This window comes from Trachurus trachurus (assembly GCF_905171665.1).
Source record: "Trachurus trachurus genome assembly, chromosome: 9".
Lineage (NCBI taxonomy): Eukaryota > Metazoa > Chordata > Actinopteri > Carangiformes > Carangidae > Trachurus > Trachurus trachurus.
The window spans coordinates 15,684,115-15,792,302 of record NC_139895.1 but is presented as its reverse complement, the minus strand read 5'-3'; the positions used below and the strand labels follow the sequence as shown (position 1 = coordinate 15,792,302).

The 108,188-nt window shown below is 42.8% G+C and overlaps 2 protein-coding genes across 2 annotated transcripts; one reads left to right on the top strand and one right to left on the bottom strand.

Moving 5' to 3' along the window:
• Nucleotides 1-5,376: 5,376 nt before the first annotated feature.
• nr6a1a (nuclear receptor subfamily 6, group A, member 1a) lies at nucleotides 5,377-79,779 on the bottom strand (the record flags this gene model as incomplete). Its single annotated transcript, XM_083978877.1, has 11 exons — nucleotides 5,377-5,507; nucleotides 6,490-6,642; nucleotides 6,742-6,863; nucleotides 8,126-8,380; nucleotides 9,494-9,724; nucleotides 10,446-10,606; nucleotides 11,554-11,609; nucleotides 12,664-12,894; nucleotides 36,070-36,093; nucleotides 61,663-61,710; nucleotides 79,713-79,779. 11 exons carry the CDS (start codon nucleotides 79,777-79,779, stop codon nucleotides 5,377-5,379), a joined length of 1,479 nt encoding a protein of 492 aa, XP_083835003.1.
• A 3,666-nt stretch (nucleotides 79,780-83,445) lies between these two features.
• Nucleotides 83,446-106,156, top strand: olfml2a (olfactomedin-like 2A). Its single transcript, XM_083978949.1, has 8 exons — nucleotides 83,446-83,752; nucleotides 92,766-93,029; nucleotides 94,012-94,119; nucleotides 94,217-94,381; nucleotides 95,486-95,729; nucleotides 99,985-100,272; nucleotides 100,470-100,655; nucleotides 104,055-106,156. Exons 1-8 carry the CDS (start codon nucleotides 83,684-83,686, stop codon nucleotides 104,657-104,659), a joined length of 1,929 nt encoding a protein of 642 aa, XP_083835075.1. The 5' UTR covers nucleotides 83,446-83,683; the 3' UTR covers nucleotides 104,660-106,156.
• The last annotated feature ends 2,032 nt before the right edge of the window (nucleotides 106,157-108,188 follow it).

Genomic DNA, 108,188 nt, shown 5'->3' with positions numbered 1-108,188 from the left:
TGTTTACCGGTAATTTACAGCAAATGAGCTCTGGATCTGGCACTTTTAAAAACGGGCAGAAACACTTTTTTGTGTTTATTTTAATGATATTATCTTACTTTGAAAACCAGTGGTGTATCCTGAGCAGCAGGTCAGGGACAAGTACATCCAAACTCTATTCCATGCAGCTTTCAGCTCTATACACTCCGAGCCTTGTTATCGCTCAATAAGCTCACTATCACTGACTGAATAGACCATCATCACATCACTTTCCATCATCGCTGTGTATGAAAAGTCAGGAAAAAAGTAGGACACTCTGTGTACACTTGCATAATGTTCACATTTATTTGGTTTCAAGTCCTAACACATTCTAAACATGCTTTTAACACGTAATGGATCACATTCTTCACAGGTAGTTAAAGTAACAAGAGCAGACAAGAGATTTCTGAAGAGAAAAACATGAAGGCGTTTCCATTGTCTGATCACAGATGATGACAGTGTGTAAAATCTATTTCTTCCCTGAGATATGTCGAGATTCTTTTACTCTTTTACCCCCTCCCCTCCCCGCCCCAAACTCTTCTCATCTTGTGCTCCAGTACAACAGGGCTCTCACAGTGTTACAGCACCAGGGTGGGATGCATTGTGTTGGTTCGCCTGCACTGGGAATTGCGGGATGATGGTTGTAAAATGCAATGTTCAATGATGAAGTTGTAAATAAAGCCACATTTAAATCTATTTTTTCTTTGTTAAAAACAGAATATGTATGGCAGGGCCAGAATTTAACAGCTAGAATTTAGTGGATGTGTAAAGTGATGAAGTGTTGAGGTGCATCCCCAGATTTCTGCAGGCTAGAGGAATGACGTCGGTATCAGCTAAGCGAGGCAGACAGTTTCCATTCAAAAGCCAAATGAATCCAACCCCGGTGATAACACTGCACTAGTGTGTCTGTGGTCGCGTGCCACAGCGTCAGGGTCACACGAGCAAGTGAAAGCATGTAAACAGGAGGAGATGTCAGTTTGACCACAGCTACACTCTCCAATTGATAATCGATCACGAGCAGCATCGACAGATATGATATGATAACAGTCCCCGTGGTTACGGCTCTACGTCACCTTGAACCGCCTTGCCAGCGAGCAACAATCATGGAGCACAACAGAAAAACTAAACAAAACAACACACATACACACACACACACAGACACACACACGCACACTGGGATATCATGATGTGGTGAATACAGTGTACAAAACAAACAGCCATTCACAAGATTACAAGACGTACTTCAAAAAGGTCAGCACAGGAAAATAAAGCACTGCAGCAAGAACGCGTTACGTGAATGCTTAATCAGTACGCTGACATTGTCATTGACATTCTTTCATCTTTGGTATTGGATTCACAATGACAGGGCAGGAGTGAAATAAAAGATGACGTGAATGAAGAATGAAACAAAGTTAAAAAAAAAAAAAAAAAAAAAGGAGGAAGAGGATCCCTACAGGGGAGACTGAGAGGGGTCGTGATGAGAAGAAATAAGTCTGAGGTACAGAGGAATATGAGGCAACATGTTCTCGCATTTAAGAAAAAAGACGAAGAAAACAGGTATCAGCACTTGTTCCTAAAGCTGAGAGGTCACTGAGTGAAAAAAGAGACACAAAATAACAGAACATTGGTGCAATGAAACCAATAAATAAGACAAAAAAAATCACCTATTTGAAAGTAACATGATGACAAATAAAGAGGTAGTTTCAGTACAGAAATTGCAAATGACATCCCTTGTCTGCAAAAAAATACAAATACAGAAAATAAAAAAAGAACACTTTCTTCAGCACATGTGTATCAAAATATGCCAGTTAGGAAGTCAGAGCAGTGGCAGTAAGGTAGCTATGGTGAAGTTTTTTTTTATTTTTTATTTTATTTTATTTTTTAAAGTTGATTAGCGTCTGCTGCTGCGACATTAAAGGAAAAAATCCCACTTCAGATCCTCTTCCACCGTCAGATCTCAGTGGTCTGTGATGTTCAGTGCATTCCTGGAGTTACTCTGAGATGAACTGACTTTGTTGTTGACCACCCTGAACCTTAGCAGCATGCTACACTTCCCAAACTGTTTATATGTGTGTACAGAGCGGCTGACCTGTTGAACATCAGTGCAAGAAAAAAAAAAAAAAAAATCAGCTCTAGCAGGAAGAAAAAGCTGACATTTTAATATCATGTATTTGACATTATCAAACTCCACTGAAGTGGTTTGTTAGCGGTGGGAAGGACACTAAAGGGGATTTTTTCCTTTAACATGATACATCACATCACTCAGGTCTTTGTTACATAAAAGCATCTATCCCTGAGAACATGTGGATTAAAGAGTCAGATCACCAAAGTTTCACTAACAAATTTTCTCACATGGTCTCCAGCCCTGCAATTAATTTTGGCTTTATTTACTCAGGTTATTGAAATATCTGATAATAACATTTTAACAATCCGACAAAAACCTTTCAGAAACAGCATCCTTGATACTCACTGATGATTATTATTTTTAATGGGGACTATTTCTTTGCCAGAAAGTAGATCCAAAGAAACCAGTCAAAATTTAAAATGTAACTTTTTTTTTTGTGTGTGAACATGACAAACTAAATTCCCTCTGTGTCCATTTTATTGAGTTAAAAAGCAGGAATCTCAAAACTTCAAACCAAAACCATCTCCATGGTGACATAACCACCCGGAGATGAGCGAGAAAATACTTTCCTGTGGGTGAAATGACTCTTTAACCTAAGAAGCCTGTGTGATGGATGATGTACATTTCACTGCATGGAGAGAAACACTATTCTCCACGCAGCCGAGGTAGCTGCTCTGAGAACACTGCTGGTAGAAAATGAGTGTTTAGTTTAATTCCAGCCTGGAACCAACAATGGCTCCAAAACGTCACATTTGCATTGTAAAAACGTCTCAAACAAAAATACATAAAAGACTTCAGGTATTGTCCATATAAAACGTGGCTGACCTCGCCTGAGTAATACTTTTTTTTTCTTTTTTTTAAATCATAAACCACTGTGGACAAGGAATGAGTTATTAATAATCACGTCCCCCCCCCCAACAACAACAAAAAAAAAGAAAATAAATCATTCAAAATTTTTAGAAAATGACAGGGGCTGTCTTTTCACTCCGAACAAAAAAGCGAAAAACAACAAAAACCCAAAACATTCACGATAACTACAAAGGTACATGAAAATGTATAAAAATCAAATGAAAAGAGGCTAACTGAGACATTTGAAAGAGGAACACTGCATTGGACTGGTGGTGGTGTTAAGGCTGCACAGACAGGTGGATGGAAACGATCCATCCATCATTATCAATGCCAAGAGAAATAAAATCCACACTGCATGTCTCACCTTCAAACTACATCCATTTTCACTGAATGAAGGGGGAGGGGGAGGGGGGGGGGCCTTGAGGGAAATAAAGTGGAAAAGGAAAACACATTTTTCTACAGAGGACCTACAATGTCCTGGAACCTACGTCTACTAATACTACAAGTACATCAGCATGGTCACTGAGGAACTCCTGAATGCAATACATAACACTCACTTTACCCTGTTTAGATCCAGGTCGGCAGGGACCTGAGAGAGAGGAACACACTGAGGTGGGCAGTGGCCGAGGTCAAGGGTCAAGGTCTCCCAACCTCACCGTCGTGTGCAAAAAAGAGAGTCGTTTGCGAGGACTGCATTTTTTTGTCTGAATTTCAAAATTGTTCGTACGTCATGAAACGGCTAAAAACCTGAAGGATCCACGAAGACGCTTCAAGCGGTCTGAAATGATCATCTTATACTTCAAAAATAAAGACCATTTTCTATGGCTTTCTTTTTTTAAACAATGTGCATATCTGTCACAGACGGTGCGCAAGCCGGAGGTGAGTCACCTAAATTCTCTAAACCCGGACCGGGTCCACGGAGACGTGGTCCAGACCGCTCACACTGAGTTTACTCGTATCAGGTTATCACTGTTTCATGGGGGTTTATTTATGCCTGAGCAGATATTACCCGCTAACCCTGAACCAGATCTTGGGTCCACACTTTGTAGTGCCCCTGCGATTGGGGCCGGGCTGGACTTAAAACTGCTACTGGTCTTTGGTATGTGCAAAATTTTGATTGGACCTGACAAGACCTGAACACAGTCTAAGTTCCTCTGAAAGAAGCCACTGAAACATTTGACGCTAACAGACGCTAGGGCTTCACACCATTAACCCAAGACTCCTGACATCTGTTCAGATTTAGATCCAGATGTTGTCTGTTCCACTTTGGTTTTTACTACATCAAGCGAGCGTTCACTGACCCATGAGGGAGTCGTGTGTGTTTCATTCATTTGGTTTGTTCTGAATTGATTTAAGAAGTCGACATTACGCCAAACTCCACACCAAGCATTAGTAACGAAGACCTTAAACTCAGGTGACGGTGCGTGCATAACAACGTGCACGTGTTTAGCAGCATTTAGAATGAAACCCGGCGACATACTCGTCTGTCCAGCAGAGGGTTCTCCCCCGACACAGATTGATTCATTTCTTATCCTGATCCTTCATTGATAAGAAATCTTTTTTTTTTTGTGAAGCTATCAGCTCCTTACCCATCAATGGGTGTTTGAAAAAAGCATTGCATAACACTTTGGTCAAAAAAAAGAGAAAACAATTAAACTAAAAACAGCAAACCTAGGGTCCTCTTCTTCCCTGCGATAAAGCCTTATGTCCCCAGTCTATGATTGTAAAAAAAATACCCGTATGCTCCTTTATCAATGAAGATCCCACAGATCCAACAGCTGTCACCTTAACTCATGGAATGTTAAATTGACAAGACCACCTCCCGTTAGCAGGATGTCTGAGAGTCCATGCAGATAAAATAGCTCGATTTTCCTAACTACATTTTTGCATTTTCAGTGTAACGCGACACTGTTTTTCAATCTTTGATTTATGCAGCTCCTTTCTGAACATTCAGTCTCTGATTGAGGTGCCGAAGCATCCACAGGGGATTTGGTTTTAGACTGGGCCACTCTTCATTTAACAGCAAAAAAGGTACCTGAAAATACATAACATCATAACATCTTCCTGAGGTAGTCTCACAACACGCATCATGTGTCTATCCGCCCCCGTCTGAATAAAATAAACTCTTTTAAAGTCTAGCTCTAACAATGGCAACACTGACACATTGAGCAAACTGGATACACACTTGTAAACTCCAAAGACCAATGCATCTACGAGCATTTGTTTTGTACAGAAGCATGTGCACAGTGTAAATCAGCATACATTCAGCTCTGTCATGTAATAAATATATAAAGAAAAAAGTTACAAAAAACAAACTAGCTGCTTGTCACATTCACAAGAGGGGAGACCAATCCCTCGACTCGGGCGTCGGGGGGAGGTGGGGCCTAGTTTCCGGCGGAGGTGGTCACGCAGGGCAACGGGCCGGTCCTGTAGCTGGTCAGGCTGGATTTGCAGGAGTGCAAGACTGCTTTGAACAGGAGCGGGAGCTGCTCCAGAGGGACATTCACCAGCTTCCCTGGAAAAAACAAAAGCCAACACTCGCTAATTAGCTCAGCTTTGTAAATTAATTTGATAGTGGATTCATTTTAGATGATGAAATAATGTGCAGATCAGGCAGAGGCTGTATCAGAAATCCAGGGCTGTCTATACGACCCTGTTTACACCTGGAGTTAAATGAATTAAAAATGAATAGAAACCCTTGAGATGAAGCTGAAGGAGACAAGTCTGGGGAGACAAAATCTGGAGCTGAGAGATTTTAGAGGCAGCCATGTTCATCAGAACTTAACATTAAAGGAGACATATCATGCCCCTTTTCCGCAAATGCAAATAGTTCCCAAAGACATGTCTGTGACATGCTACGGTCAAAATACCCCAAGGATCAAACATCACAGCTCTTTTCACCCTCTAAAAACAGCCCTGTTCAAAATGGCTGGTTTCAGTGCCTGTCCCTTTAAATTCAAGTGAGGGGAACAGCTCAACCTCAGAAGCCTGCAAATTACAGATTTTTTTTTTCTCAATTCTCACATTTTGGGGGCCGGAAGCCGGGGGCCAACCACCCAAAGAGCCCTCAAAGAGTGATATTTACATAATATGCCCCCTTTAAGACAGAGGATCCTAAAGGGCTATCTGTAGGCTTTAAGTGTGGTTGTGTGATAGAAGCATTTGTTGGTGACTTACACCCAAGAAGAGCTTGAGCCATTGTTGATTTGACTATACAAAAGGTTGTAATATGTGTATCTTCTGAGCGACTATTTCTTCAGGAGAGACTCGAGGCTGTAGTGAGTTGCTATCAGAAAGTGATGGGACGGGCCTAGACAGTTAGCATGCCAACTTTAGAACAAGAATAAAGGCCACAGAGAAAATTTTGATTTGTAGTGCTGAACTCACAACACCACTGCTAAATAAGCAGATTTTAATGCTATTGTCGGCTATTTGGCAACAGCAAAAACTTAGAAATAGCTCCTTTAAATGCTCTCTGCAGAAGTTATGGGCCTTACCTGCGATGCAGCGGATCTCCGGCAGACACATCATGATCTCAGGGAAGCGTTTGGGCTGGTGCGGGTACTTATACTCAGTGTAGTCCTGACACACATACCAGTAGCGCTTGTTCAGCTGCTCGAGCTGGGAGGTGTTGGACAGGCCTCTGATATCTGCAATGATGTGAATGGTAGGAGAGAGTCATGTGGGGGATTACATGTGGGGGGTCAAGAAAAGCTTGGATCCAGTATCAGTAGACCTTGTGCCGTTACCTTGGTTGAGGAAGTTGATGGCTTTCATACAGGCGTACTCCTCGTTACTGATCTTCAACTGGTGGAACTTGCGAAACAGATATATCAGCCTCTCCATGACTTCCATCCCGTCCTCGCTGAAGCTGAGGGATCACACACACAGAAGCTTGTGGTTAGAGTTTGGGTTAGTAGCGTTTTAAAGATGAAGATGAGTTTTACGTTTAGCGAGCTGAAGCGGAGAAAAAGAATGTAAAATCCCCTCAACGTCATTATCTTCCGTGCTTCAATGAACAGGCAGAATGGAGGGAGGGAATGTGTCAGATCGACTGGATGTGCTTAACAAACGTCTTCCTAATCCCACAGCTTTTTCAAAGTAACTTTAACTCCACTCATCAAACATCAGTTCCCTGTTTTTTCTGGCTCTAACCTCCCTCTGTAAATCAGACATTCACTCATAAACTCGAAGTAAATTGAGCAAAGCAGCAGCACAGCAACACTGTATATTAGCAGGATGTGGGTCATGAGGTCAGATAATTCTGCTCTGATTTACAGAGAAATAAAAACCTCCCACTGCTCCTTTTCTACTTCACATGGGACACGTATGTATTTCACATGTGAGGTGGTGATAGACACAGCTCTGTCCTGAGGAGTCCTCCCATTCACGCACCACTTCGCTGGCCCTCTGCCAACAACAACACATTGGGGGAATCAAACCGTCTGAGATACTGAGCGCACAAAAGGAGAACCTTTAATTCCTGATGTGAAATATCGAATTGGCAAAAACTCCTGCAGGTTAAATCAAATACTTAATATCTTGTGAATGTTAATGGCTCCACAAAAGAGAAGTGGGAGGCAAAAATGAGTCAGTGTAGGTGAGATATGACCAACGCATATGAATGAGAGTAATTTCTTCAGTCATTATTTTACATAGATAAAACTGCAGGGGAGAGTCTGGCAGATTATGCTTGTCAAACTGTACTTGTAACATATTTAAATGTTAAAACACAGTCAATCGCCACCCCTGATTAAATCTTCATCGTAGCATGTTACACTGATTGACACTGGTCAGATTGACTCATACTCCTGAACAGACTCTGAACATCTTGATCATGCAACTCTCATCTTATAAAGTAAATGTTGCTAAAACTATTGCGTTATGAGATAAAGACATTTAGGTTAAAGATGCTCACTGATGGGCTTCTTACTTCTGTTGAAGTCATGTTCTGCCTATGCTCTTTGTTGAATTATTACAGACTAAGCATAGTGGGATAGGGTCACAGTTCCTCTTTATTTATCATGCTTTTGACCATAACTCCTATGCATATCCAAAAAACATAAGAATGTGACATAAAAAAACACTTGAAGGCAGCTCTAACTAAAAATCTTTCGCCCCTCTTTGACTCACCCCTGCAGCTCGTCGTCGGACGGCGTGTACTTGGCGGTGACGTCGGCCAGGTCTCCAAAGATCTGGGCGCTGTAGATGGTGAGGCAGGAGAGCAGGATGAGCTCCTGCCAGGTGGAGCTGAGCAGGCAGGTGTAGTCCTCTATGGAGAGCTCGCAGAAGAACGGCAGCTTCTTGATCCAGGAGATCTGGCGGAAGAGCAGCTCGTCCGCCAGGCGACACAGCAGGGCGAACAGCTCCACCTGTGTCACTTTGTACCTGAGAGGCGCACGAGGCAACACGGGGTCAGAATGAGAGCTGCGGTGTACATGACGCAAGTTATTAGACAAACACATTTCAAATAAAATACTTTATACGCTTTATATTCAAGGACATGCTGAAGAGGAAGTGGTGACTCATACCCAGGCTCACAAACGTTCATAAATGGAAATTGAATGTTGCTGCTCTAGACAGAGACAGAAGCTGACACTAGTTGATTTGATTTGTTTGATCTTAATTATTAAACAATATGTTAATGTATGTTATATCACTATTATGATATAACATGTTCAGAGTTACTTTATTGTATAGAAAATACAATTTCCTGTAATAACAGCACTGCACTACACTTTAATTATATCACTATTTCATTTTTATTAAACTAATGTAATTATATTTATATTATGTATCATGTCTCAGTGTTTGTTTTCATGTCATTTGTTTGCCCATTGTATGTACCCTGTGCATTTCGCTTGTATGTGTTATGCACGATCACTAAATAAAGAAAAAAGCTGCTACTCTAACGGCCAATTCGTGTTGTGTGATCGGTGATGAAAGAAAAAGCTCTTCATTTGCACATCTATAGGACGGAGAGAGAATAAATTCAGTCGATCTACGAGTGTGTAATGGTGAATTGTACCACCAGGTGGCTCCTTTCTGCTCTCCACTCTTCACGGCACACTGTCATTTATAAGCTGGCTGCATATTAAACACGTCCTCGCGCACATATTCCTGGATTTTACATGGAGGCCAGTCTGCAGCTGGTTCAGCCTTCAGCAAATGTTTCAAACCTCTACGTGGGCTGAGTGGCAGATGGAGATCAAACACCAGCAGGCTGAATTCAAAGCGCCTTCCGTGATTGAAAAACCAAATAAACACAATCCTAGGCATTTTGATCTTGAAAATGAACAAACCAGATTCATTTCAAAGAATCTCTCAGCCAGTTTGTAGTTAAGGAGACCAGACATGATAAACAACAGGCCTTTCAAACCTCCAATCATCTGATGGTCAAACCCACACTGTTCTTTAGCCTGTATATGTACCCTATGTATTTCACTTGTGTGTAATACACATTTGTGTGAGTGTGTGTGTGTGTGCGCTGCATGTTCTTACCCATCTTCTATGAGCATAGGTGTGGCCAGCGGGGCCAGGTCTTCGGCAGCCACCAGCTGCAGCACCAGCGGGTGGGACTGGGGGTAGAGGCTGCGGGGCTGGGGCGCCAGGAGGCCAGACTGGGCGGCGTAGGTGAAGAGGTGGGGCAGGAGCTGGTAGTGTGTGGACATGGAGGTGTTGATGTACTGGTCCCTGAGGGCCGCTGTGTAGCCGTTCATTTCCACGGAGCGGCTGGATGCACACACACACACACACACAGAGGTCGAAGGTTACACACACATTTAGCCTTGTGGAGCCACATTCTCATTTTATTTAATAATGAAATATACTGTAGACTGAGATTTCTCCTTCGTTTCCTGCCTTTCTGCTGTGCCACATCATGGTTTACGACCTCTAAGCTTTATCTAATGCACCAGGTTGGAGTCCTTGTGTCTTTTTTAATTAACCGTTTTTTTTTTTTACAATTTTTTTCTCAGAAACTTGTAGACAAAACTTTTTAGTGTGTGTGGTACCTGCATACCAAAGCCCCGGCTGCTCAGGCGTTCAGTTTTTGTTGTTCATTTCTGCTCAGATTTAATTTGATAAAACACATATTCTTCTGAATAGCTCCCAGGCCGCCGAGATAAACTTCATGTTTATACAAAAAAGACTCTAAAATAAATACCGTCATCCACGTATCTAGACAATATTTGTCCTTGATGAGCGCAGATAGACAATGCACTCGTCTCCATAGCGCACGCAGCAGATAGTGCTGCAAGTTCTTTGTGTTTTTGCTATCATCACCGAGCCCTAGGAGCTGCACATTCAGGCATTCTTAAGGCTGATGAATGCCTTAATTTCAGTCTGGGTGAGACCGGAACGAGGTGTTAGACAGTCAGGGCCGGCTCATTATCTCAATGATGGGGCCCTGTGCTGGCGCTGCGCAACCGAGTGGATGAGAGGAACAACTCACTTGGATGACAGAGTGGAGGCGGGTGACGGCTGGTTGCCCTCCGAGGCTCCGTTGCTGGGAGAGCTGTGGTCACTGTCGCCGTTGTTACCCCAGGTGTGCTCCGGGGCGTCCTCCTTGAACTCCTGCCCTGACATGATCCGCTCTATCTCCTCCTCTGTGATCTACATAGACACATATAGAGAGTGATGGAGCTTAGTTTACAGCACATCCTCATACGACTAAAAGCTCTCTGTGTGTGTGAGTCTCAGTTCAATTGATTAGCAGTGACGAGCTCCGAGCTGCCTCTCACTAAAATGCTGAGGAGCAAGGACACAGTCGCACAATGAAAGAGGGAGCTGCAGAGAGGACCAAAGGAGGCAAACAGGTGTGTGTGTGTGTGTGTGTGTGTGTGTGTGTGTATTCAACTGACTGCTACACACACACACACACCTAAAACAATTACATCCTTGCAGGTCCGTGCAGGGAGAGAGCTCAGACAAAAAAGCCGTTTTTGAAAGGCATTAGCGAGCAGGAAAATGTGGTGTCTTGTGTCTGTGGCTGGGGTCAATTCACTTTCATTTCTATCAATTCAACACATACACTGCAACAGCAATTCATTCCATATTAATGACAGAGAGGTCCTCTTTTCATTAGGGTTTTAGAAATAAAGCTGTCTTTTGATGGAAGCAGGCGTTTCTGTGCGCGTGTGTCTTTGACTTGCTGAATTGAGCTGGGATGAATTGACCACATCCCTCCCCTGAATAGTGGCTCAGTGGTACTTAGCCTCGTGTCACCCATTCTCCTGACCATTTGCTCTCTCACCAGCGTTCATAATGAAGCCGGCGCTGAATGGAGGAATAATCAGCACTACGTGATTATACTGATGATATAACAAGGTCAGGACTCACTCTCATTACAACCTTCGCGAGTACACCTACATCATTAGCATTACAGCACTCCAGCTCGGTGTTATTTAAGTAAATGGTTTGTGCAGTAAAAATGCATTCATGGTAAGTGAGCTAACTCTGGGACCGAGCCAAAGGAATACATCTGTGAGCGGAGAGGGGGTCAGCGCGTGTCACGAAAACAACATTTCTGGTGATTATTGAACATGAAGTCAGTGATTTACCTGAACAGGCCCTATGCTTTTGTTCCTGCCTCCTGGCATACCGTCCTCCCTGATGGCTGCAAGACAAAAAGACAGGATTCATCTACTGACAAAACATGATCCATGACCACTCTCACAGCTCTACCTAGTGGCTAAAGCTGCGCAAACAGACATCCTTTAAATCCATAGGGGGATTTTTTTTTGTTTTTTGTTGGCAGGAAATGTGTTATTTTCTGTGTTGTGGGACGAGCTTGTTAAAAACAAGAAATTTATTTAATAAAAGAGAACAAACTAAAACCAAAATCTTTGGAGAGTAACAAATTTAATCAAGTCTTTGAAGAGTTACTGATGAAAGACGGGGCCTTCAGTGTGGAGGAGGCCTGAAAGGTCAAGTTAGGATTTCTGTCCACTAGGTGGCATCGTATGCATGTGGCACAAAAATGAACTTTCCCTAAAGCTCCTGAGTGACTGTGACAAAAATATCTATTTGATAGAACTGGTACATTTCTGTCTCAGCTGTAAAGGAATAGCACATCTAAAATTATTGTAATTGAACCGATTCACTGGGACAGAAAATCCCAAAGTCAGGGTCCAGGAGGAAGACGATAAATCAGACTTTGCTGGTTTCTGGATTTAAATATTGTTTTTTTTTTTTTTTCTCATATTGTGCACTTTCTTACATGGCTTTTTATAGCATTTGCTTATCTTATTGGTATAAAGGTGAGACCTTAACTAATCATATTCTATTTTTATTAGTTCAGAACATATGATAACAGAAAAGAAAATACTCACAACATAAATATATGTAAGTTCATTGAAATGTAAATATGCAATCAGATGTAATCATAAAAAACTGGTAGAGATGTGCTTATATCAACAGCTACTGAGGCATATATACATATAGAAATGCTTGACGCTCACAAGTGCAAGTTAAAAAAGAGATTAAGTAAAACATTTACACATTTAGTCATATCAATAGGTCGGTTTTTGAACTGGCCTGTTGATCAGTGGTTTACTGTTGACTGTGTTCATGTGCTCTGGCCGTCTAACGGACAAAACACTTTTTCTTCCAGACGGGGCCACAACGGGTCATAATGAAAACTGAAAACCTTCAGTGCGTCCACACTTTACCTTTGCGGTTCATCCCCATTTGCAGACACTTGAGCAGGCGACAGTACTGGCAGCGGTTGCGCTGCTTGCGCGACATCTCGCAGTTCTTGTCGCGGCTGCAGCGGTACACGCGCTTGTTGCAGATGCTGCGCTTGAAGAAGCCTTTGCAGCCCTCGCACGAGATGATGCCATAGTGCAGGCCTGTGGCGCGATCTCCACAGATGAGACAAGTACGCTGGTCAGCTGGATCATCTGCAGAGGCAAAAAAAAATAGGAAGAGAGGAGGAGGAGGGAGGATTTAGAAACGTTTCATCAAACTTTTTACACAAATTCATCCACACTGTGAAAAAAGAGTGGGTGCAAAAAAAAAAAAAAAAACCTTGCTGAAGGCACAAGTTTTTAATTGAGATCATGGGGGCGGTTGGGGCTTAAGTGCTAGCTGGGCGCTGGCTAATCCAAAGGATCCTTAAGCTCCAACTCTCATTCTGTGAAAGTGGAGGTGTAACAGGCAGCAGGATGGAGAGTGGAGACGTCTTGTGTATGTTTTATTCAGAAGCAGCAACCTGATATAACACAAGTGATTTGTTTACAACCGTTCCTTTCTCTCCTCTCAACAACAGGGACGTTGCCTTCTCCAGGAAATACACACACACAGTTCTCTGTATAACATCCGCTCTCTCATTTTGAGTTGTGCTATGTGTTCAATCCATCCAACACCTTTAAATCAGGACGTTATCACTTCTTCTACTTGCTCTCTAATCAAGATTTTGGAAATCTACTGAGTCCACAGCAGCCTCTCTCTTTGCTATGGATGTTCCACATGATCATTAACCTTCGCCTTCCCTCACACACTTTTTTTTTGCTGATCACTCCAAACTGTGAAAAGTTGTTAAGACAGGAATAAGTGAGGGTGGTAATTTGGAACACATGTGAGGGGATATTTAGGAGGAGGGGGCTCAAGGCACGGAAGTGGTGTGGAACAGGATGTCCTGAACAAAGAGCATTAAAAATAGTAGTAGAAGTTGGTGGAGTTGAGAGGCTCACTGCAGTGTGCATGATGACAGATGGAGACATTGAGATGATAACAAAAGGCCAAATTCTTAATAGAAACTGATTGACAGTGACGTGCGGACGTAAAGGAGAACATAGCGATGTGACGAGACTTTGGGAGAGGATCAAAGAGAGATGGATCCTACTCTGTGAAGCTTTTCTTAACTGAATGTGAAGAAGGTGCTCTCAAAAGTGTAAATACAGCGATCTGAGAGCGCGGCTGGAAATCTTCTCTTAATCCCCGTTCTACCTCCAGGCCATATAATGCACATAATCAAACTCATCAAGGAAGCTGAGAATTAAGTCGGAGCATTTTCACACACAAATTTTGTTGTGATGGTCTTTTGCTTTATCAAACACACACATACACACACAAACACAAACACACACACACACACCCTACCCCTCCTACTAACAGCTGGAGAGGAAGCAGATGGGCTGGAGTCCATGGTTACAGGGAGCAGCTCGCTCTGCTCAGCCTGGCCTTTGCTGCATGAGTGTTGTCTCCTACTGACCTGAATCAAGCCTCACTCAGATCAAACATCAGGACCTGATACAACATGATGATGATGATGATGATGATGATGATGATAAGGGGTCTGATATGATGAAGCTCCCTCCTTGTCCAACACATACGTATGACTAAAACAGTGTCATACTGCTCCCTACTTGACGCAAGTCTCCTTTTATCACACATGAACCGACTCCAAATCAGTCTTCCTTATTATATTAAAATCTGGTGCCTACATTGCCAACAACGCAACTTGATTGTCATCATTTCCAGCCACCTAAAAGGCTATTTAAATAAAACACACAAAGAAAACTAACTTTTTGATTAATGTCATCCGATCAGGCCGAGTGATCAAAATGAGAGCGGTTTTCATACACAGCTTCCACATGTGAAGCGCAGAGGATGAAGGAGACGCACCAGTCTGCTGTCCAGCAGCAGGTTAATGCTGCCTGCTGAGCCTGAGATTAACCTGCACATCTGATTAATGTAAGACTCCTGAGCAGAGCAACAAACTGCTCTACACACAGGCGGGACCTTTACCCTCCTATAGGATTGTGTGGTTGAAAAGCCAATAATGGAGGCAGACAAGCTGGTTTCCTGCACAGCTGCATGTGTAGAGTGGTCGGAAGGGGGGGGGGGGGGGGGGGGGGGGGCAGCTTTGTTTACCGACACGCTATTTTTATACTGTATTGGAGTTGTATAAAAACTGACTAGCAGCATAAAAAGAATTATCTATGCTTAATAACATTTCTTATAATTAAGGTTTACGTGCTTCATTAGGCCAATTGTAATCAAGTTATCATATATTTGTATACGTATATAATTGTATTTAGTGAGAAGCATCAGTACATCATCCCCAGCTTTGGTGCCAGTTTTCATGTCTCTGGTTTAAAGTAAACTGAGCCACACCCACAAATCTTAGTTAAAATTTGTTATAATTAACTCCTTAATGTTTTGAAATGTGGTGTGGTTCCCTCTATGGATCAGGCTCAAAATGCCAGTTTTTTTCCCCCCCAAACACAGTCTAAAGATATCTATCAAGATTAATGATGACTGGACAAATCATTAATGAGCTATTGTCTACTGACTACAAAGTCTGACCCCTTTGTAACGTTTGTGACCAATTGATCTTGACAACTAAGTAAGATATCAATACGCTTTATACAGTTCTTGATACGTTTGCTCCAATGATGAGCTACACAAACCTGGTACAACTGGACCAGTGGCTGAGGAAGAGACGTCAATAAGGCTTTTATGGTCTAAGAGCTTTTCGCAGAAAGCATTGCAGCTTTCAAGCTGATTACAATCATAGTGATGAAAATTACAATTTTGGGCCTTAGACATACAGTATGTAGTTGTTTGGCCAAATTTGAGCACAATAGAAAAGAAAATTCAGAGGTGTGTTATGTAAGAGATACAATAAAAACAAATGAAATGGTCAAAGTTGTCATATTGACATGTAAGGTGTATTGATCGAGATCCAGCCGTCAATTATGTATTGAGTAATAGGGAAGAAAACATTCCACCTTAAAGCTGCTGGAGATGAAGATACATAACAGACAAGGCCACAAATACAGTCACTGACAGGTCGTATGGCAGATGTGTGGCCATTCCTAAAGTAAACTTTAATGGTTTCAATAATCTAACAGGATTATTTGGCAGCATTAATCTCTGAGAATCTCATTGATATCCAAACTGTAATGATATTGTAACTGAAATCAATATGGAATCAGGAAGCCCTGCTCCTCGTCTCCGTTCTCGGGAAAATCTCACACTTTAGAAGAAAGAAGTGACTCCTGAACCTGTTGCAGAGTGAGGACGAAGCCGCCGAAGAGTCTCACACACAGGTGTTAGGATCCACCTCATGAGACGCGAAGAAACCTGATAATGCGCCGGTTGTCAGTGGCCGACCCCGTCCCCCCATCACTGATTAAAAGGCGTCATGTTTTGACAATAGGTAGGCTATAGTAACATAATCTTTAATATTCAAATGAGAAGGCTTAAGCTTTTGTGTGTGTGTGTGTGAGTGTGTGAGTCGTTTAAAGGGGCAGCTCATCAGAGCCATGTGACTGAGCTGAGAGCTAAGCCTCCCAGAGAGAAAGAGAGAGAAGGGGGGGGGGGGGGTTCATAGCAGCCTGCAGGGTTCATGTACTAAAGGTAATTAGAAGGAGGTGGGGGACCACATGGCATAAAGCCTCTCCCAGATAATGAATGGTGAATAGAGGACTTCTAAAGCCCAGAGACAGATTACCATTTAAATGCTGTGAGGTTTAAGTTTGCTGCCTGCAGGAGACTGTAGGGGCGGCCATACTGTATGTCTCAAACAGCGAACCCCCCCTGAGAAGAGAATTTAACCGTTGTGGTGATTAATTCTGCACAGGACAGAGGTTAAGTTGTCTCTAGTCCTTTTTTACACAGTTTGTTCAAGGCGGTAATAAGCCGCCTTTATTCGGCCTCCGTGTATAAATGGTACAAAAACTAATGCCGGCAGCCGAGGTTGAGGCCAGAGCCGGACCAACATCTGAGGAAAAAGCAGAGCCGTTACACTGTAAACCGTCTAGAGAAATATTGTAGTCTTTTTAAGGATGCAGTGTGACCTAAATATATGGTAGAAATTAAAAATACAGTTTATTTTAAATTGTATATTCAACTAATCATCATTTTCATCCACAGATTATTTTCTTGATAAATTGTTAAAATGTTTCCTAAAATTAAACATGTTCACTTCACACAAAGAACAGCTGCACATCAACTAATAGTTTTTCCTCTATAAATAATGCAGTGATGAAATAAAGATGGTTTATTTTATGGGTTATTAGTCAATCTTTACACAAGTGAAATTATCTTGTTCAGACAATCATCATTTCTAATATAACTGAATTAAATCATCACTGGTGACTTTGTTGAGCATTATCAGAATATTGTGAAAATCTAATTTAACCCTTAAAAATGTACACATTAGGTTGTTTTAAGGATTCATCGCTGCTACTCCAGAGCTTTTGATGTCTTATACTTGTGGTTACACTGGTTTATACTGGAGCAGCATCATTTTACCGCAGCATTTTCCCTTTGAATCTGTGTTGTATTGTTGGTAAAGGGTACCTCTAATACATGCTGTCACACCATCGTTACAAACCACATACGTTTCTATAGATAGAAGCTGCTGAATCCTCTGTATTCATTTCCAGGTCCTCAGCTCTGAATGGATCTCAGGCTGGGTGACACAGTGTGAGCTGAGGGGCAGTTCAGCACTAACTCAGCTCAAGTCTGAATAAAGAGATTTTAAGCAGCTAAGCTTCAGAGCGACAACCTCCTTGAAACTCGAACAAACTTCTGTACTAATCGTTCACCTGCACCAACAGCTAAAAAAACCCCAAAAGCTTTTACTGCAGCGATCCCCTCCACACTTACTTTACCATAAGTAACGTGGAGAATCAAATCAGCGACAGCAGCACCGACCCTCACCTCCTCCTCAGCCAACCATTTGTCGGACCATGTGCTCATTCGGAGAAGACATTAAAACCGTATATTTCATTGGCCACCCCATGTGAAAGGCCCAACTTCCTTCCATGAGTCAAAAACACAATGGCTATTAGCTGCCTCCACTCAGGCTTATTTGCCAAATCTCTCACCCTTTCAAGTGCATGGCCACCATATAAACAGGCCGATTCACACGTTCACACACTTGATCTCAGCGTGTCACGTCCTATGACTCCTCCTCCTCCTGCCTGCAGATGACAGTTAAATATTCATGACATTTACAGAAGGCTTTCACTGTAAAAGGTTGAAAAGTCTGCAGCATGTTTGACCCAGAGGCTAAAAACATTTGTATTTCCCTGCTTAAACTGCAGGTTTTTGTTAAACTGCAGAGAACAACCGTAAATGGTGTGACCTCTACTGTAATAGGAGTGGAGATAAGACCAAGTCCAACAAATAAATAAATAACATCTGAATGCAGAAGCAGGGCAACCAACTGCAGTAAAACAGGCACTTTTGATGAGACTGTAATAATGAAGTAGTAATCATTTATATATCTGGCCGCTTACATGGTTCTGAGTTACCAATTAGTACAGAGGTTAGGTTACTGAAGCAAAGGTGAGCGTGTGGTCTGGGGGATTACATGATCCTCGTTTGGTAACGGTCTTATTGAGTCTGACCAGTGCAAAGCAGGCAGCTTATGAAACAACACCGAGTGGTAGTAGTGATTATGATGGCAGATGTTGATGTAACATAAAGAGCAATAAAGTCTGTGTTAGGGGGAATGTTAGGGCCACTGGATGATTCATGGTTCTTTAGCATTTATTGCTGACAACATCTACACCCTTACATCTTAAAGAAGTACTTAATTCAACCCAAAACCAGGCTTTCTTCTCCCTAAATCGAACCAAACTGTGACGTTTCCCCAAGCGTAACACTGTTATTGTTAGATTACATTACATTAGAACAAAGGTCTTGTGTCTCTGCCATTGCTTCACTGCTACTGGTGGATAAATGACTTATATGGTCGTTGTACCACGGACATTAGTTTGACTGACAGATGAAGCCGTCAAGATGATTTCAAGGGGAATTCCACCCATTTTACACATGATGTTCACTGGTCATGGTGAAACTCTGGGAAAACAGTTGAGCAATGTCGTTTCTGGCTCTGGAGCTTCAACAAGAGAGAAAATAATCCTGATGATAAACTAATATCATCAGCATTATCAATGCGAGACTTTTTTTTTTGAACAACAACAGTTGCATTACAGACTGTTAGAGGTAAAATAATTTCACTAGCCACGGAGAGTCTGATAAACTCAAATTTAGCACCAGAGACTGAAAGTCAACTCCACTGCAGAACTTCCCCTTTATTGTCTATAGAGTCTATAGAATTAGGATCATTGATAAATTTATAAATTCAGACCATATGGCTCTACGTGTTATAATGTTTTGAATGGAACATACTACAACTGTCATTTACCAAAATGCTGTTTTTCACAAGAAGTCATATAATTTATTTATGAAATATTTTTTTTTGCAAGGTCATTAAAAAAAAGACATGACAATGAATCCCTCCAATTCTAAAAGCACTAAAAACACATCTTTAACTCTCCACCCTCCACCCTTTCTCTCTGAGTAAAGGAACCCCCGATGCTGTGTCACCACTTCTCTCTCTCTCTCTCACACACACACTGACCCCCACCCCCGAGGACCCATTAAAGGCTGCATTGTTTCCCAGGGGTCAGCCTGGGTTTCATTCCAAACTTTAACGCAAACCAGGAAATGCAAGTCGAGCGTTTAAAGCCCCGGCCAATGGCAATGACAAACAGCTCTCTTATTTCCCACTGCTTCAACACATTGCAGTCAATGTTGACCGGCTGACTTGTGGTGAGTGTGCACATTATGACGAACAGTTGTTTCATCCCACATGGGGGAAAGCGACTAGTATGTATTAGAGCAACTTGCTTTTTTTAGGGTGAAATCAAGTGAACGGACTCCTTCATGCTTTCCTGTTTAATCGGGGCCGTGGTCTCACCGTCTCTGACCCCCTCTGAGCAGCATCATGCTGAGAACAGAGATGTATCACGGCCAAATCTCCCTATTGTCCACTCGCCGCACACACAAAGGCTGGTGTATAGTGTAAAGCGGCCCTTTGAGTGGCTGACGGAGCAACAAGGCATGCTGCTGAAGGGGTTTTCTCTTCAGGTTTTGTCTCGGGCTTTCCATCACAATCGTGCCCAGCTGAGACAGGGAGCGGGGGATGGAGGAATGTGCTGTACTTTTCCACTGCTGGCCTGTCACCCACCCTCCCTGATTCTTTCTCTGCCTTCCCCTTTCCCCCCTCCTCCTCTTATCTCCTCTTCTCCTCTGAAACTTATCTCTCCTACCTGGGGATGAAGCACTCTCCCCCCTTTACTATGACTGGTATGTACGAGGCATTTGAAGACCCTCTGGGACTCTGCAGACCCGGCATTCCCAGCAGCCCACACTGTGATGCTAATCTTTTAAGTTACGTGCATGCAATTGTAGATTGGGCTCATCCAGGAGACAAAGGCAACCTGTTGACATTGGTGTCTTGATAATATCCACCCAGGCTTAGAGGCTAAACCATTAGCATTGAATAATACCACCCCAAAGACAGACCATGTATTAATGCTATGCTAATGGCATGTGACGCTGCTTTGTTAAATAATATGGGAAAAGGCCCCGACTGCAAATGTCTGCCTCACTGTCTCAGAAAGCATTTAGGTAAATGTTTTTAATTGAATGTATATCCAAATGAGGTGACTCTTTCTCTCCAGTTGCTTTGTTTACCAAAAGAGAAACAAAACTTCTATAATGAAAACTGCATTTAAAAAAATAAAAATAAAGTAGAAACAGTCTACTTAAGGAATAAATACATATGCAATGTCAACAGTTTTTGTTTCTCCACAGAAAAAATAACCAAATGAATGGGTATCAACTGGTTTTAACTTACTTTCATATGACATGTTGAATGGCTCAAGTCAAAAACTTTACAGCTTTCAAATAAAAATTTCACTTTTATTCACTTTTTCATTGTACCTTTCTGCATATTTCTGTAATTTGGTGTTAAGTTTGAAAACTGTGGTGAAGGAATAAAAGACTAAAAGACTCATTCACTTTAGTTTAGTTTCCATATTAGCTTGCCACCATACCTTTCTGCCATAAATGTTGCTTCTTCTTTAAGCTCTACAGAAGAACAGGGGAACTTTTTGTGGACATGGTGTTACTGTTTTACCTCAGGTTAAAAACACGTCAGAGACTCAGTTAAACAGCCAACATGAGCCATGTGGGAAGCTTACTTGTTTTACTTGATACAAATTCATACAATAGTGCTGTTAATGAATGTTGAGCCTCTCTTGTTTTGGGAATGGGGTGGGGGCTCTTACAGACCAGCAACACCAACTCCCACTGAAATAATTAAAATACCAAAATACTATGAATTAAAAATGTAGAGCTGGTTTTGTCTCTGGTGTTCTTTGAAAGAAAAAAAATGCATTTGCAATGCATCAGTTAAGTTCAACCCTATGTGTGTGTGTGTGTGTGTGTGTTTGTGTGTGTGCATGTTTATGCTGGGGGGAAGGGTGCAGGGGCAGTTGAAATAACACACCCTTGAAAGACAAAGATCTGCAACATGATGGACTTGATGGTTTGGTTTGACCAGGCCGGGGAGATGGATAAGTTTCAGTCAAATTAGAAAAAAGCATGCATGCATGCAATGAGCAGCCTGTGTCATTGGCTATTTATAGGCGAGCATTACAGAGTCACAGGAGTCCCTGACCTCCCCCACTGTTACTATTGATCATCACACAGCTTCTGCCCCTTGCATCTACATCCACATAAACAACCTCACTCTGCTTTTCTCTCTCTGTGTGCTCACTGCTTTGTCTGTTATCACCAGCACAGATAAATGAACAACCCCTTTCCAAACAGAGAACAATATCAAAAACCGAGGCTCCTCCTGCATGTTGAAAACACAAGGTGTTGAGTTATAGCAGCAGCAGTGAGGAGCTGGAGTAGGCTACAACAAACATGGCTGCTGGCTGGGGGATTAACATGAGGGGGGGGAGGGGACAAATACAGTATCATGGTTCCTCCACATGCTACACCAAAGTCCTTGAAGGAAAACAAATGAAGGACACAACTAACGGAAATTATTTTGCCATCTTCAACCCCCCCCCCCCACACACACACACACACACACAACAAAAACAGCAATTAGCCTGTTAGCAATTCACCTCAGAACTGTACGATCAATAAACACAGAGAGCGAGGAGCACTCATCAGAGAACACGCAGCGGTGATGAGAAGCCCACCACTCTGTGATTCACCATGTGGACAATATCTGAAGAGCCAGAGAAAAACACTTTCCAGATTCCTGCAATGCAAAAGGGGAAGGAAGGAGGGAGGGAGGGAGGGCGGGGGAGATAGGGAGGGGAGGATTGGGTGGGTGGGTGCTGGCAGTGGGATGCAGTGTGAAAACTGCCAAAAGAAGGTTATTCTATTCAAGCACTTAAGATAATTCTCGCAGCTAAATGATACGACAAAAGAACACAGAGCTAAAAGCAATTTGCGGAGAGAGATTCTTCGCCGGAGTTCAAGGAAAGACTGACCACGTCTCAAAAGAGTCCATGATTCATAAACAGGACCAGGGTGGAAAAACAAGACGAGAGAAGAGACGCTCCACAGAGAAGAAAAAAAAAAAAAAAGAGGGAGAAGGATTAACAACATTGCCAAAGAGTGATTCTCCATCATATCAACACTGCTGACTGGAGAACAAACCCACGGCACAGATCAATACATATGTGCAGTTCAGCACCGCGCCGCGCCGAGATCCGTGATGATGACACCAACAAAAACAAAGCACTTGAAGGCATCAGGCACAGAGGACATGGTGAAAAAAAAAAAATATTCATCACAAAGCCCAACCTGGAAATCATCATCATTATCTCTACTGAGGGGCTAATCCCATCAGTGTAGCACACATCCAAAAACCAGCACATCACTTTACTCAAGCTGCATTAAACTGCATGGATCTGTTATAGGCTTTCCCCCCTGCCTATATATTAATAATCATTTCTCATCAATAAGCATGTGGAAGCAGAACAACCAGCAGCTTCCTTCAGCAGAAACTGGTTGGATATGAAGCTGTTGACGGATTAGCAGCGAACCAATCCACCACAAAAGAAAAGGGACAGAAACCAGTCAAACTAAGCAAAATGAAAAAAAAAAAAGCTTCACAACAAACAACTCTCTTCTTCCATTCCCGCACAATCACGTTGAATTAAAGTACTGCCCCATACAAGAAAGCTCCAGCCTTCCTTACCTTCCCATGTATCCATTTCATGCTTCTCCCAGTCTGCCTTGACCCCATTCATGCATGGACCCAGCTAAAGAAAAGCCACTGGGCCTGTTCGCCTCATGACTCTTTTCTCTTCTCTCTCCCACAGCAACCTATTTCCTCGACAGCCGGCCCCTCTCTGACCACAGGCAGAGCCGAGCAACACCACTGGTCACTTTACTGCCTGATCACATGACCGCAAGAGTTCAAGCCCCGGGGTCACAGCTTGGCTTGAGGTCCAATGACAGCTAGGGGTTATCTGAGTGGAACTGATAGTCCTATTTTCGCTGCCGTTCAACAATACTACTAACCACCCCCCCCTCTGCTGCCTTCACCAAAATTAGCGTCCCCTCCCCTCTACCATGCCTGTGGCACTTTTGAAGAGGACTAAAGTGCATGTCCAAGCATAAACACAGGTTCAAGCTGACAAAACACACACACACATTAACTAATTGAAGCACTTAGTGCGGCAGGGAAAAAGGTTAAATGTAGTTTCACAGCCCGCCTGGTTACAAACTGACCACAGTTGAAGAGTCAAGAGAGGATGGAGACCAAGAGGTGGATCCTCTTTCTCCCAAATGTGAATGTTTTTGCTTTAGCTCAACCTGCATGAGCAGCAGTGGTCAAACATGGGCCCACGATAATGTTTAAGTCCTGCCAACCACCAGAAAATGTAAGGCCAAGTGAATTTGCGGTGACTTAATATAAAGTGCTGTGTCATGGACTTAAAGGTGACGCTGCTAACAAACGGTGACAGGAAGGTAAATTGCAGATCAGAAAGTGATAATTAATCGTTTATGGTGTCAACAGGAAAATAAAGGGATATCATTAACCGTGTCCTATGCGACCACATGTCTCTAGTGTGATTCCTGTCTGGGCAGAACTTTACATGTTGTCCTCTGTTATCTCCCTTTGTAATGTCTGAACATTAACCTTAAAAAATAGCTTGAGTTTCCTATGACTATTAACGGATTGGTTTTGGTTTTTGGGCTGATGATCAAACAGAAGACGAAGGGTGAACACATCACTTTTAGTGCTTTTAGGAAAATAATTGATTGTTAAATAAATAAGGACAATGATTAGACAGATGCCACATGTTAAAACTAAAAGTGAAATGGATAAATTACTTAGTCTTACATTACCATTTTTTGTTTGTTTGTCTGGACCAAAATGTCACCAGTATCAAATGTGTAACCAAAACTCCACCCAAACCAGTACATCTTTCCCAGAATGGGGGAATGAATTAGCTCCATAAAATGCTTCTTTATAAAGGAAAAATACATGTGAATGAGTTGACTCACTCTTTGATCAGATACTAGATTTTGTTTCTTGCACAACTGCATGTGTTCAGACTTTCATACATACATACAGGAACAAATGTTTCAGTGCAGTACCAACGTTTCTTTACCACACTGAAACATTTTGGTACCAGACAGGACTTTTGCGGTAACAAGACTTTTTTAATATCACAGTGTCACTCAGGTTTGGGGAAAAACTGATGCAAACAAACCCTTAATTTATAGACATAAGCTGCAGAAATCCTTGTTCTCTTTGCAGCTGTGACTTGAACACACGCAGTTCACATTCACCTGGCAGTCAAACTGAATTTCTTTCTTTTCTTTTTAGCATGGTGTGTTGGTCGGCATAATTTAACCCATATCTTGGTGCCATGGTGACCTGCTTTAAACCCAGGAGAGCTGCGGAGATGCCTTACCATCCAATGCGTTCTCTTCCTTCATCCCCTCCAGTGGCCTGGCTAGGGGGACATAGTGAGAAGTGTCCAGTGTTTCACCAATGTGCCCCGCCCTGAACTCTACTGCCTCAACCTGACGCTGTTTGCCCAGCAGCCTCCCGTCTACCTGATCTACCTGATCCTAACTTTACTACCACTACTACTACTACTACTACTACAGCGGTCAAGCCAGTCCTGATCCTCCAGCCGGTCTCCCAAGCCCACCCTCCTCTCAGCTCCACCCAACTAATACCTCTTGTTCACTCTCACAGCAGCACCCCCACCCCCAACCCCCCTAGGGCCCAACCCCCCATGTGAATGCTAATGACCTGACCACACTAAGTCACATATAAGAAGCTTTTCACATTCAAACGCAACACAGAAGGGTGGCTCATGTTAATGCATGCAGACAGAGGGAGAAGTGAGACGTGCTGCTGGGCTGGAGAGGATCCAGAGAGACAGCAGCTCAACTGTCACACCGGGTCGCTCGGTAAGAAGGTAGCAAAGCAATATAAAGACATGTGGAACCTGTTGGTGCGATCAGAGCCAGTGTAACTGTTGGATAGCAATACCATAAGAGTCTGAGGCCATATGTCACCATATCAGAGGCAGGGCTAATTAGGGAGGGGCCTCATCTGGGTTTTGTGAATTATATTATTCACAGCACACTGCAAGTTAACATTGAGGAGTTTTGGGGAAGAGGAACTGGCCTAAACATACTTTGCACTTTGAATTTGAAGCTGATGTAAATCCTTCCAACAGAGATTTGTGTGGTTTGATCCAGCTTATTATGCGCCATTACCAATGGCATATGTCACCCTTGACCTTAGCACCTTTCCTCCCATGCGGCAAACATGAACAGCATTATCGGACATGTTGCCTTTAACCTTGACGTCGATTGGAGCCCGTATAGAGCCGCGGCTCTGCTGGTTATTTGCTCCCAGGTGGCAAGAGGCGCTAATTGAGTGGCACCCATCAAGACGTTTAAGGCCTGGTTTCACCCGTTGGACAACTACGCTAAGACCACTTCTTCCATCTCACGTCTTCTCTATAATAACACATTTCTAGGATATCACTTTCTTAAATGAAAGGCTGATGTCACTTAAAAATACTATGTTTATATACCTGGATTTAAAACACTGACATATATTTAAGCTTTTCTCCTGCTGTTTCTATTTGCTTTATAGGTATCAGCTCCTCAGGTGATTTGTTTTTTTTAATTATGAGTCTTCAGGGAGCAAGTATTTCCATATGCAAACAGCAAAGGGGTGGGACACCAAAGTAAAGCCACAGTTTTAAACATCATACCTAAAAAGTCTAATCAAGTGTCAATAAAGTCAAAATGATGACTTTATTGACAAGGCTAACACACAGCAAGTCAGTACTAGTCAGGATTTAGACTTTTCAAGTTGAAATTATGAGATACCAAGATATACAAGACACCAACGTACATATAAATGCACTGTACAACAAGTCAAAATATGTCACAATCATATCATTTTTTGATCCGACTAGTATTTGATCTGATTTCCCCACAACTGAGCTTCTATCAGAGCTGAGTAAACGTTTTTCTCAGAGATTGGGTGATCAGACTCTTCAAGCTTCAGTGCTAATTGGCTGATTTAACTCATGTCAGGATGTGGACCACAGAGATAAAAACAAGCGCAAATATTCAACATACAAATACAAAAGCTACATGAACTTTTGGATCATAAACCTCCTACAACACGATTCACCTACACACAAACAGGCACAAACCTAATTTTGCATTACTACTATTATTACTTTGATTTACTCCTTCCATCATTGATCTGTGTCACAATTATTTAAACAACACATCTAAAAATACACTTTGTGCTGGCATCCTCGTGGGTTTTTTGAAACAAGATTGCCTAATGTATTGATAATGAACTTTTATAAGACTTCATTCTCAAAAGTCCATCGCTGGTCCAGATGAACTATTAACAGACCTCAACCAGGACAGACAGAATCAATTCTTCAAATTTTCAGTTATGTGATGCAAATTTAACGGAGAAGCAAGTCAGTAAAAGATTTCAAACACATGTTGTTGTCTCTCTAAGAAATGAAAAAGTGAATTGAAAGTGAAAATTGATTTCAAGCCACAGCATTCCTGATATAGTATGTTTGATCTTATATCGATAAACACAGACACTACAAAGCCCTTTCAGACAGGCCAAAGTTGTTAGCTAATATGCTAATTTGATTCAATGTTGCTCAAATGAGCTGTTTTGTGACTTGTTTTCTGCATTTGCCTAAACACCGAGTAACAAAGGGCATTTCTTTTGTTTGAGCTCCCCTCCCCCCTCTGCACACTGTCACAAACCTCTCCACTGTTCAGACAAAGAACTTCAACAGGCCATAGGTCACACTGCTCTTCTGCTCTTCCACATACGTACATACATGCACACATACATTCTGATTTCCTAAAGCTGAGTAGCAGCGTTCGTCTATTCCTTCAAGCGCTTCAAAGAGCAAATCAGCCTTTCTTGTCAGCACCTCCAGACCCTCCTGCATTCCTCTGCAGATGAAAACACGTTCCTGCTGCCCACACTCAATATACTTCACACAACAGAGTCACACAGAGGTACAAATATCCCGGTGCTGTTGACAAATTTGCGCTTTTTGTTCAAATTTCAAATGGTGACTAATGGATTTCAGCTCTAAAACATAGAGACTTCAACTCTTTCTTTGAGGTGGCGGTCTGAAGCAGCCTCACCCTCCCTGAAGGCCATGAGACCATCTCCAAGAATTTCTCCTCACAGAAAAGTTGCTATCAATGACAAATTCTTGATAGGACCAAATATTTCCACTTTAATTTCTCCTCCTGAAATAAGACCACACCTCAAACAAGCAATCTTTTGATGTTAAAAAGGTACTACTGGGCTTTTGTCAGATCCAAAATATAATATTATGATACAGTCCAGCTCAAATATCACCAAATATAATTGCAAAATGGACAAATCAAACATGGTATTGATTTTATCTTTTGGCCCTAGGGATGTTTTTAATATGTTTATCCTGAGTATTCTTAAATTACAACTTAACCTTTGCAACAAGAGGATTAAAAAATTATTTCAGCCATTTTGGTTTTTAGAGGAATGTTTGTCTGTTCAGGGGAAATGTTGCGGAATAATAACCTTAATAGTCATGTTTTGTATTTCAAAGTGATACATGACACAAAATGATTAGTAATCAATTATCAAAATGGCCACTCTGTCAGTAATTGATTGATTAATTCAGTGGTTCCCACCCAGAATGGTCACAAGATATTGAAAGAGATGAAAGAAATCATATTTTTCTGGATTTAAAATTCTTTATTGGGGTAAAAACAGCAAAAGGTTGGTAACCACTGGATTAATAGGCTCATTTAAAAATAAATCCTAATCCTACTTGATTGTCTTTTCACTGGCAGATGTTTGTCGTAGTGCCAGTAAACGCATCCTGTCTGGTTGGTCTCTGTTCTGTGTGTGTGTGATGAGTCACTTCAGAGGCTGCGGGCTCTGTTTGTTGGAGCTGATTGCAGCTGTACAGGAGCTGACCTCAGTGTTTTAGGCCGAGTCCAATCCACCAGATTAGATTTACAATGATCCATCTCACATTCCCCAGATGCATTTGCTTTTTGGAGCCCTGATGACCAGCAGATCAATGCAGCTGTTCTTTGCCTGAACTTCCAAGGGGCAAATAAAACTGAAGTGACCTGGCCACCATCTTGGACTTAATGACCACTAAAAACAGCCACTGACACACACACACACACACACACACACCAGTCATTCATCATGCTTTTAACTGTTTGCACAGGGAAGTATTATCAATACTCTACTCTTCGTTTCCAGATAATTTAGCCTGACAAATAAAATGATTTGGTGTTTAAGATCAGAATCTGAAATGTGCTCATTCTGAGTCTCCTGCACCAAAAACTAAGGAGAAGTAATATCACCATGTTATTGTGTTGCTAATTTCTGCCTTTTTCCTTCTGTGCTATGTTTCTCCTTGAACACAGGTACACGGAGGACACTCACCGAACAGAAAAAGGCCTTGGCCAGTTGTCAGCCAGTCATCGCCAGGTCCCTTTTACACCTCACCACTGTGTGGCGTTCACTGCACTCTGGGATCAAGATCTCCAAATTCTCAAATTACTGTCTCATCTCCCAGAATTCCTTTCACTCTGCTAAAAACATCAGATCGTGTTGCAGTGGCTCTGCTTTACTGTGTCACTCACTGCTAAAGGTATCATTCTGAATTCATTGCAGAAGCAACAAATATCCAAAATTAGGGTTTCATTAGGGTTGGTTGGTTCAGTTGTCCAGAAAACTACACCATCTGAACCAAAGTGCACCCAGATGTCAAGACAAGTTAGACTACAATATTTTTTTAACTGTTGCACAGTTTCAAGGTGGATGTGGTCCTGTGTGTCCTTGGTCACTCGTGTTGCTTCACCTCATTTCTCTGCTCAGGTTCTCCACATCTCCTGACAAGTCTCTCCATAGAGCATCAAGGACGTTTTATCAAAGTAACCAAGGGATAAGAGTATTAACACATTCCCGTTAAAAGGTTTAATATTTATAAAATGATCTCTTTTGGTCTGCATGAGTGAATGTATGAATCATTTTACTTTACAGACTTTTGTTCAAAATTCAATGAAAAGTGCAACTCGAAAGTTTATTTAGTCTTAGGTTTTAGTGTGATTCTAGTGTGATCAGAAATGTTTCCTACTTTTACTTTTCTTATATTATTTAAGAATGACAAAAGATTAAAAAAAATAAAAATAAAAACTCAACTGTGTTGAGCTGAGGCAGTGAAAACAGTGGGTCAGCATTAACAGGAGGTCAAAGGTGCCTTTGTCACAAGACTGAGTACAAGAGCAAGAACCCCCCCTCCTGCCTTACTGTTTGCCACAATGAGCTCCAAGCATTTCTCAACACTGAGCTGACCTGGGCTGAACAGATCTAATACACACCGAAAACCTTAAGTGCAGCATACAAGTAGAGAAATACTTAACAGAAATGCAGCACAAAAATATTTAACTGTGCTTTTATCTGCAATGAAATTATTATCGGCAATGAAATTATGCCAAGAGATATCGAAGTATGTGCAGCTACTGAGCAGCTACTGAGCAGCTAGCCATGTACTTAATAGTTTTGTATTCAACAGCAGCTAAAATATGCTTGTCCTGCAAGTCGAGCGTACCTGAGATCCCACTCTATTATTCTATTTTCTCTAATATTATCACCTTCGCTCTCAGATAAAAAAACCCCACTGAACTATTAGGAGACAATAAGAGAGACATCTGTGCACTGATCCACTTATTCTTCTGTCATGGCTGCAGCTCTGCCACAGAAGGTGGTGGGGGGTGGTAACAACACGCTTCCCCAGCAGAGGGCAGTGTCATACAAACCCAGAGCCCCCGTGAGCTCTGTGACAGCAGACAAAGAGGCAGAGAAGTCAGCAGCATGAGCTGACTTGTTCACTCAGAAACATCAACAATCTGATCAAAGTGGGGCAGCGTGTGACCTGAGAGCCGCGCAGCAGCCGTTATAATCTATAGATGTGGGCCAGCAGCTTTAATAATGGAGGGTGCTGAGGGGGCTCCGACTCCTAATCGTCTTATCTGCTGCCAAACAACCAACCAACGTCTTTGATGTTGTTTGCTTTCTGTTAGCAGAAGTGGTTAGTCTTCCAGCGGTGGCTAACTCTTCTGGATCAGACCACAGATCCACATCCAGCTCTTTAAAAGAGGAAGCACAGGGTTTTGTTACAAAACATTAGACATCCAGAAAGTGATCCACGGCTCTTGAATTAAGGAGAATCACGTGGTTTTAGATCAGTGCCAAATATTGGTAAAAAAATTAGCTGCTCAGTGTTTCACAAAGCTGTCTGAAACTCAGGTCAAACACAATAACATCTTCTCTGTGGACCTCCCACCCACCAAGCTGAACCCTGAGCACTGATCTGAACTGACAGGGTACATCTTCATACATGAAGCACTGACGTACAGCAGCTGATGGAGGTTTGTCAGTCCTGCTGCCCTCGTGTCTCGTATTAGCTATTAATCAGTGACAGATGCAGTGATCTAGCTAATGAGTTTTAATGCAAAGCTAATGTTTTACATGAGACATATTCCTCAAAGGAACAAGACATTATTTACTATTGCTAAAAAATGAAAACACAACTGGGAATCCTCTTTATTTTGTAACACCTAGAATATAAATATCTATAATATATAAAGATATATAAATAAATGACCTAAAATAATATAAGCTAACTGTTTTGATCTTATGTTAGAAATGGATGCTAAACTATATTTTGTTAGGCCTGTTAGGAATCCAGATGACATTTGATAATACTGGATATAGGAATATTTTCTGCCATATACAATATGAATATTGATAAAATATATATTTTGAAATTTTTCATATTTTTTCCCCCTATATTGCATGCTTTTGTCTGATCGGGCGCTCATTTCACTGCCTCACTTTCTGTGCACTGTCTCTCAGCATTTGCAAAATAAAACTTCCAGCTGCTGTTTAGTGGCAGCATCACCTACGTCTTAAATGTAAAATAAAGTAATGCGATTAGAGATGAACAACAAATTGAAATATTATTCAAATCACAATATCCAAAGCCCAGGAGCTGCAATTTCTCTGATTAGGGTCAAATGTGTCACAATAGACCATAAATGAAGCGTTGTGTTGCTACAGAGACGCCGCGGCCTTCCGATCATATTCTATAACTATAAGGGAAAATGTCTGTTTAGTGTAAGAACCAACAACAACAAAAAATCACATAATGGTGATTTAATTTCGAATTAAAATAATATACAAAAAATAAATTACCATCCCCACTGACATTAAGACTTGTAATCAGATTTTCTTTCTGCATTTTTTTAATCCCTTATAAATATATAATATCCTGTAGATGGGTGAGGAGTTACTGTTACTTAAATCTGGGATATCAATTTTAATTCTTCTTACCTAAAAATAACTTTATATTTTTTCAATTTATAGAAAACAGCTGAAACATAAAATACAATAATATTCAATTATATAATTATATTATTTTAAAAAAAGCACGCATGCAATAATATATTGTGTAGATTGCATCAAGATGTTCAACTCTGGATAGCATCTATATTAGGCATGCTTCGTGCAATTTTGTTTTATAAATTTGTCATTGTGTATTAAAGTCAACAGATCTGAGGATATTTTTCCTCAATGTGCCGTGGAGCTACAGTTGAACGTGAACGTTGCTTCTTAAAGGAGGGTGAGGGAGCGAGACACGGCATCTCTGTGCGTCTCTGCCGTGTCGATAATGACGGGTTAGGTTGGCAGCAGGGCGTCTGCTAACGCCTCCTTCAAAAGAACTGCTGCTGAAGCCTGAGTGGGACTGGAGCCTGTCAAATTACAGTGGGATCCCACCTCAACTTCCCACTCCCTCCATCTCTCTACCGTCCATCTCCTCCGCCGCCGCCACTCCTCCTGTCTTCTGTCTCTCTCTCTGTCAGGGTGGAAGCGGAAATGTTCTTATACCAGCGTGGCCATCCGAGCCCGTGCTTCCTCCAGTCTTGGGGAGACATTGGACCGAAGTGCGTATGTGGTGTGTGTGTATGTGTGTCTAAGTGTGTGTGATGCTTTGAGAGCATTTCTGGAATTCCCTCAAAGGCACATTTTCAAACTGGCAGCTGTGACTGAATCTGCTCCACCGTGCGAACACGCAGGGGGAGTCTGGATGTGCTGCACTCTGATAAGTATTTGATAGTGTATCTGAGACCGAAGAGAGATCGCCAACCTTCAGCTCCTGCTTTGAGGTCCGTCCGTACTTCATCTGCGTATTTCGGTAAAAAAAAACGGTGGAATATTTTTGACTTTTAATGTGTCACACTGATAAAAAGCGACGGGTCTCGGAGGCCGTTTTTCTGCAGTGGGTAACAATAGAGGTCCCTACAGTATCGCCTTTTTAGCCCTTCCCCTCCCATATCCCTCATCCCTGCTTTGTCCATATCTAGCTCATCCCCTATTTCTCTCTCATCCAACACCACGCCATACACTCCCACCCCCAACCTCCTCTCCATCCCACTCTATCTCTTAACCCCCCCTCCCCAACCAACCTCACCCCCCCCCCTCTCCTCTCTCTCCTCCTTTTCTGTCCAGCCCTCCTCTTCTTGCTCCAGAACTGTCAGATGGCATTAGCTCCTTTCACGCTCATGGCCTGTAGGAATAACAGCCGTGAACCTCGCCGAACAGCGCCATTCTCCTGCTCCAGTTAGCTCTCCACTCGGCACAGGCTGTTGTGCAAATACCAATGTTATTCACATTGTGCCCCTTCACTTACACAACATGCCCCACTAAAAGGGCAAAGTTAGGCGGACGCAAATCTCAGCAGAGAAGGTCACGGCGCAGAGTGGAAGATGCGGCGTGTATTGTATAACACGGTCACGCTCACTCATAATTATTAGCTCACCCCCCCCTCCCCATCTTCCCTCCCCACCGCCTCCTTCCCGACTCGAGGATCGACCCACAGCTTTGCTAAGATCTGGCTCACGTGGATCAGAAACGGATCCACTTCTTATCTGCTTACGGAGCCACAGGCCTGAAAATTTGTTAAATATATCGTGTTCAGCTTATTTCCCATGAAGTTCCAGCCGCGGGGCGAGTTGCGGCTGGTATTAAAAGCCCACTGTGACCAATAAGCTGTAAAAACGTGCAGGAGTTTTTATTGTGCGGAGAAACGGGGCGAAACGATTCTGATATGGCGTGCATACATGTAAGAGGTACAAGAGTCTTGTCCATTTTAAAATAACAAACAGATGCATTTCAGATTTTTTATGTTGTTGCCACTGGGGTTGAGCGCCGCCGCCGAGTAGGAGATCCAGACCCGAGCCAGGCCGGCTACGCTAGGCTAGCTTCCCTTCAGGGTGAAAAATCTGAAACTAATCTAATGCAGGTGAGGCCGAGGTCAACATTTGTAGCTGTTGTCGCTGTGTCAGCATCGATCATCTGTGAATTTTCCACAGAGGCAGAAAGATTAGCTCGATTTAGTTTGAAGGATAAATTCAAAACACTTGTACGAGAGGTGCGCACTGAGTTTGGAGAGGATTAAAAAGTACGTAAACTGTAATAATTGATTAAAACACTGTCGCGTCAAAAAACGAGAGGGATGTTTGCGTTTGCCGGACGAAGAGGAAACCTCAACATACATACGTTCTTGAGTGGGCGATCTGAAACATGGCGACGTAATTATTAGTTTGACAAGTGAGCGCAGATAGATTAATACAAATATGAGGAGAGTGTAATTTCTCATTACTCTGTAGTCGACAAGCCCGGCATGGAGGGTAGGCTTAAAGGCTAATAATCAAAGCAGATTAGCCTGAGCTCTGATAGATGCTACGCAAGCCTGCTAATCATCTGAGTGATAACCATGAATCATCCAATCACAGTCAGAAATGAGCTGCGTGTCTCAAATTACGACTCTGATGGAGTGATCTGGGTATCAATGACCCATCAAAGAGCCTGTCTTTGACTTCCATTTGTTTTCCCCCAGCCCGCGTCACAGTAATTCCTCCATGTTAATGCAGCATGTTGTAAGCCGGTGCATATTAAGTGTGGTGAGGACGGGTGGGCGGAAACGCTGGAGCTTCAGAGCCCCGGTGTTACTGTGATCTCCAGCCCGCATGCCCTGTGATTTAGCCCTGAAATGACAGACTTGCCCCTCATTGGGCTACGGGTGGAGAGCTAATGACACGCTGCGTGGGCTAACGTGACTATTAGCCCACTCTGAGCAGCAGGAACTGACAGCAACACAATTCTGTCATTACGCCCCAAGGAGACCTCTAATCAGGGAGGCAGGGACTCGACGAGAGGCCGGCAGCTCTTGGTTCTGCCGTGGAGACAAAAGAACGGAGCGGACCGGCTCCGTCTCACCTCGGCCTACGGGAGGGTCGGCGGCACTGACGTCAGGTTTTCAGGTAGACATGACATCCAGGTGGTCGCGTGATGAGGGAGCTGAACTGAAAATCATTTCAAAACTGCTGCGTTTTTTAACAAGACCCATGAATATGTTGCTTCTGCTACGTACAAATTAAATACTGAGCTTGGCTGGATTCGCTTAATTCATATATGTTCAGACATGTCTGTCTGCGGGCGATGTGTGCATGAGGCATTTAAAATAAAATAAAACTATGGCAGTAAACTCTACATCTAAAAAGAGCTAGGTGGACGAGGCCAAAAACATTCATATTGATATTTACTGTGACATGAGACCAAAATATTCTATGATTTGTTGCATTTAACAACCTAAAACCAATGTTTTAAATGGTTGGAAATCATTATATAATTGGCTAAAGGACTAACTATAGCAGCTTTAAGCTCAGCTGACCATTACCCGCGATCTTCCCATACTTGGCTTCTTCCTCCAGTGAAGATGCTAACTGTGTTTACTCGTGAGCTGTCAGCTTGTGCAGAAAATGTGACCTTGATTTAAATGAGACATGAATTCTTCAGGCTCCCCTGAAAGGCCATGTCACATCAGCCACATCATAATGTACGTCTTTTATAACGTATAAGATGTCCATGTTCTGTAGGTCTGAATTACACAACTGCTGAGGTCTCTCTTCCTACGATTTTAAAGCACTGACAACGGCTGTTTTAGTTCGGGGTGGTGTTGATGAAAACCGAGATGTCGGAAATGATGACTTAACTGTCGCTCTCTCGTTGGATCTCATCAGTCTCGACTACCAGTGGTGAATACAACATGATAATGAATTGCATGAAGTGTTACTGAGCTTGTTGTCTTTGTTGCAGCTGTTGTTCAGTTAAACTCTGAATTTTAATGCCGCAACTGTCTTTATCTGTTCTTTATTTATTGGATTTTCTGCCAATAATCAACTGCAGTAAAGACAAATCTGCTTCCTGGAGAGACACAATCTCAGATAATGATACTACAGGAATTAAAGTAGATACGTCAGAGCAAATATTACTCAGGGTACCTGTAAGGATCATCGTGTGACTTTATAAGCACAACGTAACTCAGAATGGAAAATAAGAACAATTCGCCCATTAAAAAAAAAAGAACACACAAAGATAATAAGCTACTTATTAAGCTTGGTAACTCACAGCTCATCCACTACATCCTTCACTGCAGCGTTGGTATTATCAGTAACACACTAACAGCACTGCAACATTATAATCCAGTGAGAATCTAGTTGTTAGATTAACAGAGAGCCTTCATCAAACATCAGTGTGGTGCTTCAGAACATCAGAGAGGTCCACTTACCTAGATTACTTTCATTGATTGCATCTGTGGAAACAGAAAACAGAAGCTTTATCAATACACGTGATGAATAGAGATGGAATGTCAGGGCATATCTGCGCTGTCTTCAACGCTAATGTTACGTCTATGTGCAGTGTCGGGACACTGGGCCTGACGTGCCGAGGCCTGCTCTGCAGGAGGGGACAGGTATGCAGACTGAAGCCGGGACAGCGTTTCTCTATCACTGCACAGTACGAGAGGCTGTTTCCAGAGTTCATTAACAAAACACTGCAGCAAACGTACGGTATTTTCTCATTGACATCATTATACGGAGTTAACATTAGCTGCTTGTGATGATTTTTTCCTCAGGTCAACAATTCAAGCCAAATTTAAAATAAAAATAGAAATAAAAAATATTTTATATATATATATATATATATATATATATATATATATATATATATATATATATATATATATATATATATATATATATATATATATATATATATATATATATATATATATATATATATACATATACACACATATGGTACATTAAAAAATTTGATTTATGTTATGACATACATTTTCACTTCAAAGATAAGTCCTTGATGTAGAACAATGATGGATAAAGCAATAGAACCACAGTTGAGTCTGTGTGTGTGTGTGTGTGTGTGTGTGTGTGTGTGTGTGTGTGTGTGTGTGTGTGTGTGATACCGAGGCTTAAATGTACCAGTTAAATGTTCACAGACAGCACACGTTTGTTTTCCACCTAAATATCAGAACAATCTCCACCTGCAGTGACTCAAACTCTATGAAACTGTTTTTGTCCAGACAGACATCCTGATCTGGTTAAATACAGAAAGACATTCACAACCAGTTCCTTTACATTTAACCTAACCCACCCTAGTCTAACCTTGAACCAGCTTAGTGAAAGATGGAGCGCTGAAGCCAAAGCAACATAACTGGGAAAAATGTCATTGTATACAAACATAATTTCTAGGAGACAGGGTTTTCTCACGGCCTTTCCTCAGCTGCACAAGTTGGCAAAACACGGTTTATCATCAAACCAGGAAGATTTTTTTTTTTTTTACATCCCATCGCTCGTGTTTTACATCTTCAGGTTTTGAGGTGGTTAACTACCTTCAAGCCTGAGAGATATCACAAATCTAATACCTCAACACAGGTCAGGCCTAACATCACCATCCGTTATGTTATCATGAGAGAGTTTAAAGGAATATTGTATTTTCATGATATATAATATCCATCAGCTCCAACAACGGTGGATAGAGGAACGGTTGCCACATACGATGTGGGAAAAATCTAGGGCACTTTATATCGTGACACGCAGTGCAACTGGCAAGCAGCTACTAAAGACTCAGTCCACCTATAGTGTATGTGCCCCAACCATTCAGCCATGAGTGATTTTATTTCCCCTAACACTCTTATTAGCATCTGCCTCAATCCTCTTTGCCTGAATTCACCAGAAGGTCAGGAGGTGCAGGCTGCAATGTCCTTTACAAACCTGTTTTATGTTTTATTAGGTGTTTGTGTCATTCCTAAATAAATTAAAATGTATGTTTTTTTCCTTTTTTAATACTCATATTACAACAACTCTCATAATGTTACATCTTATTTCTTTGAAACTTCACATTCTAGACATGTGTGAATGTTTAATGCTGGTTAATAGACGTCTTAAAAAAAAAAAAAAACTGCACACAGCAGCCTGGAATGACTTATCAGATTAATGTGAGGGCCACGCAACCCCTGTCCCCCTCATCAGCAGCTCGGTGAAATGCTCCTGACATCCTCACACCGAGAGCGAGGCAGCCTTACGAGGCAGAAATAGTGAAATCACCCGAACAACAGCTAAACAAAATAGGCCACAGCTGTTTGGTTCTTTAGGCTACAAATTAGACTCAATATGTCACAGAGCATCACATCAGAGCGAGGGCTGCAGGAACGAGCACTGAACCGTCTCCGGTGGACCGAGCTCTCTCTCTCTCTCTCCTCTCTCTCTCTCGTTCTCTGTGTTCTCAGACGTACAGATGCAGAGCTCCTGCTAATTTGCACTAGATGAGGAGTGAGCGATGGAGGCTGTATTGGTGGGGAAGGGATGAATTATGGAGGGATTTAAATAATAAATGGGCCCTCTTCAACCAGACAAGAAAGTCTTGAAAGAGGGTGGTACTCAGGGAGGTAGTGGGACACTGTGGAAGCCACAAAGATCTGGGGCATATGAATTATACCTTACTGGGTCCATTATCGCTTATCAAAGCAGCAGATGAATTATTCTGTGGGGGGCCTGTGCGAATGTGTGCACAGCGCTGCTTTGGTTCCACTTCAACAAGAGAACAGAAGGACGCAGCGATGCCTCCGTACACACACACATATGGAAACAGACGTGGAAACACCTGGGAGGAATCAGTTATGTGTCAGCGCAGAGACATTAAGCCTTCATATATATAACACAGCTTATGAAGCCTTTAATGATACAGACACTGTGTTTACACAACAACAGAGAGGAAACACCGTTCCTCATCCTCGCATTTATCCTCCAAGATCGACGTCAGGCCGTCCTCGGAGGGACCGTCGGACGAGACGATATTCTGGAGTAAAAAAAAAAGGAGAGGAGAAGTGGGGAGAAGGAAGGGAGAGGGTGGGAAACGTGTTGTTTCTCAGATCCCCTCTCCGAAAAACCGAGGTCTAAAAATACCCCATCGAGCTCGGTGGGAGGGCTTCCCCCAAAAAAACCACTCGACAGTGCAGCGGCAGTGCGTGGGGAGCATCAGAGGAACAGAATCACACTGGAGAACCAATCACTGAGTGACTGAGGAAGTCCTCACTTCCTTCCACACAGGACAGACCCATACAGTTTCCTCTCTCAGCTCAATAATGGAGCGATTTCTATTTGACCAGGTAACCAAGGCAATATGAGTTATCATCTGGATGGCCGTGCCCACTCCCCTGCTGATGCCAACACCGATGATATTCAGTTCACCAAGACAAACTTGGTTCTTATGTGACAAACACGATATCATGCCGTGATTATTTCTTCTTCCTCTTCTCTACATTTAAATGCACATACATTGTTGTTGTCATTGTGGCCATCAAGGCATTTATGGCACAGCTACAGAGTCCAAGACAAATTTCCCTGAGCGGGACAATAAAGTTTATCGTATCGTATACAAAACAGCTTGAGTTTCATGCAGTCCCTCCACACAGTAGCTTTAGAAATACCTACACATTCAAACACACTTATTAAAGCCCTGTAAAAAGGTCTGGTCCTCAGATCTACTGTAACTATGCTTGGACTGATATTCCATAATTGTGAATTTTGTAGCATTTCTTGCAATATGCAGTATTTTTCATAATATCGAATATTGCAGTTTATTCAGTTTTATATCTGAAAAATAACATTTAGGCTGGACAGTATTAGGATATTTAATTTTGGAGTCCAACAGTAGCTGTGTCAATTGTTCCCCTCCACCAAAATGATCAGCTGTGTGTTTTTATTGTTATTTTTTAACCTGAATAAAGCCGGTAATAGAAGTAGATGGACAGGCAGTGGAGGATGAGTCAGTTTGGTTTTCAGTTTGAAAGGACACACAACTACAAGGAGTGATGCCGTCACATGCACTTCCAAAGTACACACGACACGGACACAGGGCAGGCAAACTGGTAAAACGAGTAAGACACTTCAATCGGTGTTGGTGTGTTTTTAAAACTTATTTCGGGGCTACAGATCTCTCTTTCATCCCCAGGCACAGTGTGGCCGCAGTGTTTCTGGTTAAACTGCACTTTGATGGGCAGGTGACAGGTGTGTATACACAGTGTCTGAGTGAGGCTGAAAGACATTACGGCAGAAAAGGTTTGTTAAAAATTAACATGTTACCTGTGTGTTGTGTTTGTATGAGTGCTGAATGAAGACAGATACCGAAGAAACAGAAACAGTTTTTTGACGAGTTGAAATGCGGCAAAAAAAAAAAACATGTTTTTTATAATAAATATTTGATACTAATATTAAATATTGCAATATATCTCACCATACACAATGTTTTCAAATATTATTTGAAGTGGTGAATTTATTCAGTCTTATGCTGGACATTTTGTATTTGGGCTGGACTGTATTAAGATATCAAATTTGAGAGTAGTTTTGGCAAATATTTCTCTACATTTGACAATAGTTAGGAGGGTTTCTGTTTGTGTCTGAAATATATATAAAAAATCTGGTTACCGTAAAAAGAAAACAATAACCAACCAATGCCGTTGCTTCGTGCATGTAAATGTGCGTTGTGTAGAACAGCGTTGTCGGTGTTGCACATTGCACATTTCCATGTTCTCTAATGTCAAAGAGGACTGAGACAGAGTGGAGCAGTTGTGGAGACAGTATGTGTCCTGGCGTGTTGAGACACCTCCAGCAGCTCTGCACTGTTTATGTCTGGTCCGAGGCTGCAACAGGAGCTGAGGCCCAGGATCAGGATGTCACTCCAGAGCTGAGTCCCCTCTGATGTCCTCCCAACCCTGCGGGTCTCCCAGCCCTGAAGGAACCCTGAAAGGAAGGGAGACCGGGAGCGGTGGGGGTCGGGTCACTTCGATGACGTTTTCGCTCACCCTCACATTTACCCGACGGCCTCGTCCTGACACTAAACCCCCTCCGAGAAGCCGCACAGCCCAAAGTGAAGGTCAAATAGCTGAGGACACACTGAGGCGGCCTGATCAAAGTCCGGCAGCACCTCGGAAATCTGAACCCCTCTCATGATGTTTTTCACTCCTGCTTTAACAATTGCACAAAAAACCGACACTTTGCACCTTTAATTCTACAAAGAGGAAACCGGCGACATCTGAAGGTGAATGAACCGACGCTGATTGGGAGAACAAACATGATAAAAGGCCTGAACAAAAAGAGGGAGTCCCCATTCAAGATCCATACACCATCATTTGCATGAAGCATAATCCATATTTCACATATACTCTGATATATTTATCCACTGCACCTTATTTTAAGCATCTGTGGCTTTTGCACAAACACAGCTGTGAATGACAGCTCTGAAATGAGGGGAAATGTTTTTCATTTAGTAGGAGTTTGTGAGTGTTTCATCTTATTGCTCAAATGACGGCTTTTAATACCACAGCATTCATAACCCGTGCCTCTTATCACAGCTCGCTCCAACACTTGATGGAATTTGCCATCGCACAATGGTCGGAAAATACACTTCAAAGGCAAGACGCATCTAATCTCCTCCACTCTGCACATTGCAAATTTGCTGTGATAATAAGATCCTGCCTTCCCAAGCGTTCTTACGGATCTGAACCAAGGATGAGAATTTCATCTCTCTTTCTCTCTCGCTCAGTTTCCTCCTAACTCACTCTCTCTCCCAGTGTGGCATCGCAGAGTTGGAGGAGGGGGGGTGGGTTGGATTGGTTGGTTGTACTGCAGTTTGAGAGAATCTCTGCAACAGCAATACTGTGCAGTGGAACCCATCCTATCCTTATGTAAAAGCCCTATTTTTACAGTTTTATTCTACCTACACACAAACACACACACACACATACACATACACATACACACACACACGATGCACGCACAACAGAGAGACACCACTGACGGTGCAGCACAGTGACCTAGTTTCCATGTGGCCCAGAAAGATCAAGCGTGACTCCCTCAGAACTGCTACGGGCACAAAAACCTGGTTCAGTGAATTCAGTCAGGCCAGTGCACATCGGTGAGCAGCAAACTTACCGATCAAGCTGCGACAGGGAGGGAGCCATCGCTGTTTTAACTACAGGGTACGGTGCGGAGCGAGAGAGAGAGACCCCCGACACAGCGCCACCGCATCCGCACCAAAGTCACCGAGGCACTTGGGATTCAAACAGGGGGGAGGCAGCAGGAAGCCCCACAGGTGAAGCCGTGTGTTGTGTTTAGTCTGGCGGAGGGCAGGCCGAGGACAGGCCTGTCATCGTAGGCACAGCTGCAGGACATACTGCAACAACACCCCCCCCCTCCACACACACACACACACACACACACACACTCCCCCACCCTCCTCTCCTCCGACTTGGAGCGCCCTACATACACCACTCCACCCCCCTCCAGGTTATCTGCACACATGGAGAAGGTTATGGATGGAGATGGTATCACAGAGAACACATTAGCACAACAAAGAGGTGTTTTAGAGAGAGGCCCGCCAGGATAATTAGCCCGTCCCTTACCCAAGATGCTGTGTTCGATACACAACAACATGCTAATGTGAAGACATGGTGTCGGGCGTGAAGGGGAGGAGGAGGTACAATTTTAGCCACAGAGAAAAAAAGAAGAAAAAAATATATAATATAATGTTGATTCCTTAAACAAGCGGATCAAAGTTTTTTTTTCTCCAGCAGAATCAGAGGAGAAGATCAATATGTCCAGGATATTTTTAGCTTAGCTTAATTTAGCCCATTGGCCACCACCAAGTAGACACCTAGATAACAAAAGCATTTTACTGCATCGTCTTTATATCTGCTTCAGCTACGTTCATTTTCTGTTGTAGCCAAATGCTACACAACCAAGATTCATTCAAGATACGATCATGAACTATTCATGGAGAGTGGTCTTTTCTTTAGCATCACGCAGTCGCTGCAGATTGGCCTGCACATCCTTGACACAAACTGTTCATCCACATCCCAAAGGTGCTCTACTCTACCGAATGGAGATCTGGTGACCGTGGTGCACAGTGAATTCACTGTCATGTTCAAGAAACCAGTTTAAATTGATTTGAGCTGTGTAACATGGTGCATTATCCTGTTGGAAGTGGCCACCAGAGGATTTGTACACTGTGGTCATAAAGGGAAAGGACATGGTAATAATGGTCAGCAACAATACTCAGGTAGGCAGTGGTATGGGCAAAAGGCCAGTGTTTACAGTATCCCTCTCACCTGAATGCTTTAAAATTATAATATAATGTATGTTGACATAGTCCGAGACTCTACAGCTTAGTATTAAATGACTTCTTGCTTCTGAATATGGTGTAATTCTTTGATGAACATCTCCGTTACTTGTCAGTTAGCAGGATACAGTTGCACAACAAAGCTGTGGAGTTGTAGAAACTGTATTATCATTGTATCCAAGGGTCAATCAACTTACGTCTACATACGTCAGTAAATCAACTGCTAAGAGTCTGACAGCTTCAGGCATCAACCTCCGAAAAATAAAACCAACATGGGAAGTAGCCTACTAAAAACTGCAGTTCCTATACTGACCACTAGAGCGTGGCTCAGTGATCCATAGACTGCCGTGTTAAAACGTCCAACTTTACTGCAGAAATAAACATGTATTCAGCTAGTTTCCTCCTTCACGATAACTGTTAAAGGGACAACGAGGAGTTTCTATTCGGTTATAAAAAAGTCTCACGTTAATGTGGATGAATCTCCGCTACTCACACTTGTTAATGGCTCCATTTTCGCTAAATATATCGATCTGTCTCTATCGTTATTTTGTTATTATTAGTGGTGGCGGAAATGCTGGTCGAGCCGACCAGCGTTTCCTTCATGGCGAGTTATGAGAATAACGCCGCAGAATCGCCGTTTATGGTCGGAACTACGATGGTATGTGAACCTCTTTGAACCTCTGACTTTAATTTTTGATGAATGAAAACATGAGTCCGTCTTGCGCCGGGTCAAAGAAATGTACGGTGCGCGCGGAGGCTCATAAATGTAGTGTGAAAACGCTTCGCTTTTCCAAAACTCCTCGTTGTCCCTTTAATAAAAACTCACGTGTTTAACATTTTATGAAAAGCTTAAAATTGTGCTGACAGGCAGCTGGAGGAGCCATGACTGATTTATCTCAGGTGACGTGATACTTGTTCGGAGGTGATGGGAGCAGCTCCGCGGGCCGGCCTCCACCCAGGTGTCTGCTGTGAGCCTAACTGGGGGGAGGTAACTCAGAGCCGGAGCACTTCCTCTGTCAGAACCAAACAAAAGGCTTGCGCAGCAGCGTGTCGCAGAGCGTGGAGCGCCGCCTGTTATCCAGGTCACAGTGATATAATCAGGTGTGAATGAAAGCACTTGGCAGCGCTCCAGGCCTCGCTCTGCCATCATCTCTCTCTCTCTCTCACACACACACATGCACACACACCAGTTTGCCTCACTAGATCTGTGAGGACACCGGATTTAAATTTCATAACAGCACGTCATCATGCTCCTGATGGACAGACGCTGAAGAGGTCACCAAGACCGGTGCGACACTAACTGTGCGTACTTCCTGTTTTTGTTTGCTGTGTGAATTATGCAAACACAAACACACAACAAAAAAACAAACAGTGACATGTTTATTTCCTCCACTGTCCAGTTTAGCAGTTTAAACTCCACCAAAGACACTGAACTCTTAAGGATGTTGTTTTTTTTTCCCTCTCTCTCTCTGTCACTCAGACTCCGCCTACAGCAGCAACCATTCAATAGAGAAGCCTTCTCCTTTCAATGGTCTGAGCTCGGGCCAATCACGGCAGCCCCCCACCCTCTCCTCTCCCAGGCCTCCAGCCAATCAGAGCGGGCCCTGCTCCACACATGACTCTATGTGTTGCTGTCTATTAACTGCCTCATATATAGTGCATGCAAGAAAATGTGGAGCAGTTCAATAACTTGCGTCGTAGCCAGGCTGTGTGTGTATTTGTGTGCGTGTGATAGGAGAGAGGAGAGAGGGGTTGGGGGGGGGGGGCATGCATGTGGGAATGCGTGTGCTTGTTTATCTATGTAGGGGCACGGAAGGAGTGAGAGAGAGAAAGAGAGGGAGAGGGGGGGGAGGGAGGAGGGTGAGGGGGAGAAAGAGAAAGAGAGAGATTTGTAAGGCACTTGTATTTGCAAACTACTGGCTGGGTTCCCACTAGAGGCAGGGAGATCAGACTGAAAGACTGTGTGTCAGAAGTGTGTGTGTGTGTGTGTGTGTGTCTGGGAGAGACAGGGAGAGAGAGAGAGAGAGAGAGAGAGAGAGAGGACCCCGTTCAGCCCATTTCAGCAGCAACTTTTCAGCCTGTCGACATGAGGTTTCTCCTGGAAGCTTTTGGCTCTATCATCGTTGATATCATCTCTATTTTTTTTTTTTTTTCCTCTCTCCACGCTGCCGGAGTTTGAGCCGCGCTGACGGTGAGTATTTGAAGTGTTTGTCTTTTCCCCTCAGTCCGTTCATTTCCAACTTCACTTTCCTTCACCACTTTTATACTTGTTTTATTTTTGGATTTCACGCCACAGCATGACTTTTCCTTTCTTTAAAAAAAAAATGTTCATAAAAAGAAGTTTTTATGTTTATTCAAAAAACATTTTTATCTGTTGTTGACGTGTATGTGTGTGTGTGTGTGTGCGACTGTGTGAGTGTGTGTGTGTAACCAGACAGAGGCTCTGTGTGTGGGAGAGTTTTGAAAAGGATGTATGCGCGAGACAGAGAGACAGAAAGGTTGTGTGTGCCGGACAAAGTGTGCCAAGTGTGAAGAGTGTATGCGTGCGCTCATGTGTGTATGTGTGTGTATATGTGTGTGTGTGTGTGTATTTTTTCTCTAAAGCTTGCTCTGTGGAAATGTGGACTGCGGTAGCCAGTAGCTATGTTTAACTGGGAGGAACTGAGCCAGACAGTAGACAAAAGCGAGCAGGGCCGTCCAGACAGGGCAGGTCAGCCATTAGAGGCAGTGGCGGAGGGACAGGTCAGCCAGCTGCTGCTCCGCTCCGCGCAGGGAGGGGACACCCCGCCTTCAGCGTTAGGACAGGGGTTAGAGTTGCGGTCGGGGTTAAGGGTGACCATGCTTCACGTCAAAGTGCTCACCTTGCACTTCGCCCCCCCTGAGAGGCCAGGCAGCCTTCTGCTGAAGAAAAAAAACTACAAAAAAAAGAAGAAAATGAGCGACAGTTGAGGCGCAGCTGAATGAGCTAAAAATAATTCCTCTTGCATCATTTGTCAAGATCTTCATGTCATTTTGTTTTTAGTTTTTTTTTAAAGCAGAATGAAATGAAAAAATCACAAAGCTGATGAGTTAACAGAAACTAACTGAACTGAAGGAAAATGTAGCAGAAGTGTAAACGTAGGAGGTGGTTAAATATGGACAAAAGAGGAAGACTGTAATTTTCAGAGGTTGCTTTTTTTTCTATTCCCTTTTCTGTCGGTTTTCCATGCCGGCTCGCATGGAGGAGGGGGGGTCACTGGGTTTGGAATGTATTTATTGACAGGAAATGCTGGCTGTCCCTGTATTTTTTTTTTTTTTTTTTGCCCTGGTCTGCTTTTGTCCAAAGCTCTTAATCCACTGCAAAAAAAAGCTGAGTGTGTGAGCGAGTAGCAACAACAGGGAAAAACACTGCCCCTTATCACAGATGGTTCTGCTGCTGCTGTTGCTGCTGCTGCTGCTGCTGTAGTCCCCCCCCCCCCCCCCCCCTCTCTCTCTTTGGAAAAACACATTCACAGACAGCACAAAGGCTTAACAACACGACAAACAAACAACACATACACACACACCTAAATAAGTCTGGATGATATCTGAGCGGCGATGACGAGAAAACACACAGCTGCTGCTGCAGGAAGTGAAAAACAAGTTTCCTCACTTTCTGTCACTAATAAACAGAAAACAAAACAATAATCCAGGTTAAATCTGGAAAACTTAGTGTGTGTGTGTGTGTGTGTGTGTACATTCAAGATATGTCTGAGGCTCTCGCACTCAAAGTACAAGTCAGTCTCAGAAATGCCTCTACGTGTAGAGTCTTGTTGCTCAGATACACATCTCAGCCCTCATCAGCGCCGGTGACTGGCTACTGGAGTCATATACACTCCATAACCCCAGAGCCTGAGCACGAGGCCGTAACTGACACACCGGTGGCACGTCGGCCTGCCTGCCTGCCTGCCTGCACGCGGCTGCTGCTGCTCCACTGTTTTGTCTGAGGAGGGAAAAAAGAAAAAGAAAAACTGTCCTTAAAAAAAACAGTGACAGTTCAAAATGTTCTGCCTTATTACAGGAAGCCAAAGTCCTGTGTTGACACAGTGATAACACTCAGACTCTGTGGAGCTTAACTTGAGGGGTTGGATTTTTTTTTTTTTTTTTTTTTTGGGGGGGGGTTGTCCTGTATCACTTGTTGATCAGATAATATCATCTGATTGGTCGAGGGGAGGCAGGTTGTGAAAGTGGCTCCTGTGGCCCCCGCAGCCCGGGCCCCGTCTGGCCTGAGCTCAGGTCTGGATGGACTTTGGTCCCAGGGCTTGGAGCTGTGTAAGTCCCCCCCCCCCCTCTGCGGCCTGCGCCCCTCGCGCCCTCCCAGGCCTGTGTGTGTGTGTACCTGGATTTGAATAGAAACCAGACAGTGATGCCCCCCCCTCCCCCCCTCTGTCACCACTCCCGCGCGGGACAATGAGGATTTGTTAGCGCTCAGCCACAAGCCTGCTGACACAAAGCGTATAGCCTTCCCCGTCCCAAACCGAAGCTGAAGCACAGGCAGGCAGGCAGGACACCAGCAGGGGGGGCCGGGGTGGGGATTGGAGGGAGGACAGGGGAGTGGGGGCAGTTTGCAGGGGTGGGATTAGCAGACAAGAGCTCTGGGTTGGGGGATGGGGGCCTGAAATGAACAGGAAATTACTGCCTTTGATGAGGCAGAGGCAGATTCGCACAGGCTGAGCTCCTCCGGGCCTCTTCCCCCCGCCGCCGTAAAAAAAAAAAAACCTGTTTGAGCAGAAAATGTCAAAACACTTCAAGGCCCCCATGTGTCACTTCCCTCCGGCTCTGATGGAGCTGTTAAGTCCGTACACAGGTGCTTAGCAAACACTTGCAAAAGTTTGCGCTTTCTTTTTTTTTTTTTTTTCCCTCTCCCTCCACCACTGTTGTCTGCTGCCCCCTCCCCAACCTTCCCCTTCCAGTCCTCTTCCTCCCTTCAAAATGCCAGCCCCTCACCATGTCATGGGAATCCTATTAAGTGCTGCGTCCGTCCGACCCATTTTCACCCGCTTGGAAGGAAAAAAAAAAAAAAAAAAAAATCACAGCTCAGTCCATGTTGCACTGCGGGGAAACCACAGACTCCGGTTTTTATATTTAGCCTCCTGCATAAATATTTCAAAGCCGCGAGGGCGTGGAGAAAATAGTAAATATATGAAGGACGAGGGGCAGAGATGAGGAGATAAGTGGTGTAAAATCTGGATTTATCAGTGAGTTAAGAGTTTGTCAGTTTGCTGCCACATTTAACTCAAACAGAAGTGTGTGTGTGTGTGTCTTTGTGTGTGTGTGTGTGTGTGTGTGTGTGGGGGGGGGGGGGTCGTTGACCTCTTTTTTTGTTTAGTGTTTTTTTTTGCACCGCTCACAATTAAATAACATTTCAACAAGAGGACTGCTGCGTTTGGTTTTGTTCCCTCTGACGCCCACTACATCCGAATGAGTCCCTTAAATGTCTCAGATCGGGCTCCTGAGTTCCTGAGCGTGCGGGGAGATGCTGATGTGTGCTCAGTGAATATCAGGGTCGATTAGAGAGCCTCGTCTGGTCGGGCCACAGCAGATTAGACAGGCGGAGCAGATACAGGCCGCGGGCTGGTCGTCTGGCGCTTTGACCCACATTGCTCTGATGTGGACGTCACTTCCCATTATGCTGACAATTGGATGCCACATCAGCTGAGCGGACCACGATCTGCATACCCTCCCCACAGGCAAGACCTTGCCCACCCCCCATCCCCCCCAACCAACCAACCAACCAACCTCATGCTGTCATACTCCAACCTTAGCTGTCCCATCGCCCAGCTACAGGAAGTGTTGGATGAGTCACAGTGAGGCATCGCCACCGCGGCTCTCTGTCCCGACTGCGTGTGTGGGTGGTAGATTTGGCACGCCAGCGGACCGTTGACCTTGACGTTAAACTACTAATATCTGAGCTCGGGGATGTCAAGTGGAATAAGTAAAAGCTTGTGACGGAGCATCCTCGGCTTTATTTTTAGCCAAAAGCTGCGTGTAACTAAATTAGCATCCGCTCTCTGCATTAGAGGCCGTCCGGCACCAATATTCAGATTAACAGCTTTAAGATTTCTCTGCATCATTTGTCACCACCACGACTTGGAAGGAGGCGGGGGGTTTAATACTAGCTGCCTCTCTGCATGTGAAGTATCAGTCATGACTGAGTCCATGATGGACAGGCTGCTTCTTAGCTGCAGCCTCCAAGACTTCCTCTGTGGGTGATACGCCACACGGTCAATACAGTATCTGTGAATCGGACGTTTCAACAAGCGCTAAATACACGTATAACCCCCCCCCCTCCCGGCAGCCCTTTCTGCTGCTGGTGCATCTGTGCATGCGTGCACGTGTACAAAGCATAAGAGGCCTCAGTGGCAGTGGCGGCGGTGGCGGCTCGGCAGCTGGCTGACAGAGACAGGTCTGTTTGCAGGCTGCCTGAAAGATAATTGGCAGCTATGGAGTGAAAAGCAGGCTCAGCAACAGATAAGGGCCATGTGGAAAGCTCCATAATCAGCACGGATTAGCAAATGATAAATCATGGGTTCACACAAGTATGCTGTCACTGCTGGAAGAGCCAGAGAGAGAGAGAGAGAGAGAGAGAGAGAGGAGATATGGAAAGAGTGGGGTAGAGACTGTATAAGAGAGTGAATAGTCGGGAAGATGTGGATGTTTTTGCTGTAATTCAAAAGAAAAACATAATAATACCATCTAGCAGGTCAGCAGGAGAGGTAGGCTGAGAGAGGGGGAAATGAAAAGAGAGGAGAAATTAAAAGCTCTGCCAACATTTCAGCTAATACAATCTTCTGCCTGTCAGATTACCTTCTTTAATCCAGAAAGGTTTAACGCCTCTTAGAAATCTGAAAGGAGACATGAATTCAGCAGAGATTTTCCTCTGCTGGAGAAGAGGTAGGTGCCGAGGAGGAGGGTTAAGTCTCTGAGCAACTCTCCAAAGCACTGGCCTCAACAAACTCTGCTGCACAATCGTCAAACTGCTGCAGAGGATCAGCCGATTCATAAATGCCGCAATGTTCGACTTAAAAAACATCCCCGACTTCTGCCGCAGTGTCGGGCCCCAGCCGTTCGTTCGCCGCCGCCGTGCATTTATGCATCTGTGCGTTTCATCCGTGGGGGTCTCTCTTGTCTTTCATAAATACAGTAGGACAAAAAAGATGAGCTTAACTTTGGCTTAGGCGGAGCTGATCAGGTCAACGGAGCACAAAGCGTGGCACAGCGCATTAAGGACACAGTGTCCCCGCTGGTGCGACACAGCAGCCCGCTCCCCTACTGTGATGGGGCAGGACGCTTTGTGGTGTTTGTCATGCAAAAAAAAAAAAAGAAAAAAAAAAAAACACGGAGTAGTGTGGCTGCATGGGAGTGAAATGTCACCACGGAGAGGTCTGCTAGATGTAGCAAGGTGCTAACAACGTCAACATGAGGGAGTGCGCGTTTTAAAAATGGAGGCATCACGCAGGACAAATGGAAAAAAATAAAAAAAAACTCTGTGTATTTACCATTGTCTCCGGTGTGTGTGTGCTGAAGGATTATTTTCCCTTCTTCCCTTTATGATTCCTCCTTTCTCTGCTCTGGTTATTTATTTTTTTTTTTAATTTTTTTGGTTAAACACATCAGCACCATGACTCAGACCGACCGGGTCTGTCTGGATGTAAAGTGGCACAGGCAGCATGTGGGAAGAAGTGAAAGTCGATCAGTATCCAGGTCATTCCCGTGCCGGCTCACCCCACTGGCTCCCACTGATAACGGAAATGTGGAAATCGGAATTGCAGCTTGTGACGTCTTGCTCCTCCGCGCTGCCTCGGCGTGAGGCCTATGGCTTTGCAGCAGGAATGGGAGTTTTTTTTTTTTTTTTTTTAAGATGACGGCGATGGTGATGGTGGTAACGATGCCCTCGTTACCTGCTCCCCTGCGGTTTAGTGCCGGAGTTCGACTGCAGATTTAAGATGTGGATTACGAGCTGTGAGTGAAGCTTTGTCCCGACGTTTTGTTTGGGTTTCCTTCATGATACATCTGTTTGTGTTTTTTGAGATAATTCTGCTTTAAATGACTAAATTAAGGCCGCCCCCCCACCCCACCGCCTCCGAGATTCAAACTGACTGCAAGTTCCCAGAAAATGAAATATGGTATCTGTGATGGGGATTCTGGGTGTGAGCTTTGACAATGCCCCGCGTTCAAAAGGGGCTGCGAGTCTGACCTAGGGATAAAGACTGTTGAAGATAAAAAAAAAAGTGGCAGCAGGCTCTAGAGAAATGTCACGGTTAAATCCAGAAGACAAGCACAAAGGGCTCTCTCATCCCGCTTTGTTCGAGAGCCTCAAAACTGCTTGCGAGAAGAGCCCAGGATACATATTCATCAGCCTCGGCGCTCAGGACTGAAATGAGCCGACAAAGCTTTGGTGAGAGAAGTGAGAGGAGTGTGACAAGCGGCACGCAGCCCCTCTCTCTGGCAATGCTGCAGGGATGGATAAGTAAACCACAGCCAGACTGACGTGATGTGATCAAGTCCATCAACGCCGAGTTCAAAAGGTGCACGGCAGAGACAGGGAGAGAGACACACAGGGCGGAGGATAGTGGCAGCTGCCAGGAGGAGATGCGGAGGGGTGGGGGTGGGGGGAGGTAAGTCGCGAGGTGGCGAGGGGTGGCGTGTTAGAGAGAAAACAGTGTACGTCACTAACAGGAGAGAGTGGTGGGCTAAGAAGCTGGCAGCGTGGATGGGGGCGCTGGCTGCATCGTAGTTAAAAAGTTGCAAATGAAAAAACCCCTGGAGCCTTGGCAGGATGATGTGTGGCACGTGGAAGTCTGGGAGTTTCTGGGAAGGGTTTTGGCGCTCTGTCTGACGGAGTCCCCCCCCCCCCCCCCCACCACCACCATGCTGGACCGGACACTGCTGCCTGTACACAGGTCCAGCTGGTGGTTGGGCGGTGGGGAGGGGAGGGGGGTTCATCATACCAGGGAAACTTTTCACTGCTGTTAACAAGGCAGGTTCAGGTTCTGTAGGATAGATGACTCCAGCTGGGTTTCTGTGCCACTGTTTTGAATCCAACATTTTAAGACCTATATCATAATCCAGTCACATTTCCTGACTGTAATTCCTGTTTGTCTGATATTCACTGTGAAGTCAAGGAAAAAAAAAGTAGAAAACCATATAATTTTTTTTTGGTTTCCATTTAAAACTGGATTCACACAGGAAACCAGAACTGTTTTAGGGAAATAAAACAACTGTATCATGATTTTACATTTTCACCCAAAGCTCTTAGCAATCAAATGACGTCATACTAATACTGTTACAGCTTACCGCTTATGTATTCATCGACTTCCACATCCTCTATCACAGACGCCTCCGCTCTTTTACTCATATGTGACATCAATGGAAGAAGTTGGACAGCTAAATATGATGCAGCATGACCCCGGCCGCGCATTAAATCTCATTATAAACTTCTTAATTCCTGCAGATATTAAAATGGCTGATCTGACTTAAAGCCCGCTTTGTGACTGACACAGCAATTAAGGCGTGTTTGTTGAATTTGACTGGGTTGCTGACGGAGAGGATCGTTCTGCAGCACGATTTAATCTCCCTGTACACTTCCATCATGAGATGTCTCACACCACCAGCTGATTGGAGTGGAATGATAATAACTGTCAGGGAGGATTTTTGAAACAGGTTAGTTGTGGTTGGTTAGTTGTTTTGAACGTCCACTGACGGGAAAGACGAGTGACGCGTTTCCTCGTCATATCGATCCCGCCGTGGCCTGTGAAATGAAAAGTGAATGAAACACTGTTTTCCAATGATGCAGGGACTGGTGGGTGGTTTTAGGCTGTGGTTATGTAGAGGAATGTCAGGGTGTGGACTGGAGGTGAGGGTGTTTTTAAATTCACCCTCCAATCCAGGGACTTGAGGATCAGTTCCTGACTCAACATTTTCACTTCCTGGCTGAAATTTTTTACAGATTTTTACCAGAAGTTGTAACCAAACCTCAGCTCTAACAGAGAGAAACAGTGCGCAGCAACACTGAGTTCTTGTTCCTGGTGCACAAACTGAAATCCCCGGGGGTTTCTGGTCTGAGAATAGACTCCCACATGAACCATGTCTTGAGCTTGTAGCCAGCGTTTAACCTTTCACGAGGCACAATCCTATACAAAGACAAAAAAAAAACCCTGACCCCAGAATGACTGCCTCACATACGAGGCGAGTTAAACCGTGCGTCCTGTCCCGACACAACCGACATGTCTGATGCACTGACTGTGAGAGATTGGAGCTCATTTTGCAGATTTTCTGTGCATCTGTGTTGCGGTGGCCTTGTTTCAGGCAGCACGGAGTCCTGGCTGCAGACCAGCCAGCTATGCAGGCAATCAGACGGAGAGTACACTGTGTGCTTCTCATTGTCCAACCCCTGGAATGTGCTGACGACGCAGGGTTCACGCTGGTTCAGTCACACTGTTGCACTCTTCACTCTGGCCCCGTCAGGCTCTCATGCTCACCCAGCTATTTTTACACGCCATACTTTTGCAAAGTTTGTCCGTTATGCAAAGTTCCCGTGGAACCACACCAGTACAATCAAGCACCCCCCGTTGCAGAAGTGCGGCCACACCTAAAACTGATGAATAATAACTTAGCGTGTGCCGCGTTAACACACATTTCCCATAAGTTCTCCCAAGTGCAGGGGGAGCGGAAGTCAAGTCAGATGAAGAAAAAAAAAAAAAAGGGAGGGGGAGGAGAGATATTTGAGAATGAAAAAAAAAAAGGCTCTGTGAGTCTCAGGCGCGCAGCCAAACTGTGCAAGTGCCAAGGAGGGAAGCCACTGAAGCTCGAGCCAGAGGAGGACTGAAAAAACTATTGCTTCCCACCTTGTCTGTGAGTGGAAACACAGAGGGACATTAGGAAAGTGTGGGAGAATTTATTCTCTGAGAAGGAATGAAGCCAAACGGGGCATCGAGCTGGATGGAGCTTATCAAAGACATGAAAAGAAACCGCAGCAGGCTGGGGCTCGTACACTGGAGTACGAATGCACTGACGTAGCTTAGCTTTTAGCACTTATTCAGCTGTGTATCAAAAAGCCTTGTTTTTGCTATTTCCAGTTGAAACAAACATTTGAGACAAAAAAAAACTCTTCTTCTTCAGAGCTGCACCTTGAGAACCTTGACGTTGAGATGTTTCGGTGTCACGTTGTTGTGGCGGTGGTGACGTCTCCTCCGTGGTCACTGAACCATGCCAAGGCAGGAGAAAGTGAATTGCCCCCCCCCCCCCCATGCACTCACTCTCTCTCTCTCTCTGTCTCTTCCCAAAGTGATCATTCATTATGCAGAGAGCAGGAGCGTGTGGCTTCCCTCTGAGAGCCCGCAGCATGGAGGCAACACGCAAAATCTGCAGATCCAATTCTCTCCCGTTCTCCGGTTCTGATTGACCGAACAGAACACGGATCCTAACACAACCGAGACAAATCTCTCAACAATGAGCTGCATCACGCACTCACTACCTCCCAAGCAGGTTTCAGTACCTCTTCAAATCGACACCCCCCCCCCCCCCACCTCCCCAAACAACCTACATAAATCGCCTGAATTTCGATGTGAAAAGAGGATGCAGAACAAACAAAATACAGTGCTCCAAATCTCTTCTTCTGTGTGGAGGGAAGCGGGAAAAAACAGGGGGAGAGAAAGACAGAAGAGGAGACACAGACAGACAGACAGACAGAGAGCACATTAATAAAACATGACTGCATGATTTTCCAACCTCAAAGAGGCGAACACAGGAAGGCGCACTCCCAGAGCAGTAGCTGAGGTTCAGCGCAGGGTAAAGAGAACAGTAATCGCTAACTAGCTCAACACTGCAGTGCACTAGTTTAAGCTGTGGGGCACGGCGGCGTTTTCTCTGATCACACTTGCACCAGTTCGCCTCCTTCCATGAGCCAGACTGACGTCGTCTCCTGTCCTTGTGTTCCTGCCATTTCAGATTTTTTCTTCTTCCCTCCTCCTCCCCTTACTCTTTTCTTTTTTTTTGTTCTTCTCCTTCTTCTCTCTGCAGGCTGGAGATGAGAAGAAGCGCAGGCTCGGCAGAGACAGACAAAGAGTTTTGTTAGTAGTTCTGCAGAAGGTGAGGATGATGATGACAGCGAGCGTGGCGTTCACCACGTCTGCAGGGCTATTTAAGGAAACCCCAAACCTTTGCATCACCGCCTGTCTCCTCGCTTCCTACTGGCTTCTCATCAATGTCATTTGAACCTTCACGCCGACACGGGTGGTAACACGTCTTGGCATGGAGTGTCTCCGCACAGGCCAAGAGAAACAAAAGCACACACACAGACACACACACACACACACTCTAATGCACGAACAATTACATCTAGCTTTGTGATGATTAGCATCGCAACGTTGGTGTTTTAACCATCTGTTGACAGCTGAGGTGGACATATACAGCACTGACGGACACTGACAACTAAGTGTGTGTTTAGATTTGAACTGCAGACCTTTTTATTTCTTAGATAATTTGGTTTGGATGGGAACCAGGAAGTCAAACATGTGTGCAATTTTCTACAATGATACCGAGACGCTGAAGAATAAAAAGCCGCCATCAGTCAGTCAAACTGATCGCTTCTCTCTGGTGCCTACGGTGAACATTCAACGCTGTCGGTGAGTTTGAGCTCTGACCAAAACCATCGACCGTTGACTGTACCCTGTGGGACGCCACTGCACACAACGACGGTCGCCTGGAAAACCAAACGTAGAGGAAATTTTTACTATTCTGCTCACGTTCGCATGGATCCGGATGGAGTGTGTGCTCCCCTGCAGTTGACTCGGGAGCTGCTCACTCTTATTAAGGCTGCAATAAACATTCATTGCTGTCGGTGGGTTTACATGAGAATAACTCACTGATCAATGAATGCAGACTGCGGTTCAAACACCTCAGTGACCAAATGACCACGGAGACCAGATGTGCACCGAAGGACTTGATGCAACACGCTGATGGTAATGTGGGAAGCAAAGTTGTCCATGGACACTGCTGCACTGTGCACATTACTGAGCTTTTACAGTTTTACAAATTACAACATGTGTGATTTTACAGTGTTTCTTCAAAACTGGTTTCACTAAAAATACCTCGCTCACTTCCAATGGTATCTGTCCGGGTTTGAAGTTAATCTGCCTCCCTACCAATACGATGGGAATCTACAGAATTTCATACATGCTGAAAAATGATATCTTAAATATCCTCAATCCAGAAACTGTCAATGCAAAGACAGTTTTTTAAGAAGATTATCTCTTCTTATTTCCCAGTAGACTGTGGTTCATCCAGAGTAGGAGTTGGTGTGTTCCCATTAACAGCTTAATACGCAAAAAAGTAAGGAACAAGCAATGGAAACAGAGGAACTCCTGAGAAATGTCTCAGAATGATTGACAAAGCAATATTTTACATAACTGAAATCAACACAGACAGACAGGAAACTGTTGTCTGGTTAAAATGGACTGGAAAAGAATCACATGACGCTTTACAAAAAAATGAAATAGCGGAAACTAAGCAACTATTGACACTTGTCTGCATCACAAACTAAACTGAAATCATTTGTATTGCATCGGGATGGAGGCAGAAATATTGACATCTGCATGACTGGATGCCACTGAATAAGACAGCTTGTAATTTGGGAGAATCCACCCTTTAATGTCTTTGAAGCACCACATCAAGACATGTCACTAAATGCCACTTTGCGTTTCATATATTTCTTTTTCCTGTTATTTCCCAGTAACACTCAACAACAACAACATAATCCGAATGTGCGTAAACAAAATGTAGAATTACCGTGTTTGCTACGACAGCTCCCAAAGCAAAAGCACAACTCACAGGTTTTACATGACTTTACACCGGCGACCACAGTTTTCATCTTAAATAAAAAAAATTAAAAAACGTACAGCGCTCTCAGAGATGAATGACCTCATCAGCCTTGTTTCATGTCTCTACACGTTGATTTTCAAACTATGTGGATGTGAAGGGAAGCCAGCAGCAGCCTGAGATGTGGGCAAACACAACAGGACTGTGTGGTATGCTACAAAGGTGTCGGTTGCATATTTTCAACCCGAGTTCTGATAAAAAAGCTGAGTTAGTTACTGATTGTTTTGTTTAAAATAAAAAAAAAACAGCAGCATGTTTTTCGTTTAAAGATAATGAAATCTACTTCAATAATGTAGATAATAGAATAGAACATTAAAAAAATGGGTGAACTGGAGCAGACCACACTGGCCTTGTATGGCCGCTGCTCTATTGACTGTAGTTTCAGCTGACAGTCTTATCCAGAGCAGAATGGTGGGGGGTGTAACACGCCTTCCCACAAAGCCCCCAGAAGCTGGAATCCATGACTTTTGCATGATTTTCCATGACAGAGTGCGACTGCTTCCCTGACCTCAAATCTGCCCGTGTGCTGTTCTGTTAATGTTAACGCGGTTTGTTTTCCACTTCACTCAGGTTGAAGATCATCTACTGCATTAAAAAAACAAAAAAAAAAATGTGTGAACCAAACTGAGAACATCGCTTAGTCTTTGTACACCCCAAACCCAGACCTGAACCCACCAAAACTACAGCTCCTCTCTAAACTCCAGGATATTCCAGGCATTTCAAAGCCGGAGGAACTCCGTCAGGAACGCTTTTAAAATAGAGACAGGCAGCCATGGAGGTTGAACCTGGGACTTTTGTAATTATAGGCTAGTCATCCAAATGTACTGTAACTAAAATACAACAGAGGTGAAACTGAGAAACTGTTCAAATCAACCCACTCAAGCTTTTATATATATATTTTTATATATATATATATATATATATTTTTTTTTTAAGTGAAACAATGTGTGCCCACATGTCTTGGGAAGTTAATCAGCCTCGTAACCCCATTTCAGCATGTCATTGGAGGAGATCTACACATGTGGAAATAATCTCATAATTGCCCTGTAAGGTTATGTTAACATGCTGGGAAATTTCAAACACATTGATGTTTTCCAGCCAGAACAGGAGAGAGCAGACCCCAGACCTTTTTATTTACAGTGGAAAAGTGTTAGAGGGGACAATGAGAAGCAGCACAGGTCACTTCCAGCCTCTTTTGGACGTCTTAATAAAAGAACACATTTCTCCACTAATCTTAAGAGGAAAAAGACTCTGATGTGTCGCTGAAATTCTGCAATCCTGAGCGTCTGAAGCTTTAAAAAAAATTAATTCAAGGAAGTGTGATACAGTAAACAAGGGATTCATCTCCAAATGAATAAATGTGAACGTCTGAATGAAATGTCAGCACAGGTTCTGCTGCAGCGCCGAGTTAAGCAGCATATCTACAGAGGCCTGTTTGCGGCGGGTGGATACCATTTTGCTACATATCAGGGCCACACAAAGTCTGCTTGTTTATCCCTGTGGAGTTGGGCTTTGTCATCACACTCTGTGAAGTTATAGGCACTGACACTGGGAACAGCGTGACCCACTTCTCCCTGACCTGGAAACACTCCGCAGGCTGACCCCAAGTCCAACGCCAGCGCGAGTTGCATCAACCGAGAAAAAAAAAAAAAAAAAAAAGCATGGTGAATCAAATCTAGGCTAATCATGAATTATAAAAGGCTAAAATGATAAGAAAGCACAGAGGTCAGCAGCCAGCTCCCAAACACTCAGTGGCACTCACGCCATGTTCGCAGTGCAAAAGACAGGGGCACCCACGAGACAAGACAAAATAAAGTGAAAGAAAAAAAAGGGGGGGGGGGGTACTGCTGGCTTTCATTCTTTATCCGCTTATCTATACATTGACTGGAGTCAAACACAGCCCTGAGGCCCTGAGTAATATCCACTTAAAAGGAGGAAAGGCACCACAGAGGAACAAAGGGAGGGATGTGAAGTGAAGTGCTGCTCTGCTACGCAGCATGAAGGAAAATGAAAACCTGGTGATGGTGAATGACTTTTGGACAGAGGCACATGAAGTTAGCCCAGTTATGTGAGGACAAAGGAAAGGCATGTGATGGGCTCCAGCCAAGCAGTTCCATATGGGTGTTGAGTTCAATGGGTCCAGGTGGCACGTGGGAGCATACATCACATGGAGGTACATCATGGCTCTACTGCCCCCTTATGGCAAGGGACATGTAGTGCTGCAGGAGGAGGCCTGTGGCTGCATGTGATGATTTATGAGCTGGGTTTCATAACCAGTGAAAATAAACTTTAAAAACATCCTTTAATAAGACTGAAGTCTCTCTTTTTTTCCCACGGCAATTAACCAAAAACTCCAGTATATATACATATAGGCTACATTATAACATTCATTACCTAACCTACACAGGTTAGCTGCTACGTTGACACCAGCTACTGATTTTAATGTTGTGAATCTTGTATAAATATACAGGGGTCCAAACTGCCCCTAAATAGAGGCATTTTGCCCCCAGAATTTGAGACAGTGCAAGAAAATTTTGTGCATCCAGTAAATTAGCTGTCTTTTTTTGTTTGTTTTTTTGGTGAAATGTTAAAGGGGCAACTCAAAGTATTTGGTATCTGTCATTACAGGTGTACAGGTGTGTGAGAGGATCATGAATGAAAAGGAAATGTGAATTTTCGCTTTGCAAGTCAATTTACAGTGTGCGTCGCTAAATTTTCAGCTTTTGCTCCAAAAATTTTAAGTTAGGGGCCACTGTGCTCCTAATAAAACACGTTTGAGCCTTGTATAGTACGTGTGCATACATAAACAACCCACAACATGCGTGTGTAATAGTGGTTTCCCATGGAGAAGGTGGCCTCAGACCTTTGGATGCAACTTGTGCATACAGTACTGTATATGTACATATGACCACCTATCACACTGAGGCCAGTGTAACTAGTTTTAATGTTGTAGCCGATCTGTGTATAATTAAATGATGAGAGATTAGATAATTGGTTAAAGTGAATAGGACTGACTCAAACAAGCAGCGTGTTATGGAGGCGGGTCAGTGAAAGCTGAGCAGAGAAAGTCCTGCATGTCCACAGCTGGTAATGATTAACCACGGAGCGGAGGTGGTCACCAAAGGACCCTGATAACCCCACAGGCGACCCGCTCTGCTGCAGCCATTGGTCAGCTGAGCAGTGGGACTGAAAGGAAGAAGGGCGAGTGGCAGAACAAGTTTACACACAACCAGATTTTCATACAAAGCGTTCAATCTTCGGAATAACTTACTAATGAATCGATTACTCAGCGTTTTTAAGACACAGCAGATATAAAAGGCCTGATCCGTTCGGGGGTTTAAGGAGATAAATGAGTGGATGTTAAGTGAGCAGCTCCAGCTTTATGAACTCTACCCCAGAGAGCTACATCTGTGGCCCGGGACCCCCCCTCACCCCTCACCGGTTTATAACCCTATGAAGCACGGGACAATTCCCAATAAACCGCCATCTGCAGGTTCATGAAGATCCACTCTGGAAAGTTTAGAAGACAGAGATTCAGAAGACGAACGTTGAGCGGAGAGATGTGTGAATTAACAGTAGGACTTCATCTACCGGGTTAGTGTTGAAAACAGCTGTTGCTAACTCAGCTATTTGGCCCCTGACCCAGGATTTTTGGACACTGAATGGGGGTCTCTCAATTCCCACCCCTGTCAGAACATTTACAAGCCTGAGGAGCCCTGCCTCAGCCCCCTTGACCCCGGCGTCACCCTTTGCCCAATACGTGCACCGAGGCATCCTGGGAGCAGAATAGGGCCAACAGAGAGAGAGAGAGAGTGGCTGCGGCCGTGAGCCCACCTCGTCAAGTTTACAACCCAATCAGACCCGGCCTCATAAATCCACGCCTCCTCCTGCAGGATGCAACAATGGCGGCCTTTCACTGTTTGCACAGGTTTAATAGTTCCTCTCTGGCTTTTTTCCACTTCTTAGCGACTCCCCCCTCCTCCCCTCCCCTCCTTTCCCTTCCTCTTGCAGGTTTATAAAGGGAGCGATGAGAAAGCCTGAGCCGGAGGAGAACTGCACACAATCAGGTCAGCGCGGAGTCACAGCGAGGTCAGCAGTTTCTGAACTGTGTCCGACCTCTGACCCCTTCATGGTGCCACCTGGCGCTGCAATAGCAGCCAGGGGAGTCCCAAATGAACTTCGCCTGAACCTGGACCTTAACATTGGACCATTGCATCACCCCTGCCCCTTTGCTCCCGTTTCCTCTGAGCCCAGAGTCATACATCTCTGACATTTTTACATCTCACATTTAAGGTTTGGGTGTCACCCACCATGCAGACACGCTTCTGGTGGCGATGGCAGGAAAACTGAGGACTGAGGAAAAAAAAAAACACACTCTGTGACGCAAAAGAATAAAACATTTTGAGTTGGGAGCAAAAGGGGGAATAAAAAAAAACATCTAATAATGAATCTGCAGCTTTTCAAACACATCATCTTCACCTCTTCTCTCCCAGCTGGAGCGACAGAGCAGGAGAGTGGTGCTCTATTATTACCGGGTTGACACTGCCCTCTAGTGGACTAGAATGGAGATGATGCCATTCATTAAAATGCCTATACTAACCACTAGATGGCGCTTGTTGCCTTCTGACTGAAACTGGCCAGAAGGCGTGTGTTTTTATTTCTGACATTTGACATAAGATGTGGAGAAGAGTCAGAGAGCGCAGCAGGTGAAGAGGGAAAACTACATATTAAGTGCGGTCAGCTAAAAAATAACTACCGGTACACAGAGATGTGAGAGGTAAAAACTCACCCATGCTGTCGTTCTGTTCAGACTCCAGCGGATGGTCGCTGTAAAACCCTAAGGAAAGAGACACAGAAGCAAGTTTGTGGTTAGATATGCACAGACTCTCACAGTTGTGCAGAAAATGATCAATATTTACACATTAAGCGTAAGGACAGTTTATTAATATAGCACCAGCCAGACACATGTTACAGAAAACTTGTTGGAGCAGAGGAACAAGAATCTGCATCAGCTTGCCTGGTTCTGGTTCTGGGAACACTAATTAAACCTGTCCCAGGTAAAAATGTGTCTGTAACTGTTAATTAACAAATTAGCCATCTACTCCTTTGATTTTTGCATCTTTTTAATAAAAATATCTTTTTTCTTTTTCTCACCACAAACAGAAGTTGAATAACTTGGGATCTTGGACAAGACACTAAAAAATGACAATAAATGAACCTGTTAATATTGTTGCAGGGATGGGACTCCGTTGGAGCGGGGGTGAGGGGGTGATGTTTATAATTGTATTATTTCTGATCATCTATGCTTTTGAATGTACGTATGTACTTTGTACACTATCTCTCTATGTACAAATATAAAGAAAAAAAAATGACCCTGTTAAAAGGGTTTTATTGGGAGTTTTTCCTCAGTCGATGTGAGGGTCGAAGGGCAGAGGATGTTGTCATGATGCTGTGTAAAGCCCTTTGAGACGAACTGTTTGTAGAAACGGGCTATACAAACAAAATTGCCTTGCCTTGCCATTATGGATGCCAATCAATTCTTATAATTAAGATGAATTGATTAATCAAGCCCCTCTGCACTGAGAGTTTAGACAGAAATCTAACATGGTTTACAGCCCAAAGCAGAAACTTAAATCCAAGCTGTGCTGGTTTAATAACCTCTCACATTTCAAATTACAATGTGAACTGTGAGTTGACAGAGAGAGGGGAGACCAGTGAGCTCTACACAGGCTGAACAGCTCAAGTACATTACAGTAAATCAGCCTGAAGCCACATGACTGAAAGCCAATCACCGCTTTATTTGCCATTTACTTTCGTAGTATGAACTATTAAAAATAGACACTCAGACCCAGTAGTGATACGACGTGTTAATGTTCTGCATGAATCACTTCTTTATGTATAAGATATTAGAAATCAAAGACAGAAGACTGAGTAAAGAATGAAGGAACGACTCCAAAAGGTTCACAGAGGATTTATCTGTAAAAACAAACACTTTGTTGTTTGTGTGAGGTTTTCTTCAGCATCACTGAATTGAATGGGAGAACTCAAAAACAATAGGAGACTACTGATAGTGAGTTTCACTCTGGGTGTCAAAACGCTTCTCAATGAAAAGAACAAACAGGCAGAACTGGAGAGTCATCCTCTGTCTGAGGGCTAGCTGTCATTTGTTTAATTTTTTTTTTTTTCCACTGGAAAAAACAGTTGGAGGACAAATTTGCAAAGTTTGCAGCACTGCAGGGTAGACTGCTAACGCACCCGAATACAAACAGTTTCTGTGCCAAGATATTTTGAAAGAGCAACAGTCAATGGTGAAACTCCAACACTTGGCCAGTTGGCCAGTGGTGCAACAGCAGCAACAACAACAACCTGATCATGCGTTCAACTGAACAATGGCCCAACTCCATCACTCACTCAGTCACAGATACTTGTGCAGTGCAGCAAAAAAACTAAGAGGTTTCTAATCTTTGTTCTCATTGATCAATGATTCCTTATAAATAAATTAATGAATGAATGAATGAAAAAATAACTAGAATAGAACAGACTAAATGTGAGTCTGCCTCCTTTTCCTCCATTTATTTAAATTTTCATGACCTGGTGTAATCGGCCTTGGTTTGAGGTGCTCTTTCACCTGATGGCCTGTTTCAATTTTTAAAGCCATTTTCCAATCCTCTGACACTGAGGCCATGCACGCCTGTCCTCTCTACCCTCATTATATCTGTCAAAAGATAAAAGGACCTCATAGAGGAAGCCAAAGTCAAATTGTTTCTTGATTTTTTGCAGCCCATTTTTGCACCCGGGCCTAACGCTTAAGGGCCCATTTATTTTGCTTTCTATGATACTTCATGACATTACTATAAAAAAACACCAGGTCACAGACAGTTTTACCTGCAGGTGAAACAGATATGATATATTATGTGTGGCTGAAGTTATTTTACTTTACTTTCCTAAAAGATCCCTGCTTTAAGACTATTTATTTCGCTTTGAGATTTTACCTTAGCACAGCTTAGTGTCAAAATAAATCTTAATTGATCGGTGTGGGATTTTTTCTTTTCTTTTTTTATCATCATTATCTTAACTTCTTCTTTTTTTTTTCCTTTGTTGACCAAGCAGGACAAAGGCGTTTGGTGTGGACGGTCTGACGTACAATAGTTAAAGCCAATTCCTTTAACATGTGATAATCTTTCAGTGACTTGGACCAGGTTTTCTTTTTTCTAATCCTAAATAAAACTGCAGATAAAAGATGAGTATAGATCAAACAGCACTTCTAAAAACCTGATAATTACCATTGTTTCTATGTCAAACAATAGAAAGCCGCAGCACACGCGGAGGGCGGTAAACAGAGGGCTTTGCATCTTATCTGTATAATGTGAACTGTACAGCACTGGATCAATGAAGGAGGGGGGCCCCACACTGACAGGACTAAATCTGATTTTTAATACACACCCTGGTATATGATCTGACGACCATGAGGGTCCAACCATTACCATGGAACAATCTGCTTTCTTCAGATTGATTACCCCCCCTGCTGTCTGCGCTTTATTTCATACCCACTCGTTCCCCTCTGTCTCGCCTCCATCAGCGGCTCCACCATCTGTGCGGCCGCTGTCTGGACACACGGCGGCCGCTTCTCACTTACACGGCGCCTAGCGAGCTCCATCGCTCACATTGAAGCGGCGGCGTGTGGGCAGCCAGCGCGTCAGACCCACCCCCCCCAAACCTATCTGTGTCAGTGTACCAGCCTGCTATCAACAGCTGTAGACCCCTGACCTGACACACGCCAGCTGCCCCCTCCCCTCCTGCCTCACAGTCAACACCGGCATATGTTCTCCCTGGAGCATACACCAACACACGCGGGCTCTGTCCCACATCACACGTGCCTCGGCCTTCCCTCAACAGACACACACACACTCATATTGACATGGATGCAGTCAAGCATTGTGTCTTTGAGACCCCCAACAATGAGGCCAAACAGTTCAATCCTGGTTTCATCAGACCAGAGAATGTGATTCATCATAGTCATCATAGTGTTTTAGCGGCGTCGTCCACACAGGATCTGTGGAGCTCAGAGTAACCAGCAGGTTTTTGGTCTCCTCTCCTCTCCCTGACATCTCTGTTAGTTTGGGTCCAGCTTTAGAGGAGTCTTGGTTGTTCTTGATGATGATGGAAGATACCATTCTTCCTACAGACCTTAAATGCAGCTTTGCAGCAGCTCCTTCCTCCTCATTGTTTCTGCTCTGATCAGCTGTGAGGCCTCATATAGACAGGTGCATCTTTACAAATCATGTCCAATCAGCTAGGTTTGACAAAAAGGAGAAAAGGTGTTTGCACTCTTGCTCACTGTCCAAAAAAAAAACCTCTTTTCAGGTGCGTAGGCCAACAAACATTTAAGAGCAAGAGGAGGAAAAAGCTCACACACTGATCAAAAATGGCAATGTCCACCAGAGATTGACGGATGCAGCAAACATTTAATGGTCCATCAAAAACAACAAAAAAGTGCAACCATGGTGATAAAATAAAATAAAGAAACAAAAAAAAGTAAGACAAACACATTTCGGCCTACACAGCCATCTTCAGTCTGTAGACTGAAGATGGCTGTGTAGGCCGAAACGTTTTTGTGTGCGAAAAAGTGTGCGAGCTTTTTCCTGCGGTCAATCAGCTAGGTTTACCACAGGTGGATCCAATACAGGAGTAGGAACGGAGGAGCATCGTGTCTGAACACTTCTGTCAAAGTGGTATTACATTTTTTTTCTTGCAATTGATTTGAAAAAAAAAAGGAATTGACATGAGACTGACGAGGGGAAAAGCAAGTAATACCGATAAATGATTTTACATGTGAAGAAGGTGAAGGGGTCTGAACATTTAAAACATTTTCTGAATGTAACTGTATGTTGGTGTTGCTGCAGTGCAGTGAGTTTCAAGTCTCTCCAAGTCTTCACATGATTTACTGAAATGGTTTGCTTCCTGACAGATAGAAAAACACCTTTTAAAATCTAAAACACAACAGTACACTGTGAGAAAAGGTCATCTTCTACAGTAATGATCTTTCATTACAGAGGCCAGTGCCAGTACAAGGACACACGGTCAGGACATTGGTTGTTCAGTCCTCCCACGCATCACTTTCTAATTTTCTCTCTGCTGCCTTTTGGTCAGATCTTAATTGCAACATCTCTAGGTTCAGTATTAAACCCTGTTTCAGTCTCTGCTCCAAGGCTGTAGCAGTCTCTGATGCTGGACCAGAGAAGAATGAAGCTCTCCAGTGTGTGGTCTCTGTAGCTAATCCTCATGACAGCCTATTGACCATTATAGCTCGAGGCTGAGGAGGCTTTTAGCAGCAGCCAATACAGCCGGAGCCTGCTCTGCTCTGGCCCATTGTGTGTTGACAAAGAGAGCCTGCATCTTTAACCTTTCACCTCTAAAACCTCTGCAACCTCCGGCGCAATCAGCTCCCCATCAAAATAACATACCACCTCTTGTTCCTTCATCTCCCTCCTTGTGGACAGAGACATGCTATGCATGCTCAATAAGGCATTTAGCACAAGTCGCCCGGCCAGTACTGTATCTATCTCCATCACAGCCGCTCTGAGCTCTTACAGCTCAACCAAGTGGCAGACATCATCTTCAAGTGTAAACAAGACAATCACTTATTTTCACTTTGCATGGTGATTTATCATTGATCCCAGCATAAACGCCACAGCTTCATATAGCCAGATAATCACCACCTCTGCAGCTGCAGCTGTCAAATATGAATACAGATGCCGTTCCTTTAGCAGCCACCTACAGTATTGCTACCAACACCAGTCAGGTTACAAGTGTCCATCAGCTAATTAATGAAGACACCAATGGACATAAAGCAATAGTTTAAAGTCATATATGTTTTGTGTTGTGTTTTTTTGTTTGTTAGTTTGTTTTTTTGGCATATGCGATTTCAAACTGAATAGATCTGAGGGTTGCACAAATCAAACTGTTTGACTGCGTCTCTAGCTCCAGTAACATCCACAAAAAGAGTTGAGTAAATTAACCTCAGCTATTAATTCGCATCATTATCCATTAATCCAGTGACTATGTTTTCATGATGCAAATGATTATTAATTTGGCCTGTAAAAATATGGAAAATAATCCACCAAACAACCAATAAGTATATTATTCAATAATTAAAATAATGATGACAAATGGGAAAAGAAACACAAACTGATTGTTACCAGGATTTCAAACAAAAACACATGAAAGTGAGATGGTAAATTTAGCTTCCTGTTTTATCAGCATCTGTGTGTGAATCAGACACTGATACTTCTGTATCATGATGATAGTAAAATTATGACATTTTCAGAGCTGCAACTTGCACTGTAGACTGACAAGAAGAGGAGAGCAAGAGTAAACAACAACAACAAAGATAACAGGTGGAAGTCAGTATGTAAACAGTGCCACAGGGAGGAAACAGCTCAGGCTTATCTCAGCAACTCAGAGACAGACTTCAGACCTGAGTTTCACAGTTTAGACTGAGAGAGTATAAGTTGTTCACTTCATATCAACAATGTCGTTAACACGTCCGAGTTTTGAAATATTACTGTGAACTGTGACACCTGACATCCTTTGCAGCAACAGTCCACATTTCACTAAGGCTGATGCTAATGCTAGCTTGTTTAGGCTGATGTTAGCTTTTGAAATTTTAGTTTGTTTATTGACATTAGGCTACCTTTATTTGTAATGTTAGCCTGTTTAACATTGTTGTTAGCTTGTTCATAATCACTAGTTTGTTTAGAAATGTAGACTTGGAGCCCGTCCACATGAATCTTCCGATTTAATGAATCCACGTAAGTATTTTTCTGTTTCTGTGTGTCGTGGGTGAAAACTGTATTTTTTGGAAACGAGTCCCAGAGTGGGAAAAACTGACAACGCCGCCCCAGGGTTTTCGTGTAGACACTCAAAATGGATCTTTTGTGAAACGATTATGTCATACCCCCAACGCTCTAACCTGTAACCTGAGACACACCGGTATATAGGAGACATAACATAACAACAGCTGACTACTGTTGGTCCCTCGGACACTGCGGCTGAATAGCGCCCGTGAAATCATCACTAATCGTCATTTTTGCACCGACACGACTCCCAGTCAACATGTAATCAACTTATATTGTTTAGAGTTTGAACACAGCTTGTTCATGGAGATTTTTTTCAAAACTAAAAAGAAAAAGATTGTTTTGGGTGAAACTCCATTTTCGTGTGGACAAGGCCTTGATTAGGCTAATATTGGCTTGATTAGGCTTAGGCATTTGTTTAATGTTAGCTTGTTTAGTTAGCTAATTTATGCTAACATGGTAACATTAGTCATCACAGCTCAGTTTGTGGAAATGTAGCACAGGCGTTTTTTTGTAAGTATTTTCACATGCTGGATCTGTCATAGTTAAAAATGACTGATCTACACTGACTTTATGATGTGTATGTGTAGCCTATTTTAGCAGACACTGTTTACAATCACTGGCAATTTAGAAAATAATTTTCCACCGCAGTAGGATTCAAATAAACCACTGCCCCCAACCAAACCCAAACTCCACCTCACACAACACTGTGGTCAACAAACATCCATATGTGACACTGATGTATGTTACAATACAGAGGCCACATTCCTCTCTGGAAAGCACCATATGTCTGGACTGAGGCCACAATGTGGAGGCTTCAACCGAGATTTATGCAGCAGATATTGAATGTACACTATACAGAGGTCCCCCTCCCTCTGAAGTCCTCCACCAGGAGCCATTAGCACATCCGAGGTATTCCTCCTCAGTCCATGACTCAGTCCATCACTGTCCCTGTTGCTCCGGTCCATATGGCCACAGTTACGCATGGTCAATGGACGGCAACGGTGGGCCGGCCTCTACCTGCCGACACCGCTCTTATCTCAGCACCACACACAGCCGCCATCTATCAAGTCACAACTGAAAAGTCCTGGCTTACCACACCACAGCACACAGGACACTGGACACATGATGACAGAGAGGAAGCTGTTACCTGGATACTTGCCACACTCACCCTGAGGTCAAACTGCATCTGATAAACCAACTGAATCCCCATGTTACCAAAACTAAATCAAGATGCTCTCTCTTCCTCTTTGACTAATCAACAGGCTTTTTTTTAACATCAATTTTAAAATCATTCATTTATTCATCTATCAGTGAGTGCCTAAAATTTAGCACAATGCTGATCTTGTATCACTGCTGTTTCATCATAAAGCATATAAACGTCATCCACACAGCATTGTTTGTAAAAAAAAAAAAAAAAATCCAGCTTAAATCATATTTGTAGATTTACAAATACAGTGTGCGGTCTGATATTGGATAATATCAAATATTGTGGTATTTCACCATGCTATATGTGATATTTTCAACAATATAAAAATTCAGGAAAAAGAAAATACAATGGACAACGTAAAAGCTTAGTCAGCTGATTGATAATGACTAAAACCTATCAATCTTTCTTTATATTTTAATTGGCAGATCAATCAATAACAAAAGCAACCATCAGCTGCAACCTTAAAACATGATGTATAGGTCAATAAATAAAGTGAAACCATAATTTTGTCATCATTTGAATGAACTAACTCTTTATATACCGTTGTATTTCACTAGAACACTGAGAAAACTAATCTGAAATTAAAAAAATAAAGTCATGAAGTTGAGGTTGAGTTTTTCATATTGTTGGTCGACTAACAGCAACACAGGCTCCACCAACTGTTCTCTCACCTGTTTGATAAGTTGATTATTTTTTTATTTGCTTTATTCTGATTATATTCTGCAAAGTATGACTTTACAATTAAAAATGCAGATTTATTTTTATTTTTCCCAATGTGGCCCTATTTCTCCACGATAGTGCTTCTCCTGCTATTTGTTAATTAAATTTCTTTTTTTTTCTTTTCTGGTGATGATTAGACCTACAGCCACTTTGTGAAAGCTTTTTTCTTTTTAGAGTTGTGAGTGTCTGATAGATTCACACTGGGCACGAGAGCTGAACTCAGCAACAGGGCGTAAGTGCTGGACCATGAACTAACTGTGACCACGTGACACACAATTACAGTGAGGACGGTCGGCACATGCAGGAAATGCTTTGTGGGGTTACACTTGAACAATACAGTTGTGGGTTGTGTAATGTCAGCTTTCTGTTCAATCAATCAGTCAGTGAGTCAGTCAACCAATCAATCAATCGATCAATCAATCAATCAGCCCTCCTAACTGTAAGATGGATGGGAGGAAGCAGCAGCCACAGATAGATCATTGTTTTCACTCTGCAGGATGAATCCTGTGCTGAGGTCAGAGAAGAGCGGGGCTGCCCTCACCCCTCAAGCACCGCTCGCTCAATCTGCCCCCCCTCCAGCACAGACGCCCATGCATGACAGTAAGAAGTCTTAGTTTGTCTCAAGCAGCCGCGAAGGAGCAGATGGGGAGATGGGACCACCTGGCTGTAGCAGGGCCACTGCTGCTGCTGCTGCTGATCACATACATCAGACCTCTGCTAACAAATTATTATCGTTATTTGCAGCTCATTCTGAGTGGGATACTACCTCTCACCCGGTTTTTACAGGTAATCCCAAAATCCAACACTACCTACAACCACTCACAGTGGACAGTCGTCTGCACCCCACCTTCAACCTGACAACCAGCCTGGGTCCTGATTAGCAGTCTGCCTTCAGTCTCGTCAGGGTCAGATCCTCTCAGCGCTGCGCGGTGGATATTACATGTGACAGATTGTGAAGGAACTCAAGTGTTGGCTTCACAGGCTGCTCGGCAGTCATCCCTTTGACCTCTACACCTAACCCTTGACCTCGCTGTGTAACACAGCGCAGCACAATGTCTACTTTGTCCTCCCCACTGCTTCTGGCTGACAAAGCGCACAGCCCCGCGGTGCTGCCTCCCCAACGCCACTCAAGTTCAGCGGATTTGCGCGGTCCTCAGTAATGACATCTCAGCTCACTTCATTTTGGTTTAATTCTACTTCACAGATAAATAAGATATTTTATTTATTTTTTTAATCATTCATCAAGGGGGCGTAGCCTGAAGCTATAGATTATTACCCCCACCCTCTCTGAAACATCAGCCCTCTTACTACAGACCCATTTGGAGTCATTATGACAACTCATCCACAGGTTTACACCTTTGACAGATATGCTTCTTCCTTTTATACTGTATACTGGTCCTTACCCTTGTTTTTTTAAATGTACGTATTCCCCTCACTCCCAATATGAATCAATAATAGTGCGTTGGTTGGTTCATAATAATCTCATTGGTTGATGATTCCTGTAACTTTCTTCTGCAGATCACAAATTACGTTTCTTATTTCTAACTATAAGATTCATTGAGGTTTTGATATTGGCAGACTTTCCCAGATCCTCTCCACTCTGCAGAAGAGCACGACGCTCAGATGTTGTTGAGTAATGAACAGCTCCACAGGTCCAGGAGATGAGATAAGAGGTTAAGAAGTATCAGTCAGGATGCGGTTGTCCAAAGATGAAGCAGAAGAAAAGCCAGCACCTCTTAACTGAATCAACCAAAACAGTTACCAGGCAACCAAAACAACACCTGGAGACACTGAAGAGAAAACGACCGACTCATCCTAAACCATAAATCACTGTTTCTACATTTTTGTTATCTACGCATTAAACAACGTGTCAGTCACTGATCCTAGGAAGTATTTGACAAAATGTGGATTTGGACAAAATTTTGATGAAAAGACGGTTAAAAAATGATTTTGTTGTAAACATTTGTAGATTTCCTTCCTGCTCTTTTAATGAATCTGTGATTGATGATAGATTGGACAGCTGTTGGGTATGTCCATGTATATTGTATATGTCTCCATCAAATAAACCATTAATGAGTAAATATCTGAGTTAAAGTGAACATCCACTTCAGGTTATGATTTATCCCTCTTCTTTCATTTAGAGCTGCCTCTCTGGTGCAGTGTCCGACATCAAACAGCGAAGGGGTGAAGGCCACTTTTTTATAGCCTCTCAGACTTTTTCATAGCGCAGTCATCAGTGTATGTTATGTTAACCTAATGAATGTACGTCTTCATCTGTGCTAATCCCAGCGGGCAGCTGGGCGGAGGGTCACGCTGTGGTCAGAGGGGAAGGGGCTCTGTCACCGCTGCTTGACACGCTCAAAGGAGCAACTTCCCTTTCATCATACCAGGGGTCAGAGTTTTACTACCTCCCAGAGCCGGCGAGCGCACTGCACTGTGCAAACTCAGACCTGCAGCGGCCATCTGATAATCATCATCTTACAAAACAAACCCGAAAAAAAAAAAGGAAAAACACAAAGCAGAGGAATCTGCCTCTGGAGCCGCTGTGATCCTCACATGAGATCAACACAGCCAGGTCCACTCTGGATTTAAGCTGAGCTGGAAATACCCAGATAGGTTAAGACCGGCAGCCCAACACATTGCTTTCGGTCATGTTCTGTCTTTTGTTTCCATCGCAGATTTACACCAGATCATGTGACCTGTGTGGGTGCAACAACGAGCTCGCCCTCAGGTGACTGTGTCCATGATTTATTTCACTGCTCTTCACTAAGTGATAAAACAGAATTAATATTTTTCAGTGCATCGCTCTTCCTTTCACTTCTGCAGCTGAGTGTGTGATTAAATCTCTTCAGGTCACTACACTTCCACTTGATCTCAGCCAAAAGGGCGAGAAGCAAATGACTTTGTATGAATTCAGTGGTTTAAGTCTGACAGTCAGTCACGTTTGTCTCACAACCGGTTCATAACTCACTAACAATTTAACTGACCACTTGTCTTATTATTGCGTGTTTGATATCTAAAGACTTCACCCTGGGCTTTGGGAAAATGTGACACTTTCGACTGCTGATAATCAAACTGGACAAATACTGACAGATCGGGTAGCTGCAGTCCCACAGTATCCCCCCTTCACCCTGCAGTTAAAACCTTGAACTCAAGTGGGAGTGTTTGCTCTTCACTATGTGTTTGCGTGAGCTCAGGCAATGAGAACAAAAAACTGTTTAGCAGATTCCTGTTAAAAAGGGTCAATATGCACAACTCTTTTTTCTGTTGACTGTGAAATGGCCGGTGAGGATGGGATGCCTGTGCTTAAGCGACCAATCATCTGCAGCGTGCCGTGGAGGGAGCTCTGCATCCAAACAGCCAGCAGCTTCTTTTAAAGACGAATCACCTGTGAGTTTCCTCTCTGATTCAAATTTTTCCCAGCAGTCTCACACCTAACTGTTATGACTAGCAGCAGCAGACCCCGTTCTCCCCTCTAAAATGGAAATAGCGTTTTTGAACTGAAGCCGCTCAGCTGCTCTTTTATAACCCCCCCCAACAACTGCATCCTCCAGAGCTGCAGCTTCACAGGAAAGCCGTCCCCTGCTCTACATACCAAGTTCAGTGTTTTACAGCTGCCTGTAAACTCATCCTCCTCCCAAATTCAAACTCAAATTGAAGACATTTACGGCCTCTGACCCAGCAACGTGTTGAATATCACAGAGGCCCGACAAAAGCTCGGCCTGTAGATCACCAGCATCTCTGCACCAACTGTCTCCCCATACTTACTGTACTGCATCTCCTCAAAATATGGTTTATGGCGGGGAGCTGCCTCCTCCTCCTCCCCCGTCCTCCCTCCCCCTGCAGCTCATTAGCAGCTGTTAGAGCCTCAGGTTGTGCCAGGATGGAGCTATAGCAGCAAACATCTCAGAGCAGCTTCACTGCCATCCAGCCTGTAGCTCATGGATCAAGTGGAGGCTGTAAATACTTTCCTGGGTTACGTGGAGGTCATTTGAGAGCAGGCCATTAATGCTTCAAGAGCAACATCCCACTGACCCTGGTCACCGTTCCCATAGCGCTCGCTGCCACCTCCCCCATGTGTCCATCACAGCTCACACACAACAACAAAATCACAAGCACAAGCACAGCCTGCAGGGACGAGCTGAAAGAGCAGCACTGTGACTGAAATAAGTGAATTAAAACAAACATACCCAACATTCAAAATTATAATCAATCAAGAGATCTGATAAATTATATTGAAAATGTAAACAGTTTTGTGGGTACTTATACAAGTGTTTTGCAGTTCCATTGTTTTTATCAGTTTTTTTTTGTAAATGAAGATTTTACTTTTCAACACTGATTTACTTTGACTTATTTAATTGGCCTTGTTTTTGATAGTTAATCCTTAGAGTCACGCCTATTTTCCACTTTACTTCATTGTTTGTTGATACATATATCTGTATGGAATAAGATATCTAATCAACATTTTTTTTTTACAATTAATGATTAAAATGACCTGATTAATCAATACTAAAATTGAAAAAAAAAAAAAAGTTGGCTAATTAGCTCCGTCTCACAAATCGATGAGATGTCAAATCATGACAACTTTATGTCAAATGGTCAGCTGCATACAATGTGTGTGAAAACTGTCCTAACAGAAGGAGTTATTAAAACCTCCTCCGCCCCTCCTCCACATCACAAACTGACTGAGGTGATTGGTAAGAAATTGAACCTGATTTATAATGACAGAATAGTTCTTTAATATTCCTTGGCACAAGAATAAAAACGTTGCTTTAACTTAATGTAGCCTAAACTTAAACCTGAGTTTGTTGTAGCTAGCCAACCCTCAAACATCCCATAATATCTCTCCCTCTCCTTCTCTGATGAACGTAGTCAACAGGCATAATAACTTTGCTCTTAGAGATCACAGATGCTGCAGCCATTACATGAGGCTGCGATAAGCCCCGCCCACACTCACCATGTCACCAATCAGCTAACTCAGGTTTGTCCTCGGGGTGTTGCCGTACTTAGCAACACTGTTAATCTAACACAGTTTAGATGAAACATCACCCACTTCTGTACGGTGTTAGCCTTGATGAGATTACAAAAACCTGGCTGCATGGCCGTGTTCCTATGGAAACCACACTAGTGAGGGGTCGGCTAAGTATGACAGAGATGCTAACGGTACTTGAGGAGCGCTGTAATGGCTTTTCAGGGATGGCTGATGATCGGAGTTATAACTAACTGATCTGTCAGATACTGGAGCTTAGACTGATGTTAATTCTTCCTGCATGTCTTCAAACCCTGGCAGACTTCCCAAGCTTTATCAGGTTTAGCTGATACGTTGACCTGGTGTTGTCACCTGCATGATGGTCTGTGTTGTCTTGTTGCACCTTCATCCTCACAACATACATGTGTGTTGCTTGGAAACAGCAGCAGCATCAAGATGAAGGACTTTCCTCAGTGACACTGGCCTCTCTCTCTCTCTCCTAACACAATGATCCCTTTATCTACCCAAGAGGCCTGTTACATTCTTATGAATGCTTTCTCTATTCTTTATCTAAATCTGTTTAAATCATATCGCCCTTTCTAGTACTTTATAATCTACTTAGGTATTTATTTTGCTGCAAATACAAGGAAAGTTATTCTGCACTTAAGAATTAGCATATTATCACTACATTTAATTTGAAATATGGATTTAGTCATATTTCAAATTGAAGGAAATTTTCTTCAATTCAATAAAATATATCCTTTTTTATGTGAATTAAAAACACGTGCTAACACAGTCACAAAATTTCATGCAACATGCTCAAATATTAAAGAATCAAAAGACTACTTCAAGTTAAATTTCATGTTTGTTTGTTTTTTCAAACATGAAGGTTACAGGAGTTTAACCTATAGGCCTATTTTTTTGTTTTTACAGAAATAAAAAATTTGAGAAGTAGGAAAAAGAAAAAGAATAGAAAATCTATGATCTTAGGTCACATTTTTAAAGTTACCGTTTTCTTGAATTAATATTTCAATGTTCATTGTTGCTTTGCTGCTGCATTTAATATTCAACATTCAAACCTAAGTCTATGTTGTTGTTGTGATACTCTGAATTATTGAAATGGTAAGAGAAACTGAAACAATGTTGTTGTGTTTTTAGGTTTATTTAATGCATCAAAATAAAAGCTGGTGGACAAGTTTGACCTGGAAAACCTGCTGGGGAGTTTCTTGTGGAGGGCATTACGGTGTTTAGATTGCTTATCAGTGTTCTACAATCTGATGAAATTATCAGGGAATGGCTGAAATTTATGACCTCGTTTCACAGCTTCTCAACCTGATGAAACACTAAAGGTAACATAACAACTTCACTTTACAATCTAGTTTGTGTCAAAATAAATAAATAAAATAAAAAAATCAGGAAATTAAATTTCAAGCTTGTGTCAGCGAGGTGAAGAAGAAACTGTTCAAGTTTACACTGTAAAAACAGTGACTATCTCTTAGAAAGAGATATTTTAACATTCAGTATTTACCTAAAGATTTTGTAGAGATATTTTTGTCAGACTTTTACTAAATTAAAAAAAAAAAATTGCAAACACATTAAAACTGCAAAGATCTCCACTATTTCTCAAGATTCAAAATATTTCATTTCGACAATTCAGGGTCCATAATTGTAATTTTCTTTCACCACTAATTAGATGCAGATTAGTCAATTAATTTAATTGGTTTTGAATTAATCAGCGAATCTGATCATTATTTCAGGCTAAAGCAAAGACACCAATAATCCATCTTCTTAAAAGTTGTTTGCATTTTTGTTTTTTAATCACATAGCCTATATTACATTTTTACGGGCTTAAAACTGTTTGGTCAAAAAAGAAAATTTTTATCTTTTTCAGTTTTTCTTTTTGTTTTGACTTCTCATAAAACAAATGATTTAACAGTTCATCAAGAAAATAATCAGCAGTTTAATTGATAAAAGGAAAACATTTTGGTTGCAGCAAATTCATCCAAGGCTTTGGAAATAAATCTACGGATGTTACACATTTTTACGTTAAAAACAGTTGGATATTTGTTTAAAATGTTCTTTTGTTAGTTTTTTCTGGTGACATTTGTTTTGTTTTGTTTTTTTTCCATTTAGTTACAGTTTCATTGTCTACGCAGAGACAGAGGGAGAGACGTCTTGGTGATGAATTAAGTTAAGAAGAAGAGGAAGAAGAAAACACGACATGATGGATCACATCAGCCTGCGTGGCCCCTACCCCCGACCAAGGCCTGCTCCGCTCCCCACCTCCTCCTCCGCCGGCCCCTCCTCCTCTACTGTACTCCTCCTGGCTTATCATTCAAGCGTCACACTGGGGGGTTTTGCATCCTGTCCCCGGCCCCACCCACTGCCAGCCGTCCTCTTCACCCTGCCCCGAGGGACAGGACAGGACAGGACAGGACCCCCCCTCCCAAAAAAAGCCAGAACAGGGGCTGACAAGGCACTTTCTTTCAGCCTATCTGCCCCCGTCGTGCCAATCCCCCCTCAAGGCCCAAACATGGATCCACACAAATACTTAACCCCTCCACCCAACCTGTCTCCCTCTTTCTCTCTGCTCCTTGTTCTCCTGATGAGTTCAATTGCATTAAAACAAGCATACTTCACTGGGTGGGGGGGCAGGCACCCAAATTCCTGGTCAATTCAAAGATCAATGGAAATTGAGTTTGTTCTTCAAATGTGGTTATTTCACCCAGAGGCTAAAGAGAGGGGTTTTGTCTGCTCTGTTTCAAAGTGAAATCTTCAACACTTTTCACCAGTCAGCCACGAGTTAAACAGCTGCTCCTTAACATCTGCAACATCTGTCCATCTTCTAGGCCTGTAACTACTGTTTTTATTCTCTTTATCCAACTAATCAGCTCACCATTTTTGTGATTTAATAAATCTTGATTTGTTCTACAGATTTCAGGAAGAGTGTTTCCTGGAGCTTGTGATCGTTACATTTCTGTTTAGGACAAACAAACAAACAAAAATCAAACAGAAAATGATCTTTGTTTCTTTACTGTAAAAAACTGAAATGTAACAACTGGACATTGTTTGAATTTAAAGATAATTTGTTCAACTACAAGCGTGATTGTTTTAGGTTCAACTAATTACCTATTTGGAGGTCTCTCTCTTCACCCACTATAAATATTCTATATATTATTATTTAAAGAAAATGACAAAAAATAAAAGAATCTTCTTTGTTTCATAAAAGTTATATTGACATGCAAGTCATTGCTGCAGTTTTAAATAGAACCCAAAACATAGGTAGCTTTTAATGCTCAATTCCAATGCTTTTATCTTTGGTTTTTACTGTTGCTTCATTTTCTTTCTTTCTTTTCATTTTAACACATGTATTTGTGCCTGACACTCCTCTGTCTTTTAGTGCTTTGATTTGTTTTTATGTTTTTATAGTTGTTTTGTGCTCAATAAATTATGGAAATTGCTAAAGTGCTCTTAATTTGGTGAATCTCATTTTATTGGTCTTATAGAAATAAGAAATATGCCTACATTTTTTAATTATTGTGATTATTTTAATGATAAAACATTTTTAACATTTTTCCTTTAATTCCTCTGTGTCAGGTTTTGTGTGTTGAATTACGTATTTTGTATCTATGTAGGCCTATTTGTTTAAGAGAAAGGAAAATAATGGAAATAAATGCATCTTTGAAATAATATTGTTAGAATGACTGCCAATTCCTTACAGCATTTTGATTTTGCTATAGTTTCAAATGAGTTTCTTTCTTTCTTTTTGTTTAATAAAAATAAGCTGTGGGTGTTTTGAGTTATGTGCCTGAATAATGACTTAAAATGATATATGATGCATATATTAAAATTAGAGTTGATTGATTTGCTCTGGAATGACTAACCCATAAATAATTTTATCATCACTAGATGTAGATATCCTCATAGAGGCATTCAATTTGTAATATTTATTACAAATATCAGAAAACCATTAAAATCTATTTAGGTTAAAGTCCACCTTTTCTCCCTAATTGTTCAAATGTCCTATAGGATTACAGAAAAAGAAAGAAGTAAATTCTCAGCTCATCAAATCACCTGTTTTTTTGTGTGTGTTTTTCTAGCATCAAACACACCTAAAACACATCTTGGTGTCCTCGCGAGTCGCTGGGAGCGAGGCAGAGTTAAAGGAATTTTAATCTTGGAAATGTCAATAAATCTTCAGTCACCCGGGTGGAGGCTGGATGCGGGACTGGCGCCGGGGACAGACGCTGCTGGGAGGCATTACGGGGCTTAGATTGGGCCCGGAACAAATGAAATCAGAAGTGAGCTGCAGGAGGACAAGTCCCTCTCCACAGGCTGCGAAGGTGAAGAAGATGATGAAGAAGGGCCAATCATTCAATCCTACACCTCTACCATCTTGTGTCCCTTATCGCCGATTTTCCCTTCCATCTCCTCCATCCTGCGCAGCGCATGCATGCAGCACCGGATTTTGGGGACTGGCAGGCAGCAGCTAATGGCTTCAGGGCGTTCTCCAAGTTCAAAAGTTCACCTTTTACGATCTCTCCGAGCCTGACTGGCCACCTCCAAATAAAAACATTCCGACCTCTGTTCCCAGCGAGCCCGAGCTCCGGCTCAACAAGCAAACACGCAGTCTGAGTGATTAACACAATTTCATCATTTCCATTTCCATCAAGCAGCAGAGAAACAAATCAAACCCAACCAACCACCAAGTCATTAGCTCACACACCTCACATGCCCGCTCCATTGCATTTCATCCACAGCTTAATAGGCGACATGAAGTGATCAATTAAGATTGATGTGTTTTGTTTTTTGTTTGATATTTTGTTTTAGTGTGAATTTCCACCAGCAGCATCAGCAGCAGGTATGCACAGTTGAGGTGATAGGAGCTGGTGAGGCACGTTCATGCAGCACTAATGGATGCACTGGTTCGGGAAATACATGATCCAATCACGGCCAATATCAAACAGCATGATGTGTTTAGGGGGGTATTTAGCTACCTATAGGCTATATGTTTGTGTGCGTGTATGTGTGCGTGTGTGTGTAGCGTATACGTGTACGATCATGCTCAGGTTGTATTTGCTTACCGTTGACGGACTTGGCGTTATTTCTCTCCGGGTAGTCGAACCCATTCGTCCTCTTCTCTATCTCCATCCTCCTGCATGGGCTGATCCCCAGTCAGCCCGACGTCGCCTCTCTCTCCCTCCCTGCACCGCTGATAATAACGCTGAGGTGACAGTGACGGTGGTGAAGATTGTGATGGCGGTAGGTAGGCTAGGTGCCGTCTGAAGTGAGTAGAGCTGTAGCGCTGCTTTGTCCTCCTCGTATTCAGCTCGGCTTGGCTTGGCTTGGCTTGGCTCACTGCTCCGACCGCGGTCCCATGCTTTAGCCTGCTTCCAGTCAGCGGGGAGTAACTGGATCCACACCCCCAGAGGCGGTGCGTTCACGGCCTGTGGAGGCGGTGGAGGAAAGTGGCTATCAGAGCCAATTAGGTGCCAAACATAGGGTGCCGAAGCAGAACATAAATAAAGCTTATATGTTGTAAACTTTAGGCATTAAAATGTCACAGTCATCCTTGTATAAAAAAGACATTTTTAATGTATCATTAATTAGGCTACTTTCGTAGTAGGCTAGCCTAAGACTAGTCCACACGACCTAGTGTCACCAGACAACACAAAATGTGACCAAAAATCTAATAATCATGTTGTCAATGAATTGGGATAGAAATACATAATTATAGTTGTAATAATAATAGTAATTTTGTTGTTTGAATTGAACCACTACCACACTTTTGTGTAGAATGTAGCCTAAGCTAATGAATTCAATTTTTGTTAGACCTCAAATCTTGAAAAATGTAGCTAGGCTGCATGGTCTACGCGTTGTTTACTTACTAACTACGCCCAATTAAATATATGAAAATGATTCAAGCTGAGCAGTAATGTTTCAGGTCATGTTAATTAGCCTTCTCTTCGAGGTAATACATTACCGAACACGGTTACTCCCACGGGACTTGAAGGCAGCACGAACACACAACATAGATTACGCAACTTCATTCCAGAGGCATTGTGGGATGTGTAGTCTTCGTACCCTCAACCCCGGGCTCTGTTCTGAATCAGCAGCGTTTTATATGTCTATGGTTTTACCACCACCACCACGATAAGCTACCTAAAGCTCATGATAATGCTAGTAGCTGGTAGCAGCTTTAGCAGCAGGTTTCACTCGTCAACACAGAAGTTGTCCAAAGACAGTTGGGTGTGTGCTGTCCTCTGCTGGTCACACTGTGATAATGTGAGTAATTATCTATGGTGATGAGCCTGGAGCTGAAAAAAATTACATGTTCATGTTCCTTATTGACTGTTTGATTGATGATTTACCACATGTAAATGCAATATATGTGCCCTCATATCAAGAGCAATGCTGCCATATGTTCCATATTAGGCAATATATTAGAGTCGCATAAACATAAACATCCCCTTCATACATAAATGTTGATAGTGACATTTGTAGATGTACACATGCTTAAAATATTAAAATGATACTTTTTAATGTGCTGTCAAGTGTTACAACCATGAGAAAAACATATATGAAAAATAATGTGGATCAAACTACAGTTTAAAGGCTTTTTATGATGTTTTGCTTCCAACATTTTAGGGATTTGAGAATAGTGTTTTTTTCACAGGTTTTTGACTTCTCATGAACCAGATGATATATAATAATATATATATATATATATATATATAGATAGATAGATAGATAGATAGATAGATAGATAGATAGATAGATAGATAGATAGATAGATAGATAGATATATTATATAGATATATAATTCAAGAAAATAATCAGCAGATTAATTGATAAAGGACAAATTGTTAGTTGCAAGGAATGCTTATTGGAGATTAACACTTTGGAAATAGTCTTAGAATATTACAGAGCTAAGATATAAGTGTTCAAATATTTGGTTCAAATACAAAGGTAAAGTTTAATTTAGTTCTAGTTTGATTGTTTGCTCAGAAAAAAAGAGAGATGTGCAGAGAGAAGTTTAGATTTCTCTCTGGACATACCAGGCACCTATAAAAGCAGCGCCTGGCTGTACAAAATGTATTTATCAGCTGAGTTTGGGCTTCAGTGGTTCTGGTGCATATTCTCCATCTCATCTTCAATAGACACACAGTCAGCCTGGAGTAGACTAACTTTAGTTGTGAGCTGTGGTTAATGAGGGTGCAACTGTCCATCGGACTGATTTGTGTCCGGTCTCCAAAGAGCACCAATGATCTCCAAACGGACACAACTTAGCTGCAAGGCAATAATGAACCAGCAGATGGCGCCAACAGCCCTTCACATTTCTGCAAAGAGACACTGTCCTCTTGAAAAGATGTACAAACGAACAGTAATCGTTAGTGGATGTGTTCACTAAACCAAAAAGTATAATTAGATAAATAAATAAACCAAGGAACAGGGTAAACACGATCCCCTTAAAAAAAACATGACTATTTTCTGTAGGCTAGGTCTAAGTTACATATTTTTGAATAGCCTGTGCTGTGACCATAACAAAATATAGATGCCCTCTGTGGAGTCATCATGATCTATGCAAACCTGCTATTTCTCACTGACAAGAGAAACTCACTTTAAAATACTTCACCATACATGGCTAACATCTTTATGTGTGTGCACACCATAGACTGTATAAAAAAGAGGTGCACACACTCAACCATAGACATATATAATAGACACGTCTTACCTGGAGAAGAGTGAGCGGGAAAGGGGCAGAATCTGCTTCCGACAGCAGGTGGAGCTGTGAGGGGAAGGACTAGAGAAATACAGGACACTTCCACAATAATAGTACGAAACAACGATATTAAAATAATATCAGATCATCAGATGACATTGTCAACGTAGAAAAAAAACGTAGTCTGAGATGAAACATAAATTGCGGACATTCTAGCTTCTATGTCTAAATGCACTCACCACCAGGGATGCTAGTGGTTATGCTAGTGGTTAGCTTTAGCGAAGAGTTCAGGCTCCTAGCCAGAAGTGACCTCTGGTGTCACAGCAAGCTAACGCTGCTAGATACACAGTTTTTATATTAACATACTCTTAACTCTGCTTATCAGCCGTTTTTAGACAGGTATTAACAACATACACCTCTTACCTTAGGTTAATTACTACATTTACCGTGTTAAAAGATGGTGTAAGTTAGCCTAACATTACTTATTATTGATCATGCTAGTTCCTCTCGGGTTGGTGAGTGCAGGGTCTTCCCTCAAAGCTACGACGTTTTTACACTTTCACATATTACAAAAAAAGTAGGCCTATTTATATATTTTTTTCAAACTAATGGATGATCCATTAGTTAAATAATATATTAACAGTAGCTTTAAAAAAGCCTAACGTTACGTGTATAGGGTAGCCTATCCTGAAAACTTTGTTGTCACGGCATTACACCAACTCACCTAAGAGATTATCTTATCTTTATCTTGTTTTCGTTAAGAAGTAAAATTGTTTGTTTGTAGCAGTGCAAACATTAGCAAGGCCGCTAAGAAAAACGGGACTTAGATAGTTACATCTAGTGGTCAGGAGGGGAACTGCACTTTAACTTACCCTATTAACCCCAATAGCCAATTAAGAAAACATCTCATAATACACTATTATCAAATAATTAAATTGATAATAATACTTATTATGAGCCGTCCTGTACAAATCATACACACACAGACGAAGTGTGTTTGTGTTCAAACCCCTCCCATCAGTGGAGGACAACGGGTGACACGGTGCACAGCTGTGGGCCGAGCTGAGAGCGCGCGGGTGCAGACAGGGCGCACACACTCACTCACTCACTCACTCACTCCCTCTCACACACACACATACATGCACACACACACACAGACACAACACATCCATCCATACAACCAGACGGACACACACTGTATGGTCCCCCCTGCGCTCAGAGGACATGGAGTAAATGTAAGCGCACTACTCTCCCATATGGACTGAACGCAGCGACGGCAGCTTTTTGGATTTTGGATTTCCCTTTTGCTCAACTTCACGCCATATAGAGAAAATGTGGAGATACACGAACTTGTTCGCCTGCCTGCTGGTTCTGTGTAAGGATGCGTCTGCACAGAGCAAGGTAGGACCAGATCAGACAAGTTATAATCTCTTTATTCTGCAGGAGTTTTACGCACGGCTGGCTTGTAGTAACCACTGTTTTTACGCGTTGTTGTGTTGTGTCAGATCCTGTCCAGCTTTGCTCAGCCTCACCTCTCACCTGCACCACGGTGCCTCAGCTTCAGACAAATTAAGTGTGTGTTGGCCGGTGAACTGCATTTCCCCTCCTGCATGGTCACACCTTTAAATTTTCAGTCTAAAGGCAGCAGACGGTTTGGGTTCTGTGTCATTTTTTATAAGTCGAGTTAATCTTCCCAATGAGGGCTTCTGGGCTTCTGCGTGACATGCGTTAACAATAGGTTTGTGTAATGATAGGTCCGGTGTGTGCAGACATGATGCCAGTAGAGTGTGGGAGAGATGGCACTCAGTGGGGTAACAGTAATATGCCCTTGTTTGTGCAGCTGCTGGACTCCAGTAACCCCTCACTCTCCCTCAGCCTGACCCATGCCGCTCTACACAAACACACACACACTGTACACACAGACCGCCCGGAGATAAAATGCATGTACAGTTCACATTATACATGAAGACCAGTGTGTGTGAGTGTTAGAAACAGTCTGGTTTGGATACAGTCAGACCAAATCTGCAGAAATGTGAGTCAGTGAAGAGCAACAACAGAGTAACAGCAGTGATAGAAACAGCATGGTGCATTATAGGAGCAGGAAGGGTCTTTGTAGGAAGCTATTACCCCACATATCCATCTCATCTTAATGCTGCAGCTCCAGTGTTTGTCCTTTTCCTCTGTCTTTTCCACTGTCAGCATGACAGTGTCCTTATGCACAAAGCTTCACAAAGAAATGGTTTTCTCAGTTTGGTGCGAAAGACCTTGATTGCAGAAACGTTATGCCATGTAGTGCACATCTAGTAACAATAGTCAAAGAAGTTGTCAGGAGGATAGTGCTTCTATGCATGAGTGGACACCGACAAAGTGCATTACTAGAGTGCAGTGCATTTTTCCCAGTATGAGTCGTTCACTTGAGTATTTTTCTTGGACACCTGACTACACTGTATTTCTATCTATGACTACTTTAGAGTGATGGAGGTGCAGGATTTGTCCACCCCTGGTTAGTTTATAGTTGTGGTAGCAATAATAGGTGTTGTAAGTTTTATTACAAATAGTAACAGTAGCTACAGCAGCAGCAGCAGCAACACTGGGAGCACTGTTTACTGCTAGTTTAAGTGTGTGATACACTGCTGTGTGTAATTTTCTACTGTGTCCTGTTGTGTTTGCTTGCACTTATGTTCTATCAAGTTTAAATTGTGCCTGGGCAAAAGACTGCAGATGGAAAATGTACAATTGTTACTCATTGAATACTTTATAAATCCCAGGAGAGATATAAAAATGTCATCGTTGCTGATTAAAAACATGATAAAAGTTAAAGAAAAAAAGAGTGTGAATGGAAAGTTATAAATACACAAGTAACAGAACTAAATATTATTTTATAAAACTTTTTTGGAAAATTATGATTGTTGTGGGAAGTGCATACTCAGAAGTGGTTTGACCAATATACATTTTTAACTTTTTTAGCACACATTTAAAATGAAAAACATGTATATGAAATGTACCCTTGATTGTATATCTAAGGACTAAGGATGTAGTTAATTCACTGTTTCTTTACATGAGCACATCTTGTCTCTGCTCACAGCACCAACCTCTTGTCTCTTGGCTACATTCAAGGCCCAGCCAGTCTGGTAACACTGGCATTAATGGGAGATAAAGCCTGCTTAGAGCGGCATGTAGGGCACGGAGGATGGCGTGGGAAATAGTGCAGGCAACTGCCTCTTGCTTGTTTTGGTTGTTTGGTTGTAAACAAACCCAAGGACAACTGGCACAAGGTCAGAGAGACGGAGACAGTGGGATGTTCAGTTTGCCCCAGTGAAATATTGAGGAACATGACACTCAGACTAAACATGTGCTCACTTACAGGTGGAGCCGAACACCACACTGTATAATACACGATACGTTGTCATGCCAGTTAGACTCTATTTAATAAGACGTGTCACATGGGGCCTGATGAAGTGTCAACATCATCAGGCTGCAGAGAGTTCGCTCGCTGTGTTTGTGGTTAAAACAAAGCTGGAAGCTGATGGAAAAGAGTGGGACTGATACTCAGGCAATGACCTAAGGAAAACCTTTTTTTTTTTTTGGTGTCAGTGAACGGGTCAAGATTTGCCATTAGCCCAGGTGTGCAGACTGTCACATGACGGGGGGTTTTGGACAGGTCTGCCTCTGTTTGGCTTTGGTGCAGAATAGTGAACAGTACGGTCTTGTATTCTAGGCCAAATCTACAAAAAGTAAAAAAAAAAATAAAATAAAATACAACATGGATCCTCAGAGAAGTAACTCTAACCCCTTTTTGTCTGAGACTTTCGTGTCTTCTCCGATCCGTTGATCCTCGGGAGAGAGATTTATGATCCCAGATAAGTATTAAATATAGCCTGCCTCTGTCTAGTGTATGTGCTGGTTCCTTGTATGGCCCCTGTGAAACCTCTCAGACATGTTCTCCCCTGCAAATCTGGACCTCTGTGTCCTGCTCTGTATTCTCCCATTAAATGTAGGAGTGAGTAAATGCATGACAGACTAAGGTTATTCATTTAAAAGCTCAATTTCAAACGCCCTCGTACATAAACCGTGTGCTCACTCATTTACAGGCACAGTTCAAACAGTAAGACTCCCAACCCAGGATATCTGGGAATTACATTCATATTAGACAACCATGTCTAACTAATCTAACAATAAAGGAAGATTTGGGGAAATTTGTAATAATGCAGCGAGGAAATGCATCCTCCTTTCCCTGAAGGATCCACCCGTTGGACCCTTTGTGACCCAACCTATCCCAAAAATATTGAGCTCAGTTCAACAGATAATTATATATATATATAAAAGAGTAAAATGTTGTTATAGTTGCTAGCTGATAGTAACCGTACAACCCAACGATAACTGTCTGTGGACACAGTTTATGTCTTGTGCTGAGCAGCAGCAACAGCAGCCTCTGCAGGCACAAAGTGTAGTTACAGGACGCTGGAGTTATAAATTAAAGTTTGAGTCGGAGCGGTTAAGGGTGGTGGGAGCAACGCATCCCTGGAATCGAGCAGCTCATGTGCAGAAAACAAAATATGTCATAAACACAAAAACTTAATCTCAGTACAAACCAATCTGACCCATCTAATCCCACAGTGGCTGTGTGCTAAAATGTACTAGGAACTGGCCTCTCTGCCATCATGACGTCCAGACTGAGAATACCTAAGCTTGTTTCTTCTTACAACAAGCAGGTGGAGGTTAATGAGATCAAATGTGCAAGAACAAGTGCTTAAAGCTTGAAAATGAAAGTCGAGCGGTTATCCTGATCAGGCTACAAGTCAGTGAACCATCAAAATGATGTTCAAAGAAATTGTTTTAAGATTCAATAATGTTGTTTTAGGATCGAAGATTAATCGCACTCTTATAATAATATGGTAAATATGATATTATATCCTTCCACATCTGGGCACATTCTGACTGTTATCCTCTCCTATTGGCTGACAGCTGGAAGATTTTCTGTGTGCGTCAGAGTTGGCCCAGATGTAAAAGTCACATCTGACAATCCTGTTGAGCAAGAGCCAGGTTTGGGCCATGGAGCTGGGCGCATGTTGCCCAAATATGTCATGATATCATACTTTATGAAATTTATCACAACTTTAACCAAAACTGTACTCTAGTGGAAAACTAGTAGTGACAGCAGCCAGCCCATCTCTCCCCCAGAGAGAAGAGGATAACTGATACACAGCAGAGCTTTTTTTTTTTTTTTGCTTAATAAGGTGTGGACAAAGACACGTGCAATTAATAATGACAATATAAATACAATTCAAATGATGAATGGATTTTTGTTAATGCTCAGTAACGATCAGCCAGATATTCACTCCAGTCTAAAGTACCTCACTAATTGATCCTGAACAGAGGCTGAGCTGTCTGAGAGACTAGAAAGAAAGATAGTCTGTTTCTGGTCCCAATGGTTCACCTGGTGGATCACCTGTCATTTGGGATTAGTCAATTCTCTTTCTCCTCATTCTTTCTGGGGTTTTTTTCTGTCTTCTGTCTCTTCTAAGTTTCTTTTCTGAGGTTTTTTTTTTAAAGTAAATCCAACTTAAGACTTTGATTTATGTGTTTGGTGATGTTGTCTGTTATAAAATCAAGATTTAATTGCAGCCATATATTAGGTTTTGACCTAGTATTTTCTTTTGTCTCGTTCTCTTTCTTTTAAAAAATTTGCCAATAAATTGTTGTCTAATGTCGTGCAGTAACTTTTCCACAGCTTTTCCATAAACATCTGTTGTATCAAATCATCTGGGGGGGGGGGGGACACTGGCAGCATCTTTCATTCCACTCATGTTTCAAGTCTCCAGACACACTAACAGTCAGAGAAGTGTCTTTTTGTGCTCATGAATAGATTATTATTGTACTTGGCTGTTACTATGGAGCCATATAAACAGTTCCAGCGTGTATCTGTTTGAACAGATTTTCTCCCTCCGAGGCAGATAATGATTTGATCTTTGGGGGAGAAATCACAAGTGGAAATGTGTGACGACTGTATTCATGCCACTGTGGCTGGTGAGAAGCTTGTTTAGTGGGATCAGAAAAAGCATGAATCCTCATTTTTGTGTCATCGTGTGCCGCAGAGAGAGCGAGAGGTTCGCAGCATGTACGGACACATAAACAGAGGCAGCAGGAATGTGGATGTGTACCCCCAAAAGCAGCAAGTGCTTGATACACTTTGTGTTCAGCTAATTAACATCCGCGCGCTAATGCCAGTGTTTTTGTTTCAAATCAGAGCCCCCAGCCCTGTGGCTCATCTCCAGGCCGAAGGCTGCGGTGAAATTCCCCCCTTTGTACCAAGTTAATCTTTACAGTGGCGCAGTAAGACTGTTTATCATAAGCACTGCTAATTAGATTTTTAAAAGAAAAAAAAAACGAGGAGGACTCTTTCGACTGGAATGTGGATCCTGCTTCCTTTTTGTCTTGAGTGCCCTTGACAGGAGATGATGTGGATTTTAAAGGGATAGTCTGTCCTTTAAAATCACTAACATCACAAGCTCGATGGGCTTAAGCCTGATTAGAGCTGGTATTCACGGTGCCTTTTGGTGCATTTGTGGGAAAATAGTTCAAAAAGCAAAATGAGCGGGGGGGGGGGGGGGGGGGGGCGGAATCAGCTGCAGGTCATAACAAGAGTCGTAGCTCTATTGTTTGTGTTCGAAGACAGTTGGAAAACGCAGCCTTGCCACAGGAGACCTGCGCTGCCTGCCCCCCTGTTCACCATACTGTTGTCCCAGTGATTACCAGCTGGAAGCACTGAAAGGAGAGGATATCCTTGTTTATATGGAGCTGGCTGCACATACGGCAGGCTGCTGCTGCTGCTGCTGCTGCTGCTGCTGCTGGAACCACCGAGACTAACAAATTAACAAATGCAGCAACCGGTGTGCAGTTTGTGTTTTTAGGATTTCAGAGCGCAACTGGGTTTTCACCTCATCACTGTCAGTGTGCGTTAGCTGTTAAAGGCCGCGGCAGTTGATCTCATTGAGCTCTCTGCAGTGTGCAGGCTCTTTCCCTTCTATCGTGCAGACATGAGTTCATGTTTGAGCCGCGTCTTTTTGACCTGAAACTTGACTGCACTTGAGAGGTCAAAGACGAAGACTCAAAGCTCAAAGCATGCGTTAAATACCCTCTACTCTTAATTATTAGCACTCGTAATTGTGTTGCCTGCTCTCATGCTGGTAGGTCAGCCTGGCATGAGATGCTGGACAGTTGGTTAAGCAAGCAGGCATATATGATTTGACAGGGGGGAGGGATCAGCTGCTCTGATTGGCAGAATGATGCAGATCTTTCTTGATGCATTGCTGCTCTTTCTCCTGCAACTAAACGTGAAGAACGAAAGTAAATCTGACTGGAATTTCCCTGACTTCTCCATCTTAAAGCAACTTAAGCTGATGTTGCTATGCAGCAGTCAGTGTCGGGCTGGGGCTGAACAATGCAGCCCAGCAGGGCTGTAGCCATGGCCCCCGCTAAAGAAGTCTAATCTGCTAATCCACCCTGTTTTCATGTGGCTGTAGCATTTGTCAACCTGCTGCCTTTTCGCTTGACATGGGTCAGGATTGATCCGGCTCTGCACACGGGAGTCCTACCCTGTATCAGACCCCCTTCCAGTATGTCTCCAGTAATGGAGGGAGAGAGCACACACCCCCACCACCCCTCCCATCACTCAGCCCGCATTCCTCCACTAATGAGCCCCCACCACCTCCCCCCTTACCTTCGTTAAGCCTGGTGTTGCGCTGCCAAAAGACAAAATCCAAAATTGTGTTAAAACTATAACGAGGTGCAGCCGTTAAGTGATACAACACTAACACTAACAGGACGGATCCAGAAAGCTATGATGCTAATTACCTTCTTCATTCTTTGGGCCAGCCATGGTCCAGCACTGTAAATTGTTATGCATGCAAATCGCTCTTATTGTCATTTAGCACACATTTCACATAAACTTGAGGTATGTCACAACAGAGATTCAAAAACGCGAATGGTTATCGAAGCTGAGATATCTTGGCTTTTGGTTCATAGCATGAGTCAGTCTCTAAATTCTACATTTTCATAATGTAACTAAAAACATCTTACTTTTAAAGTTTAATATTTTTAAATGGTATAAATGCTCTTTTTTTTAAGTCAAGGTTTTCCAAACTCCACAGGCCAATTTTGTAATGCTAGCTTTATGCTGTAAATTTGCAGCCTCTAGGCCAAAGATGAGATACTGTAACACCAATGACATCATTGTAACATTGTCATGGTTGTTTTCTCCTCCAGAGCCTCAGATGACCATATAAAAATGTTTTACATGCTGATTCGTTCTCCCCATTAAAATTAAATTGACCTATGTGCAAATTTGAGTTCTTCTGCAGCTCTAGTCAATATCACCAACATTCATCATATTGGTTTTCAGCCCACTGTAGTGACTGCTGTACAGTGGACTACTGTATCTCAATGATGAAGATCTAAGACCAGGTTTTATGAGACGGTGTCATGTCCCATCCTGATTCAGGTTATGTCTTCACTTCCTTTATTTTTGTGTCTCACCTTTCCTGTCATTTCAGATTTCCTCTTCCTGCCATCATGTGTTTCCCACTCCTGTGATTGTTACACCTCTGTCTTATTGTCTTCCCCTCCCTGTGTATCTAATGTGCAAGCTCCCTGTCTCTTTTTATATTGATCCTACAAAAACTCTGTCTCTGATTGCTGCTTCTGAGTCGAGCACCCTGCGTCCTCATTTTTGGGATTGTGTGTCCAAATCTGTGTATTTTCACCTGTGTGTCTATAAACCGATTAAAACAGGTACAACGATACCTGGTTTCAACTTTGTGTAGATCCGATGGTTCAAATCCTGTCTTCTTGCATATCATCTCTATATTTTCTATCAGTCTCTGTAGAAAACAAATGATCAAACAAGCAAAAAAACAGCCAGTGTCAGTCTGGCTGTCAGCTGTGGTTTGACTAATTTGTTGATACTATAATTACAGAGTGCAAAGTTTTAATAAATCTGCTATTTCACAAACACATGATGTTTTTCAGTCGGTTTTTATTGGGAATCATGAAACTGACATAAACACCGCTGTGCGGGTGGTGATAACGCCCTTGTTCTTTCTTTTAATGCAAACAGTACTTTGCATATGTGAGCAATTCCAGTCCATTAACGGTTACAATCCAGCTCCTGAGGCCGAGTGAGAGCTGGACCAGCTGCGCTGCCATGATCACAACTGACTTTTGTCTCAGATGATTGTTTTTAGAGAAAAAGAGGACATCTTCTTTCTATTAGACAAGATTCCTTGCATCCCTTCTTTTGTATTTAGAGAGAGGAGCTAGATGCAGGGAGCTGTTCAATGTGAAGATACATTGGTCTCGTAAAATGTTGTTTGGCCGACCATGAAGCAGATTCTAACTTTATTGGGCAATTTTCATTTTGTGCAAATCTGACCAAGTGTTTCTGCTGTCCATGTTTATTTAACCCAATTATGTAGGAAGTTAAAGCTAGACCGTCACCGTGTGTGTGTTTGCAAAGTGTGTCTCTGCTGTGTTTGTGTGACAGGCCCGATTCTAATCTCAAAACTCAGATGATAAAACCTCTGGATACTGGAATTAGTCTCTCTATCCACATGTTCTTGTACTTTTCCTCCTTGCACACTCTGCCCAGTGCAGATTTTTGTGTCCAGTTGTGTCACCTCTAAAGTTTGTTTTGCTTTCAGTGTGAAATGTTACTCAGATTACAGTCCAGCTGTTGTCAAACCAATTTACAAATCTGTCCTATGAACCGTTAATCTCTTAAACAAACCACTGCTTCCTTGTGAAATAAGGATTCTTATCAACATAGTAGAGAAATCCTCAGTTTGCCAGATCACCACCTGAACATCTGAACAACAGTGCAGTTAATCTGTGTAGTCGAATTCTTAAGTGAGAGCTATCTCCACTGTACGCCAGCGTGCACTTGCCTCACATTGGAGCTGGGTGGAATGTCTGCTCAGCCTGCCGCGCTTTGGCTTCCTGTTTATTAAGTAAGCCATGAACATGGTCAGCCAAAGCTCTGTCATCATATATGGCAGCCAAAGGGCAGCTGGTGATGTGATGCAGGACTCTTATGAATTATGTTTTTCTCAGAGGGTTTCCTCTCTGAGTCACACAGGCTGGTGTTCAAAAAGAGTGGAAGCATGTGGTTATTATTCGGGATTACTTTCCTTCCCCTGCTTTTGTTCCCCTACAACACAAATGGATTTATTATTCATAGAAGTCCAGCAGAGATTAGACTAATGGAATAGATGGAGCTGGAGGAACTCACACACTGCACACAGTTACACCTTCATATTTACTCAACCCCACAATTTCAGGTCACTAGATATGCAGGTGTGATGTTTAAATTCCTGCACATAAGTGTTGCTTATGTTTAAATCCTGTTCCCTCCCTGCAGATCTTCGGGGAGACCGAGCCCGTCCGGATGACGTCAGAGGGCTCAGACTGCCGCTGTAAGTGCATCATGCGCCCACTGAGCAAGGACGCCTGCCAGCGTCTGCGGAGTGGCAGCGTTCGCGTGGAGGATTTCTACACGGTGGAGACGGTCAGCTCTGGATCCGACTGTAAGTGCTCGTGCACGGCGCCGCCGTCCTCCCTCAACCCCTGTGAGAACGAGTGGAAGATGGAGAAGCTGAAGAAACAGGCTCCTGAGTTACTGAAGGTGAGGAGATGATGGTGTTTTGTTTTGTTTCTCCTGCACATTTCCTGTATCTACTGTATACATTGTATGTTTTTTTGTTCTACTCCTTAATATGCTGTTTTATTTTTTTTATGTGCTAATAAAAAAAGAAAGAAAGAAAGAAAGAAAGATGCTTAAAGACACCATGAGCAGAAAGTTGAATGTGACCCAAATGACTCTGAGTTTCTGTCTGTGGGAAAATGATGTGAGATGTCTTTCTGTTGCTTTAAAATTTGGCCACTATGAGTTATCAAAGAAATGTTTTCCGATAGCAACTCACCCTAGTCTGAATATACTGCTACTTGGAGGCCGTATTATAACCTTTTGTATTTTTAAGACAACAATCCAGCAGCAGATAACACACCTACGAATAGCTTCTTCAAAGTAATAATTTGTACGATACAATCAATTCAGAAAAAATATCTGTTGATTTATTGATGTAATTTCTTAGAACGACTCAGTAGCAGCTCCTAGAAGTAAAAATGTTTGTTAGACATCAGAACAAAGGGTTTCAGCCATAAAAATGCATTTTCACTGCACTAAGAGCCTTATCAGACAGACTTCATCTTAGCTGTATGTATGCCCTCAGTATCTTTTGTGAGCACGTCAGTAGACGTGAGCACATACCTGAACCACACATCCATTCTTGCACAGGCAGCAGGAGCACAGTGTGTACCATATGAAACCCTTAGACAGTTCCAGATGTTTGATCTGAGTGCACTTTAACCTATAGATCAACCCAATGCACCTCTTGAGGAAATGATTGCATTAAAGGAGAGAGCTAAAGTAATGAAGATGGAAACAGTCCGAGGATGTCAATAGTGGTAAATCGATCAATTAGTTGGGAGGTCACTCAGGATATTAGTGCAGTAAAACAGAGGCACATAAAGCTGTCAGGGGACAGGTTCAGGAGATGGTAAATGACTCTGGTTCTTTTCCTTTTATGGCGTGAATGAATGACCAGCTCCAATCTATGGTGGACCTCCTCGAGGGAACGCTTTACAGCATGGACATGATAAAAGTCCACTCCTACATCAACAAAGTGATGTCGCAGATGAACACCCTTGAAGAGGTAGGCAAAGAAACACACACAGAGAGACTTTGTAAAATAATTATACACAAAGGGTTGTTTTTCATTTGAATCATTATAACGATCACTTATCTTGCAGACAATCAAGACGAACCTTACACGGGAGAATGACTTTGTGAGGGACAGCATGATGAGCCTCACCAACCAGTTTAAGAGATATGAGAACTACTCCAACATCATGATGAGCATCAAGAAGGAGATCTCCAGCCTCAGTCTGCAGCTGCTCCAGAAAGACAAAGCACAGGTCAGAGAACAGGATAATTGTAATAATTATAGAGGACGGCTGTAGTGGCCGAGTACTCATCTTTCACTCAGCCGCTGTTCTTATTACTTTTGTCCAGGGTCCTGATTCATTGCCTCCATAGATCTTTGGTTCCTGTCTTACTACTTTTTCTCAGAAGACAGCTGTTGAAATCTTCTGTAACCAATATCTGTATATTGACAATGAATCAAAAATACCACTTATTTGAGACACAGGTCATCTGCTTTGATAAATCTAAATAAACTATCACCAGCTCAGTAGAAGATTAAGAGGCTATGTATATTGGATGTGAAATATTCTGTCTAATTTTAGTTCATTTAATGTAATTTAACAAGGCATGAAACTAATGTGCTGCACAAAGCAACACTTTGTTGTAAAGGAATTTATGTCTGGAGTTAATTTGATTTCAGCTGGTGATGTGTCCCAGACTGGACAGCTCTTAAAAGAAAATCTTGTCCAAATTTAGATCAATGATGGGATGTTTTGAAGTTGTTACTGCAACACATTCTCTAGATCCTCTGTTACTGTGTTACCTTTATCTATATCTATAACCATCTGCCTACGGTATGTTGATATTTGTCCAGTATATCTGGAGAGAGACTCTATGGCTAAACTCTTGATACATTTATATGCTGATTTGAGAGACCAAAGATGAAGAAAACTCTCAGAACTAAGTGTATATAATTGTTTCTACTCAGTATGTGAATGTGACGCTATTGTACAGGCTGTACAATATGAATCAATTAGTGAGTCTGAACTCAGACACTGACAGTGGAAAGATGGTACAGAGTTTCACTTTATTAGTTTAGAAAACCCTAGTGGCAGCAGGTGTAGATGCAGCTAGAGGTCCATCGCAACATGTGGAAGAAAAACATGGCGACACTCTTGTATGGCAATATTTTGTATTTGTCATGAATCATCAGTAAAAATTATAGATGACCAAAAGCTAATATTGTAAACAGTGCTACTAGTGTTGGGCCGATATACAACCTAAGATAAATGCCCTCATACAGTCCAAATAAAGAACATACAAGTCAATATTACCCAGTCTCCTAACATTGTGTACTCTGAACATTCATTTTGCAGGACACTAATGATGAGAAAGCCAAGACGACTGTGAAACTACCCAACAAAAAGCCTCCCGCAGCCAAACCGCCCCCAAAACCAGCCAAAGAAAAGGTCGTAAAGCCCAAGAAAGAGGTCATGAAGCCCGGGAAGCCGGTCAAACCCGACCCCACGTCCAAAGCCAAGGTGATTGGCCACCAGCCCGGTGTGGTGAGGGGCATCACATACTACAAGGCTGCCAAGACCAGTGACGACCACAGAGAAGGTGAGAGTTTCCAGCAGTGACCACGACACTCTGCGTCCCGTCCCAGCACGGTGGTGTGTTCATGGAAAGCCATCCTCTCGGAGCTAAAAAAAACACTGCGCTCACACTTTAGCTGAGTTTGCACTCCCATCTGTGTGCGATCATCTGTGTGCGATCCCCTGTGGGTGCTGAAAATGATCCAAATTAGTTTCTTTGCTGGACCAGGATCAGCCGCCAGCTACGGCTTTGCTCCTCTTTCAAACGCTGAGAAGATCTTTAGTAGCTGGATTTAGTTTCCAATAAAGAACATAATGAAGGTTTCCTGAGAATGTTGTTTTACACAAGTGTGAGATAAGGGCTGGGATTGTGTGGCTAATTTTACACAGAAGTGTAAGGCAATAAAATAGGGGATCCATGGCTATCTGACACATGAGATCCCCTCAATAAGAGGTTTACCCCCACTGTTGTTTTAAGCAAAGCGGTCCCAGTCAGCGTAGGATTGGACTGCTGGTGCACATTCAGCGAGCAGGAAATCCAAACCTTTTATCGACAAAATACATGGAGCTGATGGAATGCCGTGTGAATGGGGCGCCGCCACATCCATGACATGCCTCAGCTTCACCGCTCGCAACAATGAGAGGGGACCCTCACCGGTGCAGAGAAAACATTTCCCGACTCCTTCCAATCCTCTTTAAGTCTAGTTGAATGAATAGGTATGCTGCGTTTGCACAGGGCACACGCACATCATGCTGTCAGGCCGCATGTTCTACCATGTACGTGAACCTCAGGCAAATCCAGAGACCGCCGTCACATCACTGGAGCCGGTCTGCCGCATTTCCATAATCACTGGGAAAGAGCAGGGTGCAGGAACGATCGTGCATTCATCCTGGAAAGGTGGACGGATGCACCTTTCATGCTCCCTGAAGTGTCTCTTCAGCTTTAGTTACAGTGACACACTTTTTAGCAGGTGCAATTCTCAGTGGAGTTAGAGTTCGGAGACACCTTGTCAGAAGCACCTGCTGCTACACTAACTATTACCAGCCTACAAAGCTGAATGAGAAACCATGTGGCTGGTACAACTCAAGAGAATTAACCTCATAATATCAAGTCTTAACTTAGACTGAAATAGAGAAGAAACTTTTACAAGAATTCACAATAAAATGTCAGGCGAAACGTCGGTTATGTCTGAACCTTTGTATTAAAAAGTCTAGTTTTACATCGCGGCTATGAGTGTGCGACTTCAGGCGGTTAGTGATGAACTGAATAGTGCGTCTCATCCCTGGGTGGATGGAGACACTCGGATCATTGATTGTGTGTTTGATATAATGATGAAAAAAAACTATACGGTTTCATGTCTTGGAAATCTTTGCAGAGGTTCTCATAAAGTTTTAAACATTGCACAATAAAAAATTATATTTTACAATGATAAAAGTGAGTGTAAAATTGTCTCTGACATGGACTTTTAAAAACTACTGAAATATCTTGATCACCGTGTCTAAATAAAGGGGCATTTTATCCGTAAAGTAATAAAATAACTAAAGTGATACAAGATGTGTCCCATCTGCTTTAGTAAACACAGATGGCTATCAGGTCTGTTAATTGGCTGATGTGTTCTTTCATGTGCTACCCTCAGAGTCATTAGCTTCACTCAACCTGAGATAAAAGGACTGTGATGGATTCACTCTTTTAGCGTGGATCCGTTACATTTACTGCCAGGTACCACATTAAACATCTAATCGTCTTGTCTTCTTTAAGCCTCCTACCGTTAATTGTAAAACATTTTATCCAAATATTGTTCCTGCTCCAGCCTTCATCAGGTCCATGTGTTCAGAGTACGCGTGTCAGGAAGATCCAAGCTGCTTATGTAGCAATGCTGTGATCTCATGACATCTGTGAGGCAGCACAGGATGGAGGAGGATGAGGACCAGAAGGAGAACAGCCTGTCTGCTTTTTTTTAAAGAAACAAAGTGATTACTGAAGCATGAAACTAGAAAACAAGATGCAAGATTTATTCCATTTTGGGTTTTAATGGAAATTTGTAAATTTTTTCTCCAACACATGATGTCAACCCAGTGTAACTGAACGTCATCCAAAACCTTTAGAACATGCATTTAAATCATCATAAGATGCTTACCTGTAATTTAAATGAATGAGATGTGACATGTAATTCAGACACATCTAAAGGTAAAACAGCGTACCTGTTCAAAATCTAGATTTAACCCCTTCATGTCTGTGAAAAGGGTGGAGATGAATAGTCTCTTCTCAAAAGCCCTGATGATATTGCACCTGAATATTTAGGCTACGTGTGAAGTGCAGGGTTGGGAGGGTTACTTTAAAAATGTATTCCAGTACAATTACAAGTTACCTGTTAGAAAATGTAATTAGTAACTTACTCTAAGTACTACAAAATTAAAGTAATGTAACGGATTACATTTAGTTACTTTTGGATAACTTTAATACCAAACATGCAAATTCAGTCACGCAGCCATCACGCATCAATCCACGCAGAGGAAACAGGAAATGAAACGCACCGAGCATCCGCTAAATTTCAAAATAAAACACAATGGATAAACTCTCGATTGTAAATCATCACTTTATCAACATTAGTGACAGCTGCCGGCACAAACCACGAGTTAATACACACTCAAACCGAAGCAACAATAATGTTAACTGTACTCAACAAGCTAGTATTACAAGGTTTACAACAGATATGACAGACAACCTGGGCCGTGTGTGTGTGTGTGTGTGTGTGTGTGTGTGTGTGTGTGTGTGTGTGTGTGTGTGTGTGTGTGTGTGTGTGTGTGTGTGTGTGTAAGAAAGAGGGAGAGAGAGAGAAAGTCTGTAACCTGCTAGCTGCTAGCTGTTAGCTACCGTAGCTCAGGCGTCGGTCTCCGTCAGGTAAAAGCTGCCGTTTATTCCTCAAATGAAGCTCATTAAGTTGTTGAGCCTCCCCGGTACAGTTATCCATCACTGCAGTTGAATTAGCCGCTAAACTGCTGGACGCTAAAACCGAGGGGGCCGTCTGTGTTTACAATTCACGAAGGCAACGTGAATTTACGCACTGCTCACACTCACAGAGGCAGCGTAGCCTCGGCCACACACACACCGTACGGGCAGAAGAGGCAGAGGAGCTCTGTCTGTGTGCCTCTCCTCTGAAACTACAACGAGCCGGCGAGTGGCTTCTACGGCCGCTTTATAGCCTGTGGTTGATTTTTAAAATGTGAAGTAATCAGCTAAGTAATCTCTGTTTTTATCAAATGTACCGGTAATCTGATTACGGGGTTTTTTTCTGTACTTGTAACGGACTACAGTTACCCTTTTTTTGTATCCTGATTACGTAACGCCGTTACATGTAGTCCGTTACTCCCCAAGCCTGGTGAAGTGCTAGAGGTTACAAATGCAAGACAGAGACCCTTCATGCACCTAAAGAAATGTCCGAAGAAGACACAGTTTTGAGCTGTTTTGTTCTCATTATTTAGCCTAGTTGTTAGAATAATGCTCCACATAGTTTAATTATAAAGCATCTGAGAAATTACCAAAGCCTGAGAAATGCATACAGCCAGGATGTCTGTGACTTCTGTGATGTCACAACAAAGCAGTCAGGTGCCTCTCCTCTGATTGGCTTACTGGCTTTGTTGTTGTTGTAGAGCTCCGGAGAGAGGAGATGCAGACTACATCATGGTTGGCTGGTTTTTGGTTGTTCAAAATACATCAAATTTATAACACTTCAAATAAAACAGAAGAGGAAGTAATATGGGACCATTCAAGTCTCGGTGTTATTGAGTTATTGACAACTTTCTGTATACTTTTCACTAAACTTTTCTTTAACTTTTAATTAAAGGACACTGAGTTCTTAACACTCTCTCTCTTGACATAATACACTATCTTGTTTAATTGCAGTGTTTCTTAAAAGGCTTGTGCTGCGTCTGTGAACTCTGCAGAGGAAGCAGAGCAAGCAGGGTTAAACAGTTTAGAGAGAGGAGAGAGGAAGTCGGTCCTCTTTGTGTGCTGCATTGCTAATGTGGCGTCTTTGATGTGGACTTCTGGAGCTCAGCAGACTGTAAGAAGTCTCATAACATCTGTCAGCGAGCCACATATTACTACTGCTGCATCATCCTGCTCTAATGTGACCAACGCCAACAAGAACAACAAGTAGCTTGTTTATAAACAGTAATCATTGTCACCACTATCCTGCCTTCTTTGGCCTTGTGTCATATTTTCAATGAAAACTATCTGCTGGTCTGACTTTACACCAAACTTCCTCCCTCCCTTCCAGATCACCCCGCCAAAGCGTACGCAGTCCACCACGTCACCGAGAGCCGGTCTGAGGACGGCGCTGAAATGGTCCTGGAAACCCTGAAGGCCACCGTGGCCGAGCCCACCGCAGCACCCACCACCACAACCACCACCACCGCCCAAACTACCACCACCACAGCTACAACCACCACTGCATCCACTACTGTCACCACGCAGAGCACGCCGGCGTCCGAAAGACCGGCTCCGACTATAGTGCTGGTGCTGGACAACTCCAACAACAACAGCCGGCCCTCTCTGCACAGAGCCGGTATGTCCTAACACCCCCCCCCCCTCTCTCTCTCTCTGTGCTGCAGTGACAGAGGACAAAGGAGTGTGCGGGGGTCACCCAAATCAAGAGCTGTACAAGTGTGAAATCGATTTTAAGTGAAACCACATCAGTGCCAAGTCGCTCTCTCCTGTCGGTGTGCTGAATGTTAAACGCTCTGCTTGGTTTTTGTTTTTCAGGGAAGATCCTGAACTGCGAGGGGACTCTTGCGTCCATCGAGTTGCCGGAGAAGCAGCATAGTTACGGGCGAAACGAGGGCGCCTGGATGAAGGACCCGCTGGCTAAAGACTCCAAGATCTACGTCACTAACTACTACTATGGCAACAACCTGGTGGAGTTCCGTAACCTGGACAATTTCAAACAAGGTGCGCTTCTTCTTTTTTTTTTATTATTATAATACTTTATCTGCCAAGAACCAGTGGCCACCATGGATGTTTAAGTTGAAGGTTTGATTAGATTACACTGATTGCACCTGTGCTACACTGCACTGTGGACTCCTTCCGGGCCTGGGGTCTTAAAGGGATAGTTCAACATTTTGGAAAATTGGCCCATTGCCATAATCTCTGTAGTCATAGTAGTAGGTTCGTTACCTTTAATTGTCGGTGCAAGCAGCCGCGATCTGCTCAGAGCTACGCTACGGAGGCTAATGGGATTTCTTGGTTTCCCTCATCAAACTCATCAAATACACAATCCAACAACTCCAAAACGCTCTGGTGGACAAGTTGTGACCTGCACATTCAGCACGCTATGAGATAATAACGAGACAGAGCTGTTTTCGAGGCAAATTCAGAGACTGCTTGCTGAAAAACTGCTCCCGACGGGAACACGCATCAGTGGTTTTGCATGAATTAACCTCTTATAAGGTTCTGTTATTATCTCGTAGCGTGGTGAATGTGCAGGTCACAACTTGTCCACGAGAGCGTTTTGGAGTTGTTGGATTGTGTATTTGATGACGGCTCGGGTCCGCCGTTCTAAAAACAGCTTGCACCGACAATTAAAGGTAACGAACCTACTGCTATGACCATATGGATTATGGCAATGGGCCAGTTTGCCAAAATGTTGAACTATCCCTTTAAGGCCTGTACATACTCCACAAGAACAGAGAAATCTGTTCTCTCCTCCAGGGCTGCAAGAAAAGAATGATGTTATTATTTTCTTGCAGCTTGATGTTGACACATCATCTGGACAGAACTTTTTTCTTGTATGGTGTTCGACAGCTGTTGTGTGATTGGTCAGGAATTTGAAGTTCGGTACTTGAGTTTCTCGTAAAGTATGAAATGCGTCCTGGTCAGAACTATCTTTGTTCTTGTTCTTGCCACATTGAGAAAACGAACAAATGTCTCTGTTCTTGCGGAGTATTTACAGGCCCTCGTGGAGTTTCCATGTTCCCCCTGTGCCAGCATGGCTTTCCTCTGGATACTCCCTCCCACAGTGCAAATGCTGTTTGCTAGAGGGTGTTAATGTGAGCACCGTTTGTCTTTTGTTTTTCAGTCCTGGTACTTCGGTTGCACTATTCTGTTTCTTATCTACAAATCAGATTTGTATAGCACGTTTTAAAAAAACAACCATAGTTGACCAAAAGTGCTGTACATGCCTGATCAGATAATGCAATTAAAACAGTTTAGACATGGACAAATACACATTAATGCTCCATGTCCATACACAAACATCAATGATCGAATGATGATGATAACATTGGTCAGGGTTCAGTATCTTGCCTAAGGACAGTCAAACCAACAAACTTTAAAAGATTCTGCATAATCAATTTAAAATTCTCAGAAGAAATGAAATTTGGCCCCCATGACCACCTTCATTCTGCTTGGTTTTGTAGATTGATTTGCATGCATAACAAACACTTAGCTATAGAGTGCAAATGACCATATAACTTCATCCAATCCACTTAAATCAACACCCTTAGGTGACAAACTCAACCTCATCAAACCCTTTACCTGTGGTTGACTGTACCCCGGGGGTGTGTGCAGGACTCCTGCAGGACTCCATGTTCACAGTGATATGACTCTTAACCTGTGTATTTCATTGCCATTAAAAACATTTTCATTGGGTTAATAATTGGTTTCATTTCAGAGTTCACAGAATGAGACTTATCTATCTTTGAGAATCTAACTCTAAACACCATCACTGTCCCAGGATATTGGTCTAACTGTGGGATCAGCCTGTTTTAATCGATAACCGTGTTTTCTCTCTGATAACGTTGTTGACACTGATTCATGCTAATGATCCAGTGAGCTCAGCGAGACTGATGAGATGTGTGGAATGCAGGTCTCGGTCGTTTCATGGCTCCGGTGGGTGGGAAAATCATCTCCTTGCACATCCAGATCTACTGAGGAATAGGATTACACCCGCTAAGAGAGTTAAGATGATCTCCCCACGTAGGACTTGGCTTGTTGATCTAGATGTGTTTGGACAACGGGCTTTCTTACATGTGAGGCGTCCTGCGGTGCGGGGAGCTCACAGCTGTGTGCGAATGACTGGGTATCTTGGTGAGTGGCGGTGATGCCTGCTGTTCCCTGACGTGCTCTGTGCTTTCCTTTCAACTGGGCACAGTGGAGAGGGATTAAGAGTGTGGGCTGGCCGAAGAGATGGGGATGGTGGGGATGGTGGTGTGTGTTGGGGGGCGGGTTCTGTTGCTCGTTGTTTTTGTCCTTCACTTGGCTTTTCATTTATTATCATTATCTAAATCAGACTTCCTGAGGTTAGGAGGTTAGGAAAGCAGATAGGATGTGATTAGAAAATGACACCTACAGTCCACCACGTGTTTGTTCAGGAGCTAACTGCTAAACAAACTGTGTCACTGTCATGTGAAGCCAGTGTGTACACAGTCTGGCATTGTGAAAACACTGTCATTGGCTCCGCGAGGGCCATAATGTTAGTATAGCATGCACACAGTTGAATGTATCCAACCCATAATGAGTAAAGGACAATGTATACAGGAGCGCCACAGCACTGCATAGTGGTTCATAACATAACAAGCAGCTCACTGCATATCATCCTGTCTATTGCATAACCGTCTGTCGGATAATTAATCACACATTCACACATTCATCACTTTTATTACAAGTTAAATCTCTCACAGTTCGGCTCCTCAAGACTGACTTGCAGCTGCTGAGGCAAGTCTGAAGAAATCACAAGTTTCTCAGGCCTGAACATTTCAATTTTTATTATGTTGTGAAGTGTCAATAGCGAGAGAGGGAATGCAATGTTAAAAGAGATTAAAGCTATTTTTCCAAAATGTTATGTTGTAACTTGTGTCTGAACATCTTTTTACTTTACATTTTCTGCAGTTGTCCCATTCGTAAGTAGGGCAAAGTTGCAGTTATTGTCTGATTTTGCAGGTTTTGACACATGTAAGTCAAAATGTTGAGAATAAAGTTGAAATACAATGTCAAGAATTAAGTCGAAATACAATGTCGAGAGTGAAGTCAAAATTCCTCTCTGGTCCATCAAATTAGAGGTGGAGTGCAACTGACAATTGCACACATCCTTGGGGTGTAACGGTAAGAGTAGGTTTCTGAAGTTATGCAACTGCATACTTAATTGACATCATGTGTTTTCAAATTTTCACATTTCAACTTTATCCACAACATTTCGACTTTATTCTCGAAGTGCATAATGAAAAAGATTATTCCTCCTCTCTTTTTTTTCAAGAGTGACCATAATACTCATCTGTAGATTTAGGGTTAATGCATGTTCCTGAACTGCATGATAAATACGTAACGCTAAATTAACGTTCCTCTTTGTCCTAGGTCGCTGGAGCAACCTTTTCAAACTGCCTTACAACTGGATAGGAACAGGCCATGTGGTTTATAACGGAGCCTTCTACTACAACAGAGCCTTCACCAAGAACATCATCAAGTACGATCTCAGGATGCGATACGTGGCGGCCTGGACGCTGCTGCACGACGTGGTTTACGAGGACACCACCCCCTGGAAGTGGAGGGGCCACTCGGACATTGACTTTGCGGTGGACGAAAGCGGCCTGTGGGTGATCTACCCCTCCATGGACTACGATTACAATCAGCAAGAGATGATTGTCATCAGTAAGCTGGATCCTGGAGACCTGTCCTTGAAAAAGGAAACAACCTGGAGGACTGGTCTCAAGAGGAACTCGTACGGAAACTGTTTCATCATCTGTGGCGTCTTGTACGCCGTCAATGTGTACAACCAGAAAGAAGGTGAGGTGAACTATGCTTACGACACCCACACCAACACTGAAGCCATCCCACGCCTGCCCTTCACCAACGAGTACTCCTTCACCACCCAGATCGACTACAACCCCAAGGAGAAGGTTTTGTACGCTTGGGACAACGGCCATCAGCTGACATATCGAGTAAACTTTGTCGACCAGTGAGCACAGCTAGTTTGTGCTACAGATAAGCTCACAATAGGCCTGCCAGTTACGGCGCCTATACATGTATAGGAGGACGATGCTCAGTATTTGACAGCCTAGAAGCAGGCATATTGGACTAAACAGGACAAAGGATGAATCTACACCAGCCTTCCAGTACCAATGCATGCTATCCAAACACCTGACCTCACAGTGTACCAAACATACACGCCTCAAATATGTATTGGGATGTGTTTGTACAGTTTGTCAATAGAATGGGACAGCAGACAGTGGAAATAATCAAACAGGTTGAGTTAAAGCTGAGAGGTAGCGCACAGATTTCTTTATATTTTTGTTTATGAAATGTCAGCAGGCTGGCTTACAAGCAGAAAGATGATGAGTTTAAAGTAGACCCGTCACACGTCGGTCTCTTGAGGGACACTTCGATACATCGCGTTTTAGATTCATCGACCTGTCGGAGTAGATGTTGGTAGTTTCTGAGGCCTGGAAGCCCAAATTCTGGTGGTGGTGTGAGCAGCAGCCGAGACTTTGAATCAGGCAGAAACTCCCAAATTTTTAGTGTTAGCATCCCTTTGATTAATCATTTCACGTTAGTCTCTCTCATTATAATACATATATGGCTACTTGTAAAATGGAAGTTGTTATGGTTGCTGGAGTTATTTCACCTGATCACACACACACACACAAAGACAGGAAAGTCATGCTCGCTGAACATTTAATGCATTTACACATGCAACAATTTTGCATTCAATTTCTTTTTGACAGGGGAAAAAAGTATTTGGCCATGTGAGTATAGTAGTTAAAGCAGACCTGATAAAATAGGCTTGAGCTCAGTATTGTTAATATTGCGATAATATGGAGGAGTGCAATCTTTTATCTTTTATGACACAAAAAACAGTGCATTGCAATATTTGGACTGGACTTTTCCCAAGTGGGAAATTATAGATTTTGTTTTGCCTATACACTACATACTATCCTTTGGAAAGACTTTGGAAATTATGTTCCATGTTGGCGAGCAGGATTTGAGTGTGTCTATCTGAACTCAGAGCTTTGTTTTTTCAGCCATGAGATTTTTTTTTTTTAAAGCTATGTATATTCAGCCACGGTTTTGACACTTTGTTTACACTTTTAAGCTTTAAGATAATTGGCCTAACTGGCTAACACAGTTGATTATGTAGAGTGGCTAGACTTAGCTACATTTAGCAAGATTCATTGGGTTTCAAACTGTTTTTTATTTGGCTCCGCTCACTGGCATTTAACTCAACCAAGGAGATTATTTCTTCTGAGAAGTGTTCGTCAAACTAAACTATAGCTGTTGTTTCACTTGCCCATCTACTCCATCCTATCACCAAGCACTTTGACCATGAACCTGCTTTGTTTATTATTCCGGCCGCCTGATGCTTCCTGTCTCTTTACCATAGATATTGTTTTGAGGGATGTGTTGAATATAATATGAACTATGAAAAAAAAAAATTAACAAAAAAATAAATAAAAAACAATGTACACAGGTTTCTAAGCTTACAACTTATATTTACATGAATTCATTTGACGATTAATATCATATGTTTCGTCAAAGTTCCATCTTGTTAAATTTCTGTTGTTGTATAAAAGTATGCAGCTTTTTGCCATTGTTAATAACATTTGTATAACCACTACATTTGTTGTAATTATTGTGTATTTGAACATTTTCACCTCAATGCAAATCAAAAGGGAGAGTTTGGGAAGTGGGGCTGTTTGAGGTCGTCATGCATAGTCGGTGTTCCTGCAATAGATCAGAGCACGCCACCCCTGTGCAAGGCAACTAGGCGTTTAAAAAGTTTCTAAAACGTGTCTTTCCTGGTGGCCCTGTGCACAAAAACACATAGCTCTGTGAGTCTGCTGTCGCTCCTGGTTGGGTTTCCTTACAAGGAGCGGACAGAGCAGGATCTACTGTAGGTAATGTACCAACTTTGCATGACGACCACACACAACCCAATAAAACCCAAACTATCCCACAAACCATCAATGTTTTTATTTCTGAAAGTGACAGACAGATCTGCGTGAGGCACATAATGGTGATGGTAAGCCTTAAGACACACTATTCATGTTTCACAACAGCATTTTGAATTGTTGTTAAGTTTCTAAAAGGCATGCCGTTTGCAATAAAGGATTTTGGTCAACTGCAACGTGTTTATACTTAAACGGTCATGTCATGAAATGTAACACAACACTTGAAACTGTGTGTGTCTGTGCTATGAAGTAATATTTCCATAATAAAAGTCTGTCCCCTAAGTCAGTGTGGTGACCCAGTAAATGCCGTGGGATAGCAGAGCCGGCCTTGCCCGCCTCCTGTTGAAGGGATGATGACCAGTGACTCAGTTCTCCTGATTTCTCTATAAAAGCGCTCGTGGGTTGTGTTTAGTTGTGGGGTAGAGGTCGCCATGCTCTGCTTGATCTCAGTCCCAAAAATACCCTGGAAGAAGCAGCTCTGGGTCAGGGTAATTCGGACACGGCTGTCTGATTTCTTGGCCGGGTATTTGAGAATCTTCAAATTAAGCTCCGAGTCATGCAACTCTTGAGGGAGACACTGAAATAAATCAAGAGCTGAACCGTGGGTGTGGTAAGTTCCTACATGTGGGCCTTGTTTAAGAAAATCAAATCCCCTTTTCCATTTAAAGAAGATCTACCAGAGCTGTGGCCCCCTTTTTTTTTTTACACTCAAATAGCCTAATGGAGTTCATTAATGAGTGTAAGACAAGTCAGTGGGTTTCGCGAGGGCAGCACTAATGGTGTGTCCAATCATGAACTCTGTCACGAAATGTTGACATGTTGTTGTAATGGAACAATGATGTCCACGCTAGCCATGGTGATGAACACTGACAATTCACATGACCTATGCTGCTTCGGTCCCAGCGCCTCATGGCTGACACAAAAGCTCTCCTGTTGCTAAATCAGGACTCAACTTGATCTTGTTCACATCAGCAGGGCCTCGCTCACTCTCATCATATACCATCATGTCCTCACTGCGGCCAGGATGTAAAGCCTTTGTCCCCATGTTACATGCCACTGTGTCATGTTCGAGAAGTAATTGGATTAATATAGGAAGGTGCTCTCCTGCTCCACCCCCACACAGGCCTCTGAGGTTATTTCCGCCCACTACAGTATTATGGGACCTTCCACTGGGTCATCAACCTACACATATAGATGCAAATTGCACACCCATTCAGCACTGCAATAATTCATCAGGTCCTTTGTGTGTTACTATGATCATAAACATAAAACAGAGGCCCACACATTCAGCCCAGAACAAAACTGAGTACTGAGCTGTGGATCCGAGTCACATGACTTTGGCTCAGGTCCAAGTCTTCTCGCCTTCAACTTAACTAAATCAGAGAAGACTTTAATGCCAGTGAGTTTGGAGCGACTATACATCCTCTCCAAGCCCTGAGATTATAATTAGAATAGCTATATGTGGATTAGCTGTAGCTCTACTAATACTCTTGTCCTACCTTACTCTATTAGAAAAGATGTACAGGTAATACTCAGAAAATTA

Coding starts and splice junctions, on each gene's coding strand:
- olfml2a (XM_083978949.1), top strand. CDS start 83,684: ATGTGGAGATACACGAACTTGTTCGCCTGCCTGCTGGTTCTGTGTAAG. Junction 83,753..92,765: donor ATGCGTCTGCACAGAGCAAG/GTAGGACCAGAT, acceptor CCCTCCCTGCAG/ATCTTCGGGGAGACCGAGCC. Junction 95,730..99,984: donor CAGTGACGACCACAGAGAAG/GTGAGAGTTTCC, acceptor CCTCCCTTCCAG/ATCACCCCGCCAAAGCGTAC.